This window comes from Amblyraja radiata, chromosome 5 (assembly GCF_010909765.2).
Source record: "Amblyraja radiata isolate CabotCenter1 chromosome 5, sAmbRad1.1.pri, whole genome shotgun sequence".
Classification (NCBI taxonomy): domain Eukaryota; kingdom Metazoa; phylum Chordata; class Chondrichthyes; order Rajiformes; family Rajidae; genus Amblyraja; species Amblyraja radiata.
This window is the reverse complement of record NC_045960.1, coordinates 34,968,147-35,102,389: the sequence shown is the minus strand read 5'-3', so window position 1 is coordinate 35,102,389 and position 134,243 is coordinate 34,968,147. Positions and strand designations below refer to the sequence as shown.

Below are 134,243 nucleotides of genomic sequence, written 5' to 3'. Positions count from 1 at the left end.
TTTACTATTGTCCACCAGGAAGTGTATCTGAAATCTTTTTTTCTATCTGGCTTATTTGTGATTCCAGGCCTGCAGCAATGCAATTGACTTTTAACTTTTCATGAGAGGAATAGATCGGGTAGATGCACAGAATCTCTTGCCTAGAGTAAGGGAATCGGGAACCAGAGGACATAGGTTCACGGTGAAGGGGAAAAGATTTAATAGGAATCTGAGGAGTAACTTTTTCACACAAAGGGTGATATATGGAACAAGCTGCCAAAGGAGGTAGTTGAGGCTGGGACTATCCCATCGTTTAAGAAGAAGTTGGACAGGTACATGGATAGGGGAGGTTTGGAGGGATACGGACCAGGCGCAGGCAGGTGGGACTAGTGTAGCTGGGACATGGTGGCCGGTGTGGGCAAGTTGGGCCAAAGGGCCTGTTTCCACACTGTATCACTCTATGACTAAAACTGCTCTCTGATATGGCCTATTTTACCATTAAGCTCAGTAATATTTAAGGAAAGGCAATAGATTCTTGCCTTGCTCTCATCCTGTGAATAAATAAATACAGGCTGTCCCTATTAATAACTGGGTTCCATTTTTACAGATGTCCATGAATAGATTTTGTCGATAAGTCAGAAAATACATAAGAATAACTCCATGTGATACCATACCTCCATTGCAATGCATGTCACCAGAGGCACACAAGAGTGTTAAGAATGAACAGTTACTTTCAATGGAGAGAGAGAGAAACTAGTTTTGCTGCTCAAAGGAATGAATAGATGTATGTACTTCAGACTTTTGAACTTGATTTTTTTTTATTATGGAGGCTCACTCATATGTAGCGGCAGCTATAGGTTGGGTGTTTGTAATCTGGGGTTTGTTTGTACATTAAAAAAAAGGACCTTTCCCCAAATATTTAGTGTCAGATTTCAAGCAAACTTTAAATAATTCTGTTTTCCTGTTCCTGGTTAGTTTTGGCACATATCTATTAGACCCATTCAGTGAAAATATTTTTCCATTGCATTTCTTCATGACATTGCTGCACTGTTAGAGTTATACATACAGCACGTTCATCCTACCACATCTACACTAATAATCAAAGTCTACAATAATCCCATTTTCCCTGCTCAAACCCATCAGGTTCCCTCCCACAATTTTCCAACCACTCATCTGTACTAGGGGCAAATTGTAATAGATAAATAACCTTCAAGCAGCACATTTCTGGCATGTAGGAAGAACCCTAGGGGAAGCCCATGCAGTCACGGGGAGTACTAATAAAAACCACACAAAGTCAAGATTGAACCTGGCACTCTGGAGCTATCAGGAAGCAGCAGTAACAACTGTGCCACTGTGCCCCCGACTGTTATCCTGCACCATCTTTCCTCAACATGATTTACTTTGTATGGTTTCACTCCCCCTTTTCTAAATATAGCGGGCACATCCGCAGAATCATGTTTTTCTTTCTGGTCCCACAATACCTCTCTGGTGTTCATCTTTCCATAAAAGCCTGAATACTCTCATTTATATCTTGGTCCTAATGATGTAATTAAGTTTAGTTTAGTTTAGTTTAGAGATACAGCACGGAAACAGACCTTTATGCGCACCGATGTCTGCGCTGACCAGCAATCCCCGTAAGCTAGCACTATCCTATATACTAGGGACAATTTACAGTTTTTTTCTACTGATGTCGATTGACTTACAAACTTGTACGACTTTGAAACTGGAGAACCCAGGGAAAACCCATGCGTTCACGGGAAGAACATACAAACTCTGTACAGACAGCACCCATAGTCATGATCGAGCTCGGGTCTCTGGCGCTGTAAGGCCGCAACTCTACCACTGCGCCACCGTGTCGCCCCCTGTAACAACATATTATTACAGGTTGCTATGTCCATATTAACAAGTATATTCAATTTGGATATTGAGAATAAGCACACTTCACCCCATCACTTCCCTTGACTTTGTGATGATGTCCATGGGACATAATGAAACAATCGGTGAATGATTGGAGTTAGTGATGGCTAGGGAAAATATTGTGTGATGAGTTGGAAGTTAATTCTGCCATTTTCATGCCATGGTATAAAGTTTGTTCCTTTGCACAATTTCTTAAGGGCCTGTCCCACTGTACGAGGTAATTCAAGAGTTCTCCCGAGTCCTCCCCTGATTCGAGCTCGTGTAATGTTCGTAGCGGGTACGTAGGAGCTCGTGGGTGTCACATAGCGGCTCGTACGAGTAACAGTAGGTACTTGGGAAATCCGGTAAACTCATGATGTTTTTCAACACTGAAAAATGTCCACGAGTAAAAAAATACTCGTGATGAAAAAATGTTTTACTTTTTACTCGTACGAGCCCCTACGTACCCGCTGCATACATTACATGAGCTCGAATCAGGGGAGAACTCTGGAGAACTCTTGAATTACCTTGTACAGTGGGAAAGGCCCTTTATCTTCCTCCATGACAATCTGCTGAAGTTGAAGGAAATCATACAAATATTTTGTTTCCTGCTTCACTCCAAATCTTCTCCCACTATAACATTTCCTGCCTCTGTCTGTATTTCAACCTTTCTACTTGTCGGGTGTTTGCCCATTATTTTTCAAGTCAAGTCTCAAGTTTTTTCCATCGGTTTCATCGGTAATGAACTATATTTTCTCTAAAACTCAATATGTTTTGCACTAAATTTTACTCACTAAATTTTACTTAAATTATAGGCAGCACAAGGGAGAGTGGTAGAGTTGCTGCCTTACAATGCCTGAGACCCAGGTTTCCTCTGAATGCTCCAGTTTCCTCCCACAAAACAAAGACTTACATGTGTGTAGGTTATTTAGCTTCTGTATATTGTACATTGTCCCTAGTGTATAGGATAGTGCTAGTGTACGGGGTGTTCGCTGGTCGGCGCCGCCTCAGTGGGCCGAAGGGCCTGTTTTCACGTTGTATCTCTAAACTAAACTAAAATTATGCCAATGGATATCATCAAACAAGAGATTGAACGACAAATGATTATCATTAATCTGCAGTTCTACTAAATCTTTGATTCGAGGCAAAACATCCGTGCATTTCTCTCCTTCCAATTTTTCCCTTTTACCCCATCCCATCTCATCATCACTCCTGTTTCACCTCTCTATCAAGGGTTTTGGAAATGTTTCTGCCTTGGACAGGCTATACCAATGAATGATATTGGTTCACTAAATCAAACTCAAAATGTATTACTTGGACAACAAACACTTCAATTAAGTATATTTTAAGTATACTGTGAGCTCTATTATTAGCTATGTGCTATTTTCCAAACACTGATTTGTCATGTGAAAATAGATATTTATCCAAAGCTAATCTATTGAAATGTAATACAGCCATCTGGCCATGGATTTTTTCTCTTTGTGAATACAGCTGAAAGTCAAGTAAGCTTCTTATCGTTGAATATGTTGTTTACCCTCAAGGTTATTAGAGCTAGATGGCATTGTGGCAGATTGAGACAGAATAACCTTGGGAGATGGAGGAAAAAAATTCAAGAAAAGCAACCTGAAAACATTCAGTGTCATAAATGTGCTGTAAGTGGCAAGGCTTCCTCAATGGAATCTGAATTTTCCTGTTGACTTATTCACTTATTTTTAGTGAAGGTGAACACCAAAGTTGAGATGGAGTCAGAGAGACAGAATAAAGAATGTCCCTTTTCACCAGAGATGCTGCCCGACCCGCTGAGTTACTCCAGCTTTTTGTGTCTATCTTCGTAAAGAATGTAGCCTTTGGTTCCTACCCTTGTTCTTAGGAAGAAGGTCACAACAGGTGACAGAACGTTCATATTTTATCATACTTCTTATCTCTAAGCACACACTTTTTTGATCCACAACTGCATATAGAAAGACAATATTATAATTCCCATGATAATGAACCATGTTATTTGTGCTTAGCTGAAACACCATTTTGTTGCATGCTGTGTCAGGAGTAAGCTTTAATGGGGGAAATATATTGCTCTTTTTAAATCCTTTTAGGCTACTCAGCAATATTTGTTTTAATTAATTTGATTTAATTTTGATTTATTTCAAAGGCTTGGAACTCTGGATGGCCGAATCTGATTTAGGCCTTGAATAATAAGTATTATCAATTACAATAGCGGACTGAAAGACCTGATAGGGTACAACTCTGAGAAATAAATACTTTCACCAGAATTTATGACTACTACCTAAAGACATGTTTTCCTTAGAAGATTTTGCTTCCTGGAAATGAGTTATGAATGTCACCAGTGTCCTATACCACTTAATTACTTGTATATTCCAACTAAAAAAACTGTTTAAAACTGAAATGAAAAGTGGTTAGCCTCATTAACTTGGAATGACTATCCCTCTTATCAGCCAAGCATCTCAGCTTAATAATGCCCAGCACAGCCCACTGTATCATATTTATGAATCTGAAGAGGTGACTGACCTGAAACATCACATATTCCTTTTCTCCAGGCGTTGCAGCCTGACCCGCTAAGATACTCCAGCGTTTTGTGTCTATATTCATGTCATATTTTATATCCTTCCTCCTAACCACCATTCATTCTTGCACTTTTTTCACTTTTGTGTTTGCTATATTATTAAAACATGAAGGTTTCACAGGCAAACAACATTAAGCACTAGCCCAGGTGTGACAGCAAGGGAATCTAAAGACCGTAAATTTACATGTGAGAATAATCTGACACTTTGATCCTCCACCCATGATATAAAAGGCCTTTGATTCACTCAACCAGCTCTGAGAACAGAGAAGGAATGCTCCATCTTTCGACCCTGGCACCATGTTGACCTTCATTTACCCAACCATGCAATTCAGTTAGTAATGTTCACAAAGCCAGCCACAGCCTAGTCTGCATGCCCGTCCCTTACAAAAGCATTGATAAATGGGACAAACGAAAAGTAGAGATGATTTAAGGAAAATTGTAAATAAAAGATTCCAAGAGCACAAAGAACATATTCCCATACCTGATGTAAGAAAATTAGAATAACATTTTAATATTTTATGTGGTTTCAAGATGGCAATGCCATTCTTTATGAATTGCTAAACATCCATAACATGGAGGGTTAAAATAGCGTGGCCCGATGAGTTGCCTATGAGATTTGGTTAATGCACCGTGGTAATCAGGGTTTTTGGCAGACTGAAAGCTTGGTTTTCTTAATGTAAATTAAAGAAATGTAGCAGCTTGCACAGTGCTGGCTGTTTTTTTTCTACTGTTGCATTCTATAATATGTATTGTACATGAACTGTTGTATTTGTAATCTAATATATGTGTGCACTTGTTCACAAATAAAAAACGAAAGTTCTAAATGTTGTCCAACATGAAGGTAAAAAGTTATTTAATTCTATCTTTCTATTCAGAGCAAGATTTCAATCTTATACTTTTTTTAACAATACCAGCTTACACTGAGATTTGTGCAAGAGCATCAACCATTGAAATGTCCCAGGGAAATCAACATAAGCAAATGATAGAAAATTGGGATGAAAATAATTGTGTTTCACCAAGAAAAATGTGTTTGCATGTGCTATGGTTTCAGTGATAGATTTCTCAGGTTTGTATTTTGTGTCTCTTGAGTCTCTTGGATGCTCTGAATAGGCAGTAAGGGCCTGTCCCACTTGGGCAACCTAATCCGCGAGTTCTGGCGATTTTGCCCTCGACCCATACTCGCAGCATGGTCGACACGAGGTCGAAGCCGGTCTTTGTAACTCTTCTTCATGCTCGAGAGTGGTCTCTGTGTACTCAAGGCCTCAGCTAGGTCGCGGCGTTTTTTTCAATATGTTAAAAAATGCCCGCAAGTAAAAAAAGGTAGCCATGGAAAAAATCGATACTTTTTTTACTCGTAGGTTTAGTCGTAGTAGGTCATAGTAGGTCGGCATGTTAGTCATAGGTAATCGAGGGCAGTCAAAGGTAGTCGAAGGTAGTCATAGATAATCTTCATCATAGTCGAAGGGAGGTTGAAGGGAGGTCGAAGGAGGTCGTCTTCACTCTCCACTATTCGGTGTCCAATTTCCCTGAGGTTAGTCGTAGCTAGTCGTAGCCAGTCGAAGCTGGTCTTCAACATAGTCGAAGGAGGTTTTCTACATGGTCGAAGGAGGTCTTCAACATGAATACATTGTTGTGGAAAACTGATGGATTGAAGCACACCATACTAGGAAACCCTTTTACTATTATTTCATTCTATTTACTAACATCATAATCCTACAGATAAATGGTAATACACTAATCTAATGTATCGTTACATCTTGCAGATATTGTTGGAACAAAAACATTTTTCCATTTTTATAAACTTGGTGCCATTTTTTCATTATTCCTGTTTCAGACAATGTAGAACTGATTATTTCTTCCAAGTGTTGTAAATTGTAGTGTTCAGAGAACTTTGAAATGGGATTTTATTCAGGGGATAGTCTACACATAAGCAAGATTTTCAAGAAGCGAAGTTTATAATTTCTTTGGAAACCGTAGGTGTTTTTGAAACTGAGAATACAAGCACAGACATATATACTTTACATGAATATTTCTGAAACACACTTCCACAGGTGGAGTTTCACACAATCGCACAATATCAGAAAATTAAAAAAAACTGCTGCAAGTGCTCAGCAAGTCAGGCAGAAACTGTGGAGGCCCTGATACATTTTCTCGACCCTTTGGCTCCACAGAGCTACCTGACCTCCTGAGTTCCTCCAGCAGTTTATTTTTTGCTCCAGATTCCAACCTCTGCGGCATTGTTACTTATTTGCATATCTTTCATTCATATGTTCTATATTTCTCTACATCACCGTCTATATATGTTGCTTCCCATTCCCCTGACTCTTAGTCTGAAGAAGGGTCTCAACCTGAAACGTCACCAGAGAACATTTCAGTTTCCTCCAGATTTCATTAAATTATAAGCATTTTCAAAAAGTATATCCCTGCTTACATTTTATTGTATAATGAAGAAACGCACTAATTGAAAGCAAAATAAAATGTTAATGAATTTGATTGGAATTTGTGATATCAGTGCTCCTCTTTTCTTTGGCATGAATTAAAATAAGAACTCCTTCACATGCATGGTTCTTCCTCACACATCCAGTAGCAGCCATTCCCATGAGAAGCATGCACTGGAAATTCAATCATGACCTGTTCGATAATTTTTGGATGGAAAGTAGTGCATCATGCCCATGAATATTTCTGAAATACAGGTGGAGTTACCCACAAACACACAATATCGGAAAATTAAAAAATTTAAAAAATGTTGGAAGAGCTCAACAGGTCAGGCAGAATATGTGGAGACAAAGAGATAGTCCTGACCACTTGACCATTCTTGACCACTTGACCATTCTTGACCACTAGCCTCCACAGAAGCTGCCTGACCCGTTGAGTTCCTTGGAGTTTATTTTTTGCTCCTGATTCCAGCAACTGCAGACTCTTTAGTTTAGTTTTGATGCATTGAGGCATCAATGTCATTGCGTCAACTGCTCTATTCGTTGGCAGGTTCCATTTCAAAATGCTCATTTAGTTTAGTTTAGTTTAGTTTAGTTTAGTCCAGAGATACCACACGGAAACAGGCCCTTTAACCCACCGAGACATACCGACAGCACTATCCTACAAGCCAGGGACAATTTTCCAATTTTACCAAAGCCAATTAACCTACAATCTGTTTGTGAAAGATTGCAGTAGGGCAGAGGAATGGTTGATGGGATGTAATACAGATGAAGGTGAGCAGCCAGAAGTGGTAGTGCATGTCGCATGTCGCACAAATAACATTCTGAAGAAGAGGAAAGAGATTCTTTCTGCAGTGTGATATTAGAGAGCTCAGATGAAGGCTGAAAAGCAGGACCTCCAGGGTGATTATCTCCGGTTTGCTTCCAGTTCCTCATGCTGGTGAGGGCTGGAATAGGGAGATAGGGGATCTGAATGTGTGGCTGAGGAGCTGGTGAAGGGGGCAGGGATTTAGATTCTTAGACCACTGGGATCTGTTTTGGAGTTAGGGTGAATTATAAAAAAGGTATGGGTTGCATCTTAACAGGTGGGGGACCAGCATTCTGCCAGGCAGGTTTACCACTGCTACACGTGTGGGTTTAAACTAAATAGTGGGAGGGGGAGACAAAAATGTAACTACAGCGATGGAGTTAAAGGGAAAGAAAGTATAGGAAAAATTAAGAAAGACACCAGTCACTAACAGCAAGATACCAGGAACAAGTCTCCCTAATCCCTGATACCAGGAACAATTCTCCCCCTGGTTGAATAAACTTGTACAATTAACATTTACCCCTTATTTGTTCTTTGGGGTCCCAGGATTAGGAATAAACCCAAAGGGATCGATTTGAAATGAGAGACACCTCTGAGTCACACTTAATCGTAACTACTCGACCTCCAGTAACAGCGAAAGAAATAGGAACTGATAAATGGCTGAAGGACAAACAGACAATTCATATTTTAAAGTTGCCAATGACACAAAAGAAAAGATCACATGGGTCAGAAAGGAATGGGACACTATGAAAAGCAACAGTTGACTACTATGGCTCAGGTCTACGTATGCTACGAACTATGGGCAAAGCATAAAAATCATGTGGGATGAGTGTATTCAGCCCCTGAACATAAACTTACTATAAAAAAGGGGAAGGTACACAAAAAAGCTGGAGAAACTCAGCAGGTGCAGCAGCATCTATGGAGCGAAGGAAATAGGCAATGTTTCGGGCCGAAATCCTTCTTCAGACTGATAGGGGGTGGCGGGGAGAAGGAAGGATAAAGGAGGAGGAGGAGCCCGAGGGCTGGCGATGGGAGAAGACAGCCCGAGGGCTGAGGAAGGGGAGGAAACAGCAAGGGCTAACAAAATTGGGAGAATTCAATGGTCATGCCCCCAGGATGCAGACTCCCCAAGCGGAATATGAGGTGCTGTTCCTCCAATTTCCGGTGTTGCTCGCTCTGGCCATGGAGGAGGCCCAGGACAGAGAGGTCGGATTTGGAGTGGGAGGGGGAGTTGAAGTGCTGAGCCACCGGGAGGTCAGGTAGGTTCTTGCGGACCGAGCGGAGGTGTTCGGCGAAACGATCGCCCAACCTCCGCTTGGTCTCACCAATGTAGATCAGCTGACATCTAGAGCAGCGGATGCAGTAGATGAGGTTGGAGGAGATACAGGTGAAACTCTGTCGCACCTGGAACGACTGCTTGGGTCCTTGAATGGAGTCGAGGGGGGAGGTAAAGGGACAGGTGTTGCATTTCGTGCGGTTGCAACGGAAAGTGCCCGGGGAGGGGGTGGTACGGGAAGGAAGGGAAGAATTGACAAGGGAGTTGCGGAGGGAGCTGTCTTTGCGGAAGGCAGACATGGGGGGAGATGGGAAGATGTGGCGAATGGTGGGGTCACGTTGGAGGTGGCGAAAATGACGGAGGATTATTTGTTGTATGTGACGGCTGGTGGGGTGAAAGGTGAGGACTAGGGGGACTCTGCCCTTGATGCGAGTGCGGGGATGGGGAGAGAGAGCAGTGTTGCGGGGTATGGAAGAGCTCCTGGTGTGAGCCTCATCTATGGTGGAGGAGGGGAACCCCTGTTCCCTGAAGAATGAGGACATTTCAGATGCCCTGGTGTGGTACGCCTCATCCTGGGAGCAGATGCGGCGTAGGCGGAGGAATTGGGAGTAGGGGATGGAGTCCTTACAGGAAGCAGGGTAGGAAGAAGTGTAGTCCAGATAGCCATGGGAGTCAGTGGGTTTATAGTGGAGGGGAGCTGCCTTGCCATGAATTAAAACAATATTGACTGGCCCCGGAGACTGAAGAACAGATAGCTATAGTCTTTATGATTGACACGATTGGCTTTATTGCAACGAGCACTATTAGTGAAAATGCAAAGTCTGTGTAATTGATCGTAATGAATGTTGTTTGTCATTCCGGTGGCTGCTATGAAGCAGTGAAGTCAGCTGCACTGAGCTCTCCTCCAGACAAATCGTGTTTAAAGTCGGTTCCTATGCCAGGATCGATTTAAAAACTCTTACCGGGATTGCTGAACGTCGTGGGTACTGACGCCATCAAACGGTGCCGGTGGATTCGGGATTTAAAACGATTTTACTGGTAAAAATCGGATGAAAAAGAGAAGAGGTCAGAGAGGACCCAAGAAGACTGCAATCAGTCTCCAGCTAGAAAAAGCTCTGGATGAGCTTGAAACCACTCCTGAATCCACTTTTGAAAGTTTGGAAGAGGAGCTGGAGTCTCAACAACCAATAAGCGAAATGGCTGCGAGAACTGAAACAAAGGAATTAAAGGAAAGGGAGAAAGAAATGAAAAGCTGGGAAGAAACGGTAAGAGCTAATATTACTAAAGACATTACTAACGATCTTCAGAAGCAATTTGCCAAAATGAATTCTACAATTCAGAACAACTTCTCCACTATGGAGGATATTCTTTCTAAGAAAATTGACAATAGCTGTGGAGAAATAAAGGAGCTTTACGTATCCCTGAACCAGCAGTTTAAAGACGGAGTCGAGGACTGCTAAGGAATTGGAAAGAATGCATGGAGATTATAATAATAAACATGACTCCCCGCTGAAGCAATTTACAGAGGCGGAAAAATTGATGGAAGAGATGGAGGCTGAAATGGAGCAGATGAGCCACAAAATAACAGGTTTGAAAAAAACAACACAACACGAATTGGGAGCTGACGAATAAACTAAATGAGAAATGTCAAGACTTGGAAGCCAGGTCAAGGAGGCAGAATTTGAGAATAATAGGAGTTAAAGAGGGGGCAGAGCATGGCTCTCAAATGTGTGATTTTATTACTAATTTACTTAAAGATGTTTTTAAACTGCCAGAAAAACCAAAGATAGATACGGCGCATCGTGTTGGTCGCTTCCAAAGAGGTGTTAATGCTCCGCCACGTCAAATTATCGTAAAGTTCCTAGACATTTCAACTTTGGAAAATCTATTAAAGAAGATACCCTATGGAGAAAATCTTACATTTGCTGATAATATCAGTTAGATTTACAGAGACTACCCTAGGGAAATTCTGGCAAAAAGACGCGAGTTTAAAAGGGCAAGCAGTATTTTATATGGACATTCTGAAGTTCGTTATGGCGTGATCTATCCCGCTAAGATGCTAATCTCGTACAATGGCAATGCAACGTTCATTCACGGACCCGGACTCAGCTTGCAAATATGCCCAGGAGATCTTAAACAAAATTCAAGGAAGAACGGAATAATAGCCTATTTTGCCTACTGAAATTGTGTTTTTTTTGTTTCAATCAAGACACCAGAATTGTTCAGACGGTTCTCAGACAGACTTATCTGGCAAGAATGTGTTTTTCAATAACAGAGTCCTAACTTCATTTTGAATTGAAAGGCTGAAGCTCAACAGATGGAATCTTCAAGGTCGCAGGCTCGGTGCCAAGTTCTTCAGCCCTGAGAACTATGAGACTGTTCGTTTTAAAATTTAAAAATAGCCGTGATGATCTGCATTTGTCTCAGTACTATATGATCTATTATTTACATATATAACATTTAACTAACTAACTAATTAACTATATATGCGCAATAAACTTAACTAACGCTAAAGGTTTAATGTACTATACCAACATGACTAACTATATAGCAGGAAGGATGGGGGAGGTTAGACATATATTCTAAATACTAATTATGAATTAACTAACATACAGGTTAATGAAAAGTGTGATTATTGACGAGGTACTTTAACCCATAATAACTTTTATTTTAGTTCAAATCTTCTAGCTTCTCTTCTATTCTATTTTAAACTTTTTAGCTATTAATCGACCTGATATGATAATTTTGGTTATATGTGGAGGGAACCGACTAACGTTGGATGATATTTTATTAGGGGGGCAAGGCCCAGTGCATAATTCCATCGATGGAGGTCAATTTAAAATTAATCCTAGCTACCATAGGTGGCTTTTTTGTAAGATATCGCTTTTTTGATAATTCACTATTATGAGTTGTATGATTTAACAATTTTTATGAACACTTCAGTTTATGTTTATCTCTTTCCCTTAATTACGTTTAATAGTGCCAGGAGATGTAAAACTACTGCAGAAATTATGAAGGACAACCCTGGACTCGGGATTTCGGGGTACTTGGCTGCATCACATGAAACATACATTCTGGTAATAATAGCCAATGCAAGTTAATAGTCGAATAAATACCGGAGGTCTCACTTTCTGTAGTTGGAACATCAGAGGTGCGAATGAGCCAATTAAGAGGAGTAAAATTCTGGCACAATTAAAATCATTAAATATGGATATTGCTTTCCTACAAGAAACGCATTTGAAACAACAAACTCAGATCAGATTAAGGGCAAACTGGATAGGTCAAACCTACTACTCCGCATTCACCTGTAAAGCAAGAGGCACGGCCATTATAATTCGGAAAGGTATACCTTTTAAATTAAAGAAATCCATATCTGATAAAGAGGGAAGATACGTTATAGTCACGGGAGAAATTTATAATACACCATTAACTATGATAAATATCTACGCGCCTAATTTTGATAACCCACAATTTTTTAAGAAAATAGTAGATATAATTGCAGAGCATAATTATCAAAATATAATAATGGGGGGAGATTTTAATTGTGTTATAGACCCATATTTAGATAAATCAATAAAGGTAGGGAAGCGTCTTGTTAAAACTAAGACCTGTGAATTTTTAAATACTTATATAAAAAATAATAACATAACTGATGTTTGGAGAATAGCAAACCCAAGTGAAAGGGAATATTCATTTTACTCATCGGTTCATAAAACTTATTCACGAATTGACTATTTCTTATTGGATAAAAAATTAATCCCGTATACGAATAAACCATCATACCATAATAGTATTATTTCCGATCATTCACCATTGACTTTTATACTTAAAATTGAGGGAATGCCGGGTATAAAACCTTTTTGGAGATTCAACACACAAATATTAAATAACCCACAGGGTTATGAGTATATAAAAGAACAAACAAACAATTTTTTCGAAATAAATGAGACGGCGGGTATTTCTGTATCGCTATTATGGGAAAACCTTTAAGGCATACATTCGCGGCGCTATAATCTCTTATCAAAGTTTTAAAAATAAAGAAAATAAACGAGAACTTCAGCGAATAGAACAGGAAATAAAATTATAGAATTGGACAATGCAACTGACCCAACCAAAGATAAACATAATAAGATAACCTTATTGAAATATAAACTCAATAGAATATTATCGGCAAGAGTAATAAGACTATTCCAAATTACAAAACAGGCACACTTCGAATTTGGGGATAAACCACATAAATTACTTGCGAGGCAACTGAAGCAACAAGAAAAGGAAAATACTATCACTAAAATTAAATCGGATAAGGGTGAACTTCTAACACTACCAAAGGATATTAATAAGAGGTTTGCCCAATTTTATCATAATTTATATGCAACTAAAATAAATACAGATGTTAGTAAAATTACAAATGTTTTAGATAATTGCAATCTTCCTAAATTGGATAGTTTAGAACAAGAGGAATTAGGAGCACCGATTACTAGTGAAGAAATAAAACAAATAATAAACTCACTGAAAAATGGGAAGACCCCAGGACCAGATGGTTTTAATAATGAATTTTATAAACGATTTCAGGACTCAATTGTACCAAGATTACTCAACTTATACACGCAGGCTTATACCGAAAATAAACTACCAGAAACTTTAGCAGAATCAACAATAACGCTTATACTAAAAAAAGATAAAGATTTAGATGAACTGGGTTCTTACAGAGCTATATCACTTCTAAATAAGGATCAGAAAATTTTAGCAAAGATTCTAGCTAGAAGACTGAATAATTATATTAACAAATTGGTAAACCCGGATCAAACGGGATTTATACCCAAAAGACAATCATTTAATAATTTGAGAAGGCTTTTCAATATAATGTACTCTCACAATGAGGACATTGAAGATATTTCAGTTGTTACGCTGGATGCAGAGAAGGCATTTGATCAGGTAGAATGGCAGTATTTATATAAGGCACTCCAAAAATTTAACACAGGAGAGAATTTTATTAGATGGGTTAAACTACTTTACGATAAACCTACGGCAAGAATATTAACTAATAATATGTTACCTCCAAAATTTTATTTATCAATGGTTAATAGGCAGGTTTGTGCCTTATCACCATTGCTATTTGCCTTTATGATAGAACCGCTGGCTGAAAAGATTAGAAATCATCCGAATATTCACGGATATAACACTAAGGACTCAAAGAATAACATTTCATTATATGCTGATGATATTCTTTTATATATTACTAATACACAAACGAGTATACCCACCTTATTAACACTAATTGAGGAATTCGGCTCTTTTTCAGGATATAGAATAAATTGGAATAAAAGCGAAATTATGTCTAAAACCACAGGATACGAGACACTTACTAAAATTCCCTTTCAAATTTGCAACAGAAAAATTCAAGTATCTGGGTATTCAAATTACGAGAAGACACAAATCATTATTTAGCGCCAATTTTATGCCACTATTAAATAAACTGAATGATATGATTAAATTTTGGAAAACACTCCCGCTCTCATTGATAGGTAGAATTAATGCTATAAAAATGACTTTCTTACCACAATTAATATATTTGTTTCAAGCGATCCTAATATATATTCCAAAATATATATTTTTTAAACTATATTCTACTATCACTAATTTTATATGGGATTACAGAACACACATAATTCAACGTAATTCTAAAGAAGTTGGGGGCTTATCATTACCTAACTTTACGTATTACTACTGGGCAGTGCATATTAAGAACATAATGTACTGGTTGGATAGTTCCACTCACCAGTCGGAGTGGATAAGAATGGAGAAAGAGGAGTGTTTCCCGTATGATATGGGAACGATCTTGTTCTCACCGATAAAATTGAATAGTATAATATATAAGAAGAACCCAATTATTCACAATACAATAAGAATTTGGAAACAAATAAAATTATCCTTGAAATTAAATAATCTATCAGTACTAACCCCACTATTGAACAACCCTGCATTCAAACCATCGCTTATCGACAAAACATATAAACAATGGGATAGATTGGGGATTAGGAAAGTAGGAGATATGTATGAATTGGGCAAATTGTTATCATTTCAACAATTAAAATTAAAATTTAAACTGAAGGATAATCAATATTTCAAATATATACAGATATGTGACTTTATGAAGAAATATACACATATATTTCAAATTATATTTTTAAACCCTTTATCAAAGGTATCAAAGGTATTTTATTAGTCACATTCACATACACCTAGGTGTAGTGAAGTGAAATGCTTCTTGCCATTTTGCAGCACATAAAAAAAGAATACAGACATAACATTAATAAGAGTTTTTAACATAAAGAACATCCCCCCACAATGGTTCCCATTATGAGGGAAGGCACAAAGTCCAGTCCCCAACCCCAGTTCACCCATAGTCGGGCCTATTGAGGCCTCCACAGTTGCCTCTACGGAGGCCCGATGTTCCAGGCCGTTCTCGCCGGGTGATGTTGCTGGGAGAGTCCTCTCAGCAGCTTGGGAACCCTGGAACGGCCGCTTCCGTACTGGAGGCCGCGGCTTCCGAAGCCAACATAGCCGCGCCGGTTGGAGCTCCACAACTGGCGAACTCATCTAGAGATCCCAGGCTCCCGGTGTAAAGTTCAGCGCCGCCGCCCGCAGCTGGTCGCTCCACAGTCCCGCAGCTCCGCGATGTTTTCCTCAGCGATCTTCAGCTCACCGGAGTTCCAGCGCGGCGACCCGGGCAAGGCATCGCCCGCTCTGCGATAGCGCTCCAGTGCTGTGCCGCCGCCGAAGCCGAGGTTCTGGGCGGTCCCCGACAGGAAACGCCGCTCCAGGCCCGCTGGTAGGCCGCGAGGACGGGTCGAAGCTGCAGCCCGGAGAAAAGCTGCCTCTCCGACCAGGTAGGGACCCTGAAAAATAGTTTCCCCCCTTCCCCCCCCCCCCCCCCCCCCCACCCCCCACATAAAAAAGTCTAGACCTCCAAACAAAACACTTTAACTAACTAAAATAAAAAATAAAAAGATGAAGAGACAGACAGCTGCTGGCTGGGCAGCCATGCACAGGACAGCGCCCACTATGCACAGGACAGCGCCCCCTTTAGAAGAAGCAATGAATATTAAGGCTGATTCACAAAAACTAATATAATACTTTTATAATAATATATTAAATAGAGAATTACCCTCAACAGAGGCACTAAGAGAAGATTGGGAACATGAACTAATGAGAAAGATCCCGAAGGATAGATGGGAAATGTATTTGATGAACACACATAATTGTTCCATTAATGAAAGACATAATTTAATTCAATTTAAATTATTACATAGACTATATTATTCAAAAACGAGGTTGAATAAATTTTACCCAAACGTCTCTCCCAGATGCGATAAATGTTTGTTTCAAAATGCTAATATAACACATTCATTTGTAGGATGTATAAAGTTGAATAAATTTTGGAGCGATATATTTGATATATTTACAAAGCTTTTCAAGTCAAGAATAGAACCTAATACGGAATGGATTATATTTGGAATAATAGTAGAAGATATCAATTTAAATAAGGACCAAAAAGTTTTTTTTAATTATGGGTTAATAATTGGAAAGAAATTGATACTTAAATTTTGGAAAAAATACAGCTATTCCAACTGTTAAAATGTGGATTAGGGATATGACGGACATAGCACACCTTGAAGAAATGAGACTCCGACTAATAGATAAATATGACCAAATTTTAAGGACCCCTTTTATCGACTTTTTGGAATCATGTGATGCTGCGGTACCGTAAAGATTACTGATTTCAGGTCAGGTCGTGGATAGATTTACATCTCCGAAAAAAGATTTGAAAATTTCTCTTTTAAGGGTCTTTTTCTCCTATTTCTACTTTCCACTTTTTCTTTTCTTATACACACTTCACGTTTTTCTATTTTCTACTATCTATTTTCCCTCTTTTTCTCTTCTCCAATTTTTTTTTTTCTTTTTTCCCCCTACTTCTTGTCTTTCTTATTTCCTTTTCAAAAACATAAAACTAGAGGTTGTACATAGAATGTATAATTACGTTATGACATAGTTGGCACCTAAAATTAGGTCCCACTGTATTGTTTTGTATTGTACTAACTTCTAATAAAATTAAAAAATAATAAAATAAAAAATGAATGTTGTTTGTCTAAGACCTGAGAGCGATTTAAAATAGTCCTTTAGTCCTTGATACCAATATTATTCTGTCATCTATAACGACAGATAACGACACCTTTACATGAAATGACCTATGTTCAGCATTTTCCCCCATATCCCTGCATAAAGACCGATAGCCTATTGTTCCGTGGCTTTGCCAGCAGTGGTGGAATAACATGCCAGCCTGCTTATGTGCTGTAATGGTGAAGGACTATTTCATTGAATTTATTGAATATTAAGCAGTGAACTAGCAGCTGTAAGATAAACAAGCTTCTTTATCTGATTAGGATTTTGTGCCATAACTCCTTACGAGCTCAAGGACAGATTCAAAACCAAAACCAAATTACAATCAGACACATAATGCTTCTAGTTCATGGTATCTTGTAACATTTGAACTTATGGATGTTAATCTCTTAAATCTCTTAAAGAAGCAAAAACCTAATCTGCAGATCCCACAGTCATGGATAAATGGCATTAAAGGGGAAATTTGAATAAGAGTTAATGGTAACAGACCGCAATGTATGAATTCTAAATATTACTAAATACATGCGTTTTGACTTCCACATCATCTACAAGAAGGGTAAAGACATGCACATAGCAGACACGCTTCCCAGAGTCCCGCGCACAACCAGCGAACAGCACCTCTCCGAACAGGATGAATTCTCAGTCATGAAGGTCTCGTTTGTGCCGACTGACCGCTTGCACTGCCTTGCCGAACACACGGCTGCGGATAAGACTTTATAATTGCTGTCCACATTCATACGGAACGGTTGGCCCCTTAAACAGTCGAACACCCCGCTCGAGATACGACCATACTTCCTAGTTCGTGACGAGTTAGTGCTGCAGGATGGAATCATAGTCAAAGGCCACAAGGCGGTGATTCCAACCGCACTACGGGACGAATACTTCAACGACATCCACAGGGGCCACCCCGGCATGGAAGCCATCTTTCAACGGGCCCAGAGTGCATTTTACTGGCCCGGAATGACAACATTCACACGTGAAAAAAACGAAACGTGTGCTATCTGCAACAGTCTAGCACTACACCAGCAGAAGCAGCCTCTTCTGCCCCAACCAGCCCCTCCTCTCCCGTGGTCCTCACTGGCCGCCGACATCTTTCAATGGCACGGAAAACACTATCTAGTTCTTGTAGACATCTTACTTGGGATGGTTCGAAATAGACACTGCAAACCATTTCCTCTGAGTCAGTGATCGAACATCTGCAACGACACCTCTCCGTGCATGGCTCCCCTGCACGTATTCAGACTGACAATGGCAAGCAATTTACCAGCCAAGCATTCAAGAACTTTGCTGAAAGATGGGACTTCCAACACATTACCAGTAGCCCAGAGTTCCCGCAGTCCAACGGACTGGCCGAGTGCGCTGTTCGGAGTGCTAAACAACTTATGGAACGTTCCTACCTTGCCAAATCCGATGTTTACCTGGACTTGCTCAACCTACGAAACATTGCACGGGACAACATCCTAGGCTCCCCCGCCCAGCGGCAAATATCGCGCCAGACCCGTGCACCCCTGCCTGTCTCTCAGCCGCAGCTGCAGCCGCGCGTCCGCTACCCACCCGCAGTGCAGAAGCAGCTACAATTCAAACGTGACACACAAAAGGGTTGCTTCGACAAGTCCAGTAAGCCGCTTAAACCACTTGTATGTGCAAACCGACAAAGGACATACACGGCTCGGGCACATTTACGGCCTGTCCAAAGAACCACGTTCGTACCTGGTCGAAGTGGACGGGGTCATCTACAAACGCAACCGTCAACATATCCTTCCAGTGAAGGATCCGCGTCCTGCAACTACAGGTCCTGATACCCCGCCTCTCATGTTCACTCCAACAGCTGTTCCAGCCACTCCACCACCAGCCGTTATTGCTGCCGTGGGCTCCCCGCATCGGTTTACACCTGGCTCGCCTTTAGCGACTCCTCCCGCCAGGCCCGCCGGGTCGCCGGTCATGTCCCCACTCCCGATTCACGTTTTTTCTCCCGTGAAAGAAGGTGAGGTGGCCTCCTACCGCACGAGGGCTAGACGGGTTTGCAGGCCACCCATTAGATATGGCGATTTTGTATAATCTTTTGTATTCTTAGCATCCCCTCGCTATATTGTTTATGGTACCGTAGTTTCTTTTATTTTCTACAAGAAGAGATGTAGATCGGCTATTGCACGCTAGCCAATTAGAGTGCTTGTTAGTAGTAGCTCCGCCTAGTACATGCTTTATAATATTAAGAACGCCTACGTCAGGCATTAGATGTAGCAGCTCGGACATGCAACGTACTGCATATCCAATGCTGTAAGTGTTTAATAAAGAATTGTTGTATCTTTATACTTGTACGAGTCCGGTAATTACATTACTCTTCATTTTTTTAATAAGCTCGGCATAAAGATAGTTGACAGCTCCATTCTCAATTCTTGATAATCTTTGTATGTAATTGTGTTAACTGTTTTACAACTATTGTATATTAAAAACGTTCTTACTATGAAATAAGTATTGATCATAAAGATCATCAAAGACGAAACCTGTATTATAATAAGAACCTATTATAATAAGAAGAGTATTGTGCCTAAATTCCTGATGAATGCTCTAATATAAGTGACCTTGATACCCACATTTCCCAAGAAATTGAGAAAATCCATAAGGTTGACAGTGACATGCATGGGTACAATGAAGTAAATGGGAGATGCTGGCCACTCAGTTGGCTTGATGGACTTTGAAATGCTATATTACACTATGGTTCTGTGAATGTTATCATAAACTAATTAAGAGGAACGAATGTGGAAGTATAAAAGATTTCAACTTTACAAAAATTGATTCAGCTGAAACTAAGACAAGCTGTCACATTCTCCTAATTAATTGCAAAGCCAGCAGAGAGCTCTTACAAGGCTAACAAGTTGTTTATGTTCTTTTTCCCCATAAAAACAAGCGAGATAACAAGCACAACTTCATGAATATCTCCTCTATAATATAAACATTAAGAGGATATTCGGACACTCTTGGCTTACCCTTGCTCTATAAGGTTATAATGTGTGTCATTAGTAAAATAACATTAGTAAAAGATACTTGATCTGCAGAAAAATAGCCTTCTCATATAACCATATATGGTTAACCCTTCCTCTGTCAGAAGAACCTGTCAATCTTAAGAAGATGACAATCTTAAGAAGCTGTCAATCTTAAGAAGCAAGAGGCTGTACTATGCTCTGTAGATAAGGTATTGCTGAATCACTGATTATTGGAGTATAAATACATGTACTTGGTACACTGCCCCTTGGTGTGGGATTTATCTGTATAGTCTGTAAAGAGTCTTACCACACCCGCCTGGCTAAATAAAGATTTTACTGCTTGTATACTGATTTTATTTGCGTTTATGTCTGTTTAAGAATATTTGGACTACAACAAATGCAGGATCATTTAATTCCAAAGAGGAAGAAAAATTATATGGGGAGTAAAAGGCAACCGTGGGTGACAAGGGAAGGTAGGGATGGAATAAGACTAAAATAAAAGGTGTATAACACAGCAAAAGCAGCTGGAAGCCAGCAGATTGGGTAACTTTCAAAAGACAACAGAAGGTAACAAAAAGGGCAATACGGGGTGAAAAGATGAAGTACGAGGGTAACCTGGCCAAGAATATAAAGAAGGATAGTAAAAGCTTCTTTAGGTATGTTAAGAGAAAAAGATTATTAAAGACAAACAGGTCAAATAATTATGGGGAACAAGGAAATGGCAGAAGAGTTGAACAGGTAATTTGGTTCTGTCTTCACTAAAGAAGACACAATCTCCCAGATGTACTGGAGGATGTACTGGAGGATCTAGGGAGACAAAGAAACTGAAAGAAATTTGCATTAAGCAAGAAATAGTATTGGGTAGACTGATGAGTCTGAAGGCTGATGAATCCCCAGGGCTTGATGGTCTGCATCCTAGGGTACTGAAGGAGGCGGCTCTAGAAATTGTGGATGCATTGGTGATCATTTTCCAAGGTTCTATAGATTCAGGATAAATTCCTGTGGATTGAAAGGTAGCTAATGTTATCCCACTTTCCAAGAAAGGTGCGAGAGAGAAAACGGTGAATTATAGACCAGTTAGCCTGACATCGGTGGTTGGGAAGATGCTGGAGCCAATTATTAAAGAAGTAATAACGGCGCATTTGGATAGCAAGTAAAAGGGAAAATATGAAGGGGAAATCCTGCTTGACTAATCTTGTGGGCAAAATTAGAGCACATGGTAACGTTCCATCTCACTTCCAGAGAAGGATTCTGGTGGAAGCCTCTGATTGGTGGAAGAGGATCAGAGGAAGCAGCTGATTGGCTTGTATCCCGGGTAAGGCTTTATTGTATTCGGATAAGGGAGAGAATGAGGGCCAGGGCAGTTTACTGTTCTGGATGTCAGATGTGGGAGGTCATGGAGTCTGAGTGCTCTCCAGACGTCCACATCTGCGCCAGGTGCGTCGAGATGGGGCTCCTAAGGGACCGCGTTAGGAACCTGGAGCAGCAACTCGATGACCTCTGTCTGCTCAGGGAGAGCGAGGAGGTCATAGAAAGGAGTTACAGGGAGGTGGTCACTCCAAGACCACGGGAGACAGAAAACTGGGTCACAGTTAGGAAGGGCAATGGGCAGAGGCAGGGACTGGTGAGTACCCCGGTGGCTGTACACCTTGAAAATAAGTACTCGTGTTTGAGTAAGGGTGGGGGAGACAGCCTACCTGGGGGCAGCGACAGCGGCCGGGCCTCTGGCACAAAGACCGGTCCGGTTGCTCAGAAGGGTAAGGAAAAGAAGGGGAGGGCAATTGTAATAGGGGACTCTATAGTCAGGGGGTCGGATAGGCGATTCTGTGGACGCAGACAGGAGTCCCGGATGGTAGTTTGCCTCCCTGGTGCCAGGGTCAGGGATGTGTCTGAACGTGTCCAAGAAATCCTGAAATGGGAGGGAGAGGAGCCTGAGGTTGTGGTACATATAGGTACCAACGACATAGGTAAAAAAAGAGAAGAGGTCCTGAAAGAAGAATTTAGGGAGTTAGGTAGAGAGTTAAGGAGAAGGACTGGAAAGGTAACAATCTCAGGATTACTGCCTGTGCCACGCGACAGTGAGAGTAGGAATGGAGCGAGGTGGAGGATAAATGCGTGGATGAGAGACTGGTGCAGTGGGTATGGATTCAAGTTTCTGGATCATTGGGACCTCTTTTGGGGAAGGTGCGACCTGTACATAAAGGACGGGTTGCACTTGAACTCAAGGGGGACCAATATCCTGGCGGGGAGATTTGCAAAGGCTACTGGGGAGACTTTAAACTAGTATGGTTGGGGGGAGGGACTCAAATTGGGAAAGCTAGCAGTCAGTGTGTGAAGCAGGGGGCAGAGAATGGTAGCACTCTGACCCAAAATGTAGGGGAGAGAGAAGAAAAAGAAAATAATCAGAGAATAAGAGAGGGTGGGTTTCTTAAAAGTGTATATTTTAATGCTAGGAGCATTGTAAGAAAAGTGGATGAACTTAGAGCCTGGATTGACACCTGGAAGTATGATGTTGTGGCGATCAGTGAAACATGGTTGCAGGAGGGCTGTGATTGGAAACTAAATATTCCAGGATTTCATTGCTTCAGGTGTGATAGAATTCGAGGGGCAAGAGGTGGAGGTGTTGCATTGCTTATCAGGGAAGATATTACAGCAGTGCTTTGGCAGGATAGATTAGAGGGCTCGTCTAGGGAGGCTATTTGGGTGGAACTGAGAAATGGGAAAGGGGTAGCAACACTTATAGGGGTGTAGTATAGACCGCCAAATGGGGAGCGAGAATTGGAAGAGCAAATATGTAAGGAGATTGCAGATATTAGTAGTAAGCACAAGGTAGTGATTGTGGGAGATTTCAATTTTCCACACATAGACTGGGAAACACATTCTGTAAATGGGCTGGATGGGTTGGAGTTTGTAAAATGTGTGCAGGATAGTTTTTTGCAACAATACATAGAAGTACCTACTAGAGAAGGGGCAGTACTGGACCTCCTGTTAGGAAATGAGATGGGTCAGGTGGCAGAAGTATGCGTTGGGGAACAGTTCGGGTCCAGTGATCACAATACCATTAGTTTCAATATAATTATGGAGAGGGACAAAACTGGACCTAGGGTTGAGATTTTTGATTGGAGAAAGGCTAACTTTGAGGAGATGCGAAAGGATTTAAAAGGAGTAAATTGGGACAGTTTGTTTTATGGGAAAGATGTGGAAGAGAAATGGAGTACATTTAAAGGTGTACAGAGTACAGAATCTTTATGTCCCTGTTCGGTTGAAAGGAAATCGTAAAAATTGTAAAGAGCCATGGTTTTCAAGGGAAATTGGACACTTGGTTCGGAAAAAGAGGGAGATCTACAATAGTTATAGGCAGCATGGAGTAAATGAGGTGCTTGAGGAGTATAAAGAATGTAAAAAGAATCTTAAGAAAGAAATTAGAAAAGCTAAAAGAAGATATGAGGTTGCTTTGGCAAGTAAGGTAAAAGTAAATCCGAAGGGTTTCTACCGCTATATTAATAGCAAAAGGATAACGAGGGATAAAATTGGTCCATTAGAGAGTCAGAGTGGCCAACTATCTGCAGAGCCAAAAGAGATGGGGGAGATATTGAACAGTTTCTTTTCTTCGGTATTCACCAAGGAGAAGGATATTGAATTATGTGAGGTAAGGGAAACAAGTAGAGTAGCTATGGAAACTATGAGGATCAAAGAAGAGGAAGTACTGACACTTTTGAGAAATATAAAAGTGGATAAGTCTCCAGGTCCGGACAGGATATTCCCTAGGACATTGAGGGAAGTTAGTGTAGAAATAGCAGGGGCTATGGCAGAAATATTTCAAATGTCATTAGAAACGGGAATAGTGCCGGAGGATTGGCGTACTGCGCATGTTGTTCCATTGTTTAAAAAGGGGTCTAAGAGTAAACCTAGCAATTATAGACCTGTTAGTTTGACGTCAGTGGTGGGCAAATTAATGGAAAGGAATACTTAGAGATAATATATATAAGCATCTGGATAAACAGGGTCTGATTAGGAACAGTCAACATGGATTTGTGCCTGGAAGGTCATGTTTAACTAATCTTCTTGAATTTTTTGTAGATGTTACTCGGGAAATTGATGAGGGTAAAGCAGTGGATGTTGTGTATATGGACTTCAGTAAGGCCTTTGACAAGGTTCCTCATGGAAGGTTGGTTAAGAAGGTTCAATGGTTGGGTATTAATGGTGGAGTAGCAAGATGGATTCAACAGTGGCTGAATGGGAGATGCCAGAGAGTAATGGTGGATGGTTGTTTGTCAGGTTGGAGGCCAGTGACGAGTGGGGTGCCACAGGGATCTGTGTTGGGTCCACTGTTGTTTGTCATGTACATCAATGATCTGGACGATGGTGTGGTAAATTGGATTAGTAAGTATGCAGATGATACTAAGATAGGTGGGGTTGCGGGTAATGAAGTAGAGTTTCAAAGTCTACAGAGAGATTTATGCCAGTTGGAAGAGTGGGCTGAAAGATGGCAGATGGAGTTTAATGCTGATAAGTGTGAGGTGCTACATCTTGGCAGGACAAATCAAAATAGGACGTACATGGTAAATGGTAGGGAATTGAAGAATGTAGGTGAACAGAGGGATCTGGGAATAACTGTGCACAGTTCCATGAAAGTGGAATCTCATGTAGATAGGGTGGTAAAGAAAGCTTTTGGTGTGCTGGCCTTTATAAATCAGAGCATTGAGTATAGAAGTTGGGATGTAATGTTAAAATTGTACAAGGCATTGGTGAGGCCAATTCTGGAGTATGGTGTACAATTTTGGTCGCCTAATTATAGGAAGGATGTCAACAAAATAGAGAGAGTACAGAGGAGATTTACTAGAATGTTGCCTGGGTTTCAGCAACTAAGTTACAGAGAAAGGTTGAACAAGTTAGGGCTTTATTCTTTGGAGCGCAGAAGGTTAAGGTGGGACTTGATAGAGGTTTTTAAAATGATGAGAGGGATAGACAGAGTTGACGTGGAAAAGCTTTTCCCACTGAGAGTAGGGAAGATTCAAACAAGGGGACATGACTTGAGAATTAAGGGACTGAAGTTTAGGGGTAACATGAGGGGGAACTTCTTTACTCAGAGAGTGGTAGCTGTGTGGAATGAGCTTCCAGTGAAGGTGGTGGAGGCAGGTTCGTTTTTATCATTTAAAAATAAATTGGATAGTTATATGGATGGGAAAGGAATGGAGGGTTATGGTCTGAGCGCAGGTATATGGGACTAGGGGAGATTATGTGTTCGGCACGGACTAGAAGGGTCGAGATGGCCTGTTTCCGTGCTGTAATTGTTATATGGTTATATGGTTATGGTATTGGGTGTAGGATATTGACATGGATAGAGAATTGGTTGGCAGACAGCAAACCAAGAGTAGGAATAAACAGGTCCCTGTAAGAATGGCAGGTAATGTGGAGTGCCGCAAGGTTCGGTGCTGGGGCCGCAACTATTTACAATGTATATTAATGATTTAGATGATGGGATTAAAAGTAACTCTAACAAATTTGCAGATGACACAAAGCTGGGTGGCAGTGTGCACCAGTCACTGAAAGTAAACAGGCAGGTACAGCAGGCAGTGAAGAAAGCTAATGGCATGTTGGCCTTCATAACGAGAGGATTTGAGTATAGGCCTTCTGCAGTTGTACAGGGGTCTGGTGAGACCACATCTGGAGTATTGTGTGCAGTTTTGGACTCCTAATTTGAGGAACATCATCCTTGCTATTGAGGCAGTGCAGCATAGGTTCACAAGGTTAATTACCAGGATGGCGGGACTGTCATATGAGGAAAGATTGGAAAGACTGAGCTTGCCACCCTCCAGTCTTCCGGCACCTCTCCTGTATTTAAGGACGACTCGTAAATATCAACCAGGGCCCCCGCAATTTCCTCAATAGTTTCCTGCAATGTCCTTGGATATATCTGATCAGGCCCTGGATATTTGTCTATCTTCATACACGACATTACCTTCAGTACGTCTTCGACAGTAACACTGACTGCTCCCAAGACACTTCCATTTACTGCCCCAAGTTCCTCCGTCTTTCTTCTCGGTAAATATAGAGGAGAAATATTAATTGAGGACATTGCCCATCTTTTATGACTCCACACAGAGGTGACCGCTTTGATTCCTGAGAGATCCTACTCTCTCCCTAGTTACCCCTTTCCCCCTTATGTATTTATAAAATCTTTTGTGATTGTCCTTAATGCTACCCACCAGAGTTATCTCCTGGTCCCTTTTTGCTCTACTGATCTCCATTTTCAGTTTACTCCTTAGCTCCTGAAACTGTTCCACGGATGCACTTGATCCCAGCTGCCTGTACCTGTCCCATTCTTGTTTTTGACCAATGCCTCAATTTCCCTTGTCAGCCAAGCTTCCTTATATTTACCTGCTTTGCCCTTCACTAACGGGGATGTACATATCCTGAGCACACTTTTAAAAACATCCCACTTGGCCTATGTCCTTTCCCCTCAAATAACCTGCTCCAGTCAACTTGAGCGAGACCTTCTCTCATACCCTCAAAGTTAGCCTTACCCCAGTTGAGCATTTTAACATGTGGAGCATCTCCGTCCCTATCCATAACTATCTTAAACCTAATCGAACTGTGGTCACTGGTCCCAAAAGGCTTCTCCACAGACACTTCATTAACTTGCCTTTCCCAATTTCCCTATACTAGATCCAGCTTTGCCCTCTCACATGTGGGGGCCTCTACATACTGCTGAAGAAAATTCTCCTGAACACTTATGAGGAATTGTACCCCATTTAAACCCTTCACACTATGATTTACGCAATCTATATTGGGAAAGTTAAACTCCCCTACTACAACCTTATTTGACCTGACACTTCTGACACTTACTTTAAGGAGCTGGTTAGCACAACAGTAATGATGGATGACTGTATTAAAGAACAGCAGTAGTGTTCATGTAAACTCACCGATAACAAATGAGCAGAATTCTGAGACTGTCATGTGTCTCATTGGTGCCCCACTGTGGCACAACAATAGGATGCACGGGATGTCGGGTACTGATCTGACCAAATGTAGCACCATGGAGATAAAACATCTTACACTGTCGAACAGATAATCAGGATGGATTTGGTCATGAGATCTAATGGAAGCTTGAACACAATGATTGTGATTTAAAAACAAAAGCAAGGGATCTAGGATGAAGTAGAATTTATTTAAGAATGAACTGCAGATGCTGGAAAATCGAAGGTAGCCAAAAATGCTGGAGAAACTCAGCGGGTGAGGCAGCATCTATGAAGCGAAGGAAATAGGCAACGTTTCGGGCCGAAGTTTTGGTCTGAAGAAAGGTTTCGGCCCGAAACGTTGCCTATTTCCTTCGCTCTGAAGTAAAATTTAATACCTTATACATTTAATATATCTCAAATTTATTTAAAAAAATAGAGCGATCAAAGCAGTCTGAATATTTTTAACAGAGAGGTAAATAGATATTTGATTGACCGGGATGAAAGGATACCATGACGATGGGATTGTAGAGATCAGGTTGCCCTTAGATCAGCCGTGCTTTTATAAAATATAGTGGAGCAGGTTTGAAGGGCTGATTTGTTTACTCCTACTGCTAATTTGTGTGCTGGATTATAATATTTTTTAAAGATTTAAACATTTGTTCAGATCATTGGCATCTTATGCTGTGAGTGATTTGGAGGTCTAGTTCAGTTTAGTTTATTGTTACGTGCCGAGGTGCAGTGAAAAGCCTTTGGTGCATGCTGACCAGTCAGCTTAAAGTCTATACGATTGCAATCTAACCATCCACGGCGTACAGATACATGATAAAGGGAATAGATTTTTGTGCAAGATAAAGTTCAGTGAAATCCAATGAAAGATAGCCCGAGTATCTCCAATGAAACATAGAAACATAGAAATTAGGTGCAGGAGTAGGCCATTCGACCCTTCGAGCCTGCACCGCCATTCAATATGATCATGGCTGATCATCCAACTCAGTATCCCGTACCTGCCTTCTCTCCATACCCTCTGATCCCCTTAGCCACAAGGGCCACATCTAACTCCCTCTTAAAGATAGCCAATGAACTGGCCTCGACTACCCTCTGTGGCAGAGAGTTCCAGAGATTCACCACTCTCTGTGTGAAAAAAGTTCTTCTCATCTCGGTTTTAAAGGATTTCCCCCTTATCCTTAAGCTGTGACCCCTTGTCCTGGACTTCCCCAACATCGGGAGCAATCTTCCTGCATCTAGCCTGTCCAACCCCTTAAGAATTTTATAAGTTTCTATAAGATCCCCTCTCAATCTCCTAAATTCTAGAGAGTATAAACCAAGTCTATCCAGTCTTTCTTCATAAGACAGTCCTGACATCCCAGGAATCAGTCTGGTGAACCTTCTCTGCACTCCCTCTATGGCAATAATGTCATTCCTCAGATTTGGAGACCAAAACTGTACGCAATACTCCAGGTGTGGTCTCACCAAGACCCTGTACAACTGCAGTAGAACCTCCCTGCTCCTATACTCAAATCCTTTTGCTATGAAAGCTAACATACCATTCGCTTTCTTCACTGCCTGCTGCACCTGAGGTAGATAGTAGTTCAGGACTGCTCTGTAGTTGTTGATAGGATGGTTCAGTTGCCTGATAACAGCTGGGAAGAAACTCTCTCTGAATCTGGAGGTGTGCGTTTTCACATTTTTGTACCTGTTGCCTGGTGAGAGAGGGAAGAAGAGGGAGTGACCGGTGTGAGACTCGTCCTTGATTATGCTGGTGGCCTTGCCGAGACAGCGTGAAGTGCAAATGGAGTCAATGGAATGGAGGATGGATTGTGTGATACAAGATACATTTATTTGTCACATGTGCCAGTTGGCATAGTGAAATATGATCACCATAACAGCCATACAATAAAATAAAGTACACAACACACGATGGAGTTCAAACATGAAACATCCCCACACAGCAGAATCAAAAGTTTCCCACTGTGAGGGAGGGCACCAAAGTCAGCCATCTTCCTCTGATGTTCACCCGTGGTCGGGGCCTCCGGAACCTTCCACAGTCGCTGCTACGGGCAGCCCGCCGCTCAGGCCCGCTCGCCGGGATGTTGGCACTCCGACGTCGGAACGGGAGGCCAACCTCAGCGGCTTAGACCTCCAAATCAGCCGCTTCCCACCGGAGTCCGCAGCTCCTGACGTCCCCAGGCTGCGCCAGGAGGAGATTCAACACTGGCAGGCCCTCGGATGGTCTGGGCTGCGTCCATAATTCTCTGTACTTTCTTGCGGTCTTGGATTGATCTGTTCCCAAACCATGCTGATAAAATGCTTTCTACGGCGCATCTGTAAAAGATGAATGATCATGATGAATAAGGTACATTGTGAATTCAATATATACTAAGAAGATGACTATATAATACCTACATCAATGGATCTAATGAGGTTCCAATTAGATTTAAGATTTTCACCGATGAACAATTTGCTTTTATTGATTCTCTGTGACAATTATAATAGATACTTACAGATAATCAACATTGTATTTCTTTTTCCATGGAAGACATGGGTTTTCCTCAATAAATGTTCAAAGTTTACAACACAGATGAAGAATTTCATGGTTCTGGAACTAAAGATACATTTCATTTAATACTTGGGTGAATATTCCTCGTACAAAAAGCTGTGGAAACACTGTGATATTGCTTGATTTTTTAATATCTTACCCCACTCCCCTCACCACCACTGCCACTGTCCCAACAACCTCTTCCTGACTAACAAAATATAGAACATAGAATAGTACAGCACAGGAACAGGCCCTTCAGCCCACAGTGCTAAACATGATGCCAAGATAAACTAATGTCATCTACCTACGCATGATTTATAACCCTTCATTCACTGCAAATTAATGTTCCTATCTAAGAGCCTCTTAAACATCACTGTTGTATCTACCTTCACCACTGCCCCAAGCAGCGTGATCTTGGCACCCACCCTCCTCCAAAAATCTTGCACCAATCATCTCCTTCAAGTTTTGCCTCTCTTATCTTTCCCCTATCCCTTCTAATCTTTGAAAATTTCACCCTCAGAAAAAGGTTCTGACTGTCTACTTATCTATGCCTCTCAAAATTTATATACTTATTTCAGGTCTCCCTGCAACCTCTGCTCCTCTAGAGGAAACAATCCAAGTCTGTCCAACCTCTCCCTGTAGCTAATACCCACTAATCCAGGCAGCAGAGTGGTGAACCTTTTCTGCACCCTCTCCAAAGCCTTCACTTTCTCCCTGAAGGCAGTGGCCAATTCACTAGATGTTTTCAAGAGGGAGTTAGATTTAGCTCTTAGGGCTAACGGAATCAAGGGATATGGGTAAAAAGCAAGAACAGAGTACTGATTTTGGGTGATCAACCATGATCATATTGAATGGCGTTGCTGGCTCGAATGGGCCGAATGGCCTACTCCTGCACCTATCTTCTATGTTTCTATGCAACGAGGAAAATAGAATACACGAGGATTTGTTTTGGTTGAGTTCTCGGGGAATAAATCGCCCATGTTACTCTGTGTAAGTGGCTATTTGCTTTGTTTAAGCATTGAGTGTAGGTGTCACACCTGAGTTCTACACCCAAATATTTGCACAACTACTCAATGGATAAATTACTGAGAAGTTTGCTGTGTGAGCTTCTTTCGTTGTAACTTCTACAAGAGCCAACCTTATGTGGCCACTAGGAGGTGTATGAGGGCCACATGTAATGATCACTTTTTCTCACTCACTGAGAGAGATGAAGCACTTTTGCCTTGGAGTCATCTTAGCTCCATTAGAAATTATATATGAGGTGTACATGAGTAATTAATTCAAAGCAATATTGTGATACCTAATTATACTAATTAATGTAGTTCAGTTGATACAGAAACAGTCTATTTTATTGTCCATATGTCTACTAAACTGAAATGAATCCCAGTGCTTTAGTTTAACTATTCAACACTGCTGGTAAAAATAAAAAACAACTGAAATGCATTGTAATGTCAGCAAGGATGTAGTTAAAATGAAGTTCTTCGCTCCCTACTGATTGATGGAGCCAAAAGTTTTGGTGGTCAAACAAGGCCATGTACAGTATAGTGACTAAAACACAAAGTGCTGGAGGAGCTCAGTGGATCAGGTTGTATCTGTGGAGGGAATGGACAGTCAACGTTTCAGGTTGGCACCCTTGTTCAATCTGATCATCAGACTGAAAAAGGATCCCGACCCAAAACTTAATTTGTCAATTCCCCCACAGATGTTGTCTGACCCATTGAGTTCCCCCAGCATTTTGTGTTTTGCTCAAGATTCCTGCATATGCAGTTCCTTGTGTCAATGTATACAGTGGCTGATGTTGCTCCATATAGTGTATAATTATTAAACAATTCAGTTGGCAAATGTTAAAATATCCATAGCCACCCTCTTGTGGTCCAGCCAATTACCTGAGCTCCATGTCCACTGCTAACAAGCCCCTACAATGATAATGATTTTTCATTACTTATCCCACTGGAGCCCTTCAAGATTAAATCACACTTCTCTGCTCCAAGGAAAATAATCTGGTAATCCCTGCTACTCTATGTTCCATTACAGTGAAGATATACCACATTTTTATCATCCACAATACCTTAGCTAATGCATAAATGGTGATGTATAATACTTTGCTACCTCCTACTGTATTATTTGCTTCTATTTACAGAGTTACTCCTTCATAGTACCATAATCCACTTTCCTCTGTTACTGCATCTCCTTTAAACTGCCATACATTACTACAATCAAGTCAAACTCAAGTACAATAGATTGGGCAAAGGTGAAGATACAGAGTTCAGAATATAGCTCTCAATATTGTTGTTCCATAGAACCTGCCTCAAATACTTCCTCTGGCAACGTACCATATACCCACCACCATCCAGGTGAAAATATTGCCACTCAGGTTCCTATTATCGTCTGGTTCTTGATGGGTAAAATGTCACTATGCATTTACCTTTTCAATACACCTCACAATTTTATACACCTCTATAAGATCACCACTTAGACTCATGCACTCCAAGGAATAAAGCCTGACCCCTCACTATAGCTCAGGCCCTCGAGTCCCGGCAACATCTTTATAAATCTTCTCTGCACTCTTTCCAGTTTAATGACATCCTTCCTATATCCGGGTGACCAGCACTGCACATAATATTCCAAATGTGGTGTTGCATCTTATACAGCTAAATATAAAGTATAAAGTGCAGGAGTAACTCAATGGGTCAGGCAGAATCCCTGGCAAACATAGACAATGTTTATGGTTGGAATCCTTCTTCAGACTGATTGTAATAGGAGAGTGAAAGCTGGAAGAGATGGCACTGTCCTGGCATCCAACTCTCTTCCAAGTTTCAACACCTCTACTACAATCACCCTGAAGAAGCCCAAACCAAAACATTGCATATCCATGTTCTCCAGAGATGCTGCATGACCCGCTGGGTTACTCCTGCTTTTCAAGATTCAAGATTCAAGAGAGTTTATTGTCATGTGTCCCAGATAGGACAATGACATTCTTGCGTTGCTTCAACACAACAGAACATAGTAGGCATAAATAAATACAGAAGAGAACAGATCAGATCAGTGTGACCATATACCAATGAATATATATACACACACATAAATAAACAGATAAAGTGCAATAGACAATGATCAGAGTTTTGTTTGAGGAGTTTAATAGCCTGATTACTGTGGGGAAGCAGCTATTCCTGAACCTGGATGTTGCAGATTTCAGGCTCCTGTACCCTTTACCTGAAGGCAGCGGGGAGATGAGTGAGTGGCCAGGATGGTGTGGATCTTTGATGATGCTGGCAGCCTTTTTGAGGCAGCGACTGCGATAGATCCCCTCGATGGTAGGGAGGTCAGAGCCGATGATGGACTGGGCAGTGTTCACATTTTGTGTCTTTTTTAGTAAAGCGCATCTCCAATTCCTTGTGGCTATATTTTGTACAGCTTTCCCAAATCCCGTACTCACTGTCCTTACTGATGAAGGCAAGTAGGCCAAATGCCTTGTTCACTATCCTATCTACCTGCGTTGCTACTTTCAGGGAGTGTGTACCAGTACCCTTAAGTCTCGCTGCTCTATAATACTTTCCAGGGGTCTATCCTTTACTTTGTAAGTCCTGTCCTAGATTAATTTACCAAAATGCAAATGTCAAGAGAGAGTTAGATTTAGCTCTTAGGGCAAAAGGAATCAAGGTATATGGGGAAAAAGCAGGAATGGGGTACTGATTTAGAATTATCAGCCATTATCATATTGAATGGTGGTGCTAGCTCAAAGGGCCGAATGGCCTACTCCTGCACCTATTTTTCTATGTTTCTATGTTTCTACTTCATACTTTTCAGTTAAGTTTCATCATTCACTCCTTGGCCCACCCTTAGCTGGTCCAGGCCCAGAATTGGAGAGCTTGAATTATAGACTTGGACTTCCTTCCTTGGAACATGGGAGGCGGGAGAAAGGTGAGAGGGAAAATATTTAAAAAGGGACCCAAGGGACAATTTATCCATGCAAAGAGTGTTGCGTATATGGAACAAGCTGCCAGACGGAGCTGTTTTGGTTTGGGCTTCTTCAGGGTGATTGTAGTAGAGGTGATGATACTTGGAAGAGAGTTGGATTCCAGGACAGTGCCATCTCTTCCAGCTTTCTCTCTCCTATTACAATCAGTCTGAAGAAGGATCCCAACTAGCTGTAGGTACAATGATGACTTTTAAAATATATTTAGAAAGGTATGTGAATAGGAAAGGTTTCAAGGGATATGGGTTACACGCAGGCAAAGGAGACCACCTCAACTATACAACTTGATCAGCCAGAACAAGTTGTGGCAAAGGGTCTGATTCCATGCTTTATGATGCTTTGATTCTATGACATAAAACGAAATTGTGTCTCTAACCAATTTTTTAACCAATATTAATCGCTCTGTATACGTAGGAATGAACTGTAGATGCTGGTTTAAATCACAGATAGACACAAAATGCTGGAGTAACTCAGCGGGACAGGCAGCATCTTGAGAGAAAATGAACGGGTGACGTTTCAGGTCGCGACCCTTCTTCAGAGTGATCACGTTTCGATTGAGACCCATCTTCACACTGTATACGTATTCAGCTCTGTACACATATGTTGATTTATCTGGGCATTGCTTAGAACAATTTATAATTTAGGAAAATTGTTTCACTCTATGATATCAATTGAGGTGTATCAATTTTAAACATGTAATGCTGAAACCAATGATCATAGCCTAAATCAAATGGTCCACTTACATTTCCATCCACAACAGCACTGTAGGTATTGGCGGCCCCATTCATATTCTTTAATAAACATTGATGACACCTAATAGTAGTATTATTATTATTGACTAGTAATAAATTGAAAGTCCGTTGTTTCTTGTGAGAATATTCACCTTATTTAGGTGCTTCTTTCGGAAAAAAATGGCAGAGATTAAGGGTTTGTGTGAAAATATTGAATAACAACACAGAAGTAATTACATGGCATTTTGACAATTATTTACAACTCCATAGAGTTATAGAGTTATACAATGTGGGGATAGATATTTTAGCATCCTGAATTTATATTGACCATCAAGCATCCATTTACACTAATCCCACATAATGGGATTTAATTTAATTCTCCCTACATTCCCATCAACTTCTCCCAGATTCCTCTGAAATTTTTGCAGCAGTCAAATGATGTGGGAGGAAAGTGGAGCACCTAGAGGAACACACACAATTACAGGGAGCACATGTACACTCCACAAAGATAGAACCAGATGTCAGGATTGAACCCGTCACCAGAGCTGTGAGCAGCAATGCTATCAACTGTGCCACTGTGCCACCTTAACTGATACCTGCAAATGGTATTAAAGTGGAACCATGACTCAGGGAGTTTAATTTTACAATAAATCAAAGAGTTTCTTTAAAATATAATTCTTATACGTTTTCTAAGACAAAATATATTATATTAGTGTAGTAATAGAATGCAATAATAACATTGTAAGGATGGCATAGCATACACCAGGATGGCTGAGCAGTGAGGCACTGCGTTCATAGAAACATAGAAAATAGGTGCAGGAGTAGGCCATTCGGCCCTTCGAGCCTGCACCGCCATTCAATATGATCATGGCTGATCATCCAACTCAGTATCCTGTACCTGCCTTCTCTCCATACCCCCTGATTCCTTTAGCAACAAGGGCCACATCTAACTCCCTCTTAAATATAGCCAATGAACTGGCCTCAACTACCTTCTGTGGCAGAGAATTCCAGAGATTCAACACTCTCTGTGTGAAAAAAAAAATTCTCATCTCGGTCCTAAAAGATTTCCCCCTTATCCTTAACCTGTAACCCCTTGTTCTGGACTTCCCCAACATCGGGAACAATCTTCCTGCATCTAGGCTGTCCAACCCCTTAAGAATTTTGTACGTTTCTATAAGATCCCCCCTCAATCTTCTCAATTCTAGCGAGTACAAACCGAGTCTATCCAGTCTTTCTTCATATGTAAGTCCTGACATCCCAGGAATCAGTCGTTGACATCCCAGTCCTGACATCCCAGGTCTTACAGCTCACAGTCTCCACTGGAGGTGTGAGACCGAATCCCACTACTGACACATTTGCTAAACTCAAACTAAACTCAACAAGGATATTGTCAAATAGACCTCTGGAGTCAAAGTGGCAACACATTTGCAGAGTTCTATTTGACAATATGCTTCTCCTTTCAATTAATACATTCCATTAATATACCATGAAATTTGTCCTAGAAAGTGCATAAGATTTATATATTTGCAAATGAGGCATTCCCTGCATAATTATTATATATATTAACCCTGCTTGTGTAAATGTTTACTTGCAGAGAAAAAATGTTGAAAACTGAATATTCCCCACTATTTAGTATTCACTCATTTTAATGGAGAGGGAAATTAGGGTGGTACGTATCCATTTCCAGTAAGGAGCCCCAGTGGGTAAACTGCTGTATGGAATATACAATTCTGTAATATTCAGAGTAAGTAAAAGCTTGCGCTCCAGCAGCTAAATACACTGCTGTGATAAATCTTCCCCATATTTTCATTTTGACATGATTCTTGCTGAAAGCTTCGCAACCAGAAAAGATGAATCACCAAGATATGGATAATTATTTTTTAGACCATCATAGCGTTATTAAATATTGTATTATACTAATAAGAATGGGGATAGATGTGCGGCTAACTCCATCTCCAGGGTGCATGGTGACATGCCAGGGTGGGCGATGAACTCTCACTTACTTCAGTTGATTGTCATTATTTTCCAAAACTCTGCTTCACAGCATGGTCCTGGATTCTACATATGGTATATCGGAAGCTCTTCTGTTTAATGCCTTGAAGGACCAAACCATAAAGTAGAGTTGGTACACAAAAATGCTGGAGAAACTCAGCGGGTGCAGCAGCATCTATGGAGCGAAGGAAATAGGCAACGTTTCGGGCCGAAACCCTTCTTCAGACTGATAGGATGTGGCAGGGAGAAGGAAGGGAAAAAAAGGGAGGAGGAGGAGCCCGAGGGCTGGGGGATGGGAGGAGACAGCTCGAGGGCTAAGGAAGAGGAGGAGACAGCAAGGGCTAACAAAATTGGGAGAATTCAATGTTCATGCCCACCGGATGCAGGCTCTCCAAGCGGAATATGAGGTGCTGTTCCTCCAATTTCCGGTGTTGCTCACTCTGGCTATCAGTCTGAAGAAGGGTTTTGGCCCGAAACGTTACCTATTTCCTTAGCTCCATAGATGCTGCTGCACCCGCTGAGTTTCTCCAGCATTTTTGTGTACCTTCGATTTTCCAGCATCTGCAGTTCCTTCTTGAACATAAAGTAGAGTTGTTTGGCACATGTTTCATGTGCCATAAGGTTCATCTGCTTTGAGACTTTGCTGTAGGGGAAGACAAAAGAATGAGAAGGTATTATCCTTCTGAGCCTGGTCCTGGGTAACTTATTCTATGTTAACACTAAAATGCACCCAAACCGCCTAGACAAAATAAATCGCCCAAAGCTACATGCTTTGATGGTATTTTATAATAAACACCCTTGTGATGCTCTCTTAATGCATAAAGAATTGTGATATTGCACTCTAAGGGCATCTACAGTACCTGTATTCACCACAGGCTATGTACTGTATTTCCCATACACAATATTCTGCACTGTATCTTTCTCTTCTCACTACATTTTGTACTTTAGCTTGATTATATTAATGTGCACTATTATCTGATTCGATTTGACAGCACACAAGCAAAAGCTTTTCACTGTACCTCAGTCATATTAATATACTTAACTCTAAACCGAGCAAATGTTTTTCAAAATAATAGGCAGAACATTGTTCAAAGTTTGCATCATCTGAGAGAAAATAACAAATAGTATTTCAGAAATGCTTGAAACAAATGCATTATGATGGTGGTACTTCATGGCGGAACACTTTAAATTATGTTAACTCAACCTTATGTAGCAATGTTACAAAATTTTGAGATTTTAAAAATCAAGTCTGTAATTTATCCCATCAGATAAAGCATAAAAAGAAGTTTAATGTGACACCTAATTCACTTTCATATCATCAGTATTAAAAAAGTTATGGCCATTTTCATACTCGGAAATTAGCATCTTGTTCCCTATTGCTTTTCCATTGACTTAACTCAAAAGCTGTGATCGAGGACAGTCAAAAGCCCATAACTTTCTTAAAAATTAAGAAAACTGAAATAAATGTTCAGTTATTATGGATTTTGAAGCATTCTGAAACAAATATGAAACAATCTTACTTAGATGACTTGAAATTAAAGCATATAATTAGTTAGTTACCTAATTGTAGCTAATTATAAAATTCAATTACTAGATCTAAACATCTATCAATTTCTTAACATTTTTTAATAGCCTGTGTCCAAATAACATTCACACAAGAATTCACAATATAACAATTTTTAAATCTCATTGTCATGGATTTATAGGCCAAATGGAAGGAATTTAATGTATAATACGTGTAAATTAATGGCCATTTAAATCATCTTGCGAGTGGGTTTTTCTGGAACGCGATCATTTGGAATGTTGCGGTTGCGGTGAATTTAAACCCCATATCGGCAGGAAAAATACTGCCAGTTTGTATGGTGAAAAAATCACCGTTTCACAATGTAAAATGTGAATTAAAGGCATCTTAAGGAGCACTTTTATACATAAAATAAACGGCTTTCCTTTACCTGTCCCGTACCTGAAATCTGTCCCCGTTGTCGACGTTGATGGCTTTAGAAGCTGATTTTAAAATTACTCCAGCGTTGAACTTGTCGGGCAATTTTTAAAAAACACAGATCGGCCGTCGAAACAATTCTTCAGCAAAAGCTTGCACTCCAACAATATCTAATCCAGGACAAGGTAGGAAAAAAACGCGTTTTAACCCCGCCCCCACCCCCCCTCAAAGGCTCCAAAATCGCTCACATGGCCAGTGGCAGAACTGCAGCACCGCTGAAGGTAAGTATTGTAACATACCTACCTTATGCAACTACTTTTGAGTTATTGAGACTTCTTTTTTAATTTCTTTGAATCTTGGAACTGAAGTCCACATCTGGATGCAGTATAATATTTCCCCACAATTTCTGGAACATTTCTTTGCCTGAAATGAAGATTTGAATTATGTTCTGGCAGCACATACGAAATCCTTCTGACAACATAGCAATACTGTCTTAACAATGTTAAATTGACTGAAATTGTATATCGCCTTTGACTTCATAATGCAAAATATTGAAAACATCATGTTTGATAAACCCATAGATCTTGTGGAATAAATTACCAAAAAATTAAAGATTTAATGATTCCATAATCCCTTCACTAATATCTCCTCATCAGCACACTTGTGATCAACTGTGACCTATTTAGAGTATCTGTGAATCCTTCCTTGCCCTGTACCAATGAAGCTTAACATAAGCTAGAAGAACAGCATATCCTCTTTCACCTGGGCACATTAATTCCTTTGGGTCTTATTATCAAATTTGAAAATGTCTTACAACTTATTTTTACTGTTTTCATCAGAACAACAAGGAAAAGCCTAGGAACTATAGACCAGTGTGCCTAACATCTGAGGTAGGCAAATTACTGGAGAGGGTTCTCAGTTATACATTTGGATAAATAGGGGGATTAGGAATAGTCGGAATGGTTTTGTACGAGAGAAAACTTGTCATGAATCTGATTGCATGTTTTGAAGTAATCAAAAAGGTTGATGAGGGTAAAGCCATAGAAGTTGTTTATACGGACTTCTGCAAGGCATTTTGAAAGGTTCCACATGGTAGGCTGCTCTGGAAGGTTAGATTGCACAGGGGTACAGGGAGAGCTAACCAACTGGATAGAGAATTGACTTCATGGAAGGGTGATGGTGGTATGTTGTTTTTTGGACAGGAGGCCTGTGACTCGTGGTGTGCCTCAAGGATCGGTGCTGGGCCCAGTGATGTTTGTGGTCAACATCCATGATCTAGTTAATAATGTAGAAGGCATGATTAGAAAGTTGGTAGATGACTCCAAAGTGGGTTGCATCGTAGATAGCAAAGATGGGTATCAAAATTTACAGCAGGATCTTGATCAATTGCCAAATGGGCGAGGAATGGTTAATGGAACTAAATGCAGATAAACGTGATGTGTTGCATTAGGGGAAGACAAACCAGGGCAGGACCTTCACGGTGGATGTCAGGGCCCTGGGGAGAGTTGCTTAGCAAAGGAATCTAGGAGTACAGGTTCGTAGTTTCTTGAAAGTGGTATCACAGGTAGGTAGGGTGGTCAAGAGGGCTTTCAGTACATTGGCCTTCACCAGTCAGGGTATTGAGTATAGAAGTTGCAATGTTATGTTATAGTTTGTACGAGATGTGGATGAGGCCACTTTCGGAGTATTGTGGTCTATTATAGTGACCCTGCTGTAGGAAGGATTTTGTTAAACTTGAAAGAGTGCAGGGAAAATTTACAAGGATGTTGCCAGGACTTGAGCTATAGGGAGAGGTTGGGCAGGCTAGGTCTTTCTTACTTTACGTGCAGGAGAATGAGGGATTATGTTATAGAGGTGTATAAGATCATGAAGGGAATAGATTGGGTGGATGTACATGAGTGTTTTACTCGGATTAGGGGAATCAAGAACCAGAGTAACTATGTTCAAGGTGAGTTCGGAAAGATTTAGTAGGAACATGAGGGGGAACCTTTTCACACAGAGAGTGGAGGGTATATGAAGTGAGCTGCCAGTGGAGGTTGGTGAGGTTGGTGCTATAACAGCATTTAAAAGACATTTGGACAGGTACTGTGGCTTGCAAAAGTATTCATACCCCTTGAACTTTTCCACATTTTGTCACGTTACAACCACAAATGTAAATGTATTTTATTGGGATTTTATGTGATAGACCAACACAAAGTGGCGCATAATTGTGAAGTGGAAGGAAAATGATACATGGTTTTCAAATTTTTTTACAAATAAAAAACAGAAAAGTGTGGCGTGCAAAGATATTCAGCCCCCTTTACTCTGATACCCCTAAATAAAATCCAGTGCAACCAATTGCCTTCAGAAGTCACCTAATTAGTAAATAGAGTCCACTTGTGTGTAATCTAATCTCAGTATAAATACAGCTGTTCTGTGAAGGCTTCAGAGGTTTGTTAGAGAACATTCGTGAACAAACAGCATCATGAAGCCCAAGGAACACACCAGACAGGTCAGGGATAAAGTTGTGGAGAAGTTTAAAGCAGGGTTAGGTTATAAAAAAATATCCCAAGCTTTGAACATCTCACGGAGCACTGTTCAATCCATCACCCGAAAATGGAAAGAGTATGGCACAACTGCAAACCTACCAAGACATGGCCGTCCACCTAAACTGGCAGGCCGGGCAAGGAGAGCATTGATCAGAGAAGCAGCCAATAGGCCCATGGTAACTCTGGAGGAGCTGCAGAGATCCACAGCTCAGGTGGGAGATTCTGTCCACAGGACAACTATTAGTCGTGCACTCCACAAATCGGGCCTTTATGGAAGAGTGGCAAGAAGAAAGCCATTGTTGAAAAAAAGCCATAAGAAGTCCTGTTTGCAGTTTGCCACAAGCCATGTGGGGGACACAGCAAACATGTGGAGGAAGGTGCTCTGGTCAGATGAGACCAAAATTGAAGTTTTTGGCTTAAATGCAAAACGCTATGTGTGGCGGAAAACTAACACTATACATCACCCTGAACACACCATCCCCACTGTGAAACATGGTGGTGGCAGCATCATGCTGTGGGGATGCTTTTCTTCAGCATGGACAGGGAAGCTGGTCAGAGTTGATGGGAAGATGGATGGAGCCAAATACAGGGCAATCTTGGAAGAAAACCTGTTAGAGTCTGCAAAAGACTTGAGACTGGGGCGGAGGTTCACCTTCCAGCAGGACAACGACCCTAAACATACAGCCAGAGCTACAATGGAATGGTTTAGTTCAAAGCATATTCATGTGTTCGAATGGCCCAGTCAAAGTCCAGACCTAAATCCAATTGAGAATCTCTGGCAAGATTTGAAAATTGCTGTTCACAGACGCTCTCCATCCAATCTGACTGAGCTTGGGCTATTTTGCAAAGAAGAATGGGCAAAAATTTCAGTCTCTAGATGTGCAAAGCTGGTAGAGACATACCCCAAAAGACTTGCAGCTGTAATTGCAGCGAAAGGTGGTTCTACAAAGTATTGACTCAGGGGGGCTGTATACTTTTGCAAGCCACACTTTTCAGTTTTTTATTTGTAAAATATTTGAAAACCATGTATCATTTTCCTTCCACTTCACAATTATGCACCACTTTGTGTTGGTCTATCACATAAAATCCCAATAAAATACTTTTATGTTTGTGGTTGTAACGTGACAAAATGTGGAAAAGTTCAAGGGGTATGAAAACTTTTGCAAGCCACTGTATATGGATAGGACATATATAGATAGATATGGGCCAAATGCAGCCAGGTGGGACGTGTGGATAGGGCATACTGTATAGGTTGGCATGAGCAAGTTGGACCAAAGAGCCTGTTCTCTGTCTGTCTGTCTGTCTGTCTGTCTGTCTGTCTGTCTGTCTGTCTGTCTGTCTGTCTGTCTGCCTGTCTGTCTCTCTCTCTCTCTGACTTTGTTATTTTATTAATCAATCAGTTTCATGATCAGTTGAATCACCTCAGCAACCTAGACTTCTTATCCTTTCATCCTATCTATTTTTCCTTCCCCCTCCCCACCCATATTATCACTGCAAGTTAAAACTGACTTGTTTTCTCACATTTCCATTTGTGTGAGGGATCGTCAATCTGAAACATTAACTATTTCTCTTTCTACAGATGATGACTATTTCCAGCATTTTTTTGCTTTATTTCAGATTTGCAGCATCTGCGGCCTTTTACTTTCAGTTCAGCGTCCTTGTTGCTTTGAGGGATTGCATTGATTTGCTTTAACTGGCCCACATTAACCAGTCCCAACTAAATTTACCTTTACTCAACTAATCAATTAGCAACCGGTGCAACAAATTAATAACAACCTCTTTTAGCTTAAATATCAAGTAAATGAGAATCATAGTCATACAACAACATGGAAACAGCCCCCAGGACCCAACTTGCCCACATGGACCAACATGTGCTATCTACACTAGTGTAGCAACACCTGGTGGTGACTTTGAGTAGTCAAACCCTCGGATTGGTTGCACCAGTCACGTGGGCACGGGGGAGGGGGGGGCGATATTTGCACGCTTTTTACCAAGTTGTATCAGTCTAGCGCCACACTTGTGGAAGTAGCATCGATTTTTGGCTGTCTTACCGACCTGAGTTTATTCGTTGTTTTACCATTGCAAAATAAAACAATTTAAATTCACTCACTGTCTCGACTCGCCAAACTGGTGACCCCGACGCGTACACTCGTATATTGGATGTCAAGAATGCAAGCCGCCGCCATTCCTGACGCTCAGCAGAATGCCGTTGGCCTCAAGCTGTCCGTGTTCTGGGCCGAACAGCCACAGGTTTGGTTTGCCCACGTAGAAACGCAGTTTCATCTCCGCAACATCGTGGTGGACGACACCAAGTACTTTCACATCGTCGGTGTGCTCACACAGGAGATGGCTTAACAGCCACTGCCATTCCTACAGGACCCACCGGCGCTCGCAAAAACGAAGGCCTCAAGGCCCTCCTCCTCCGCACGTTCAGGCTTAGCCGCAGAGATCGCGCCGCCCACCTCTTACACATGGACGGGTTGGGCGATCTCAAGCTGTCCACGCTGATGGCCGAAATGCTTGCCCTGATGGACGGCCACCGCCCATGTCTGCTCTTCGAACAGGCGTTCTTAGAGCAGATGCCTGATGACATCCGCCTCATGCTCGACGGTGCCGATTTCACTGACCCCATGGAGCTCGCCGAGAGGGCCGTCGAGCTCTGGCTCGCGAAGCTCTGGCTCACGAAACAACCTGAGTTTATTCGTTGTTTTACCATTGTAAAATAAACAATTTAAATTCACTCACTGTCTCGACTCATCAAACTAGTTCCACCTGCCTGCGTTTGGCCCATATCCCTCCAAACCTATCCCAAAAATAGACTTGTCTAAATGTTTTTTAAACATTGTTATAGTACCTGCCTCAACTACCTCATCCGGCAGCTCGTTCCGTACAACTACCATACATTGTGTAAAAAAGATTCCCCCTCAGGTTTGTATTTCCCCCCTCGCCTTAAACCTATCTACTCTGGTTCTTGATTCCCCATACTTTTGGTAATATGTGCATTTACTCTATTTACATCTCTCATGATCTTATACAACTACAAGAACACCACTCGTCCTCCTGAGCTCCAAGGAATAAAGTCATAGCCAGCTCAACCTCTCGCTACAGCTCAGGACCTAGAGACCTGCAACATTGTCGTAAAACTTCTCTGCACCCTCTCCATCTTTCCGGTAACAGGGTAACCAAAACTGAACTTTAAATGTAGCCTCACCAATGTCTTGTGCAACTGTAACATAACCTCCCAACTTCTATACTCAATACTCTGACTGATGAAGGTCAGTGTGCCGAAAGCCCTCTTGGTCACCCTATTTACTTGTGATGCAACTATCAAGGAACTATGTATCAGCAACCCAGAATCCCTCTCGTCTACAACACTTCCCAGAACCCTGCCATTCACTGTGTAGAACCTGCCCAGGTTAGACTTCCCAAAATGCAACACCTGTAAATCAAATAATAAAAATAGAACAATAAATTAATGATGTAATATTGTTATTATTATGTCACCCATTCCGTCTCTCCAGAGATGCTGCCTATCCCGCTGAGTTACTCCAGCTTTTTGTGTCTATCTTCGGTGTAAACCAGCATCTGCAGCTCCTTCCTACACAGGTAATGTTACTTTGTTAACATCAGGGAAAACATGATTAGTAGCTTAGAGAGTTAGAAAATAGTAATTTGGCTATTTGACTCTGCTCCCTCTTCAATACTTCATGTTAAGCAGTGAAAAATAATATCTTGCAATGACTCAATGAAGTTGATACAAATTGATAACAATGTCCATAATTGACATAATGCCAGAATGCTTAACATAATAAAGCATCTTCAATGGCTAACAAACAATTTTATGAGCTTTTCCTTGCAAATATCTCTAGTTATTCCTGGAAAAATCACAGTCTACTAGCCTGGATTTTGAAAGTGTATTGTGCTAACACTATTGCCTTATAGCAACATTCCTTGTTTTAACTCATTCTTCTTTTTCAGTGTTCAATGGGATAGTATTATGGCCACTACCTTAAAATAACCACTACAATTCAGATGGATAAATCATAGATGCAGGTGGCAGCTGCTGCTGAGGGATTTGAACATGGTGTTACTTTCTTAAGTTCTTAAGTTCTTAAGTTCATATGTCATAGGAGCAGAATTGGGCCATTCGGCCCATCAAGTGTATTCCGTTATTCAATCATGGCTGGTCTATCTTTCCCTCTCAACCACATTCTCCTGCATTATCCCCATAACCTCTGACACCCTTACTATCAATCTCCACCTTAAAAATATCCATTGACGGCCTCCGCAGCCTTCTGTGGCAATTAATTCCACAGATTCACCACCCTCTGACTAATGAAATTCCTCCTCATCTTCTTTCTAAAGGTCTGTCCTTTTACTCTGAGGCTATGATAGCCTCTGGTCCTAGATCCTCCCATTGGTGGAAACATCCTCTCCACATTCACTCTATCCCAGCCTTTCAGTATTCAACTTAAATCAAAGTGCAGCTGATTACAAATGGGTGAATGAAGTAAGATTTCATCCATTAGCACCTTCAGGGAAAAATCTCCACGTACAATAATCATCAACAAAGTAATAGAAATTGCCCTTGGTGGTGTTATGAGGTGGCATTTAATCACCAATGTCCTGCTCACCAAAGCTTGGTGTGGGTTTCATCAGAATCATTTGGATACAGAACTAATAGACAATAGACAATAGTTGGAAAACGCTCCCGATGTCTTTAATAGGTCGAATAAATGCTATAAAAATGATCTTTTTACCACAAATCCTATATTTATTTCAATCAATACCTATATATCTTCCAAAAAAGTTTTTCAAAAAATTGGACTCAGACATCACAAATTTTATATGGGATTATAAATCCCACAGAATACAAAGAGCACACCTTAGTAAACCAAAAGAGATGGGTGGTCTAGCGCTCCCTAACTTTATGTACTATAATTGGGCAGTAAATATTAAAAATATGATTCACCTGCTGGACAACTCTGCCCAGCAGGTGGACTGGATTGTAATGGAGAGAGAGGACTGCTCTCCGTGTAATACAGGAGTGACTCTCCTCTCACCAATGAATCTGAATAATAAAAATTACAATAAAAATCCAATGATACATAACACAATTAGAACTTGGAAACAAATAAAACAGAATCTAAAATTAAGAAATCTAACTCTTTTAATGCTAATAGTCAATAATCCGTCGTTTAAACCTTCAATTATAGATAAATCATTTACACAATGGGAAAGAATGGGAATCAAAACGCTCGGAGACTTGTATGTATTGGGAAAATTATTATCATTTCAACAATTACAACTGAAATATAATTTGAAAAATAATCAATATTTTAAATATCTTCAAATCCGTGACTATCTGAAAAAATACACAAATATACAATAACATGTCCCCAGACTTATTGGATGAAGCCATGAAGACAAAGGCTGAATCAGCAAATCTAATATCATACTTATACAACATTATTTTAAATATAGAAATACCTACAACTGATGGTATTAGAAGATACTGGGAACAAGAACTAGCTATAAAAATTTCAAAAGAGAGCTGGGATAAACACTTACTATATGTGCATAAATGCTCGATCAACGTACGACATTAATTCATTTCAAAACATTACATAGACTATATTATTCAAAAACCAAAATAAATAAACTTTTCCCCAATGTCTCACCCACTTGTGATAAATGTTAGTCACAAGAAGCACATAGCGCACTATTTTGTTTTTTTGTATAAAAATCCAAAAATTCTGGAACGAAATATTTGAAATCTGCACAAAATTAATTAAAATAAAACTTGTACCAAAAGCAGAATGGATCATTTTTGGAATATCGGAAGGTAACCCCGAACTAAACGTGTTTCAAAAGAACTTACTTAATTACGGGCTAATAATAGGAAAAAAGCTTATACTCAAATTCTGGAAAAACGCTCCAATACCAACAATAAAAATGTGGATTTCAAACATGTTCGAAACATTACACCTGGAAGAGATGAGACTCCTCCTAGCAGGCAAAGCAGACCACTTCCAAAAGACATGGTCTGCATTTATGGAACTATTACAAGCATAAGGTGCAATAGTAACTTAAAAAATAAATGGTACCAGGATCTGGTAACGGGGGGTGAAAAAAACACGGTTGGTATATCCTTTTTTGCGGAGTTTTGTGTTATAATAGAGCGATTGTTTCTCCTTTTTTTTCTTTTCTTTCTAGGGTCTATTTCCTTTCTTTACTTCCTTCTCTAACTTCTTCTCTAAGGGGCTTTCTTTTCCCAACACTTTCCTGCACCTTCACGACTCTTGCTCACTTTCCTTACTTCTTTTATTACTACCTTTTTTAAAGCTCGAAAAATGAAGTGGTACAACAAATGTAATAAGATATATGTGATGTGTATTACTGTAATTTACTGTACTTCTAATAAAAATAAATTTAAAAAAATTTAAAAAAAGAAAAAAAAAAGACAATAGACAATAGACAATAGGTGCATGAGTAGGCCATTCGGCCCTTCGAGCCAGCCGAAGTGTGATGTGATCATGGCTGATCATCCCCAATCAGTACCCCGTTCCTGCCTTCTCCCCATATCCCTTGACTCCGCTATTTTTAAGAGCCCTATCTAGCTCTAATCAAATCATTGGTCCAAAAATGGAGATAAGAAGACAATGATTTTGGAATGAAATGGAATACTTTATTGTCATATGTGAGTAGGCACAGTGAAATTCTTTGCTGCATACCCAATGTATACAAATAGCGGCAAGCTACGGCGCTGACAAAGTTACAAACAAAGATACTAGAGGATCCTCCTTTTGTTCCGCCCTCCCCCCCACAGCGGGTCCCCCACGCCGGGTCCCCAATGTCCTTTGTTCTCCCCCCTCCCCAATTGCCCATTGTTCTTCCCCTCCCCCTCACGACAGTTCCCCCCATGCCGGGTCCTCCATTGTTCTTCCCCTCCCCCTCACGGCTCCTCCACACGCTCATCGACCGTTGACCGTGGGCCAACCCGTGAGGCATCGCCGCCGCTGAGGCCCCATCATCGAGAGGCTTCACAGCTGCTGAGGCCTCACCACTGTCGACACCCCACTTCACGCCTCCGTGGAGCCGGCCCCAGCCGTGGGTTCCGTCGACCGCACCGCCGACCCTGATCAATGAGGCCCGGCTCCTCCAACCGACCAGCGAGGTCAGGGCCGGGCCCCGACCCGGGCTTCTACGCAGCGATCCGGAAGGCATCGAGACCGCAGCACCTCAATAAAGGCCTCCAGCCGCGTTCCCAGTCCACACCCGCCGCCCCGTCGGCCTGAATATGTGGTATTGTATAGAGTGGAGATGGTTATCAAGAGTGAAGCAGAATCTTGAATGCTTAATGGGGTTTAATTCAGATAAGTGTGAGGTGTTGCATTTTGGGAAGTCGAGCAGACTTTCACAGTAGGGCCTCAGAAGTATTGTAGAGCAGAAGAATGTAGGAGTACAAGTACATACATCTCTGAAAGTGGCATCCCATAAGGTAGTGAAGAAGGCTTTCAGCATGTTGATCATCAGTCAGGGAAATGAGTATTGAAGTTGGGGTGTTATGTTACATTCCATAGTACAAGACGTTGGTCCCAGTTATGCGCTTCTGTCCCATATCCCTCTCAATGTGGGAAGTAACCGGAGCACCCAGAGAAAATCCACGTGGTCACAGGGCAATTGTACAAACTCTATTCAGACAGTACCCATAATCAGGATCGAACATGGGTCTCTGGCGCTGTATAAGTCAGCAACTCTACCACTGCACTGCTGTTCTTCGCTGATGAGGACCAGCATACCAAGAGCCACCATACTCTGGCACCATCTTGCAAATTTTAGGTTCAATTCCTCCTGCACAAATCCATAATATCAAATATCATAATATCCAATACCTATCCTGGGTGTAAATTTGTCACATTAGAAACATAGAAACATAGAAATTAGGTGCAGGAGTAGGCCATTCGGCCCTTCGAGCCTGCAGCGTCATTCAATATGATCATGGCTGATCATCCAACTCAGTATCCTGTACCTTCCTTCTCTCCATATCCCCTGATCCCTATAGCCACAAGGGCCACATCTAACTCCCTCTTAAATATAGCCAATGAACTGGCCTCAACTACCTTCTGTGGCAGATAGAAACATAGAATTGTTCCATCTCTTCATCATGGAGCTACGCTGGCTCTCAATTTCCCAAATCATTTCAATGAACAGTTATCTACTTTAGTTAAGTTGTTTACTTTAGAGATTCTGTGCGGAAATAGGCCCTTTGGCCCACCTATTCCTTGTCGACCAGCGATCCCTGCACATTAACACTATTCTACACACACTGGGGACAATTTACAATTTTACGAAGCCAATGAACCTACAAACCTGTGCGCCTTTGGAGGGTGGGAGGAAACCGGAGCTCCTGGCGACACGAGTTAAAAACTCCGTGCAAACAGCACCCGTAGTCAGGATCGAACCCGCTGTAAGGTAGCAACTGAGCCGCCCTTTGTTTTTGGTCTCTTGATTGACCTGTGACCACCACACGCCACTCTATCTTATCAACAGACTACATTGCCCCTTCTCTTTCTTCACCAAGTTCTAGATCCCACTCTCAGAAGTGTTTCCTGAAACCACTCAGGCCCTGAGGCTGCCGTATATTCTTTTAAACACTTCCCTTAATATTGTGATAAACGTTTTATTACCTGTGAGTCGTTTCACTTATTTTAATTCTCCCTGCTCCATCTCCATACTATTGCTCCGAAATTTCTGTTCTTAAAGATGCTGCGTAAATGCAGTTATTGCTTTTTGGCTCTTTTAAAATTTGCGATTAAAAATTAACTACAAATGTTTGATTTCCATTGGTTACATTGCAGTTAGGGCTAGCATATCAAAGAAAGGACCTGGAACTGCAGTTTTATTGGCTCTGCAATGGCCGCACGGGCAGGTCCAGAGCTACACTGGCGCTACTCAAGTTGTACTTACGTGTTGTCACAAGGTCATAAGAGATAGGAGTAGAATTAGGCCATTCGGCCCATCAAGTCTATACCGTCATTCAATCATGGCTGATCTATCGCTCCCTCCTAACCCCATTCCCCTGCCTTCTCCCCATAACCTCTGACACCTGTTCTTCAACTGAATTCACTTTGTAGCTATATAATTTATAACTGCACCAGACAAAAGAAAATCGTACTTTATTTTGTTGTTGATTATGCAGAAACTATCAAATCTACTAAGATTGTGATGCGATTCAGATGTTTTAAAAATGCACAAAACATTTCGTGGATAAAGCCTACTTGCGTTTCCCCACAGACTCCACGCGATGGCACTATTGTGAATAAATACAGGTATTAACTCTTTAAGATGGCTCATGTTTTAGTTTATTTGGTGCTGCAGGAAAATTAAAATTTATTGACGTAAATGGAGATGAAAAATATAAATCCAACTAAAAAATGTTTACGAAAGTCAAACGGCAATAGATGAACCAACAAGATTTTAGTTATATATCAATATTTGAAAGGTATTTTTGTATAAATCACTGCTGTTGCGCAAATTTGAAATATTACATTGACTTTGAAATATCTTGGGTGAAAGATCAAGGTAGTTGTATTAGTAACGGGGTCAACAAAATAATGCAATGATAATATTGTACTGCGTTTAAGTATTTCCTTTCTTACATTGTGTGTGAACACTGTAAATGACGTGTCTAATCCAGTCTATTAAAGCAGACGATATGAATCGCCCAGCTCTGGAGCAAACACATTTCAGCTCACCTTTTTTTAGGGGGTAATTTTGACAAGAGCACGCCAATTATCCAGATTTGCAAACGCAAGACTGATTAAAACATTCTTATAACAATAACGTCTACTTATTTGGTCAGTTATGATATTACCCATCGAAATACAACCAGTGTCCAGATTAATGTCTTGCATGCAATGTTTACGCAAGTCCATGATATCCGTATTGGTATCGCTGGGTTTTTATTCTTCTATGGACGGAGGCTTAATCATGTTAACCCACTGTTAATATTATCAGCTGAAATAATTGTGTTATTTGGTTAAACACAATTTAGAAACGCGCTGAAACAAGTTATTATTTCCACGGGGTACGCGGGATATCTTAGGAAGAGAGGCGCGGACCCTCCTACTTATGATAACAACTGTGCCGATCAAAGTGGGAAAATATCAAATTATATTCATAGCGATATTTCTATCAGTGTTATTTATTGTCCCAAGGGGGTAGGAGCAGTGAAGTGTTCTCTCACTGCGCAATGAATTTTGTTTTGCCCTGATGGCGCGTTTACATCCACTTCCCGACAGAGGGCAGGGCGACTACATATAATATTAACTGGCCCATCGTGTCACTTCATCTAAAACTCTGCATCGTCCCTTAAACCCTCTCCCATCAAGTTACGTGGTTCGAGAGCGCGAAAGTTACGCTAACAACGTTTATTTTTAATGTTGCTACAATAGTAAAAGCGTTCCACAATTACAAGTTCACAAAAGAGTTGACGATGTATATTATGGGGAAGATTTTTTCGAAAATTATTTGGATAAGATATAAATTGAAATTAAAATTAAAATCCACCAGTTTATTTGAGCAAGAGGGCCGACCAGTACAATTCATGCCAATAATTAGGCAATTAAAATATATCTATTAATATCCATTACTAAGTTACACGTTTATAAACTGCATGTTGTAATGATGATCAGAAGTAACAAATTCAGCAACAGAATTGTATCAATTTGTGCAAACAAAACGCTAAGACGACTTCCGAAACTTTGGTTTGATCGTTGTTAAATTTATTTCAAGCACAGTCTGGAGTTAGGGTTACCTTGTTTCGGTGTATGTCGTTACAAGGAAACATACCTGTAATTGGCATTATTGATGCAGGCAATAGCTTGGTCACTTCCATAATAACGTACAATTCGATTTAAACGCTCTTTTGTGAGAAAAGATCAGCTGATAGAAACAGCTGTTGTGTTTATTGATGGCGCGGTGGAATCAGGCATAACCCCGGGCCCCGCTCACCCTCTCCGTTTCCAGTAAAATCATATCATCATTAAATGATCGCAAACCAGCCATGACCAATCAATCAAATTCAGTTTCGATACATTTTTTTAACTTGCGAATTAGCTTTGGCAAATGCATGTTTTTCTTCTAAAATTGTAGTGCGTGAATTTTGGGTTCTCGTTCAGAATAAAGCAACTGATTCTACAGCAACCCGTCTATCTACATATTCGCACAGCCATGAACCTACCTATATCTTTTTTTGTTGCCCCAATCTGTCAATATATTGTAAACCGAGTCATTTATATCTGTCTACGTCTAACGGAAAGAGAATGACAACTTTGTATGGTCTGCAACTAAAATTTAGTTACTGCGTAGTTTTGCGCAGATCTTCTATCTACTTATAACCATATGTTTTGTATCATTCTTCGTGTTTATACGAACGTTCTCCTGTGTATAACGTGTCTATCGGGAAAATAATGTATAACCGCATAGAAAACTGTGTTTATCTCGCATGTTATGTGCAGAAAGAGGGAAAAAATAATGTACGGCATAAATTGTTTCATTAAACTTTTATTTTTTTGTGACCATCAATAGCAATAAAAAGGCATACAAAATATTATTACATGTATTATACAAAATGGTGAGATGTGAGAATACAACTCGTGTGATATGAACATTTCAGAAAATTGATTTGCAACTGGACATAAACGAAACGTTGATTGGGACGATATTAATCAAATTGTATTGTTATCTTCTTGAAAGTTGTAAACATAAAGCGCAAATCTATAGGATTGAGGATGTACATGTTTATCTTTTCGGAAACAACTGTCCATTGTTACAGCTTTTGTAAACTCCAAAAATTCTCGATCCAACATGAATTGGATATCTATTTTATAATCAACCCTTGGAAAACTATCTAATTCCATGTCGTTAACCGCGTAGCTATTTGATTAGTAATCTGTGATCGAAGTATTGTGAAGTGGTAGTGGGGGGGGGGGGGGGGGGGGGGGGGGTGGTAGGACTTGCAGGGATGGGAGGTGGGGGTGAAATATGTTACCTACTTGGACAATCTGTTTATTTATTCATTGTAACCAAATGATTGTTATATCGGGGATTGATCTAAAAGTCAAGACGTAAAGTCATAAAATTGGTTCAACTCACCTCATACACCATGGTGTTATCGGTATATCTTCATGTTTTAAATGCAAATGCTTAATTTTCTTTGGTGGTGGACTCTGCCAAACGGAGAAACAATTGGGTCGAACTAAATCATTCAATGTACTCCAATTGTAAGTTTTACTGAGATGGTGTGCATCCAATGGGAGAGATAGATTGATGGAGAGGCAGGCGGAGGTGTGCCCTCTTATTGCACAGTGCAGGCATATCTCTAAATGTTTCGGAAAAGGTAGACATATAAATAGATAGAAAACTAAACCGGCAGGCAGATTCTACGTTTTGTATCACATCTAGACAGTTACAGGACTTCAAATCGACCGCATTGATGGGATTTTCATTACAAGTAAATCCCTTGTCTATAGTTTATTATTTGGGATTAGAGCTGAACTTTGAATGTTACTGTTGAGTTAATAAATGTGCCTGTGTGGTGCAGCGGCAGGAGTCTCGTCATACGGAGGGCTACAGCGATTCACTTCGGATTGAGCTTCTCCCCCACCCCACCCACCCCCAACCCCAACTCCAGTTAAACCCATCAGTGGAGAGGGAGGAAAGGGGAGAGAGAAGGATAGGGGAGAAGGAGCGAGCGATCCAGAGGAGAGAGAGATAGAGAGAGAGGTTGATAGGGAGGGAGAGAGAGAGAGAGAGAGAGAGAGAGAGAGAGGAAGAGGGAGATAGAGGGAGAGGGAGATATATGAGAGAGAGAGAGAGAGAGAGAGAGAGAGAGAGAGAGAGAGAGAGAGAGAGAGAGAGCGAGAGAGCGAGAGAGAGAGAGAGAGAGAGAGAGAGAGAGAGAGAGAGAGAGAGAGAGAGAGAGAGAGAGAGAGAGAGAGAGAGAGAGAGAGAGAGAGAGAGGGGGGGGGAGAGAGAGAGAGAAAGCAGACAGCTGCTCTTCACATGAATGCACTCATCTTCTAAAGACCAGACTGCAAACATGCTCTGGAAACTTGTGGAAAATGTCAAATACGAGGACATCTACGAGGTGAGCAAACACGGAAATGGTTTATGTTTTATAGTTGAGCGAGTCCTGTCCGTCTTGATTGTTGAATGTACTGCATTCTCGATATGAAGCATTTATCATTAACGTCGTCGGATTGTTTGTCTCAACGGAATGTCAGATTCACCTCTGTTACAAAGAGAATTTCTGTGTTTTCACAACACACAAAATGTTAAAGGAAACATATTGTACACGTCGAATCGAGTTTGGGAATGGACGATTACAGCTTTTTTGTGCGATTTTCGTTAATGTAGCTATTTTATAGACATCTGCTAGGTTTTGCTTATCCAGCTACTGGAAAGGCAACTTGAACAAAAAAATGTTGTTATATTCCGGTGTCGAGCCGTTATTATAATGTAATTGCAGCCAAGTTATAAGGTGTATTTTTAGATACAGCTTCGGAGGTCGTATGTGCTCTGTATTGGTGCCTGCAGCCGATGAAGTGAGACGGTGTCAGGCTAGGTATTGCGAGAGGTCACGTTCAGTCAGCGAGTAATTCTAGAAGCTGGTTAATGTTTAAAACAAAAGTTGTAGTTCGCACTTTTTTCGCATTGGAGTACTTTAATTTGTGGAAAGAATTTACAGAAATATGATATGTGTAAAGCGGTGAACGGGAAAGGAAGAGAAACTGGAGATTAATATTGTCAGTTGTGCTTAGAGCCAACAGTCCAAAAATTGCCATTGTGAGAAAGAGAAAAGGGTCAATGCTTTTATATGGAGCTTGCACTGACTAAAAGTTAAGGCAAATAGCACGCGTTTGAAAAAAGGGTTTATAATATGTTCCTGGAGTGGTCTGTTGAATGAAATGAATAGGATAACAATATATAAAGAGCCCAGAAAATGGCTTATACAGGCTGATGAATTGCTGCCAACGTTTTGCTTTCAGACCCTTTAGAGCGGCCCGGCGGGTAGCCGCCCTCTATAGAGCCACAAATGTCTCCGCTCTCAAGGCACTCGTCAGGCCAATTATCAGCCGAAAGCTGGAAAAATCCAGGACATTTCCTTCAGAATTACAATACAAAGCAGCGTAAATCAATTTAGCTTTATCGCCTATGCTCACTCCATCCTTTATTAGAGAGAAACGATGTTAACTTTTGTCCAGAACTGCGCAGCATCAGCGAGGATAAGATATTATTAAAAGTCTGTAGTGAATGCCGGTCTTCCTTTAGCAGTTTCTTTTAAACGAGTAACCGAAAGACCATTGACTTATATCCAATCATTTTAATTATCAAGGGTATGTGAGGATTAGAACATATTTCCAGATTTTGTTTAATGCTATTCAGTTAAGATGTCGAAATTGTTTAATGATTCATACATAATTAGATTGTCAAATACATTAAAGCAGATTAGCATTGAATGCAGACTTACACGGTACGCTTTTACCATCAGGAATAATTTAATTCATTTAAATAACAATTTATGTTTGACCTAGCTTTTCGTGCTGGTAAAGATAACTTATCAAATTATCTCCCTCAATTCTGTTGAAATGTAAAACCACTCTAGACTCTAATTGTTCAAAGTCTTTAATTGTAATCTTCAACTTAAAATTCAAAGTAAGACTTAGTTACTTGTCCCAAATGGACCACGCCGATGATCAGTAAGGGCTCTCGGTGCGTTTGGTTACACACATCGGTCACTGGGAAAAATCCCAGTCATGTTGGATTCACTATCAGTGGAACGGTCGGAACACGTTTGGTTTGCAGGGACGGGTCGGGGCAATTGATGTCAGGAGAACGGGTTGCTTTTTTTCCATAAACAGAAAGCGGAGAAGCTAGTCCAACGGGTTTGGCATAACCCGGAACAAGTAGCGCACAGCATCACGCCTCCCCCCCACACAAAAAAAAAGCACCCGAACTAACCCCTCTGTCTTACACCAGCTCTGTAAACTTGATGGGTCTTTACAGAAACCCTTGTAAATGTTTTACAGCTGGCGGCAGGAAAGGAGGACTGTATTAAAAAATAAGTTAGATAACAGAAGGGACCGTGAGGACCAGATTTGCAACGCCTTCCACCATGGGCTATGATAACAAAGAAAGCTTTTGGCGGTAGATTCTTCCAAAAGCAATTTGCAAAATGTCTGGCGTCTCCCACTCACATATTGGCTTTGAGTCCTCCAAATTCCACGCAGTTTATTTTACGCTTAGAACACGTACTCTATTAAAAAGAAATCGGAGGCAGGCAATAACCTTTATAGTCTGTTAACCTACGAAAGGATTGTTTTCGTTTAAACCTGTTTGTTTCACTCTTTAATTTTCGGTGCAGCGTCACGTGATAGGTCTCGTGAAACATTCAAGATGCAAGACGTAGTTTATTTAAACAAATCTCTGGTAAGATCGACTTCACGTTGCCAAAGGGGCAAGTTGGAATCGATCTTATCAAGGTTGGCATTCTCTGATATTAAGCATTGTTTTTAACACAGCTGACTTCAATTGGTGACTTTCTTTAATGAGATAACACAATTATTCAGTTTGCATGTCCCACCAGGTTAAGTTTATAAAATCTGATGCTTTAAAACTGAAGTACTAAAGAAATATTCCATCGAAATAAAATGCACTTGTTTCTGGTTCTATCGATACTGATAACAAAATAGTTCCGACAAAAGTTACGTAACAAGGGCGTTGTAAAATTATTTTATGGAAATGTTTTAAAAAAACTACTTAATATCTGCATGGTGAATGGCATTAGAGGGCATTTACGTACAAACGCCCCGAAAGGTTGGGCTATGTTAAAGAGGCAGCTGGGCACACGGAGTTTTAAACGAAGCAAAGCTTAACCGAGTGTCCTGCTTCTTTAAGAAAGCCCATTCGCTGATCTGACTGAACTGTCTGACTACGGTCTTTTGGTTGTCTGGCTGTATTTCGACAAAACTTTTTTTTTTCTTGCTGTCCAAAAGTCTGGACACGGTGTTACCAGTAACACCCACCACCACCACCACCACCCCTCCCCCCCCACCGCTTGTCTGATTACATCCAGTAATTCTCGTCTGAATGAACGTCATTTACAATAGTAGGGGAGCGCTCGCTGGCCGCTTCACGCTCGATTTGCCACCATTCTTCCTTTAAGTATTCGAGTAATATTAATAGTCATGAATATCAATTATTATGAGGCGGTATAGAGTGGCAGAGAGGGATGTGAACAGTTACCATCTTGCTTTGGATAGGGGAGCACTGCTTGTGAAGTTGGAGTTTAAAAAATCTACAGTATTTGTCTTTTTTTTGAGCGATTTTGATGGATATAGTGTTGGAGATACTTCAGGCTATCGGGCGTCTCTCCCTGCAGTCTCTCTGCGTTTCTGGTTGAATTGTCTGTGATCAGATTTACTACAGATGTTAGTCCACACTTACACAGCTATGGTGAGTTGGATCAGTGCTCGATACAATCCCATTTCGCCCCAAACGCCGGTGGCTTTATAATTTAGTCCATAATTGCAGGCTCTTTCTCTCTTGTTTGCACTGTTATCTAATCGGGTTTAGGTTGTCGCGTCACTTGGCGAAAACTTTCAACTACGCTCCATAGCTTTTGGCGATTTGAGGTTTTAGTTAAATATGGTGTTAAGTTTACTTGACATTCGACTTCGAATCCTGGCTGTTTGTTTCTGTTATGGTCGAGGCGACTTTCCCGACACAGTTGCATTATTCGCCGTCACTGAATTTCGTAATTGTGCATTTCCTTCCGACAATGCCTTGATTTTAGATCTTTTTACGTTCCACGCGTGTTCAAATCCATCCGTGCCTTTATGTTTCTTAATGTCTGAATTTACATGTGGCGAGTCTTTGTGGGGCCGTTTGTATGTTGGGATGTACGACTAACTCTAATTTACATTGTTTCATATTCATTGTAATATAACGTAATATAGTGTATTATGAAGCTCCTTGTACCCCTTCGTCAACCCTCGTATTGGTTACCAACAAATACGCCGCCGCAACGCGTGACTTTATCATATTTATATTTAAAGATTTGTTTGGATTTGATGTTTACGAGGATATAATGATTCCCATCATACCCAGATTCCTTGTACAAATCCATTTGAACCTATGAAGTGATACCTAAAATCCGAAATCTAAAATTCAGAGGCTAGTTGAGTAGTTTATATTAATGCTTACGGTTTATCCCCCCCCCCCCCCCCCCTGTTATAGTTCACGATTATTGTTGTCAGGATCTTTAGCATTTTCATACATTTTTGCTTCCGTCTTGTTCCGTTTGACTTGCATTTGATTTGACTTGACAAAGCATTGCTTGCTTTGTTAATATTTTTGATCATTTATTAAACGTATAGACAATATTTAATTGGGAAGGGGGGGGGAGAAGATAATACGTATTGCCTTCCATCAGTGCGCTGTGGTGGATGTTTTTGTTAATTTTTATGTAGTTGTGTGTCTTGTTGCTTTTTGGTATGACTGTATGGCAAATCAAATTACTTGTATGTTTTTGCATATTTGGCTAATAAATGAATTACAATTTTCTTTGCTCCCCTTTACATTCACTGTCTTGTTTCTTTTCGTGTGCAGAAAATACAGCATAAATGTGTAATGTTAAACAGTATTTGGACTAAACCCTGCTATTCCTTCTTTGCAGGACCGACACGATGGAGTTAACAGCCACAGTTCGAGGCTGTCCCAACTCGGGTCGGTCTCCCAGGGACATTATTCCACCGCTCCGCCGCTTTCTCACACCCCAACGTCGGACTTCCAACCACCTTATTTCCCTCCACCTTACCAACCTCTGCCATATCACCAGAGCCAGGATCCTTATACACACGTCAACGATCCCTATTCCCTGAACGCCCTACACCAACCCCAGCAGCATCCCTGGCAGCAAAGGCAGCGGCAGGACGTGGGCGCAGAATCCAGCCTTTTACATCAGCCCCGGGTTCTGCCCCAGATCACAGGGTTGGACCCTCGCCGGGATTACCCCGGCGTGCGGCGGCCAGACGTGCTTGTCCACTCTGCTCATGGACTGGATTCGGGAATGGGAGACAGTCTATCTCTACATGGAATCAGCCATCAAGGGATGGAAGAAATCCAGGTGAGTCAACTCATATTGAATTGGAATTTTAATTCAAATGCAGCTTTTATTGTAACTTTGCATGTCATTTATCTGGAGAGTAAAATTATGTTTGTAGTCAATGTTAAAGCAGTAGCTCAAGTATTTCGTCATCTTCGATTTGCAATGTTCCAAATATTAGCAGGAAGAATGCAAATTTCAAAGAGCAACGCATCCTGAGGAGGTAGAAACACAGTCAAAATAGGTCAATCTATAGACTTTATATGAGTTTATTTTTAACCAAACAAAAGTCATCGGTACAAATTTGGTCGACAAAGTTTTATTTTACATTGCATTGATATATTTTGACGAAGTCTGGCTACTGTGGGAAAGCGGCCCATAGAGACCAGTGCGAGGTGCAAATGATCAGCTATCGTTTAGCAATCTATACTTCAGAGCATATATATCTTCAGCTATTAGCACAAAATCTGTTTCTGTTAAATAAATATACTGTCGGCCAAAAAAATCGCTTATCAGAACTGCCCCCCAGAGAGGAAATCATATTGGATAACGAATGATAGTGCTTCATCACACTATTTTCGGGTGTGCGTGGAACGATTTACTGCATCTAATCCATTTGAATTGTTATCTCAATTTATTTTGCTAAATCAATTTCATAGATAAATAAATGTAATAACATCGTAGTTGTTAGTTAGATGAGATGAAATCGGATGCAGACTTAGAGCCTGTGTGAAATTAGAAAACTTCAAAACTCGTGTCATACTTAGAATGGGAGGTGGGGTGTGGAAAGAAGGGGGCGTTTACTGACCACACAAAGTACGAACTACTGGACTTCCTCTAGTTTAATAGTAATTAGGGGTAGCTTTAAGGGAACAGTACAGCGTGCTCGTTGTCGCAATTATCTTATGGGATTTGTTTGAGTAAATTATTGTTACTTCGTTGCCAATACTATGTGTGCACGTGTGTGGAATTTGGGAATTATGAAGGGTGTATAGGTGATAGTTAGAAAATTACGAATTTGATTACCCTGAAAATCAGTACATTTTCCATGAAAATATGCTTATTAACTGCAGGGTCCTGATAAAGTACTGGCCTTTCTCAATGGTGATCTATTTGTGTGTGAATAGTCACCAAACATTGAGGATTGATACAGTTGTTACTGATGTACCTGAATTGAAACATACCATTACTGTAGAAGCTATTGGAGCCAATATTTTCTTAATTCATTTAAATAAGCGTATTTCAAAAGAAAACAGTTTGAATAAAAAAGCACCATCTCTTAATCAAATATGGCCGCTGTGGCCAGCAATTCTGCCTTCTCAATGATGATCGTTTGTGTAGCGTCTCTTTTATTTCAGGCAAGTTTAATACTAAGGAAAACTATGTACATTGAATTATTAATTTGCAATTGGTAAGTGCAAGTATGAACACCTTTGTGAATCCTGTCTGTTGAACAGGCATGGTTTACAGCACTCATTCCAATAATCCTAGCAGAACTGTGCTTGGCTTGGATGTTTGGTTTTGATTCGCTCTTTTAATAAGTAGCAATCCGGTTATAGTTTTAGTGGTTTGTTAATAATTAAATCTTCCTTTTTTGTTCAAGCTAGATAAACTTAGTTCAAATAACTAAATTGTAAATAATCGAACATGAACACATTATTTTACAAAGTGCTTAATGCTGCAATTGGTGTGAATCCCAGTTGCAATCTGGTTCCCGGTATTTCCATTTTAACTGGCATTTTTTAGAAGGCGAAATGGCAATCACGGACTGAATGTTACGCTGATTTATGCACAAAAAAAAAGAATATTATCGCTTCCAAATGTTCACAGGGGACAAGTTTCAGGTCGTTTTGGACATCTGTCCTTCTATAGCACGTTGGTTTGGTAGCTGCTACCGTCTGAACAAATGAGGCGTTGATGTAGATTTATTGATAGCTACATCACTTATTGTATTGCTGTCTTCCCCGTGAAATGTTTTGTACGCGTGTTCGACTACGATTTTCAGCAGGGGGGACTACATTACTCCAGCCAGGCTTAGAGCTAGACACTTTAACCACAGAAGGGCTATCATTTAAGCATGCATTTGTTCATTCACGGTTATTGTAATGTGCGCGTGTTATTTTGACATAACTGTCATTATTTTTGCAAATTTAAAATAAGCGTCCAGGATGGGACCACATTAACGTCTCGGTATCCTTTCTATACTTACCATATTATTACCTTTCTATACTTACCATATTATTTTGCGATTTCAACTCAAGACGAATGGCGTCAGTCATAAAATTAATCGTAAAGTGCCACAATGATACATGCACATATATCTGTCATCAAGATTTTAATGTGATTCTTTTTGATTGTAGGATGATATTCTGTTGTACACGCACCAAGCTTCAGAGCACTAGTAATATCATTCACTATGTGGCCAAAGTCGATTCATCTCCTAAATATATATTTGCAGTAAAGATGTATTTGGTATTCCAAAACCGACCCGTGAGATTGTAGCCAATGTGCATAGAATGGCAGGTCACGTTTTATATGTTCAGTGTTTGTTCTATAGTTCAGAATTGTTTCGAAATTAATATATAACAATTACCTTAAGCGTCCAACCGCCATACGGAAGTGACAGGAATAACTTCCACGCCACCTTGAAACATTAAATATATAGACAGTGGAGCATTACATAGTCACCCCGTTTTAAAATTTAACAAATAAAAAGTCTGGAAACAAAAAAAATGATTAGAAAAAACTGCAAATAATCAAGGACTTTTTTTTATTTACAAGACTTTGGATGTCCCTCCTAATTTCCTCTTAAAACGACCAACAGCCAGATTAGGTTTTCTTGGAATTGAGATAGTCTCAATTGCAAAAACAGTCAGATTCCCGCACCATGGTCCGTATTTTGGAAACAACATTGCGAAACAAAGAAGAACGTAGTGATTGCTCGGAAACACGATGCATTTGGAGTACCGTTCGACATTTATCATAAATTGCTCAAAATAAAACTGAATTATCTTGGATAACTGTTTCAGCGAATAGTGGATCATGTCTGCATGATAGTGCAATAGTTCAGCTGATAGCGCCAGGAACGCCTCTGAACAGGAATCCATCCTTGCATTGTGCAAACATAGGCTTTCTTTTTTAGTGAGTAGGCATCTAATCAAAACCGACGGGTTTATTTTTAACGTCGCCGTCTTGGAATTATCTCCTGAACTATTTTGCTGATTTTAACAAATTAAAATGAAAGCATGCATGATTATCTGGTGCAAATGAGATTTCTTAAAGTATAATTATTTCGGCACAAATGCCCAATACGTCATCGCCCCTCTAATTTGTCCATTCATTTGGATTTAGATTTTACTTGTCCATTTATTTGGATTTAGATTCCACATAATATTTGGCGACGCAGTGTAAATTTGAGCTAAAATAATTTAAAATATTATCAATACGCTAGTCCTATTGGGCTCCGGCAGGTCAGCCAGACTATTAAAACATTTCAACTAACATTATCGCACTTAAATAATTCGAGTATATATGTTGTCTGATACATTAGAAATAGAGGTATAAAGTCTAATATGGATGATTTCAATGAACAGTTTGCATTTTATTAAACTAAACGCTATTTTGCATTAATATAAAAAATGGAAGAAAAAAAATTGAATTCGATAAGATTATTGACTATTCTGGTTGCTAAAATGAAAGCACGTTTTCCAGAATGGTTTCGAACCTTTCCATGAACAGTTACGTGCTTAATATTTTTGTTTCCCTGTATACATTCTGAAGCCAGATGGTAATATTATCTCCACTGGTAACCAATTTAACTGTCCAGAGTATGACATTCTTGGAGCCAACACGCCTTCCCCTATTGCAGCACCCACTCGCCACCGCTCACTCACCCCCATTGCAGCACCCACTCGCCACCGCTCACCCACCCCCATTGCAGCACCTCCTCCCTCCCAGGACACACACATCCCACAAGAAGACGTAATCTAGTCAACCGATTCCCATCCACCTAAAATGCAAACAACGGGCATTAAATAAAGTGCCATTTCGTAAAAATGTTGCGGCATTTCCTGTGCTCGGCAAGGAGATCCTTGGCGAGTGAATACTAAACTACACCTTGGCCATACCCAAAGACCCAGGCTGGGCCGAGGTGCTTATGAGATAGAATTTACCATCAAAAGTATAGTTTCCATTATCAAAACGCGCTGAAACGGGTAAATGGTAAACTTGATGCACGCACTAAGCGGCCCTCTAATCTTTGAGTCTTTAGCAAAGTTTACAGGTTTCGCAACTGTTTGGGGTTTCCCCCCGGATGCAAAGGCTGGTTTGATTTCCGTCACCATTTGCGGGGGAACGGTGCCAAGAAAACAAAATGACGAAATACAACCTCCTCCTTAAAAGACCCTCAAATATGCAAACGTCGGCATTTTGTAAATTAAAATTTTGATTAAAGACCAAAGATGAAGGGTGTCGACATTTTGTTGACAAAGTTGAGTTATTTAGGTTACAACGATGTTACCCTCAAATACTTGTTACTACTTCGAACTTTGGATTATTTGGTTAATTGAAAATGAAAACAACACTAAAGTCTGTCAGAATTAATCATAATTCGGCGAATAGATTTTTACCCAGGAGGAGAAACGGGAGGAAAGTGTTTACTTGGTTCATTGACGATGATCCCCAACGATGCATTTCGTCCTTATGATCGAGTTCCTCCTAATTCAGCAGTGGATATTTTTCGATAATCATCCCTTTCTTTCAATATCAGGCTTTATATTGGAACAGATTAGTTGTTATATATTTTAATTAAGGACCAATTGGGAGAAACATTAAAATGAAGAATATAACTGTTATTTTGATTTACAAAAAGTACCTGAAAGATAATATCCACAAGATAAGTACAATGATAATACTTTAAGGGTCAGCGGCAGTTTTTTTTTTATAAGAACAAAGGGGAATGAACTTTAACCAAATAAGCAGTTCTTGCCCTAGGCTGAGGAATGATGTTGAATTTTCTACCATTGAACGTTGCAAGCGAGTGAGATCTCATTGTCCCCCAATGATCACATATAGTTCCCTGAATCAATTCCTTGTCCCAGTTTTTATATCTCCGCCAGCAAAACTGTCAAGTCTCGCTATAATATTACTCCGCTTTTCAAAGTAATTTCTCGCTATGGCGATTAATATATATTACAAAATCCACCGTGTGGGCGCATCTCTTCGACACATCACTTTGGTGCACATTCGCGCAGAAAGTCTAACTCCCGTGATACTCGCATCGTGTAGATTGTATCTGGCGGCATGTAATCCAGCCTGGTAAACATTGCCAATCCTTTCATCTGCACCGCTCTGTGTTTAAATTACAATAGCCGGATTAAATATGACACATAGCTTTGTTTTTAACAACAGTAACTCATTTCGAGTCACCTGTGGACCTGCACAAATAAACAACTTATTTCGTAAACTGGCTAGCATTTGTGCAACCTGGCAAGAAAAATTGCTTTACAATACAAGAACGGAGATTTTTAAATTGCCATTTATATGTGTGAAAATTCTGGGGTATATCGTACGAGAATTATTGTATGATATTTAGGGAGATAATTCTTCTCCTCGCCTGCCACACCCACCAAGCGGTTTTAACGACCTTGCTTCTAAATGGAACATACATCAGGATCTGGCTAATTGTAGACAAAAGATATTAACACGCCACCTAGGAAATGGGCCATTCTGGCTTCAAGGATACAAGCCTGCTTTTAATTTGAAAGCGAGTAATTTGAAATATAGAGGGGGCGCCACTGAAGGCACGGCGTAAAAAGGAAAGCAAACAATAAAAATTAGACCAAATGCAAGGAGGATACGTTCAGTAAACTGTTTGTAAACGTGCACGCGTTCCCTTTTGCAATTTGTTAAAATCCCGCTGTTCGCATCCCTTTAAAGCAAAGAGTCTGGTAATTAAAAGTGTGAGTTGTTTTTCCCTCATTTCCGCATGCATTTCTAATTAAATCTTTATGATACTCTCTGTGACTATTAACTGCCAACATGCTGCGTGAATATCCTCTACAAAAACCCAGCAGGCGGTGATAATTAGATAGAAAATCAAAGTAGACCTTTCTCATTAGCTACACAAACTTCTCCTGAACATTTTGCTGAAGTGGTTTACTCTAAAGCTCATCTCAAAATATTTTTTCTCCAAAATTATTGCCCGAAGGAAACACGCGCATCTTGTGATAAAAAATATTACTGATTGAATGTATGCAAGATAATTCACTTTTCAATTTATTAAGAGCTAGCATTAGTGAGTCCAGCTACTTTGAATTCGATGCCGTGATATTTCATTTCACTATATATGCTATCACCCCATTGCCTATTGTCTATAACAGACTAAAACACGTGTCTAGGAGACACGTGGACATTGCCCCACGCTCTGTTAACGTTGCTTCCACCACCATGTAATAATAAATCGCATGCATTCAAATTAAAATATATGTTGGAAAACTTTTTTAATATCTACCAATGTGAAATATGTAGTTAATTTTGCAGATTAAATATTAGAAATTCTAGATCATCAACGTCAAAATCGTAAACGTAAAAAAGCATGTAATAAGGTGTAACATTAAATACATGTTGTGTAAAGCAAAACACTAACATGAAGTTTGAAAGATTAGTAAAATGATAAAGTAGCGCTTCCTTAAATTATCTCAAATCTTTCAGAAGGAATTAAATATGTAACCCAAATTCTTAAACTCCAGTGTATGATATTTGTTTTTTCTTTTAATTATAGTAGGCGATGGGGGATTATCACTCTGGGTTTTTATTTTGTTAATGTAGATGGTCGTTGATGAAGCATGGCTTTTAGCTCAAGCAAATCTGAGGTACATTCCAAAATTGCAATTCCTGGAAAACCTTGGATAAAAGCAATTACACGAGACATCTATTATTATTTGAAGAACATACAAGAGCTAAATCCTCGGAGGGTTACATATTACTTATTTTGTTTAACCAATGTAGATGTAAATAACCAAAACAGAAACAAAGCTAATCATTTAAGAAATAATCGTGCGTGTCGTATGGCATTAACCGTCTGACGCTAAGGGTCAGATTATCACACGCATCTGAACACAAGAACACATAATAAGCTTTTGCAGTTGCACGATCACGATTTAATTAAAGATGTGGCAAGATTTTGTTCTGCCTTGTTCTAAATGGGTCAATATAGCATAGCGTAATTTCCAAACTCTAGTCTCTAGATGAGTGAATTTCTCCAGAAACTAATTCAAGGAAGGGTATGTGCGGTTTTTTTCCTCAACATGATCTACTGAAGGTTCATTGCTGACAAACGTTGCAGTAATTTATGTCTCTGTTGAGAAAAAACTAAAATATCATACATCTCCTAACATATATTTACTTCAAAGAAGAATTAACATTTTAATTAGTTACTCGTTTAGTCAGTAACATTTGTTTTGGAAGAATGACAGTATGTTTATTAATGATACTATTACATAATTATCTAATCGGAGGTGCTCACATGTGCTATTTTATTAAGCATGTATCACGAACATACGTATTATTGTATAATGCATTGAATATATAGATGTTATTACACACATATTTGCACAGCTACATATAGCTGGGTAAATTTGCCACTAGGTAAAATATGTTAAATTCATTTACATAGCTGTACATTTTAAACAAATATATGCTTTTGTTCATGAATTTGTTCGGAATGTTTTCCGCGATAACAACAAACAGCGCTTGGGTCCCAGATGTTAGGCAGCTTATTTTCAGATAATATGTAATTTTGGAGAATTTGATTTCCTTTGGTAATTTCGTCTTAGAATAATAAACCCTCAAACAGGTAATATAAATGGAAATAACAGATAGTCGATTTCAGTTGAGCTTGATTTATATACATGACTGTTTAATATCAAGTCAATTTGAATAGTGATATGACCTTTTTTTTATATATATTAACAGGCTTTGGATGACACGGGTACAACTGGCATGAGTTTATTGGACCAATCCGTCATTAAAAAGGGTATGGAATATAAAACACAATTAATATGCATGATTAAGTTGTTAAGTCAATAGTTTGTATTCCAATAACCACGTAGAATGAACCTTCTTAGCTATATATGTGTAACCTCATATCGACAGTGTCTATTAAATTCATTGATTTTAGAGCCATCGCAACAGTACCACATTTTAGATTGGCTAATTGTACTCATATTCACTGAAACACACCAACCTCGCTTCCTTTATTGAGTAAATTGTATATCAAATATTTTTCTGGGTCTAGAGAACAGAGAGAAATTGTACATTATTTCCATGCGGTAATAACGCACAATGCACTGATGTGTTCGTGTCCAGCCCTTTCTTAGATGGAATTAGACAAGAAGACTTATCTTAATTTTAGAGCAACATTACTTGATGATCCAACACGTAGCAGTTTATGGATATCATAAAACAACACGTTGTTTATAAATGGTATAGCTTCTTTACAGATATAACATTGAGACTTTATGGAGTTTTATGTTACGAAGAAACCTTAGTTTGGAAATGAAATATATAACAGAGTTTCTATTAGCTGAAAGGTGAATTGGTGAATGGGTGGTTGAATCGATGGCAAGCTGGATGGTAGACAGAATATGATTGCAAATGAAAAGAGTTGACAGCCAGGGAGACGACGGATGGACATTCATTAGACAAAATTATCTAAATTTCCATCAGTAACTATGGAAATAAGCCCGAAATAAAGTTTAACTGAAAATCCCGTTGGTCAAAACGAATCTTTTCAGAGCAAACGAAAAATGCACGTAGCGTTTGAATACAACGTAATATTGGACGATAGCCAAAAATACCAGTTTTATTTATTGCAAAACAAAATCTGATGTTTAAACTCGCGTTTGCCACTTTAAAGCATGCGACAACATTGGCCTTTTTTGAGGGAAGGGGGTCACCGGGTCATGTATAAGCCTGACATCACAATGCTAGAGACTACTTTGTTGCGGCGACTTTTCGTATTATTGTAACCAGAAGAAATATATTCGCATTTAGCTCGAAAGCATCAACTTGTCTTGTTTGGGGTTGTTGACAGGGCTATGTTAGGCAAGCCGTATTTGGGGAGGGACTGGGTACGGTATGATAGTTATGTGTTTTGTTTCATCCTGCTGTCAAAGTTCAGTCGATTGGTGGTTTGCAGTGCTTTTACTTTGATGGTATCATGATCTCAGCATTGTACTTTTTATCTCTGCCGGCAGGTTTTCTGTGTATGAGGTTACTGGGCCATAGTATTCTTGGTTGTATTCACGTCGGAGTTCTGTTTTCATGTGTTCCTCATAACTTGTGTTATTAGGATCCCCTGAGTCACGCCAGGTTGCTTTCCTGTACAATATTACCAGCAGGGTCGTGCTTCCGTTCGCACGCACCTCCCGTTTGTTTTTTTGTTTTTTTGTCGGGGGGTCTGTGTGTGGTAACCTGTGCTAAAGTCCTGTGATTGTTCTGCCATTCTCTGCACCTTGCTATCTCAGAGCAAGCTCCGTGAACCATGTACAGGCCAACTTTCTAGTTTCTCCACGACTGACTGATCAGCCTGCTCCAATCTCCGTCAGCAGGTTAAAAATACACACGCAGGCACACGCACGCACAACCAAAGGGGACAAAAATATGCATGCTCTCAGTTGTAACATCACCGGGTGAATATAAAGAGACACCATATCCGCTCCGGCCGCCTGAACTCTTTTCAAAGAAACGCGGTGGCTGCAATTTCCGCTGTTTGAATTCGATGTGATTGAGCGCATTTTATTCAGACAAATACTCACTGCAAGTGTTCAAAGATGATGCCAAATTTTAAAACCGTGACTGACTACTGATTCAAGAGTCAAGAGTCAAGAGTGTTTATGGCCATATGTACCGATCAACGGAGTAATGGAGTTGTTACTTGCAGCAGCATGCAGGCCTGTAAACACAATACTAATAAAACACATAACTTAAAACACAATTAATTAATTAATTAATTAATTAATAAAATAAAAACATAATTAGTGCTAAAGCGGAAGTCCTCTGTGCAACCAAGGCGGTTCATTGTTCATTTAGTGTTTGTGATATTCAAGAGCCTGAAGGTTGTTGGGAAGAAGTATTCTTGAACCTGGTGTTCACAGTTTTCAGACTCCTAAACTTTCTTCCCAATGGTCGGAGTGAAATCATTCCTTAGTGTGGTGTGAGTCTTTGACGACGTTGGCTGCCCTTTTTGTAGCAGCGCCTCCCATAGATCCCCTCGATAGAGATGCTGCAATCTTTAGCTGGTCGCAAACTTTAGAATAAAAATATGCACTTGAATGAAACTTAGTGATTTGGGACTTAAATTGGGTGGTAACTCCTCCAGTCACAGGGTTTAGAATCACCACTTCAACAGAATGAAAGTAAATAGAATCAAGTCCCCTGTATAACAATATATCTTTCGAACATTTTCCATTACAATGACTAAACTATAAAACAGATTTTTAAAGATGTATGTAATGCGCCCCCCCCTCCTCCTTCCTAAAGTCTGACTAACTTTTCATAAAAGAAACGGCGATCTGTACTTCTGCCTTAACTGACGCAGATAAGTAACGACACGGCAACAGCTGTGAGTTATTACAGCTACTAAGTTCTCCCAGAGTTATCCTTCCTTGTACCATTAACTTTCTTCAGAAGTACAGGCCATTACCAGTCAAATAATTTAGCCCTTGACACGTTTTGTAATCATTTTCTGTAAAGACAACGTCCTTAACCAAAAATTGCCTTTTAAAACAAAATTACAAGAAGGGCAACGGATTACATTTGCCGAGGAACTAGGTTTTAAAGATTGGGAGTAAGATGAGCAAACTGTCAGATAAAGGCCGCTGAATAATTGTAGCTCGGAGTGAACAAAGTAATTGCAAATTATCGCAGACTTTTCACACACATTATACTTTATAAAACTACCTCCTGAATCAGTTAGTGTTCGTGAGAATATCTTAAGCTATGAGGAGTTCTAACCAATGTTTGTAGCAATTTCCAGAAGTCTCCCAGCAAAACGGCGAAACACGCTAGACTGGACGATTTTCCACACTCTAGCTTTAGGTCACTTCAATCTGCGGCGAGCAAAGAGGAAAGTTATTTTCTACATAAGTAAATAGTTGGATGGGACTGTTCGTCTCCGTATCGGGAAATCTTCATCGTCTTTCCCCATTCGGATTGAGCAGTAATTATATGCGAAACATTGGCAAAACAAACGCGTTGGAGGTAAAGATAGCTTCACCGGTACCTGCTGGTAAGTTCACACGAAAGGGTCGTGGAAACTGCGATAGAATATATAACAGAAACAGAATAACTGAAATAGACGCAAAAGGAAGCCACTCGGCCCATCGCGTCTGTGCTTGTCATTAAAGAGCTACCCAGCCGAATCCAATTTTCAGCACTTAGTCCCAGTAATCCCGGAGCAGTGACTGTCACAAAGACAAGAGGGCAATAAAACAATTGATTGTGCATAATTCAAGGATAACAACATTAAATCGTTTATATTTCAATTTTTGCACATCATTAAGAGAATGGGTATTTGCATAAACATAGTTTCCCCATGGTGCCTCCGTTTATTCTTACACAAATTGTGTTTGATTATCTTATCAACATTTCAGGAAAGCTACTCTTGCATGTAAACTCTGTTTATAATCTAACAAATTTATGTTTTTCATTCAATAAGAACTAGTTGAATATTGTGCATTGTAGGGCTCTCCTTCAAGAGCCAAGAGTCAAGAGTCATATGCTCCTTCAAGAGTCAAGAGTCATTATTGTCATATGCTCCAGACAGAACAATGGAATTCAAGTCCGATATTAGTTTGGTGGATCGGGTGAAGGCAAGGTCATATGGAATCCTCGCCCTAAATAAGACGTCCCGGTGCGGTGCATTAATGTGCTATATATTGAGTGGCTGAAACACCAGCACCTGCCTTACACCTGTCCGGCACCCAGAAAAAAATCAATGAGATGGAATTAGTTTGCTGAGGCTAAAGATAGTCAATTGATACCAACTAGGGCAAGGCATGTTGTGTTTGACAATTATGGTGAAAGACGCTGAACAGATAAAGCAAATGGAATCATAGAGTCGTAAATCAGATTATTATCCCACCACATCTATGCCGACCAGTGGTCACCCATCTGCATTAATCTGGTCTTCCAGTACTTGGCCCACAGCCTTCTATGCCCAGGTAGTTTAAGTGTTTGTCCAGTTAAATACTGCTCATGACTGTTTCTGTCACTCTCACAGGCAGTTTATTCCATGTACACACCCCTCTCCGGGTGAAAACACTTGGCCCCAGTTCCCCTTTAAATATCTTACCTATAACCCTAAATCTATGTGATCTAGCTTTATTTCTCTCCAACGTTATGCAGTTTACCGGTTTTTTGCCTGTGATCTTTTTAATTTCAAAACTAAACTTTAGTCTTAATAAATAAACAAATAATAACAAATAAATATACATATATATATATATATATATATATATATATATATAACAGCAACCGTGTAAAAGTCATAATACATTATACACAAGTACAGAGTAGTAACAAAATCAAGACTGCCATTTGTAGTTTGCAATGAAATAGTTATCAGATTAAAATACTACCCTGGTGTATATTCCTTAATCATATCCCCTCTTATTTTCCACCACTGCGGGGAAAGCGGACCTAGCATCTCCGGTCTCTACTCATAACAGAAATGCTCCATCTCAGGCAAAATCATGTTGTAAATCCTCCACAGGCATGGAGATTCAGTAGTTGGTCCATTTTCATAGAGAGGCTCATTGAATTAAAAATTTTTTAAAAACTAACCAATGGCGCAAGATTCCCAGCGAGAAAACGATTGACACAGAGTGAGAAAAATGCTGTTGCTAAGTTGAAAGAGGTGCAGTACAAAGGGCAAGGTTACCACCCCTTTATTCCCAGTATACAGAAAAAAACATTAATCATGAGTATAATGAAGGTATGGGAAAATGCGTCGTACCGTCTTTAGCTGCAAAACTGATAAAACACGTTTTACGTGTTAGAAGAATTTGGACCTAATGCCTGAGATAGGGATTAAATCATTTAGCGTTATTTTATTCATTGAACTATGGCTGATTGGTGACAGATTTGCCTATGCCCATATTGCTAATCCCCCCCCCCCCCCCCCCCACTCCAATCATCCTGAAGATGGGTCCCCACCCGAAACATCAGCTGTCCATTCCCTCCACAGATGATGCCTGAACCGTTGAGTGAACCGTTGAGTTGAGCAAAACACAGCATCTTGTGTTTTACTCAAAATTCCAGCACCTGCAGTTCCTTGTGGTCCCGTATTCCTTATCAATTTCAGTTGACAGAGATCTAGCTATTCTAGATTTGTAACTAACAAAAACACCTAACATCTATTCTATTTGCAGAAAATGAAACTGCAATGTTTTACCACTTTTTCCATGGTGATGGATTTCCTTTCTTTGCTCTGTGTGAGCTGGCTCTAATTTTTAGACAATGCTTCCCATTATGAAACTAAGCAGACAGGGGAAGTGAGCTTTTTGAAGCACTCCATCAGTTTCAATAGACAACCTGAAATTGATCAGACCACTTCTTCAATTTCTACATTTCAGAGAATGCCAACCTAGATTTTCTAAACTTTTCTTGTAATTATAATCCCGGAGCTTGGGTATAGCTCTGGTAAATCTATGCTGCACTCTCCCCGTAAAGCTAATATTTTCTTCATTCACATTCCTTCCATTGTGCTCGAACCCAATCTTTGTATAGTCGTTGCCTATCTCTTCATATTCAGCCTTTGTATTCTACAATCTCCTTGATGTAAAGATCAGGATTGCATTTATCTTTTTATCAATACATACGGATTGATGTGCCTCTGGGCATCCCATTATTTCTAGATTTTCACTATTTGTAAGACACTGTTATGCCTCTTTTTCAGGTCCACCTTGGATGACCTCACATTGTTTCGCTTAAAATGTATTTCCCCTTAATTTTGTCCTTTGACTTAATGCTTTCATATAAATCATTCATTATGTTCCCCATCTTTATGCCGCTTTCCATCTCATCCGCTATACAGAGTTCTGGCTACATATTGCAAATAAAAAACTTTTCCTGCTATCACATCTAGCACATAGCCAAATTCTGGGCCAGGTCACACATTTGCATCCATTTCATCTTCTGCTGATTGTCTTTATCAAATGCCTTCTTGAAAACTACGCAAATAAAATCAACTGTAACTCCCGTATCAATTTGCTTAGTTGCATTTTAAAATTGTATTCATGTTCATCGGGTATGACCTCAAGCTGGGTCAAAATTTCAAGGTGTTCCTTCACGTTGTTCTTTATACTGAATTCAACAACTGAAGTTAGTTAAAATAATTGATAATTCCTTGCTATCCCTCTGTCATCTTTCTTTCTTTTAAAATCTTTTTATTAGCTTTTTTTCCAAAAAGAAAAACAAAACAAAAAACAAAACAAAAAGAATAATGATAAACATAACAATGATATTGATACATAGGGATCAGGATTACATTAATAACAGGTATAACCTAAATATGAGTCCAGTATCAAAATACACATTGAATATAGACCTTCCGGTCTCTATGTAAATATAGTTAAATGTTTAAAAGAAAACTTATATATGTAGAAAAAACACTAAAAGATAAAAAGAAAAAAAGAAAAAAAAGAGAAAAAAGGAAGAAACAAAACACCCCTAAACTAGAAAAAAAAAGCAAAACAGAATATGAGCTGAGAATTTCAACAATATAAGTCCCTATTTGTCGACCTATGTCATCTTTGATAGTGGATCTTAATTCTGAAAAACATGGCAAAATTATAGCCACATCATCTATGTCAAATAGTCCTTTTAAATCCATGGAATGGAAATTCTCCAGATCTCCTTTTAGTCATTGTCATTATTGTATTAATCTACCAGCTGCCACAGTGGCACAGCTGGTAGAGTTGCTGTGTTACAGCGCCAGAGACCTGGGTTCAATCCTGACCTCGGTAGTTTGTATGTTCTCCCTGTGTCTGCATGGGTTTTGTCTGGGTGCTCCGGTTTCCTCCCACATCCCAAAGATGTGCAGGTTTGTAGGTTCTTTGGCCTTTGTAAAATCATGAAAGAGGAATAACATGGAGCTAGTGTGAACGATGTTCAGCATTGACTCTGTGGGTCGAAAGGCCTAGTTCCATGCTGCACCTCTAAACTAAACCAAACTATTGTTACTTTCCTTAAAATAGTTTTGACAAGTCCCATCCCTGGTTACTTTAATAACCACAAACTGTTGGAAAGCGGCCAATCAAAATCACTACAGAGAGAAACAACGTTCTCGTTTCAAGATTATGACCTGTTAACATCAGAGATGTTAAGTGTCAAAAATATTAAAATCTGTGAAAATCTGAACTCTGTTCATCAGATTTGCTTCACAGATGCTGCGTATGCTGCCGAATATTTCCAGTATTTTCCATTTCTATTCCATGTTTATAATATCTGAAGTATTTTGCGTTTGCATTGGTATTAGTTCCCAAAGGATATTAAAGTTCTATCCTCTAAGAGACAACAGAGATTCATACTCTGTGAAAAGAGGCACTTCGGTCCAACTTGCCCATGCCGACCAAGATGCTCCATCTACACTAGTCCCACCTGCATGCATTTGGCCCAAATTGCTCTAAACTTGTTTTATCCATGTGCCTGTCCAAATGTCTTTTCAATGTTGTTGTTACACCTGCCTCAATTACTTTCTCTGATAACTCGTTCCCCTTAGGTTGCTATTAAATCTTTCCCATCTCACCTTATACCTATAGAGTCATACAGTGTGGAAACAGGCCCTTCTGCCCAACTCACCCACACTGGCCAACAATGTCCCAGCTCCCCTAATCCCACTTGCCTGCGCTTGGTCCATAACCCTCCAAACCTGTCCTATCCATGGTACACAAAATTGCTGGGGAAACTCAGCGGGTGCAGCAGCATCTATGGAGCGAAGGAAATAGGCGACGTTTCGGGCCGAAAGTCCTATCCATGTACCTGTTCAACTGTTTCTTAAATGATGGGATAGTCCCAGCCTCAACTACCTCCTCTGGCAGCTTGTTCCATACACCCACCACTCTCTATGTGAAAAAGTTATCCCTCTGATTCCTATTAAATATTTTCCCCTTCACCTTGAACCTATGCCCTCTGGTCCTCGATTCCCCTAATCGGGACAAAAGACTCTGTGCTTCTACCCGATCTATTCCTCTCATGATTTTGTATACTTCTATAAGATATCCCCTCATCCCCCTATGCTCCATGGAATAGAGACTCAACCTGTCCCCATAGCTTACACCCTCCAGTCCTGGCAACATCCTCGTCAGCATTATGTCCACTAGTTCATGATTCCTCTCCCCAGGGGGAAATGATTCTGTGCATCTACCCTATCCATTCCCCTTACAAACTCTTCTATTTAAATACTAACACAAAATAATTATTCCGCATCTAATATTTTTGTATTTTTTATCTACAATATTATTATTGCTCATTTTCAATGTGGCCCACTATCGTTTCCCTAATATACTTGTAAAAGCACATATTAATTTTGATACCCTTTACAATTCATTTCCCACATATATTTGGGACATTTGCAGAATTTTCCTGCAGAAAATTGCTCTAAATGGTTTGAAAAAAAATCTATAATTTTCTGACTTGAGCAAGGAAATTGATGAAAGACCCACATATTCCAGCATTTCTCCCCTCAGGATAGTCTTGCTGACTTCCAATTTCTATAGACTGTAATCCAAGCGCTCAGCATTTTACACCTATTTTCAGTCTATATTATTTATATTATGTTGTTACATTACAGTTAGCAAATGTAATGTACGAATAATTACTCTCTAAGAAACCGAAAATCATTCACTTCTTCTGAATATGCAGGGAATGAAGGGATGTGGATTTTGTGCAAGTAGTTAAGAAATGTCTTGGCATAATGTTCAACACAGTCATTGTCTGCTGAGGGGTCTGTTCTTGGTCTGCACCAAAATTATGTTCCAAAATTGCTTTGCTTTTGCTGCATCTTTGCATTTATACATTCTAAACTTTGTGTCTGCTGCCAGGAATTCTGTACTTACTAAATTTACAGTGTGGACATTGCTATTCGTACTCATAACATTTCTACATCCTATTTATTATTTGTTCCAGCATCATTCATCATGCAGTGTCTTGATGATGTTACAAGCACTTCCCTGGACCACAATCCCTGACCTATCCTTCTGGTCTAATCTTTTGTTGAGATAGTTTAAATTTATTTATGTTGGTTTACTGACTTTGTCTTTTGGATTTTCCTTTAATGCTTAAATTATCATTTCTGATAAGCAACATACTTTCTTTTGTTTCTTTAGATTGATTATTATTTCTAATATTTCCACCTAGGCTTTCTCTCCACTTCAATACATTTACAAGTTTTGTCCTCTTCGTTATCTTAGTTATCTTTTCCAGTCTGAGTCTACTACAACCATACTGGTCCTTCTAGTCCCACTAAAGCTTCCAGTCCATTTAGAATCATAGAGTCATACAGCATAGGAACAGGCTCTTTGGCCCAACATGCCCATACCAATCAACATGCCCCATCTACACTAGTCCCACCTGCCTACATTTTGTGCATATCATTCTATTCCTATCCTATCCATACACCTGACCAAATGTCTCATAAACTTTGCAATATTACCTGGGTCAACTACCTCCTCCGGCAGCTCGTTCCATACACCTACCATTCTTTGTGTATAAAAGTTACCCTTCAGGTTCCTATTAAATCTTTCCCTCCATGTCCCCTACTCTGGGTAAAAGATTATCTGTGTTTACCCAATCTATTCCTCTAATGATTTTGTACACCTCTATAAGATCACCCATCATCTATGCTCGAAGGGATAAAGTCCTAGCCTGCTCAACCTCTCCCTATAGCTCAGGACCTCTGTCCTGGCAGCATCCTCATAAATCTTCTCTGCACCCTTTCCAGCTTGACAACGTCTTTGCTATTATACTCTGTTTCTGCAATCCTTATTGCTCTCCCCACTATACTTATACATGCATCTATGGCATAAGTAAATATAACGATAAAGCAAATGTGATCTTTTATGCTCTTTTCTTTAATTTAATTCCTAGTTCTTGACACTGTCTATATAAATACTCCTTGTTTTTGCAGGTCACACCTCCTTTGGTAGTTTGTACACATTGAACATAGAACAGTACAGCACAGGAACAGACCCTTCGGCCCACAATGTCTGTGCCGAACATGATGCCAAGTTTTCTTGATACAACAAGCTTTCTACAGTTTGCAATGTAATATTGAGATTGTTTGAGGTTAGGAATTTAAATACCACTAACTCATTGGTAGAACTCCCTTGTTTGTGGTGGAGAGATTTTTGGAAGAAAACTTACTTGGCTTCACTTTTCAGCTTTGTCCATGCCAAACTTACAAAATTCTTAAGGGGTTGGACAGGCTAGATGCAGGAAGATTATTCCCGATGTTGGGGAAGTCCAGAACTAGGGGTCACAGTTTAAGGATAAGAGGGAAGTCCTTTAGGACCGAGATGAGAAAATCATTTTAATCTGTGGAATTCTCTGCCACAGAAGGTAGTTGAGGCCAGTTCATTGGCTATATTTAAGAGGGAGTTAGATGTGGCCCTTGTGGCTAAAGTGATCAGGGGGTATGGAGAGAAGACAGGGATGGGATACTGAGTTGGATGATCAGCCATGATCATATCGAATGGCGGTGCAGGCTCGAAGGGCCGAATGGCCTACTCCTGCACCTATTTTATATGTTTCTATGTTTCTAAAAGAAATTAAGCAGAACAGGGGTCACAGCTGATCTGCCCAGTGAACCCATATCACCCAGGAAACTCTCGAAAGAGATGCTCAACATTTGCAAATGCAAATAGTCTGTTTTTGGCAACAACCCTTAATGCCTAAAAGTGCCACTCAACAAGTATCTGGTTGGATGTTTATGAGGTGATTAATCCCGTAACTAGTCTTCACTACATCCATTTTCACCAATGAAATAGGGTAAGACCTATTGCTCTATTCAGAACTTGCTGACAACTAGGAGGAGACCTGGCAGAGGAAGATGTGTTGGTTGATAGGAATGGCAGACAGATGTTGAGCAGAATGGCAGACAGATGTCAGAAGAAATTTAAAATAAATACATATGAAGCACTACATAATGAGACAATAAACAGGAAATGAATGCATGCAGTTAGTTAAAAGAAGAGAAAACAATCTTAAGAGTTCCCATTCATGGTTGTCTGTAATTGCCAGCATAGATAGATTAGTGATAAGAACCTCAATATAATAAAGAAGCAATGATGAATTCATAATAAACATTTATTAGGTCACCGTTAGAATACAATGTGCATCCCACTATTGGAACAGCATCAAAAATATAAAATATGTTCATACTGATCTCCCCATAATGATGCTTGTGATGGAGTCATGATATTGAAGTGTGGGATGGGTACCTTGGTGTATTATTTTGAGAGAAGCTCAGCAAAACTCACATAGAAACTGTGTAATGATACCACCATTTCAGTATAGTAACCGTGCAAATGTACATCTATACCACTTCTACATTTCAGTAGTATTCAGAAGGCAATCAGGCCTCTCAAGGACATTCTCAAACAGGCCTGTTTTTACTGAATTGGGGGAAGGTAAAAATAAATTGACTGATGTTATTCAGTGAATAGGAATGATGGATTCTTCTGGTGGGGAACTGTTAATAAGAATTTAACAGTTGAAATAATCAGTAAAATTCATCAGGGAGAGCTTGTGGGAAATTTCTTTAGTCAGAAGATTCATAGAACATGCAATATTATTTCTTAGGAAGTCTTTGGTATTGATATTATTATCGGTATTGGTTTATTATTGTCACATGTACCGAAATACAGTGAAAAGTTTTGCTTTGCCTGAAATCCAGGTAAAAACAACCATACTTGATTTCAATCAAAACCATACAGAAGTGTACAGGTGGTTCAAAGAGAGTAAGTAAAAAACTAATGCAGAATATGGTACAGCAGCTGATGAAAAAGAGCAGATTTAAAAAAATGCAATGGTCATAATGAGGTAGAGGTGGATCAGGAATACATCCTTAGCTTAGCATTCAATAGACTGAAAGCAGCGGGAAAGAAGTTGATGTGTAGGAAAGAACTGCAGATGCGGGTTTAAGCCGATGATAGACACAAAATACTGGAGTAACTCAGCAAGACAGGCAGCATCTCTGGAGAGAAGGAATGGGTGACGTTTCGGGTCGAGACATGGTCTCGCAAGAGGTACTGCCTGTCACGCTGAGTTACTCCAGCATTTTGTGTCCATCTTCGGGAAAGAAGCAAACCTTGAATCTTTTCAGCTTTTGTATCTTTATCTTAAAAAAAGAGGTGGGAGATGACATGACTGCAGTGTGATTGGTCCTTGATTATGTTGTCTGCTTTCCCAAAGCAGTGTAAAGTGTAGATAGAGTTAAAGAGGGTTAGTGGGTGGGAGGCTGGTCCCACTGAGTTACTTCAGCATTTTGTGTCTACCTTGTAATTTTTTAGTGGTCTTTTGCTTGCCGATTTTCCTTAGCCTTCTGAGGAAGTTAAGTAACCCTAACCCTAACCCTTTTTAAAAATTATAATTATCAATCGAAAACACCTTTATTCTTTGTACTGATTCCAGGTTTGTTTCCGTGAACAGCAGAAATGGCCTTCATAACAAGAGGAGTTGAGCATAGGAGCAAAGAGGGCCTTCTGCAGTTGTACAGTGCCCTAGTGAGACCACACCTAGAGTATTGTGTGCAGTTTTGGTCTCCAAATTTGAAGAAGGACATTCTTGCTATTGAGGGAGTGCATCGTAGGTTCACAAGGTTAATTCCCGAGATGGCGGGACTGTCATATGTTGATAGATTGGAGCGGCTGGGCTTGTATACTCTGGAGTTTAGAAGGATTATTTAAAACTATATGATTACTATGGGATTGGACATGGTAAAGGCAGGAAACATGTTCCCGATATTTTGAGAATCATGAACCAGGGGCTACAGTTTAAGAATTAGGGGTAGGCCATTTAGAATGGAGATGCGGAGAAACTTTTTCACCCAGAGAGTTGTGAACCTGTGGAATTTCTGCCTCAGAAGGCAGTGGAGGCCAATTCTCTGGATGCTTTCAAGAGAGAGTTAGATAGCGCTCTTAAAGATAGCGGAGTCAGGGGATATGGCGAGAAGGCAGGAACGGGGTACTGATTGTGGATGATCAGCCATGATCATATTGAATGGCGGTGCTGGCTCGAAGGGCCGAATGGCCTACTCCTGCACCTATTGTCTATTGTCTATTGGCATTGGTGTGTTTTCTTGGCAGTAGTACCAATGTGATTGGACCATGACATTGTTGATGATATTTACACCAAGGATCTTCAAGCTATTGACCATCCCCACTTCAGCACCATCAATGTAGATGGGGGTCTGAAGAAGGGTCTCAACCCGAAACGTCACCCATTCCTTCTCTCCAGAGATGCTGCCTGTCCCGCTGAGTTACTCCAGCATTTTGTGTCTATGTAGATTTGGGCATGTATTTCATCACATTTTCTGAAGTTAATGTCTTACTGACAATGAGGGAGAGGTTGTTGTCTTGACACCATGTTACTAAGGTCTCTATGTCCTTAACATACTTCATCCCTTTATTGTTTGAGATTCAGCCTGCTATTGTGATGTTACCTGCAAACTCATAAAAGAAGCAAGAGCAGAATTTGGCTGCACAATGTCGAGTGTATACATAGTATAATAAGGGGCTGAAATAGCAGCCATCTTGGGTGCTACTGTGAAAATGATTGTGGAGGATGTATTGCCATCTATCGTTATTAATTACAGTTTATGGGTGAGCAGTCAAGGATCCAGAGGGGGTTGCCAAATCTTCAGTCATTGAGTTTGGAGAATACTCAATGGATCGGGCAGCATCTCTGGAGAAAAGGAATAGGTGAAGTTTTGGGTTCTTCAGACTGAGAACAAGATATTTATCACTCTCAGTCTGAAGAAGGGTCATGACCTGAAGCATCACCTATTCCCTTTCTCCAGAGATGCTGCCTGACCTGCACAATTCCTCCAGCATTTTGTGCCTATCTTTGGTGTAAACCAAAATCTGCAGTTCCTTTCTACACAATTTGGAGATTTTCTTGGTTTGGAATTATGGTATTGAAAGCAGAGGTGTAGTCGATGAATAGGAATCTGACTAGTTGTTCTTGTTATCCAAATGTTCCCGGGCTAGAGAGATGGCATCTGCCATAGACCTTTGAGAGTGAAGCCATTAAATATTTTACGGAAAAAACAAATAGTGAAAGCACAGCAAGATAAGAAAGAAGAGAAAAAGGGCATAAAGTGTGGTAGTAATCCAACAGATCAGGCAGCATCTTTGGAGAATATGGACACGTTATGTTTCAGGTCAGGACCTTTTGCAAGACTTGAGTCTGCAAAGGATCTCGACCCGAAACGTCACATATCCATGTCCTCTAGAGATGCTGCCTGACGCGTTGAGTTACTCCAACACTTTTAGTCCTTTTTTGTAAACTAGCATCTGCAGTACCTTGTCTCTACAATTAGCTTTGGAAAATGAATTCAATGTAATTAGTTTTTGGATTATGCTAGCGAAAGTCATTTTAGCATGAATCTCAATACTGTCAGTGTCAACAAAGCTCTGTAGCACCATTATTATGTGTCTTCTTTGTACTACAGAAAATTGTTACTGAACAAAACATCTCCAAACTACACCAGATGGTTTTTCGACAGACAATCAAACTTCATCTAATGAACACATTTTAATGAGTGACCTAAAGAATAGAAGAGAGTTAGGGAAACAGATATACAGTATATGGGGAAGGATTTACAAAACAAGAGGTTATGGCTGCTGAAGGGCTTGACAAAACCTAAGAACAATTAGATTTAAGGATCATCAAAAGGTCAGAATAGGAGAAGAATGGGGATGAAGAAATTGGCAAAGAACATGAACGAATTGTACAAATTGGAATATAAGACAAGTGAGAAATGTAAAATTATGTTATTGATTCACCAAGAGTCCAAGGATAATGATACAAGTTGTGACACAACATGTGGTTTAGTTGTGTGGGTAGAGCGAAGGAGGTCTGTAATAGTTGAAAAATATCAATAGTATCATTAGGAGCATCAACCTATAATAATTTTTAAGATTTTGTACAAAATGTGAGTCATTTTGCTCATTTAGCAGGCAAATTGTAACACTTTATTTGCAGTCCCTATAAAGAAAATGGATAGAAGTAAACGGTGAATTTCACTGCAGATGTTGCCATTCTCCAATTTCTGTTAATGTCAAACATCAGTTGAAAGCTTAATAGAGATTGTGAATTAAATGTTTTGAAAAGCCCAGGCATGGTGTAGAATTATTGTGATGTGTATAAACAGAGTCTCCACAATATTGAACAACTTGAAGAAACTGAAACATCTTCACTGGAACTATTGTTGGAAGCACACAGAGGTTGCAAGAATATTATAAAACATGTTGCTTCATAATGTGAGCGTTCACATGCTTATTTTTGGGCCCTACTGATACTAACATGCATTATCTATTCATATGTACCAATATGTACTGGAAAGCATTTACAATGCTTGAATTGTTTCTCTTTGCCATCTTTGTTCAGATTATCTCTGGCCTTATATATTCATTTTAAACATGGTTGGAAGGTATATTTTTCACTTTTGGTTGTTAAAAGTCAAAGCTTCATTCTATTGTAGCTGCACTCATGTTAATGTTCAGACAATATTCACACCAGCAGTTTTTGCTAATGTGTCTACATTTGTAGGGAAAGAGTAGAGCTTTGCATATTTGGCATAATTGTATGGCTCTCATATTGAAGGTTAAAGTTATATTAATGGTGGTCATCTTTGATGTTGGATGGGGTATGTTGAGACTTCATGAGAACTACTCATATGGGACATCTGAGATGTTTTGTTATCAGGCAGATTGTGCTGCAGGAGTAGAAAATGATCCTACTGTATTTTGATTTCAACAAGATAAATGTTTTAGCACTTTAAACAGAAACAAATATTTATTTAATATTAAGGAATGAAGAATTTGATTTCAAAATCTGCTATGGACTTTCAAACATTTGGAAATAATTTTTCACCCCCATCACAGTTGGTATAATGTGTATAGATTATCTGAACCAAATAGACAATAGACAATAGGTGCAGGAGTAGGCCATTTGGTCTCTCGAGCCAGCACTGTCATTCAATGTGATCATCCACAATTAGTACCCTGATCTTGCCTTCTCCCCATATCCCTTGACTCCACTATCTTTAATAACTCTGTCTAGCTCTCTCTTGAAAGCTTCCAGAGAACCAGCCTCCACCGCCCTCTGAGGCAGAACATTCCACAGACTCACAACTCTCTGTGTGAAAAAGTTTTTCCTCGTCTCCGTTCTAAATGGGTTACCCCTTATTCTTAAACTGTGGCCCCCAGTTCTGGACTTCCCCAACACCAGGAACATGTTTCTTGCCTCTGGCTTGTCCAACCCCTTAATAATCTTATATGTTTCAATAAGATATCCTCTCATCCTTCTAAATTCCAGAGTATACAAGCCCTACTGCTCCATTCTATCAACATGTGACAGTCCCACTATACAAGTCCCACCATCCTCAAGTTGGGAGACCAAACTGCAAACAATACTCCAGGTGTGGTCTCACTAGGGCCCTGTACAACTGCAGAAGGACCTCTTTGCTCCTGTACTCAACTCATCTTGTTATGAAGGCCAACATGCCATTTGCTTTCTTCACTGCATGCTGTACCTGCATGCTTACTTTCAAATAAATCTATTTATCTATAAATCTATAAATCTATATATATATAAAAATAAACAGGTAATAACCTCCCCAGCAACAAATTAAAAAAAATTGATATAGGTTAATATTAGACAATATAGCTATGAAATAATAAACTTTAGGGAAATTGAAAATATCAGAAATTGAATGTAGCCTTCATCGTTATTGTGATTCCAACACGCGATGGTGCATTATAAATAAATTCACGTTGGAAATTAATTGCACCCATTACTTTACTTAAAATTTACCGTTGGTTATACAAATGTTTTCCCATTTTGCATCCCTCTTACGGCAGATTAAATTTGTTTGAAATTAGGGAGATTTCGTTGCAGGAAAATATATGTGACTTCATTATTTTGGAATTAAATAAAGTGCTAGCCAACCGAGGAAAGGGTGCAGCTAATACTTAATTGTAAAATATAAAATGGCTGTTTCCAAAGTGGGGTTAACGAGATGGTCAAGAGTCATTGTGCCGTATTTTGTGTGGGAATAGCTGCCTGGCACTTTTTAAGGTAATTTACTTAACAGGAAATGAGTTGGTCCCAGAAGAGAGAGCAAACGAGCAGAGTTAAAGTAGCCAGCGTGATAAATGACGCTTTCATTTAGGGATCTCTAGAGCTCGTTTAAGTCTAATTTTCCGTATTAGCCCCTGTTGAGCTATTAATATAGTACTCAGGGACCGTGGCTTCTGTCTGGGCAGAGACATTACAGCTAACATTAAGGCACACTCTTGGTTTCAGTGTGGAGATAATAGAAGGTGTTTAAAATGTTTTTTTCACTGATACAGATTGACACTGCGATGTAAATATGATTTGCAGGGTCTGGCAATGAACAATCAATAAAAAGATAATAGGAACGTTGCGCGACTTGAATCGATTATAACTGACGAAACTTACAGAAATAGTTGTTAAAATGTTTTTATTTGATCATCCAGTGGACGTTTCTGAAAGTGAATTGTACTAAGACTTGATGTTTGCAGTTTTACACTTGGTCTATAGGTTATGGGGCTATATATATATATATATATATATATGTTAATGCAGAATGTTGTGTTACATGTAGAATTATTGCTTGTTAAATCTGTATTCCATTTTCACTCAAAATGGAGAAAGCCGTTCCTTGGAAACTCTTAAATGTTATTTTAGTCAACACATCTAGCTGCATCAGTAGAACTATACGCTTGCCCATTCCCGGATATGCATGTGTCCTTGTAATCCCAGTATATCTTAATTGTACAAAGCCAACTCCAGAGATACTGTACTTGAGGGTAAATAAATCCTGACAATTACTCACAAGATATGTCTGGGTGAGGATTGCTATCGAATAGAAACGAACGACATTGCATAACGTGTTGTTAGTAGTTAGAATATGTGTGGGTAAAATTCGCGCCTTTGTGGCATTAAATGATCAGTCATTCGTGGTTATTATCATTATTACATTAACTCCAGAACGATTGCATATACACTTGCAGCATATTTACACATTGCATTACGAAATCACACTGACGGAGTGCAAGCTGAACATTCTGAACACGTAAAGAACTGAAGGCTTCAAGCTGCGTTTTGGTCATGGTCCATTGCTTTGCGATTTCTTCTAGTCGTTTGAACGCTATCAAGTTTGTTGTCGAATTACGTTTCAAAGCACAATCTGTTCATAATTATTAACAAATGAAGCAAATATTATTTTCCATATTGATGATCTGTAAGAGAAATTAACGTGACAACGTGCCTTAGAGATACTCGAAAACTAAATTAGCAAAGTGATATTACAAGACTAATAAATATGATTGAAGGCACTTAACCGAACCAGTGTAATAGTGGTTTATGATTCATTTCAGTGTGTAAATCATTAGCGAGGGTATTTATAAAATGTCAGTGTATGTACCAATGCGTTTATTGGGTTTTATTTTGCTTCCGAAAAATATAATTATAATAAACAAGCAATCAGAGACGAACAGATTAATAGGTTGTAGTTTCTTATTTATGCCTTAAGTGGGAATATTTACATTCCAATATATGAATATCTATTTCTGCAGATTGTTGTGTTGATCAAGTTAAGAGCATTATAATTCCGAGTTAATTCTCCCCAAAAGTCCTAAACCTGATATTTGACAGGGCCTACACCAATTTGCAGACTGTGGGCAATTATTCTTGCTTTTATTACCAGGATAACCTACTGGGAGCACAGACGCTACCATACATATTTATAAAAGTTAAAGAGAAATGTAAAAGATAAAACGTAAAGGTAAAGATAAATTAAGAAATGTCCTGGGATTTATGATTTTTCTTCCTCTAGTAAAAAAACATATAACTTTTTTTATGTTTAAGAATCTATAGTTAATAGTCTTCCTGTATTTGCTTCAAACAAAATAAAACTACTGGTATTTAACTAGGCCGATTTCCTGTGCCGTGGTCACTGACAAGTGTTTATCCCTCTTTTCATGTGGCGAGGATAGGAGGATGGGTGAAAGTGAATTCAGAATGGCAACCTTTATCAAGTGAGTGGATGTATGCCATACCTCATTGCAACACTATAATCTAATGGTACTGAGTGCGATTTTACAATAAATATCCATTGTTGAAAGTATATTTTGAACGATTGTGGGTCAACCATGGAGTTAACTCACGCCGAAAGCCAGTTGTAGATATTTCATTAAAAGTTCGTCATGCTGGAGATATGTTGGTCCTCAATTAACAGTAGCAAATGACAAAAAGCCGTACGGAAGTTCTAATTAGCTCTAGTGATCATCATAGAACACATCCGCACCATATATACAAACACAGACAGTAGGATTAATCGAAAAAAATCGAGGAAACAAAAATCAAGAGTTTAAATTTGAACCAAGATATTATTAATTGAGTTATGGGTGTTAGCAGCACCATTTCTGGATCATCGACCACAATTCAATATTCTTTGGAAACAGGCCAAGTCGAGTCCAGCTGGGTTTCATCAAAACGCTTACCGATCTGTCTGGAAGGATAGCCCTCACAAAGAGCAAAAAAGTATTTTACCTCAAGTGGAAATTGATACGTGGCTCGGCGTGAGAATCATGGATTTGCAGCAGGATTCATAGCACACTGTGCCTTATGATCATTGAGAAATAAAACACTGTTGTGGCTAAATATCGAAACAGAGCAAATTCACTCTTATAAATGTAGAAACGAGGAACTGCAGATACTGGTTAACTCAAAATGACACAGAGTGCTGGAGTAACTCGGCGGACCAAGCAGCATCCAGGGAGAACATAGATAGGTGACGTTTCTGATCGGTACCGGACGCAAAATGTCACCTATCCACATTCTCTAGAGATGCTGCCTGACCGTTGAGTAACTCAAACACGTTGTGTCCCATTTCACTGTTAGAAATTCAGTTCTCATTTAAAAACATTTGAGTGGGCTACGGGGAGCAGAATATGGGATAAATATCTAGATGGAAGTTAGGAGATCAGTAATTAAAACCGTTAATTCATTGTAAATAGATGATTTAGAAATCCGATATTCTAAACCATCTAATCCCATGGAATACATGTCCCATGTTACTTATGAGGGTATGTTCAGTTAATATCTTCAGTGAATATCTTCAGTGAATATCTTCTGAAATTCACAATTATAAATTCACAATCTGAATTACTCTGACATCACCATGACGTCCTCCTTGCAGCTGCGTATTTGAATTCGCTTGCTTTATACTGATGGGATGTAACAACTCTTCAACCCAATCCCATCGTCGTGACTATAATGGACAGAGCAGGAGAAATGACAGCTAGTTCCGAAGCCAATCGTCACTATTTGAACCATTTGGATGAGAACTGATGGCAAGGATTTATGTAAATCAACCTGAAATATAGTGAAAGACTAGCACCAGAGTCGACACTTTCGTTCATGTGTACAAAGGCTATTGATTAAACTATTTAAGCCTCACATTTTTATTGGATAAAAGAGCGTTCGTTCTTATATTGAAAAAAAATCAGCCTTACGCATCATTTAGATTGCAAGATGGCAAATTCGTTTAATGCTGCAGCTTCCTTAGAGGTTATAAACCTGAACTATTTGAGGAGTAAAGGCCTCACGTTTCAATATCTGGAGGCAGAAGGGATCTTAGACTGATTCGGATTCAGATTATTACAATAGACACAAGGATGCAATAAAATCCCTTGCTCACACGAAGCTCGTAGAGTAAACAGGATAGGGCACGGATAGATACACGCATAAAGGTACAAATACGCTAAATATCGCCACTCTCCGGCGCCATTATTTCCCCCACTAAGCCTTTGAGCTGGCTGCTCCAAGCTTCAGAGCTTCCTTTGGCACGAACTCCTGCAGTCTGGAATGTGATGTTGAGACGTCTAAAATCTTTATATTTTACCCCCAAAACATTTACAGGGCTGGTGTTAGCATTTCATTGCACATCGGTAGCAAGCACACCATAGAGGTGACGCCAACAATGTTAAGGTCGTCACTATTTTCTATCCGCTGTTATTGTTTTAATTTGGATCATTCCCAAGTTATGAAAACAATACATGTGGAATGTCACCATATGTCATGGTTTCTGTCTACAGTTAGGAATACTTTTCAAACATTGAGTGATACTTTGATTTTCTTGTCCGATCAAACAATCATTTGGGACTGCTTCAGTACTATTAGATAATGAAAAAGCAGCAACAAGGAACCGGGATTAGGAACAATTACGTTAACCAAAACGTGCGTTTTTGTTTAATTTTGTGAGATACCACGAATTATTGGACAAAACACACGTAAAGTGATAGCATTTTGGATTATTAATAATTAATAACGTAGCACCCCCCCCCCCCTCCCTCCACCACCCCCCCCCCCCCCCCCCCCCACACACACACACACACACCACCGCCCCCATAAAATCAACCCGCTCTTGTATTTTGTGCAAACTATTCCGTTGCATTTCATTCCAGGAAGCAGCAGGGTTGCCTGGCCAATTTAACCTCTGGGAAGAACTTTAAATCATAGTGAGGACTTTCAGTTACTTTGCTTTGAAAACATCTATTGTTTGAACCAGTTTTTGCTTCCCAACCCGGAGACTCGTTCTGAGATCATCTTTAGATTTCATTTCAGGTTTGCCTAATTTTTTCAATAAAGTATCTCCCCCCCCCCCTTCTAAATGGGTTAGAAGCTATTATGTTACGACCCTAACATCAGAGTTAGATGGTAGTGGGAACCATTTCAATACAGGTGTCATTGATTTTGTGTTAATCATTGGATCATACCGCCATAGAGCACAGTAACAGGCCCTTCAGTCCAATTCGTCCATGCTGAGCAAGGTGCCCCATCTTAGCTAGTACAATTCCCCCTCTTTTTGCCGTGTACTTCTAAACCACTCCAATCCATGAAGCTGTCCAAATGTCTTTTAAATATATTTTTTGAAATTGTTGTTATTTCTTAGATAGAAACATAGAAACATAGAAAACAGGTGCAGGAGGAGGCCATTCGGCCATTCGAGCCAGCACCGCCATTCATTGTGATCCTGGCTGATCGTCCCCACTCAATAACCCGTGCCTGCCTTCTCCCCATATCCCTTGACTAGAGCTCTATCTAACTCTCTCTTAAATCCATCCAGTGATTTGGCCTCCACTGCCCTCTGTGGCAGGGAATTCCACAAATTCACAACTTCTTAATTCACAAATTCTTAAATGTTGTTATTTGACGACGTGAGTCTTTCAATACTGCACTTTCAGATAGTTTCAGCATTCCGAAAATTATCAATAGAGCTCCTTTATCTTTCGAACGATCTGCATTGCTTTTCCGTAAAACGCCCAAGCGTTCCAAAAGGCTTAAAACATAGGTCCAATTGAACGGGTCCAAACATGTGCGCCACCTGTAGCGTGAGGTGTTATTTATTTTTTTTGCGTTCACCAGCCCATAGTGCCTGCACCTACGGTAATGCACTGCTAACATTTGTCATTGTGTAATTTTCTTGCAGTCCCACTTCCACAGAAGAATATCACATCCTTGATGATGAACAAAGACAATCTACTTGGCGGAATTGCTAATCACAATGAGGTGTTCTGCTCTGTGCCAGGACGCCTGTCCCTCCTTAGTTCCACATCCAAGTACAAGGTGACTGTAGGAGAAGTCCAGAGACGCCTGTCCCCACCAGAATGCCTGAACGCCTCGCTGCTGGGAGGAGTGCTGAGAAGGTAGGTCGTCAACATAGGATATCAATCATTCAAACTAAACCAACGTGGAAACTATTGAACAATAAAACATGACCATTGTTAAAGCGTAAAATGCATTGTTTGTCATTGTCTTTACCCCCCAACAGTAGTCCGCCTACCCATCCAGCTACATCTACAGCCATGAGCGAATCTCACAGATTGTTGCTCCACATTGTAATCTTTCAATTAATATTTCTAATTCCATCCCTCTGCGAGTTTGTCTCGCAGGAATTCAGTGCATTTTAATAACCATGAAAACGCAAACATACAGGCCATACAAGAATGGATGACAACTGCTTTCTTGCGTGGCTATTGGTTCTTTTAATGTGACAACCACAATGTCGGCCTCGCCCCCATATTAAGAAGTGTAGAAACAGCCACAGCCGCCCCCTTTCTGTCCGCGTCCCATGCATCATGGCAGGAGAATGCAGACAGGAGTTTTACAACTAATCACCGGGTGCATTTATGAAATCGGTTTAATGTTCTCCAGAATGAACTCTAAAAGAGTAGAAGTGACTTTATACTGCCAACCCTTAGCGGTCCCAAGAAACTCACTCCAATACACTTCCACCCTTTAGCGGTCCCAAGAAACTCACTCCAATACACTGCCACCCCTTAGCGGTCCCAAGAAACTCACTCCAATACACTGCCACCCCTTAGCGGTCCCAAGAAACTCACTCCAATACACTGCCACCCCTTAGCGGTCCCAAGAAACTCACTCCAATACACTGCCACCCCTTAGCGGTCCCAAGAAACTCACTCCAATACTTTCTCTTCTCTAGGTCAGTGAGTGGGTGAAAGCAATACATCCCCGGATAAGCCATTAAGCTACAACTTTATTTCAGCTACCACTGTTGGACTGGTTATCTATGGATAGGGTCGTGGTGGATTTTACTCCCAACCACGTGTCTTAACATAATATAAGTTTACTTCTAGCTACCTCAAGTTGAGCAAGAAATATTATTTTTATTTTCGAGAATTAAAGGGATCGGGACATTAAAGCATGCCGCATCCAATTGATAGCGTGCGTCAGTCTATAGTAGGCTGATATCATAATTCCTGGCTTTAGTACACCTTGGGACTTCTCCTCGATTACGGGGTCACTCTAGGCCTCGAATACATCCAACACAAGAATACAGCAGCTCAGTTTCATCTTTGGGAACATGAACATTTCAATAAACGCCCATGGGAACCTTGTGGAATGGCGGGTGTTTAAAGATATTCTTAAAATAAAATATGGAACATATGAAATAATATGGCTTCATATTGAAGAGGAAAGTCAAAACGGGGCACTTGATGTGTAGCAGTTTAAACATTTCTCGTGTGTTTGTTTCAGAGCCAAGTCGAAAAATGGTGGAAGGTCGTTAAGAGAAAAGCTGGAGAAAATCGGATTAAATTTACCCGCAGGCAGACGTAAAGCTGCAAATGTCACTTTACTAACCTCACTAGTAGAAGGTAATGATTGGGGAGCACTTTTCTGATGATATTGACAATTTAAATACATATTTTATGTATTATATGCTTAACATCGAGAAACAAAAACTTTGATTTGCAATGGCACGAAGAAGGAAATTGCGATAGGAGGTGTATGGTTAACTATTTATATAATATCACGTTGACGGGGTTCAATGGCATCACATTATGTTGCGTTGTGCCTGTCCGTTTAGCCGTTCTTTGTGGTAAAAAACAGCTGACCACACTATCAAAATTATGCTACTTTTCATGATTGTTCGCCATTTTCTTTGAGTTTTCAAGATAAATTACATTAATTATGTAATTAAAGTACCGATGTTCTTTGTGCATAAATAATAATACCAAATATTCTAAATGCATTTATCCCATAGCCGTAAGGAGTCTTGGATAACCTTCATGAATAATTTATAATTGCATTCACATTTTCATATGTAACAACACTTTTACTAAGTTAGTTACCACATAAACACGCGAGGACTGACTCTCTCTCTCTCTCTCTCTCTCTCTCTCTCTCTCTCTCTCTCTCTCTCTCTCTCTCTCTCTCTCCTTCCACTGTCTGTCATCTCTTTTTTTCACGCACACACACGCGCGCACACACACATTTGTTTCTGTGCACAACCAAGGTGTTTTATTCGTGTACCTGTTACTTCTCACTCATTACCACTCGATAGCTGCATCAGAGACAGGCAGACGTCTATTATAAACAGGATTACCTGTATACACGTACATATATGGGGGAGAATGAAAAGGGAGATATTTTACAACACATCTTAAAACCACGATGCTAAAAAAACATGTTTAACAGAGCGACCATTACTGGTATTTAGATGATTGTGCGCACATTTCCTTCCTAATATAGCATGACGTTGCATTTTCGACAAACCAACGAAACGTCGTGTTGCTTGGAACAGATTTTAGGAGTCGTTTTTAAACAATTTCAGTTCCGCGGATTATATGCATTCTTCATTAACAAACTGAAATTGGCCGTGATATTGTTGAAAGGCAAATTAGCTCCATCATTAGTCACGCGGTTATGTGGGACATCAGTATATTCACCTTTTTATTTCCTGTTCACTGCTGCCATTGCCTCTTTCACCTCTCTACCATTTATCCCTATATCTACAAACAATTATCTTTCTTGCATGGGTCACCTTTTAATCACTTAATTTTACTGTGCTTTCTAACTTCAGTTCTTCTAACACTCTGTTTTTAGAAGATGTAACAGAATTTGTCAAGTTGCCCTTCATGGATATTATATATTTTTTAATGGTAACGCTCTTATTAACGGGTAAATTGTTTAAAAAAGTCAGAAGATAATTAGATTGATCATTAGCAGTACAGTATCTGGTTGAATTCTTTAATGCTGATGTTAATTTCATGTGCAGCGTCGAAGCTATCGCCTGCAAAGTACTTTGAAAAGATTCAGTGCTGGAGGGATGAAGCATTATCTACTTGAATCCCCCCAGAGCTTGGCTTTGTAGTGTTACCCAGCTTTCACTGCTCTCTGAAACATCAGCATCAGGCGGGAAGGTTGATGACATGGAACTCCCTGCAGGGTGTTCTCAATAAACACACATACACATTCACAATAGCTATATAGGGAATAGGTATTTTCTAACTGCTTTATGCTATTTAAACTGTATTTTAAAATCTCTCCTTTTCTTTCACTCTCTTCATACATGTATGTATATGATGAGTCGGAGGGTACTTACTAGTTTTCAGCAATCTAATTGTTCTTGCGAGGATTTAGCCTTTTTTAGTTGTTCCTAGTTGACCTTATAAGTGTATTGCTTTATATGGATGTATCTGGCTTATTGCCTTCCAGGTTTTCAAACATAATAGGTAGCATTTAATTACTTTTGACAATGTCGTTTACACCAAAATGATATGATGTTTTAAATGGTAGTAATTCACCAGAATTTTGTGTGGGCAATATTGTAAATTTTGTGGGAAAGCGCATCTTGTAGGATACATTCGCACCGATAGATGGTTGCATTATCATCTTTCTACATTCTGAAGTTGATAAATAAAGCGTATTATAATTATTTTCTCATGATTGCAGATGGGACTTTGCAGATTAATTGTGAATGTTCCCTTTTAACTTTTATAGTTGTGGTGTGGCGAGTATTTCATATTTATATCCCGCCTAATAACCAAATGAAAATATGCAGGTCAACAAGTAATGCCACTGCTGACATTTTGTAAAGTCGCCAGTAAATTTTTATGTTTTATTTCAGATATTTACAAGATCTTTTTTTGACAACATGCATCCTGTAACTATTGTTTACTGTTTCTCGATAGTTTTTTTTTAGTTTTTGGTTGCTATGTTTATAAGCAAGGATCAAACAAAAAATCGATTTAAATCTGGGAATGCTTATCTTCGGACACATACAACCGAGTCTGTGCATGTGATGTCTTCGCATCCAATCTCACCCATTTTCTCTACCTTTCCACACACAGTTGATATAAATGTTTCATTGTCTGCTCCTTCGTGACAAGCGACCTATTACAGTAACCGAGTATTTAATTCACATACTAAATGAAGAACTTAACTCCACACCCGAGGGAAATAACAAACCCCTTAACCGGAATGACTCGTCATTACTTGTTTAAATACGCTATGTAACGTTGGAACTTCAGAATTTGGAAGAATTTGCATAGTATACATGTTTCAAATAACTTTTTTCTCTCTTCACAACGCCCTTCCTCATTTCCACGGTCGCCAACGGGGATTATTTAAAATATTGCATCTCGTGGGAGCATTTCGTGGATGTCAGAGTTTATCCTTATGAACAACGCGTATGTCGAGAACCCAGCCTAATTCCCCATACGAGATCACGCTTAGACTCTCAAGGAGAGAACATCAGAACGTATTGGGAGATGGGGCAAGGCTTTCATATTGAATAGCACAACCTCCAAATAGAAACTGATTATTATCCACCGACAACGAGCAACTGAGTGGTTCTGAATATTATTGAAAGCGGGAAATCTATAAATATCTCTGACCCGAAACGTCACCCATTCCTTCACTCCAGAGATGCTGCCTGTCCCGCTGAGTTACTCCAAATATCTCAAATTTTCTAGAATTATTGTTTCGGCTCCACTCTACTGTTTTTGCTTCACTTTTATCTCACTGGCGAATATGAGTGTCGGTATTGATGTGCATTTAGAAGTCGCAAACTCGGCTGCTTCTATGTGAAAACAATTAAGAATTTGGTCTTATCTTCCAGGAGAGGCCGTGCATTTAGCTCGGGATTTCGGGTATATCTGTGAGACGGAATTCCCAGCCAAAGCTGCAGCTGACTATTTGAACAGGCAGCACACAGACCCTAGCGAGCTGCACTCCAGAAAGAACATGATACTGGCCACAAAGTGAGTCATTAACTTACCCCTACATGCCCTTTGAAGGCTGCAGGGGTAAATAGTATCAGTTAATATCGTAGATGTTTCACAATGATATGAATATAAAGCAATATTTGAAATTAGGTGGCATGTTTTAAGTTGAATCAACATAACATAACCTTTGCCCGGTTGAAGGCTTCAGAAGCTGTGATTTTCAATCCTTTCCATCAACGCATCAACCTACAGTTACAGTCGTCGGGTAGATGAGTAGCATGAGATAAACTAGTCGGCATTTTTGTGTCGTTTAAATATTGTCCTCGATTGAGTTCATAAAACCTTTACACAAATCATTATTTGTATCCATGAAGGCAAATTAAATTGATTTAAATAACTAAAACACTTTAATTTAACTATGCATTTAAAACTTAAGAATAATTTTCCTCCAAAATATTTTCCAAAGATGGGAGTATCCAAACAATAATTTTCAAACAAATCTGTCGATGATGTAGCATGGGCTATAAAATAAGCGCATGTACCCGCCTTTAATATTATTGAGGAAAATCCTCCCAATTCCCAGCAAAGATGAAAAAAAAACTGAAAAATCATTTGCTGAAATTTGTCCAGATGTTCGCTAGACGTGATTTGAATTTAATTGTTTCTTTCCGCCGGGTCAGAAGATATTACAATCTCAGAAGTTTAATTGCTTGCAGGCGATTCTTTTTCTTTGAAGACAAGAAGCGCCTGACTTCCCTGCCATTAATCCTTCACGGTGGACGTTTTCGACTTTGCATAGAAAAAAAAGTACAAGGGCGACGAATACGGGCGTTTAGAATGTTCCCATAGCAATTTCCTATGCGTCTCTATTATGCGTGTTACCACACACGCGGAAAAAAAAGCCAGGGAACAAAAAAAAAAAGAACCCCAGTAGATACAGATAGGGTAAAACAATACGAGACAAAGGTGCTTTTCAAAACATGCTTCATTATTTCTGAATTCAGGTGCCTAGCATTTATCTTCCTTCTATCCAGGGATGCTGCTTGTCCCACTGCTACTCCAAATTTTTCTGTCTATCTTCGGTGTAAACCAGCATCTGCAGATCCTTCCTACACATTTATCGCAACCTGATTGTTTCTCCAATTCCATTCCTCCTTGGTGCAGCCTTCCGTTTTCAGGAGCTACATTTTCTACCGAAGTGCACATTTTGTTCCTCTCATTGACTCTAACATGAAGTTAAATGCATACATGGGCATTTCATAACCTTTTTAAAAACAAACTAGAGACTCAAATATAAAGTCCCGTTTTTTTTTGGCAACAGAACAGAAGACTAGGACCAACTACCCAGATATCTAATTATTAGTGATTCTTTTTCATGATGATGAGTAATATTTTTGGCTATGATTCTTAAACCACTCTCATATTGACCACCAAATATGAAAGTTGATTAAACGCATCATATAGATACACATATTTCACGGCTGCTTAATTGCATTGCCTTACTCGGCCCAGAATTATTTTAAAGAAAATCGATTTTATCGTAACAATGGTAGTGCTCCCCAGAAATCTATAATAACCTCCCTCTCTCTGATCACACATAAAAGTGTTCATGTTTAACAAAGAAAGCTGATCTGTCAAGACAATGCTGCAGTCTTTACATAGAAAACATAGAAAATAGGTGCAGGAGGAGGCCATTCGGCCCTTCGAGCCAGCACCGCCATTCATTGTGATCATGGCTGATGATCCGCACGTTGATGAGATTTGCACGAAGCCACGGTTAGATAGAAAATTGAATTGGTCGAAAACCTAATCACCATGTCGGTCATTCCGAAAATAAGAATATTCAGTAATTATTAAACCAGGTTCCAACTGGATGTTTGTTGATAGACATTTTTACTGTGGCGTCTCAATCTTCTCGATTTATTTTACTATTTACTATTGAATCTGCACCCCGGTTAGCTTCTGTAAACAAAATGTTTAAACGAAGTCGTGCGTATAACAAGGTGATGGGGGAGAACGTCAAGAGACAGGAGACTTTCCCACTCCCAACACACAGTGTGAATATTAATGATTTCCAGGTCATGGATAGCGCCATTACGATGCAATTATCCAATAGCTGTAGGTGAAGTGCACGGTTGTGCTAAAAATCCCAACCACACGGAATTGAATCTTTGTCTGGAACTACACGTTCTGAGTTCTTGATTCTCCTCAAACTAGAAAACAAAATGTCTCACTACTGATGGTGCGCCTCCGAGGTCTGGAATTTCCTAGAGAGCACAACTTTAAGGCGAGAGGGGCAACGTTTAAAGGACATGTGCGGGACAAGTTATTTTGTACACTGAGAATTGTGGGTGTCCCACGGGTTGTGGTGGAGGCAGATGCGAGAGTTGTGTTTAAACGGTTTTTAGTTAGGCACGTTGTTATGCAGGGTGTGGAGGGAAATAATTCACGTGCAGGCAGATAAGATTAATTTAACTTGACATCATGTTCGGCATGGGCATTGTGAGCCAAAGGGCCTGTTTCTGTGTTGTACTAAACTTGGTTCTATGTTCCAGACGCTCCTTTATTCTATCTATTTGATCAAGAGTTTTGGACCCGGTGCTAATGGGCACCCTCTGTGTCAACCTCTTGGGTTTGCTTGTGTTAACTGTTGTTTTTTGTACAAGCTGTTGTGGTATTAATTTCCCCCCTTAGATCAGATTTATGCCTTTATGTTCAGCTTCACTACTTTGCTATGGTTCAAGTACGAATGTCCCTTTTTACTTGCAGTAAGCCTCCCTATGCTCCATGGAAGGTGAAGGCACGGTGATAGGGAGGGAGTGGGGGGAGGGCGGGCGAAATTCTGCAGTGTTGGAAGGACATGAGGGAGAACATCTTCATTAGTTCGCTGTTACTTCGTCAAACTTTGCTCAACCCCACCCAACGTTTGTAAATAACTCTCTATCCCTTGCTGGAATTGAACGGAGCAGTGGCAGACCCACTGCTAAACACAGATTGTATAATGTCCTTCCACCTCTCTCCCACCTCCCGACTCCATTCTGGGAAACCAGGATGAACTTTCATCTATTTGGAATCAAAAGAAACCATTGGAAGTAAGCTACCAGGGCTGATCCAATGCACCACGATCCTCTCTTAGATAAATACAATCCCCACCCAAATCAGAAAACAAAGGACTAAGTATTCACAAGCGGGTTGCCTGTTTGCAAGGAAGGGTCGGGAAATGAACCCCACGCCCAAATTTGAAGTTTGGACGAAGTTTGCAAGTGCAAAGGTCGATGTCTCTCGATTGTAACTCGTTTAAGTATTAACTCCCTTGGGGATTTCATTCTCTTTTATTTTCCCGTTTTCAAAATGATCCATTTGGTTTTACTTTTAGTGGCCGCTCAACATTTCATGAATTCTAATTTAGTATCATGTTTTAGGTGGGGGTTTTTGTCTCTCTCCGAAAAGAGCAAAATATTCTGCTAACACTCACATGTGTTATTGGTTGAGAAATTAGCCCACTAAACATGTAACCTAACCTTAACTTTTTCACCTTCATGAACTCGTGCTGCTTTTAACAGAATTCTTTCACGATGAGATTAATCTATATTTAGGCTTTTGCGCTGCTTCATTCATTCTTTAGAAAATTAAAGAAAGACTCACATCCGTGGGTCATTATGGGAATTGAGAACATATGAGACTCCATTAAAAACATCCGGAATTATTTCACTTTTGTAGTTCTATTATAAGCAAGGAGAATCTTAAATAGAAATTCGGATATATTGGAACTCAATGCTATGCAGTCGGCTTTTCGGTAATCACGATGTGCGGGTTGAGGGGGGTTAAACCAATTTCCATAGCAACCAGATAATGTGCCATTCCATACATCTGATTTGTGTTATCTGACGGCAACATTCATTGTCTTATTTTCTTAACCCCCAGGCAACTTTGCAAAGAATTCACAGATCTGCTGGCACAGGACAGGACTCCTTTGGGGAACACCAGGCCCAACCCGATACTGGACCCAGGCATCCAGAGCTGTTTGACTCACTTTAGCCTCATTACGCATGGTTTTGGCTCTCCTGCCATTTGTGCTGCTCTCACAGCTGTCCAGAACTACCTGACGGAAGCATTAAAGGGACTGGACAAGATGTTCTTAAACAACAACCCAAATAGACACACATCTGGAGGGGAGGCGGGCACCAAAACTGGAGACAAGGAGGAAAAGAACAGGAAATGAGAAACATTCCTCCAAACTTTTTATTTTCTGTAGCTTTATATAAAAATAAATCTTCTATTAACTTGGAAACAACCACGCACACGTAAAGGAGCAACACTGGGTCAACTGTTTGCGACCATTATGGACCTGGATGCAAGGCTTCATGATCATTTTTATTGGTATTTGTCCAATTTTGCAACACTTTTACTTCCATTTTATGTCAGAATGGCGGGTGATTGCAAGATTCACCTGGGTGACAGCAAATTGATTTTTCATTATCAAAATTCTTTGATCCACGCTCATTCCAGGTCTGATTTTTGTGCACAGTTCTGCGTGTTACGAGGATGGAAACATTCCACCATAAAGAAAATGACTATCAGGTAACATGGAAGCTTAATAGTAACCGCCCCCCTTCATTTGAGAACATTAGCTTTAATATAGGTCTAATGGTTTGCACACAGATTCCAACACACGGTGACAATAGTTACGTGTACCTGCTCATTTTAACCCCAAGCACAAACTGGCAGTCCGAGGCATGGCTGCCCATAATCTCCCACACGACATGAATCTAAACGGAGCCCTATCGAGATAATTATTCACCCTGGATTGCAGTTGTCAGTTCAAGTTCAAGGTGAACACTGGTACATGCAAACAGAAACAAAAAAACAACTGCGAGAAAGGTCTAGCCAGCCAGAAAGCATGTTTATTTCAAAGAGACAATTTGGAATCCGACTGAGATTGGGAGAAGGAAATAGAAATAGACAGAGTTCCCCTAATATAGCATCTTCATTTTAATTCTTGATATTGTTAAATTTGGCCGATCCTCTCAATAAATGTTCTGCTTTTGGCAGCAGCTGCTTAACTACAGAATAAAATCAGGTAACTCCCCTTCACAACTCATTGGCATTTTGTTTGGTCTTGTTTCTGATGTATGTTTTCCTTTTTAAATTAACCTCATCTTTTGGGGGACTGGACCATGCAATTTTAAACTTAGATGAGCCAGCAAGATCTCTACCCAAACCAAAACACCTTTGACCTCAGCTGCTGGGCAATTTGCTTCTTACGAGTTTAGACAGAGGTCGCCAATGAACATACCAAGGCTCACTAGTATCCCACCGAGTGACCCATTGGAGGACGGGTGGTGTTTAATTATAGATGTAAGTTTTCAGCAGCAAACAAGGCCACATACTGAAAGCTAGGTCTTAGGTCACGAAGAAATGCATAAACCACCAAGCGACCAGAATCGTTTTGTTTGTCATCAATTCAGGAGAATAAATCATAAATATTTGCAAATAAGAAAATACATTGCAGAAATGTCCAAATTCCTTAAATATATTGTCCTGGTATATATGCTTGACATTATAAATTAAAAAAAAACTTAAAGATTACACATACTTATTAGTTACTCACCATTAAAATTACGTCCCGCCACATTATTTTCATTCAAATGTACATCGAAAAATATACGAGGAAATAATACATATTAAAAACAGTTGATAGGCTGTTGCATGTTAGAAGACACGCTGTTCTTTAAACCGTGCATTGGGGATAACATGTACATTCCTGCCAATGGGTTTTCGGAGGTTCTGGGGTTCGCAAACTACAAGGGTGTTTTTTTTTATTATTTCAAAACTAAATCTTGTTTCTTATACTGTGCTCGTTACCTCCGTGTTCCTGGAAGGTTTATGAAACTGTCCTCACTACTGGGAGATATTTATCCACGTGAACACATTTCAGATTTCTTCTCATCGATTTTATTTCATTGAAAATTCGCCACGATCACTTAATCCCACTGGCTGAAGATTTTTTTTAAAGCAAAGCCAATCAAGGATTCAAGGAAAGCGATGTAATAATTATGGAGTGCTTGTATGCATGTATGTGCGTCCGTGTGATTGTTGGTGAGGAGAATTGGTGGTGATTGCCGTGAAGACAGCAGCTTTCCCATAATTAATAAAACAATCGTGTGACACACATTATAGGGAACCTAGTTGTCCTTCTTTGATCCCAGTTTGCTGTTCTGATATTCCAGCTGGGCACGTTTATTGTGCGTAGTCAATTGAAATGATGGTCCATTTCGAAACCGATGCATTGTTGTAAGATATTCAGCAATTTAGACCATATGGCGGTTATAACTATCACGGACACTGCTTATTGTGAGCATTGGGTTATTTCTCGTGGGCTCATCTTGAAAACCATCTACTTCCGTCGTGTATCTGTGATTGTCCGTGCAATAATCTTTCCTTAGTACTTCTCATAGAATTATAAAGTCCTTTTAAATGAACCATTTAAAAAAAAATAATAAATCACTGAGACGTTACATAGAATTCAACGCTCCTTTGAGAACGAGCTTCCTTTTCACATGTTTCCCACTATTCTGCCCCGGGCCATGCAATTCAATGGAAGAGTTATCACAAGCCGAACCTGTGCTGCTTGGCGAGTCCACAGGTGGTATGTGGCGGATGGAGTGTTTTCCCCGTGGCGACACAAAACAAACCCAACACCAGAACTGACTAAACTCATTAGATACATTAGCAGGGAAGTTGAAACGCTGGAAGGACACAGGTGTGAAAGGAATGTTTGACCATTTAGTTGCTCATTCAATTACAACAACAAAATTGCTAAAATATATAGAGGAACACACCCGGATCTCTCTTGTTTGTTCTGAACGTTTATTTCTAAGATGCAGAATAAGTGCAAGGTCCCTAGAGGAATAGAAAAGGCAAGATTTATTGACATTCTGCTGTTTAAAAAAAAATGTTGTGTTTAGAACGAACGCGTTGAACTGGAATTGATCTGTAGAATGTAAGTCTGTTGCCTATTTTATCTTCACTGAATCAAGGGAACTGTGCTGCCAGTGCCAGTGACAAAAAGAATGGCGATGGAAAATGTCAATCAGTTTTAAATTGCCAGGAGAAATTGTCTAATTAAAGTTTTGTTTACCTTTGGTAAAAACGTTCCAACCCATGATGAGTATTGAAGATTTCCGTGCAAATTGATTGGAATGTCATTCCCTTTTGATATATTGCTGTTTTCTCTGATCTCGCTGCTCATCTGGTATTTTGAAAATCTAAAATATTTTACTTAACCAAGCATAATGTTTAGACTGCACGGAAATGGCAATCCAAGCTTCATCCATTTTAATTTCGGGAGGCCACCCCCAGCAAATGTAACCAACAACAAAGTTGAATATGATGCAGAATCTACTGTACGTTTGCACTGCTCTTTCAGGCCCAAAGCTTGCTCGCTCACTCACTCACTCACTCACTCACTCACTCACTCACTCACTCACTCACTCACTCACTCACTCACTCACTCACTCACTCACTCACTCACTCACTCACTCACTCACTCACTCACTTAACCCACACATACACACACGCACTATCCAGCACATCCCTTCCATCCACCAGATATGACCAGATGACAACTCACATTAAAAGAACACATTCTGCAGCTCATCCTCACGCGCCAGATGGAAACATTATCCCATTCTCCCAATAACGAAACTGAGAAGTAAGTCCACAACATGGAAAGGGCGTTGGATCTATCAGTAGCATCGTTTATTGGAGAAATCAAACGCGAATCAGTTATCCACCTCCTTCCTCAGGTGCCCAAGCTTAGCCGTGTAAGTTCTAAACTTCCATCTGCGATCGTACATGACCAGTCATTTTTTTTTAAAGCAAAATACTTTTGGTCAAGGGCCGAAAGACGGGCTGGGGTCCCCCTTCATGTTGTTAAATAAAACATATCCATCTTAAACTGCGTTATTTTTTGGGAAGCTCATCACGACATTAAAAGTGACATAAATTGTGATTCTGGCAATATCCCAAACCTAACGATTGAACAAAATAAAAGATTTACAATGACCAGAGGGTAGCATGAGCATATAACGTTTTAGTTTGAAGAATACGATGTCCATCCAACTAATTAATTCCCAATGCAGGAAGAAAGATGGCCCGCCATTAGTGTTAACGTTTTGCAAAGCAACCAGCAAATCTACTATCAAATTCACACAGAGAGTGGTGAATCTCTGGAATTCTCTCCCGCAGAAGGTAGATGAGGCCAGTTCATTGGCTATATTTAAGAGGTAGTTAGATGTGGCCCTTGTGGCTAAAGGGATCAGGGGGTATGGAGAGAAGGCAGGTACAGGATACTGAGTTGAATGATCAGCCATGATCATATTGAATGGTGGTGCAGGCTCGAAGGGCCGAATGGCCTACTCCTGCACCTATTTTCTATGTTTCTGTTTCTATTATAATCTAGTTGAAATGATGCCAATACAAATACATTCGATATCGGAAGTTTGTTGACCCTTCCCTGGAAGTCTGTGAAACGGTTTCACTCCTTAACTGTTGCAATGTATCTTGCCGGGTTTAGAGTGAATATGGCAAATTTGAAATTTGCACCAAGTTTGTTTTCAATCAGTTCATACTGCACTTTCAACCATTTACGAAATAATCTCCCAGGGTATGGCGATACTGAAATTACTAAATGCTCAAATATCTTCACAAGCTTCTTGTCAGTTGAAAAGGAATCACGCATTGTCAAAAAAATAAACACAAACTCTTATTCCCATACGCCAAAAGTGAGTACGAGCAGGTTGTATGGTTTGGACTGTTCCCATCCTGATCACATGCTATAATAACTTTTTTAAATGATTGACTCCAGTAAGTAGGTAACCCGATTTTTTATAAAACATTTTCCAAATAAATATACAAGTTGGAACACTAGTTCCTCTGGAGGGGGTGGGCGGGTTATCATTGTCCATGTTTGTATATATTTATTTAATGTTAATTTAATGGGATTGTAAATATGGTGAGCCAGTAGCGGGGTATTTATCTATGATTCCATACCTCTGTGAGTGGGTTGAAAATGCTTGACGCTAGATAGTCCACTATCTGATCTCTGTTCACTAGACACATTGTAAAGGTGATGGGTAGAACTTGTTTATTGTCCAGTTGTGGTCTCATTTTAAGAGAAAAAAAAGAGTTGAGTACCTTGTGATTTTGTTGTATTTTATTCAGTTTAAATGTGATGCTGCTTCACTTTTCAGACAGATTGTGTTGCTAGGTCTGTCCACCTACTGGTTGTTTGAATGAAAACCAATCTGTCTCAAGAAACAAACAAACACATAATAAATCTTTCTTCCAAAATGTACTGCTCTTTTCTCTCTCTTTCAGTAAAGCAATAAAGTGCAACCATAATATGTTAGAATGCATTTCTCCCTCGGAAATTTCCCAAGGCATGAGGCAAATGTTTCAGAATTGTGACCAAAACAAACGCTCTGGTTTTCAAAATGTTTCAACTTTGGAAAGGGTGTATAAATTATATATCGTACATTCAATATATTATATTTCTGTTCGATCGGGAGGTAAATTTGACAAAAACAAAGCAGTAGCGAAAGGGAATTCCATGGTATTTCAGTTTTGCTGAAATTACCACTGTGTATGAGGATGGGGACACAAATTCTTAACAGGGCATCTAGATCATTTGGAACCTCAACTCACAAAACATGGGATCCTTATCATGCTAAGGCCGTCCTCTAGGTTCCAAAGTCTTCCCTGATTCTCTCACAAATTATGATTTTTCTTTGTCTATATTTGGTCACCTTTGAGCAAGAAAATGCACGCATGGCTTCTCCATTTAACTCAATTTAAGGGCACATGCTTACTCTGATCTTTTGTTTTGTAACCTGAATCTGTCTAACAAACTTGCCATTCCTGAGGATAACTATTTTTTAACACCACCACTGTTCCATGTTTGTCAACCATTGAAATACGTGCAATAATTATAATTGCAACTAGGACCGGGGTCGTAAGCAATTGCTGAATGCATGCACCATTTCCAGAATATTCATAGGGAAACCATATGTTTCAACTACCTGGTGAAATGAAAACCATCCAAAATACCAAATTTGTACTAACAGGAATTATGGTTGTCCACACTCTATGGTGTTCATATTTATATTGTGTAAACACTCATCATTACTTATGTTAATACATTATACATTTCTTAAAGACAACTTGTAAATATAGTTGGATTCATATTATATATCACCAGATGATAGCACATATAAATATATATTAAGAATAAAAAAACAATCATATTCATGATAAATGTTTGTTAAAGATGGAATCAATTTTATTCAAATAGGAAGATTTAGATTTTTGGTAAATGCTTAAATTATCATCATGGTTATTAATTCTAGAGGATCATTGCTGTTCAGTTATTTTCACCATATTTGAATTGCCCAACTTTGAAAGAGCAGCATTAATTTCCACCATCAAATAGGGTCACCACTAATTTCCCATTTCCCTACATCCAACAATGGCTAGTTTACTTTATCATTGTTATTTTTTTGCCTATCTTTAATTCAATTGTTCTATATCTCTCTACACACCCATCTATATCACTCATTTTCCTTTCTCCTGACACCCAATCTGAAGAAGAGTCTTGACCCAAAATGTCACCTATTCCTTTTCTCCAGAGATGCTGACCCGCTGAGTTACTCTCGCTTTTTGTCTATCTTCAGTTTAAACCAGCATCTGCAGTTCCTTCCTGCACATCCCTACATCTATTTATGACCTCTCTGATTGAGACTAGCTAACTATTACAACTTCTGCATGATGGTTATCGGTTTCATGTTGTTGATCTTTATTGATTACCGTCTGTGTTGAGATGGGTCGAGTTTCCAAACAGTATCCACTCAAACTGAAGGGAAGAATTTAATCTATTTATTCCAGGATAGGGATCTTTCTTTATTGAACAAATAAAATCCTAACATGTTAACATGTTATCAACTCTGACCTTCTGCGACATAATTGTCATAAGAAACATCAAATTTTGTTTTAAACCTAAAAAAACTACAAAAACATAATATTAAAACAACTTAGGCTTTTAGGCTAGAATTCAATGCTGACAGTGGGTGGAATGGTCATCCATGACTAACTCAGCCCAGATTTTGGCACAAAAACGGAAAAGCCAGAAGAACTCAGGCAGTCAGGCATCATCTGTGGGAAGTGAAAACCAGCACCTTGACCTGAAATGTGAACAGGTTTCTCTTTCTCCAGATACCTCTGGATGGGTTCTTAGAGCATTTCTGGTCTTGGTTCAGTTTCCATTTTCCGTAGTTTCATTTGTTTTCCAGTTTTCCATCTGCAGATCTGGTGCTGTCCCTTTTGCATAAGTGCAAAATTACATTTTTGACATCTGTGTTTTGAGAAAATGGAAGGCCTTTTTTATCAATGAGCACTTCCTGGTCTCAAGACTTTCTGTGAAATTCATGTGTAAGAAGGAACTGCAGATGCTGTTTTAAATCGAAGATAGACACAAAAAGCTGGGGTAACAGCGGGATAGGCAGCATTTCTGGAGAGAAGGAATGGGTGACGTTTTTGGCCGAGACCCTTCTTCAGACTGGTTAAGGATAAGGGAAATGGGAGTTATAGACGGTGATGTGGAGAGATAAAGAACAATGAATGAAATATAGGCAAAAAATGTAACGATGGTTAAGGAAATAGGCTGTTTGTAGGGTGAAAATGAGAAGCTAGTGCGAATTGCGTGGGGGAGGGATAGAGAGAGAAGGAATGCCGGGCTACCTGAAGTGAGAATAATCAATATTCATACCACTGGGCTGTAAGCTGCCCAAGCGAAATATGAGATGCTGTTCCTCCAATTTGCGTTTAGCCTCTCTGACAATCGAGGAGACCGAGGACAGAAAGGTCTGTGTAGGAATGGGAAGGTGAATTAAAGTGTCCAGCAACCGGGAGATCAGGTTGATTCACGCTGGCTGAGCGAAGGTGTTCTGCGAAACGATTGCCCAGTCTGCGTTTGGTCTCGCCGATATATAAGAGTCCACATCTTGAACAATGGATGCAGTAGATGAGGTTGGAGGAGGTACAAGTAAACCTCTGCCTAACCTGAAAGGACTGACGGGGTCCCTGGACAGTCAAGGGAGGAGATATAGTGACAGGCATTGCATCTTTTGCGGTTCTAGGGGAAGGTACCAGGAGAGGGGGTGGTTTGGGTGGGAAGGGATGAATTAATCAGGGAATTGCGGAGCGAACAGTCTCACACGAAGGAGGAAAGGGATGGAGATGGGAAGATGTGGCTAGTGGTGGGATCCCGTTAGAGGTGAATTTCAGAGGATTATGTGTTGTATGCGATGGCTGATGGGTGGAAGGTAAGGACGAGGGGGATTCTGTCTTTGTTGCGACCAGGGGGAGGGGGAGCAAGGGCAGAGCTGCGGGCTACCGTGGAGACACGAATGAGCGCCTCATCTATGATGGGAGAGGGGAACCCTCATTCATGTATATCCAAATTCATGTATTTTGTTGAAAAAAACATTAGGATGTATCCAATGCGAGTCACCAATGGTAATTAAGCCACACACTGATTAGCTTTGTGGATGATTTACAGTTAATGAAACTTAAGAGTTAACGGTGTTGATGGAAAATAAAATAACCTGAGAAGCCACAATGGATCCAACAGAAGGGGTTAATACAAGGGAAAATTGCAAAAAAAAGATAGAATGATGATCACCTTATAGAAATGCAAATAATATTCAAAACAAAATCAATGAATATCACAAAAGAGAAACAAATATCACCTGAGAGCTATTCCTATGACATGGTTGTAAGGAGATCGGTTTGGGGAACTCAAGCATACTTGGCTTTTAGGAAGGACAGGTGAGAAGTAAATAGTTGTAAGGTAGTTCTGCTAGTAAGAAATTAAATAAGTACAACTGTGAGAGATGGCCGAGGGTCAGATGTATAGTCCACGTGGTTGGGGGTTAAAAGTATTAAGGGAGAGAAGATGAAGGTAGCAGTATTGCATAGACCTAAACAGTAATTACATTGTAGGAAAGAGTGTAATGGGTGCTGGGGTTAATCAAATAGGAAATGGTAGCCAGGAGAATGAATTCATTGTGCATATAGTATAGTTTCCTGGAGCAATATGTTTTTGAGCCAAACCAGGGAATAGGCTATTTTGAAACTGATAATCTGTAACAAGACAGGTAGAATAAATGATTTCAGATTGAAAGATCCCTTAGGAAATAATGATCACAGCATGATAGAATTTAGCATTCAGCCTGAGAGTAAAAAACTTGGGTATGAAACAACTGTGTTAAATTTAAACAAGGGAATTACAAAAAAATGAAAAAAAGGTTGTCTAAAGTGGACTGGGAAACAGCATAGTAAGTAAGACAGACGTAGGCATTTGATGGAAATAAGGAAGACAATTATTCATGACTCCCAGCAAAAATATATTTCAGTGAGGAGGAAGGATTGGAAAGGATGGATTAACTAACCAGGACTAATCGAATAACTTAAAGAGGGGATTAATTTGAAAGAGGAAATATAAAAGAGAAAAAAAAGCAGCAGTGATATGCACAACGATTGGAATTGATTCAAAACCCAATAAAGGACTAAAATCAATCAAAAAAAGAGAAAATAGATTATGAGAAGAAACTAGAGAACAATATTTTAAAAAAACTGGCAATATGATTCCTTAATTACACAAAAAGAAAGAGGGAGATCTGAGTGAATATAAGTTCCTTGGAGAATGAGGTTGTAGAAATAGTTACAGAGAACAAAAAAAGTTGCAGATGACTTAACCAGATATTTTGCATCAATTTTTATGGTAAAAGATACAATGAACATTTCATTAATTCCAAAACAGCAGGGGAGGAATGAAATACCACCACGACCATCAGAGAATTAGTATTTGGCAAAATAATGAAGCTAAAGTAAGAAAAGTCCCCAGGGCTTAATGCTTTGCATCCTAGGATCATAAACAAAGGGCCTACAATGGTGGTGAGTACTGGGATGGTAAAGTGTGAAAAGGAACTGCAGATGCAGTTACACTGAAGGTAGACATAAAATGCTGGAGTAGCTCAGCAGGCCAGGCAGCATCTCCGGAGAAAAGGAAAAGTGATGTTTCGAGTCGAGACCCTTCTTTAGCCCAATCTGAATCAGACCAGTTTGATGAAGGGTCTCAACCTGAAATATCACCTTTCTCCAGAAATTTATCAAATTAAACTTTAGTTCTGGAGAAGTACCAAATTTAAAGGGCTGGAAAACTGTGAGGGTTATATCCTTTCTCAAAAAGAGTAGGCCACAAAATAAGTAATTGAGTCCTATTAGCCTAATGTCTAATGTTGGAAACATTTTGGCATTAATTATTAAGGTAAGAGTAACGGTGTACTTGGTACGCTGTAGGTACGCTAATAGTAACCATAATCTAATCAAGCAAAGTCAGTACAGCTTCAAGAAGGAGAAATCATGTTTGTCAAATTAATTAGTGCTATTTAAGGAAGTGTCTGCTAGAGTGAATAGAAATAACTTACGTGTAATACATTTGAATTTTCAAAAGGCATTGGACAAGGTACCATGTTAAAGGTTACTTAGCCTGAAAGGTTGCAAGATGGTATTGGAAATAATAGATTGTAGAGTGTACAAACTAAACAGCAGGATGCAATGAGTAGGGATAAGAGGATCATTTTCAGGTTGGCAATCTGTAACCAGCAGGGTACCAGAGAGAGTAGCTTTGACTGCAGCTGTTTACATACATATTAATAATTTAGAGGAAGGAAGTGAATGAACTGTAGCAACATTTGCAAATAATGCAAAACTAGATCGGGAGGCAAGTTGTGAGTAGTATACATACAGTTAAAGAGAGAACTGGGTAGGTTAAATCTGTAGGCAAAAATTGGCAAATGGAGTATAATGTGGGAAAATGGGAAGTTTGCAAGGAAGAATGATTAATACTTCAATGGAGAAAGACTACAAAAAGCTCCAGAGTTAAGGGATTTGAGGGTCTGTGTACATAAGCAGATATCCAGCATGCAGGTGCTGCAGATAACTTTGAAGGCTAATGGAATACTAGATTTTATTTCAAGAAGAGTGGAATATAAATGTAGGGAATTCTTACTACAACCACATCCCTGGTACTGTGAACAGTTTGGTTCCCCTCTCTAAAGAAACATGTATTATCAATGGAAGCCATTTAGAAAAGGTTTGCTTGAACGATGCCAAGTTGGGAAGGATTATTTTAGGAGGAAAGGTTGAACAGTGTGAGTCTGAACATTGGAGTTTGAGAATGAGGAGCGATATTCTTGAATCATGAGATTCTTCGGAAGCTTGGCAGAGAAAATGGTGGGAGAATATTTCTTCTTGAGTGTGAGCAGAGGATTAAAGGCCATAGTCCAAGAATATAGAGTGGCCCATTTAGTACTAAAATGAGAGGAATTTCTTCTCTCAAGGCTATGGGTTTTTTGAATTATGTTGCGCTGTAAATCTGTGGAGGCTGATTCCTCAAAGCTGAGATACTTCATTTTTTTAATCAGTAAGGGATGAAGGGTTATGGGAAGGGGATAATATATTGTCTTGAGGAAAGCTGGATGAACAATTATCTTAATGAATAGCAAAGCAACTTTGAGGGGTGAAGTTGATAAGTTCTGTCATTACTTTTGCTGATCATATTGTCTACTTAAGTCAGAGGAAGTAAACTCCGCTAATTTTAACAAATTATTTTAGCTTAGTTTAGCTTAGTTTAGCTTTGCTTAGTTTACTTTAGTTTATTCTTGTCACCTGTACAGAGGGACCATGAAAAGCTTTTTGTCGTGTGCTATCCCATCAGCAAAAAAGATGAACATAATCACAACCAAGCTGTTCACATTGTACGGACACAGGATAAAGAGTATAACGTTTAGTGATAATGATAATGATGATAAAGATGATGATGATATCTTATTGTCACATGTACCTATGTACCTATGTACCTAGTGAAAATCTTTGTTTTCCATAAAATCCAGTATAATCATACTATAGATAAGCAGATTCATAGATAAGTACAAAGATGCAATGATTGTAATGTAATAGTAGACTTCACTGAGACAGAACACAGAGTCATCATGTTTCCAGTGCCCACAGGTGTCAATGTTCTCAAGAGTGCAGTTTTATCAAAGCCTTAAAGGCCTGTTGTCCAGGCGGCACCGATCCTTTCCTCCATCCGCTGCCATCTTGAAAATGGCTATTTATCCAGCGTCCCCTGCCGTTGCTGACTCCCTCCCCATTCTTCCCGATTCCAGTTCTTCTGGGTCGAGTAGGAGACATGGCTCGGGTAATTTAAGGTGGGTTCCCAGCTTCATAACACCCTGCAGAATCTGTGCAGACCCATCTAGTCTGTTTTGATGATATACAAAAATGCTGGAGAAACTGGAGAACCTGTTTTGATGGTCAGCTATCCAAATTCACCTATGTGTGAAAATACAACCCTATGTAGAAGCTTAGTTGAATTACCTGGTGTTATTCATTACAGATGACAGAGAGAAAATAGGAACCATCTGCTAATGCCCTTACCACCAAAAACACTATCTATCTCTCCTTTAAACTTTTTGATTAATTCCGCTTCATTGGTTTTATAGGGCATTACATTCACTGTTTCTGGGCTCATTTTTTGGAGTATCATTTCTAATCCAGAGCTTGTGGGGAGGACTTCAAAAATGAAAGCGTCGTCTGACCATTAAATACTCCACCAATTTTCCTCTCTGTTGATTATGCTCTAACTCACTCAAATGTTACTCTAACATTTCAGGTTCCAGTCTGAAGAAGGGTCTCCACCCAAAACTTCAGCAATTATTTTTCTTCAGAGATGTTGCCTGACCCGCCGACTTACTCCAGCATTTTGTGTCTATCTCAAATGTGTCTCTACATTCTTAATTGGTCTAGACTTTCCAGCAGGAGGAATTCTCCTGTCAATTACCTCACGAGGCCACCCGTAACTTTATCATCTTCAAGGGCTACAATGCAAGTATAAATTCATATCACCGCTCATCCATTTCATACCAAGGATCCTAATTAGTTGCTATTAGATTCCCCTTCAATCCAATGTACCATGTGGTAAAACCTAAAACTAAATATACTTTTCTAAATTAGCATTCCTCTCTGTGCAACGATTGCACATATTCTACTTCATTGATGATGCACAGTGATCCGTCACATTGAGGCCTAGGAAGAAATTCAGTGCAAATGGGACAATATCCATGGAAGGAATTAATAGAAGGGAACTTAATAAAATCGTCAAAAAAGTGCAAAAAACAGTAATTATTTATTCTTAATTGCTATATTTACAATTTATTTATAGAAAATATGGTGATATCAGTACAAAATTCCAATGCAATTAAATGTTACTTATTTATTGCAATTATACTTGCACATTTTGCGCATTTTGCATTTAAATTATTTATATGGACACCCACACCTACCCATCCCTCACCTACCATCCCTAGTCAAATGAAGCATCTTCCCACAAGGTTGCTAAAATTGTGCATTGGGTTATTTATGACTGTCCCTAAAATCTGACCACCTCTTATTGACCACAATGTAAATGTTCAAAGCTATTATGTATTCATCACAGTGAATCCCACAGTGCTGGTAAATGAAGTACATTTTTAGCATTTGATCTTATCTCACCACCTGTCAGCTCTTGTATATCAAGAATTAGAGGGAGGGAAAGCACACCTTGGCTAAACAACATGCTCCAAGCACATTTCAGAAGATTATCAAGGTGTTCTTCTGTTATCTCTCCATGCTTGTTTACCCTCAGCTGTTCACAGTAATTATTCTTGAGTATAATTGTCTAATCAGTGAGCATACACGTGATTAAATTTAAGACAAGCCAGATACAGACTTTTGGAACATGCACAAAATATTTCATTATTTGACAGCCAGCAGTTCCCTCAATATCTAGTCCAGTATAACAATGTACACAGAATAGGCAACAATACAGCCCACAATGTCTATCCCAAACATAATGCAAAGTTAAACTAAGTTCCTCCCCTGCATGTATTCCATTACACTTTATTTATTTCATATCTATGTGCCTATTTGAAGCCTTTTAAATATCACTATCATATCTGGTTCCCCCACTACATCAGGAAGCACATTCCAGACACCTACTATTCTTTGTGTTAAAAAACGTACCCCTCACATTTCCTTCAAATTTTGTCCTTCTGATGTCTAGTCTTTGACATTTCCACCCTGGGAAAAAAGGTTTTGACTGTCCATTCAATCTATGTCTCCAATAATTGTATATAGTTTTATCAGATCTCCCTTCAGTCTCTGATGCTCCAGAGAAAATAATCCAAATTTGTCTAACTATTTCTTATAGCTAATGCCCTCTAGCACACACAGCATTCTGGTAAACCTTTTCTGCACCCTCTCTAAAGACACCACATTCTTCCTGACGACCAATACTCCAAATGTGGCCTCAGCAAAGTTTTATAAAGCTGCACCGCACATGTGTGCAATCTGAATGAACAGCAGATCATAAATGAGGTTTCTGGATTGGGAAAATTACAGCATTCCTACGTATATTCTTTATAAAATAATGCTTGTTGGAAGTTTTAGCAGCAATAAAAAAATCACTGAGTACTGCCCCAAATGATGCAATTACAAAAAAAGAATAGTTTTGTTTCTGTCTTTGCTTACTCTCATAACTCAGCAAACTATAGTTTAAATGGAACACTTCCATAAATGCCAGTGGCCTGTAGCGCCACACTGGTGGTCATTTTTCTTATCTGTGAACTTACATAAGCTTTTCAACAATGAAGTAGGGTCATAGCTGAGGTCAATTCACTTCTCACTTATCACACACATTCCTAACAGAGGTCATTGGATAGTTATCAGAAGCAGAAACAGTGCCTCATTTTTGCCCCATCTCCATCCCTGGGTTAGTGAAACTAATTATGGTATTCCCTCTGCCTTCACAGATAAGATCATCTAGTTCACCATGGATCAAATATCTACGATTAAATATGCAGGGGGGTTATTTGTTCAAATATGTGATTTATTTAGATATCTAAAGACTATCTTATCTGGAAAGGTTCTACCAATTAAATCTAGGTAAATCACAAAAAATGGTTATGATTCTATTCTGTATTTCATCTTTTTAGTTATGTAATCAAAATCAGTCACTCATATCTGTGCATAATATTTTATTAGAATTAACTCAGAATTTATTGATGAAGATCAATTTAATAAATATCATTTATCACTGCTAGGTGCTAACTGCTCTACATCATGCTCTACTAGGTGTCAACTGCTCTACATTGGTGAGACCATGCGCAGGCTTGGCGATCATTTCGCCCAACACCTCCACTCAGTTTGCAATAACCAACCTGATCTCCCGGTGGCTCAGCACATCAACTCCCCCTCCCATTCTGAATCCGACCTTTCTGTCCTGGGCCTCCTCCATGGCCAGAGTGAGTCCCACCGCAAATTGGAGGAACAGCACCTCATATTTTGCTTGGGTAGTGTACACCCCAGCGGTATGAACATTGACTTCTCCAATTTCAGGTAGTCCTTGCTTTCTCTCTCCTTCCCCGCTCTCCCACAGCTTATTGTCTCTGCTTCTTCCTTTCTTTTTTAAGCCCCCCCCCCCCCAACATCAGTCTGAAGAAGGGTCTCGACCCGAAACGTCGCCTATTCCTTCGCTCCATAGATGCTGCCTCATCCGCTGAGTTTCTCCAGCTTTTTTGTCTATCACTGGCCTAGTGGTTTTCCACTTGTCCATATGCACAATAACTAAAAGGCTCAGCTTGAAAGTTTAATTTGGTGTGCTATTATATCCAATGAATTAAAAAAAAGTGTAACACTTATTGGTGGATGGGATGGCTTAAATCATAGAACATTATTAAATTTCATTGGTGAATATTCTAAGCCTGGCATAAAAAGTTGTGATTTTAGGTTTGAATGTATTGAAAATTAATTGTGATAAGTGTCTAAATCTAAGAAGTGAAAATGCTAAAACATGCAAAATCTATCAATATAACAATTCTGAAAAAAAAAGTAAATAGTTGGAACAGGGATACATCCATCTTTGTTCTCTTAGATTTAAACCATGCTGGCGTAACTGAGCAGGTCAGGCAGCATCTCTGGAGAAAATGGGTTGCTGACGTTTCATGTCGGGACCCTTCTTCTGACTGATTGCAGAAGAGAAGTGGGTAAAAAAAAACTGGAAGCGAAAAGAGGCAGGTGAAATCACGGTTTGTAACCACAATTTGTAAATTATGATTTAATAAATCATGATTTGTCCTGAAATGTCATCTTCTATTTTCTCCAGAGATGCTGCCTGACCCGTTGAGTTACTCCAGCATTTTGTGACTGTTGTAGCTTGCTTTATTTTGTAAATTTAAATTACTATGGGTTTTTTAGACCTCAGGTGGTGCGACACTTTCCACATTTGAAAAGTCACAACCAGTTCCTCAATAATAACTTCAGGCAAGTACATCGATAGGAAAGATTGAAAGGGATACATGCCAAATTCAGGCAAATGGCATGTTCAGATAGGCATGTTGTTCAGCATGTTGGGCCAAAGGGCCTTCCATACTGTATGACTCCATTACTCTGCAATTCTAATTGTTTATAGACCCCTATCTAAAAGTAATATTTGTTCAGTCATTAGCTTTACAAAGTGCAGGCCGTTCAAGTCATGTCTAAGCTTTGATGACAATATTTTTAATTTGAGCAATTGAGTTAACAAATAAGAGAAGTGAATGGAAGGTAAGTTCCACCAACAAAACATAATTCTGAAATATTGAGCTTTGGAAACATGTTGAACTCAGTCAGAAGACCAAAGTAGAGAAGTGATTTAAAATATTTTTATACAGTGGTGGTGACAGAAGGGATACATATTTTATCCAATAGGGGTTAAAAGTTCATCCTTCAAATCTTTGTCATCATTTTCTTTGGTGAATGCCTTTCAAATCTCATGTGTTTCAATGAGATGATTGATTGCCAATTATGATACCAATGGAATGGAATTCAAACCATTCAATATTAATACAGCAATGAAAAAATAGAACTATTGACATTGCTAACAATCAAAAATACTTCATCTGATGAAAGATAATCAGTTTGATATGTTAATCCATTTCTCACTTCACAGATGCTGCTTGACCTGCTGGATATTTCCAGCTTTTTCAAATTTTATTTATTCAGATATTGATTTATTTACAATAACTATCAAGGGCCTGCTTTGTATTTTCAGCAGTATGGTATATTGAAACAACAAATAACTAGGATTTGGGAAAGATTATTTTGATAAAAATGTACTTGTACAATTGATTCACATTTTATCTAGTACATGGTAACTTTAATGGTACAGAGTTTCCAGTTAGCAATAGTCTAGTTAGCTAAAGAGGTGTGTGAGTATTAAATAATCCAGGCCCTTTTGTGAAGTCTGATCCTACATGCTTTTTTCTTTGAGACTAATACATTTAGCAATTGCATTAATATTACATTTCAAATCTGTCTATTACTGAGGCAATAACCAAAGACCAATTCACTCAACAACTTCTCACATTAAAGCATTTATTGGTCAATTGGTTCCTGCTCCACTGGGTGACCTATAACTCAATAAGATCAAGAAAATTGCCTATTGCTTCATTATAACCACCTCGTGTAAAATATATCTAAAATGGTTAAAATAATACAGCTGAAAAATTCAATGATAGCAGAGTAAGCTTGATGTCCAGTGGTAGGGAGCGACTTGAATTCAACCTATTGCTTTCATCATTTGGACACGTATTCAGCATGCGACCAGGCGTTATCTCAAGATGGAAGTGAATCGAAAAAGGCAAAGTAGCTGTCACATTTAGAAGCTTGCACATTCTTGACCTTGTACCCATCTCCCACCTAGTGTTGATCTCCAAATCCATTTAAAGTGTTCAGACTCATTCCACAACTCTTTGTTTGCATTCACCTTTTCGCCCTCTGGCTTTAAAGTCATTGCACTAAATTCAAACTATTTAAATTACATACAGTTTACATCATTCCTATTATACTAAATTTATTTCTACGACAGTGCAAAGTGAAAGCAAACAACATTTGGAGTTCTTTTTCATTTATGTGAACGTCACTTATCTATTTTTGACAATCACATGGCCATTTGAGAGGACAGTTAAGAGTCAACAACACTGACAGCACCAGAGTAACAGATGTACGTCCTTGACGTTACTAAGCCTGGTGTTTCTTTTTCAACTATTCAATAGTTTCAAAGTCGCCAATATTGACATTGTATTCCAGATTTATTTCATTGTTTGAACTTATATTTCCAAGCTACCGTGGGGATCTGAATTCAAATATCCTAACTAGTAGGCAAAGTGTCCAGATGTTAATCAGGTAATTCTAACACAATGCTACTCCATCTCATGGCAAGCAGAGATCATAGGAGACACCACTGATAAAATGAATAATGCAAAAGAAACACATTAATTGCCCTCAAACAAACTTAAATTTATTGGAAATAAATCACAATTTTAGACCCAAAGGTCACGATAGGTCATTAGATCAGTTGTTTGCATCTTTGCCTGCAAGCAATACCTGACACTTTATCTGAACTCTCTGTGTAAGGCATCTCATTTATTCTCTGGCACAGCTGGTGGTACACCCTTCCCAGGGAGAGGAAGCAATGAATATCTTGCCATCACAACCAGTCAAGTGTATAGAACAAAAAGAAAATGAACCAAAAGACCAAAAATTAGATTTTTCTCACTTAATAAATGTGTTGAACCATTATTGCATGGAAAGCAAATTTGCTGCACTGTACCATACCCTATACCTGTTTCTCCTCCTTTCATGCAGGCATACAACACAGCAACCTACCATGGTAATAATCAATGCTGCATTCAAGTAAATCTCTGAGCTGATGCTTCAACTCTCACATCCGAAATTCAACTTTACTTGCTAATCCTGTCCTGTGATTCAATTCCTTTAAGCCATAATTTAGCTTATAAGCACATTTTTAAATAACTCAGCTTAGAAAATGGCTTATACTGCACATGTTTTAGAGGTGCATAATCGACGGCAAACTCTGCTGAGGCGAGCATTCGGCACTGGGAGAGCTGCATCCAGCAGCAAGACAGATAAAGACACTTCAGGGGCATGACAGGGCTTCAGGAATATACGATTTAGTCCGTGGACTTTAAAGGAGTTGTTGGAATTCTCCACGATAAAAGGCCAAGTTTGTTTTTAACAAACTTAACTCTCCTGAGATTGCCTGCCCTCTCCCAGGACCTATGCGAGGTCCGCTGATGATGATACGTCAGGGAACAATTCAATGTGCCTGGAGCAACTTGAGGACAGGTGCAGAGCATTAGAGACTGGAAGAAATGATAGCTTCGACAATTTTGATTTCTGGGCTCACATATCCATTCTTTTCAAGACACCTACCTACCTATCAATGATCTGATTTTGAATATGACTTGGGATGACAGACATTGGATAATCTTGATCCCTTTGTTTACTCAGTTGTGAAAATTATTAAAAAAAAATAATTGGCAACTAAAATTACGAGGGAATTTAAAAAAAATGATGAAAAATAGAAATGCAGTCTATTAGCTCATCAAAGGTTGATGTACCATGAAAATGACAGGGTGGTGATTTGTACCCTCACTTCATTAGATGGTGCATCCGTGAGTTCACCTTAGCAATCATGGCAAGGTAGCTAGTTGGGGAGAACTGGCCTCCCAAAAAGAAGAGGAAAATAGATAGAAAGCCACCTTCTGGCACATAACCACTCCATTCTTTCAGCAGGGAATTGTTTATGATGTTAAGAAAATAAAGTGATATGAAGAGGCGGCAAAAGCAACATTTTAAAGAAAACAGGACAAACAAGGCTAAAATGTAAAGAAAAAAGTATGTGCCGAATTATGAGGGTCTTGGACAGAATAAATAGTCCTGAGTAAATTGGAATCATCCTCAATCAGAAGAAAGATTACGAAGAAGAGGGAGAAATAAGGAAAGAAATGGAAGCAGATGTAGAAGAAGTTGAGAAGAGGGAAGAAGGAGAGGATGAAGTTGTGTGGAAGTAAGTCTTCCCCACACCTAAGGGTCTGCTAATGAATATTACTACTAATTGTATTGTATTGTATTGTATTCAAATTTATTGTCATTGTCTCAGTTAGAGACAACGAAATGAATTTCCCTTACAGGCAGTATCATAAAAATAAATAAATAATAATAAATGATAAAACATATTAAAAATAAAATAGAATTTAAAAAAAAAGCACAAACACTGAAAGTCCACGACACAACATAACACAGTGGCACCAAGGTGAGGAAGGCACCATAGTCCAGCCAGCCTCCCCTCCGATCTTCCCAGATGTTCACTCATGGTCGAGGCCTTCCTAGCACCCGCAGTCGCCGCCCCGGGTGGCCCGATGTTCAGGCCCTCACGCCGGGCTGGTGGAACGCCGACGCCGAACCCCGACGGTGAACATCCTCCTCCTCAGCGGCCCGGACCTCCTGATCAGCCGCCTCCCGCAGCCGGAGTCCGCAGCTCCTGAGTCCGCAGCTCCCGAGTCCGCAGCTCCAACTACTACTCCAACTACTACTACTTCTACTATATTTGTATAAGGCAGCGATTTTTAAGGCAGAGATAGATGTAGATTCTTGATTAGTACAGGTGTCAGAGATTATGGGGAGAAGGCAGGAGAATGGGGTTAGGAAGGAGAGATAGATCAGCCATGATTGAATGGCGTAGACTTGATGAGCCGAATGGCATAATTCTGCTCCTATCACTTATGACATGACTAAATAACACTACTATTATTACTACTACTACTACTACTACTACTACTACTACTACTACTACTACTTCTACTACTACTACTACTACTACTACTACTACTACTACTACTACTACTACTAATAATAATAATAATAATAATCATAATAATAATCATAATAATAATAATAGTGACTGAAAGATCATAACAGCTTTGGAAGGTGTAATTACGTTTGGTATCTGCACCTTGACCAGCACAGCCATGATGGACTAACATCCTTCTGTGTTCACACACAAATACAATAGGGATAAGATTACCAGTACTGAAAGGCATGCCACAACTCTTAAACAAGCTGCTGTTTTGTGCATTAGCACAGATGTATGTTTTCTGTGTGAAGTGTTTTTTACAGGGGTTTAAGAGGCTACTGTGTGGATTGCATCTAACAGCGGCATAACGTGGCTCTGCTCCAGAGACAAGTAACAGCCAGTTCCAGCCTCATTTACATCATAGCTTTAAATTTTGATTTATTCCAAATCTGTAACTGTTCCAAATCAAAACATAAATGGCTAAAATTTGCAAATTACTTTACGTTGATGTCGATTTGATTGAAATTTTGCTACTTGCCAGATTAAAGTCAGAGCTGATACAAATGGATTTCACTCTAATGGCATTTAACAGTCTGATCTGAGTTGCTGTTCATCTATTCCCAGAAGCAAGTCATGGCATACATTTCACACTTAACATCTGATATTCTTCACTATATTTTCTTGTTTAAGGCAACAGTAATTTCAACAGTTTAGTAGTATTAGATTCAATTGTGATGGCTGAATTCAAAACTGGAACCAGTTGAAATCATATGTAGCATACGAGAACAATATCTAGTGAGAGAAAATGACAAAATCCAGACCTGCATCAGGCTGCAGCATAATGACATAATTCTGTCTGTTTGCGGAAAGGCACAGGGTATCATTTACCCAAGGTGGAGTGAAACAGCAACTTGAAGATAAATTGGTGTTCAAGATTCAAGATTCAAGAGAGTTTATTGTCATATGTCCCAGATAGGACAATGAAATTCTTGCTTTGCTTCAGCACAACAGAATATAGTAGGCATAAATAAATACAGAACAGATCAATGTGACCAGTGAGAGGCATTCCAGGGAGAGAAGCATGTTCTGAAGAATGGTCTCGACCCTAAACTTCATCTATTCCTTTTCTCCAGAGATGCTGTCTGGCCTGTTGAGTTATTCCAGCTTTTTGTGTCTATCTTCAGAGCAAACCTGCCCTCAATAAATGAATGAAGGACGCCAGCAAGGACTTGATGGGCTGAATGGCTTTCTTTTATATTGTAAGGACATATGGACATAGGAAAAAATTGCATCTGTCTTCGCCAAAGTAGGGTCGATATGGCCATTGACTTAAGTGAGAAAGAATGTTGAAGTTTCAGAAATGATAAACAAAGAAAGTGAGAACATATTGTAGAAATGAACATCCCATTTACCAGCTGACAGTGTGGAAGGAAATTCCAGGCTGAAGTATGTTACAAATGGGCCGGTTACGTGGCCACACGAGTAGCAAGTGAATTCAACAAAAGATGTCAAACTCTGCATTTTAATCAAAGAACAAACATGATACCTGTCATAATGTCATAGGATCATGTTGCACAGAAACACCACAGAAATTATCAATTTAATTCATTTCAACAACATTGCCTTGAAATTCAAGTGGTCATCTAGATATTTCATAACAATTGTGAAGGTACCAGCTTTTACATCCCATTCAGATAATATGTTGCAGATTCTAATCTCCCTTTGGGTAAAAATCCTAAAATCCCTTCTATTTTCGGATCCGGAAGTGGCGGCGCTGGTGAACGGCTGCGGCTAGCCTGCAGTCCATTTGTCTTTACTTTTTTGTGTTGGTTTTTTTCGTTTTGTCTAGTTAAGTTTTTGGTTTTTAGGTTGTGTTTATGTGGGGGGGGGGGGGGGGGGGGTTGAAACGGGGCTTGCTGTCTCTTCCTTCGGGGGAATGCGACTTTTTTGTCGTATCCCCCTTCTCTGCCTCCGTCTGCGCTGAGGCCTAATGGCGGAGCTGGCTACCTCGAGACTCCGGAGGCAGCCAGTCAGGACTCATAGAAACATAGAAACATAGAAACATAGAAATTAGGTGCAGGAGTAGGCCATTCGGCCCTTCGAGCCTGCACCGCCATTCAATATGATCATGGCTGATCATCCAACTCAGTATCCCGTACCTGCCTTCTCTCCATACCCTCTGATCCCCTTAGCCACAAGGGCCACATCTAACTCCCTCTTAAATATAGCCAATGAACTGGCCTCGACTACCCTCTGTGGCAGGGAGTTCCAGAGATTCACCACTCTCTGTGTGAAACCCTAGGTTCGCTCCCGTGAGGGCAGCCCAGCTCGGGGCTGGAACGGCGCTCCCGTGAGGGCGGCCTGGCGAGGGGCTGAGACTCTCCCAGAGGGGCTGTGGCACTCCCGTCGGAGCGGCTCAGCTCGAGGGTGGAATGGCGCTCCCGTCGGAGCGGCTCAGCTCGAGGGTGGAATGGCGCTCCCGTCGGAGCGGCCCAGCCCGAGGTGGAATGGCGCTCCCATCGGAGCGGCCCAGCTCAAGGGAGGAACGGCACTCCCGTCGGAGCGGCCCAGCTCGAGGGAGGAATGGCACTCCCGTCGGAGCGGCCCAGCTCGAGGGAGGAACGGCACTCACGTGAGGGCGATCCGGCTCGGGGCTGGAACGGTACTCGGGTGGCTGGGACGGCGTTTTGACGGCTATGACCTGAGTCCTGGGTTCAGCCGCGGACTAGCGGCTGCGACCGCTGGACTGGAGGGCGGCAGCTTCGACCACCCCGGGCCGCGGTGTTTGAGCCGGCCTGTTTGCGGGGTTCGGTGAGCCGCGGGACTGTTTGTGCCATCGCCCGGTGGGGTATCGCCTCAGCGCAGAGGGAGAAGAGGAGGGAAGAGACTGCAGCCCTAAGATTTTTGCCTCCACCACAGTGAGGAGGTGCTTGGAGGATACACTGTGGTGGATGTTAATTTGTGTTTAGTGTTGTTTATTATTGTATGATTGTATGTATGACTGCAGGCACAACATTTCGTTCAGACCGTAAGGTCTGAATGACAATAAAGGAATTCAATTCAATTCAATCATTCAATTCAATTTCTCTTCCTCTTTACCCTAAACATATGTCCTCCAGTTTTGGGGAAAAATGTTCCTACTCTCAAGCTTTAACGACACATGTGAGACCTGCTTTGCCATCGGTTAAGGAAGACTTGCCTCCTGTCTTGGAGCCAGCGTTGGGAATTCTCTCAAAGTAGATTTTTAAATTATATACATATCTCGAAATGATTCTTCCTTAAATCATGCTCCCTCCCAATGCATAATCTAAGTCTTCTTCCATTCTGGGATTATCTCCTGTCATCAGGACCAATGAACCAGCCCCACAACCTGGGGACACCACAGACTGCAGATACTGTCATCTGTAGCACAAAAAAAAAAAAAAGCTGCTGAGGAGCTCAACGGGTAAGGCAGCATTTGTGGAGGCAAGGAGATGCTCTACATTCCTAGAATTCCTCAACCATCCCTCTGCATCCACAACTACTATTCAACCCATTGAGTTCCTTGGGCAGTTTGCTTTTGGCTCAGGACCTATGACCTTGTTCCCTTTCTGTGCTCTGCAATAGCAGGCCATTTTTAGGCTTGGGTACTGAAGGACTTTGAAGCAGCAACCCTTGATAAAAATATTATCTCTCCATCCATATACCATCAGTTGCATGTACCTTTGCACACACCATTGTGTGCTCGTTTACTGTAATCATTTATAATGCACATTGAGCCAGATTGTACCTACCTGCATCTGGCAGTACTTGTAACAATTTACGTGTGTTCCAGTTGACATCAGTGCTCCATCAGGAGGGCATGCCAAATTACATGCATTGTGTGACTAATGAATGAAGTCTGGAATGAAGCTAAATTTGAAATGCACCCAGGCAATCTGCTTGTGCCTAACAGATTTAATATTAAGTGTTTTTAATGTTATACAGAAGCTGAAATTGTCACCTGCTATCATCTGACATCAATAATAGCAGTCCAGAAGGGGAGCTTTATTTATTCTGGTAATCCATCTTCTGCCAGGCAGCATGTGAATTATAGTATAACTCAGGTCCTGACTGTTCTACTTGTACTCCTAGATCTCTCTGCTCTTCCATACTCCCCAGAACCCTACCATTTACTGTGAAGGTCCTGCCATGGTCTAACTAGCCCAAATGCAATATCTCACACCTATCTGAATTCAATTCCTTTTGACATTCCTCAGCCTACTTTCCCAGCACATAGAATCATAGAGTCCTAGAGTGATACAGAGTGGAAACAGTCGGCCAACATGTTCCAGTTACACTACTCCACCCTGCCTGTGCTTGGTCCATATCCCTCCAAACCTGTCCTATCCATGTACCTGTCTAACTGTTTCTTAAATGATGGGATAGTCCCAGCCTCAACTACCTCCTCTGGCAGCTTTTTTCCATACACCCACCACCCTCTGTGTGGAAAAAGCTACCCCTCGGATTCTTATTAAATCTTTTCCCCTTCACCTTGAACCTTTGTCCTCTGGTCCTAGATTTCCCTATTCTGGACAAGAGACTGTGCATCTACCCAATCTATTCCTCTCATGATTTTGTATACCTCTATAAGATCACCCCTCATCCTCTTGCACTTCAGGAGACCCAGCCTACTCAACCTCTCCCTATAGCTCACACCCTCTAGTCCTGGCAACATCCTCGTAAATCTTTTCTGAACACTTTCAAGCTTGACAATATAATTCCTATAACATGTACCAAGAACTGAACACAATATTCTAAATGCGGTTTCAAAAACGTCTTATACAACTGCAACATGATCTCCCAAATTCTATACTCAACACTCTAACTGATGAAGGCCAATGTGCCAAAAGCTTTTTTGACCACTTAATCTACCTGCGACTCGACCTTCAAAGAACCATGCACCTGCATTCCTAGATCATTAGCTAATCAAGATCCCACTGTATTTCTTGATAAACATATTCTCAGTCTACCATACCACCTATTTTAGTGTAATCTGCAAACGTACAAATCTTGCCTTGTCCATTCTCATCCAAGTCGTCAATATAGATAACAAAGAGCAATGAGCCTAACACAGATCCCTGAGGCTCACAACTACTGCTGTACTTAAACTTCAAGTCATCACTTTCAGAATGTCAATGCAACCTCCAGCCAGCTGTTGGGTCTTTTGAAACAAGGAACCAAATATGCTGGTTTACCAAATAAGACACAGGTTGCTGGAATAGTCCAGGGACCAGGCAGCATCTCAGGAGAACATGGATAGGCACGTTTCGAGTTGGGTCTGACCCAAAACGTCACCCAGTCATGTTCTCCTGAGGTACTGCCTGAACTGCTGAGCTAATCCAGCTGTCAATGTCTCCTAAGATAGAAACAAAAAGCTGGAGTAACTCAGCAGGACAGGCAGCATCTCTGGAGAGAAGGAATGGGTTACATTTTGGGTCGAGACCCTTCTTCAGACTGGTCGCCTATTGACTTAATGCCTTGGTTCCCCACTCTTCACTCTTACCATGGATGATGTTGGGAGTCAGGCAGCAATGTGCAGCAAGGCGTCAGTGATGCGTGGACTTCAGCCAGTGTGTTGCCAAGGTGACCCCTCTGGAATACACTGACCTGATTTGACAGTAGACTTAAGTATGGGACGAGCCTGGCCTCTGCCAAAGCCTCTTTTATAGTTTTCAATGGTCTCTGATTTGTGAATGGTTTTAAAACAATAAAACATTTAAAATAACTACTAATATATATATATATAACAGTTTATAATAGTGATATTAAAATATTTATAAATCATCAAGAACAATAAACTGAAACAAAACTGGTTAAAAGTCATGGAATTTACTTGCATGAGCACTTTCACATCACTTTGGAACCATTAGCCACATCCAATACCACAGGAAAAATCTCATTCAGAAACTGTCTTTAACTTATCAAAAGTGAACTGCGGGATTTCTTACGTTCATTTTCAAACAATGGACTTAAGCAAGGTCGTTGATAAGCTTCCACAAGGCAGGCTGCTCTGGAAGGTTAGATCACATGGCATGAAGGGAGAGCAAGCTTAATAGATACCGGATTGGCTTCATGATTAGAAGCAGATAGTGGTGTGTGGATGATTCAGTCTAGAGACCTGTGACTAGTGGTGTGCCTCAGGCATCAGCACTGGGCTCATTCCAAGCCTATATCAACGACTGGGATGAGAATGTCCAAGGCAAGATTTGTAAGTTTGCGAATGATACTAAAATAGGTGGTATTGCAGACAGTGAAGGTGTTTATCAGGAATTGCAGTAGGATTTTGATTAGCTGGGGCAAGTAGGCCGAGTCATGGCAAATGGAGCTTAATTCAGATATCTGTATTTGTGCAAGTCAAACCACAGCAGGACCTTGATAGTGAATGATAAGTCCTGGGGAGCTTCATATAGCAGAGGAATCTAGGAGTACAAGTATATAGGTTCCTGAAAGTGGCATTGGAGGTGTATTATTCCTTGAAAATGGTGTTGCAGTTGAAGAAGGCTTTTGGCAGACTGGCCTTCATCAGTCAGCATACTGAGTCTAAAAGTTGGGACCTTATGTTATAGTTATACAGGACATAGGCCACAATTGTATTTTGGTGTTCAATTTTGGTCACCCTGCTGCATAATATATCAATTAATATAGAAATAGTGCAGAAAAGTTTTACAAGGATGTTGCCAGGACATGAGGGCCGTTGCTACAGAGAAAAATTGGGTAAGCTAGAACTTTATTCCTTAGAGCACAAAAGGCTGAGGGGTGATCTTATAGATACCAATGAAATCATAAGGGGAATTGATAGGCTGAATGCACAAAATCTTTTTCCCTAGATAGTGGAATCAAGAATTAGAGGGTATAGGTTTAAGGTCGGAAGGGAAATATTTAATGGGAACATGAGAGCAACTTTTTCACTCAGAGGCTGGTGGGTATATAGAACGAGCTGCCAGAGGAAGTAGTTGAGACAAGTACAATAATACCATTTGCAAAACATTTGGACAGGTACATGTATAGGAAATGTTTAAAAGAATATGGGCAAATGCAGGTAAATGGGAATAGTGTGGATGGGGCATCGTGGGCAGCGTGGATGAGCTGGGGCAAAGTGCATGTTTCCATGTTGTATGATTCTGTGTCTGTTTGACCATGACTATTTCTTTATTTCTTGTTCTACATTCTTGTTATATTTCTTGGTGGTGAGCATTGTGAAGATCAAATTGTTCCCAGCACATCAAAGCGGCAGTCATGTGGGCATAGCTATAAGGTAAGAGGGGGACATGTTTTGTGCACATAGAGTGGTGGGGACCTGGAACGCACCAATGGTGGAGGAAGATTAGCATTTAAGAGGCTTTTGGACAGGCACATGGAAGTGCATGGAATAGAGGGATATGGATCATGTACAGGCACATGAGATCAGTTTAACGGCATCGTATTCGGCACAAACATTATGGGCTGAATGGCCCGTTCCTGTGCTGTACTGTTCTATGTTCTATAGTCTATATTCCATGAGTATCCACAATGTCTTCTCATACTTCTTGTGTTTGTCAGCTTCTATTATTTATGTTAAGATTAAAAATGTAATGGTTTCTAATTAGATGGATAGATGTCAAAATAAATAAATGCAATATGTAAAGAATGTGGTAATAAATAAAGACTGGATTGTCAACAGTTTAAATGTGTTTTCATCTAAAACTAAATATTGTTAGAAGTACGTTCCATCTACATAATGTATCATCTGTACAATGTATTAAATGCCTGTAGTGATGTAGATACTAGAATAGGTTTTAACTGAGAATCTCTTTTAGGCAACCTGCAGCTTAACTAAAAGATGAGATCGTAAATCAAGTCCTTCGATTGAGGCACTGTCACTCGATCACCTCAACGAAAAATTATCTTCTAGTGATTACACATGAAAATGTGTAACATGCAAAAATTTAAATTTCCCATGACATTTTCCCTAATTGGAGATTATTCTATAGTGCAATCTGAAAGGATTGTCAGATAAATAGGACAGACATGAGGGCATTAGGTATACACTGTAATGGTGTATTGAAAATGATGAATGGGTTTTCTTTCAACCTAGTAGCTACATTGCTGGAACGTTTTACTCTGAAGCTCATGACATTGCATATTCTGACTGATAGCTGTACTTGATTTTGACTGGATGGGTGAACAATTAGCCAGGAGTCGGCCAAATAAGGCGAAGAATAGAGGGAAATCTGGTCAGAAATGATCCGCTTACATTTCAAGTGCACCTCCTTGTGAATGGCCAATGGGTCATTTTCATTATGTGATCAATGGTGATCAAATGCTTGATTTGCCCTCTCCATTGCCGATAATAAAAAACAAGTTTATGCCAAATTATTACATGGAATTGACAGTTAATATTTTTCTTAATAACTACACATCCTAATTATATGATATATATATTTATATATCAATGAACTAGTGTGAGACCTGCTAAATGCATAACATGATATCATTCAATACAGCCAAACTTACAGGTCACTAAATTTTTTGATTTGTTTGTAACTATAAGTGCTGGAGAAAATGAATAGGCAGAAGGCTAACTAAATAGACAAGTAAAAGACTCACCAAAGGGATATTGTCTTCTAATTTATGAAGTAATTTACCCTTCATGGGCCACAGTTTAAGCCACTACTCCGCATTCTGGCATGAAATGAGCTGTAAAATAGTCCTCCAGTGCAGCAGACAGCCAACTGCTCTTTCAATGCAATTCCTGCCTTAGGCTCTTTGCCGGAGGGGAGGCAAGCGTGTGCTAGAACTGATCAACCTGGATCTTTCATTCTTCATTAATTTACCGTTTAACAAATCCCAGTCATTATCAGGGTAAACGGTTGACAGAGCTCAGCAAACGGGAGCAGTTGGTGTCAGGCGTGGAGAATTGAGCTATTTGATATCGGGGCTTGTTTTATTCAACATCACTCACCAATGTACGCAGATCTATGAATAAATAACAATCGCACACGTGTTTGAACTCAGAAACACAACAAAGCCGCTTCAACCATGAAAGCCTTTTGAAAAGAAACAGCCTTGGTTTTCGCTGTGACTGCTTTTCATTTTGGAATATTGTACAACACGGCGTCAATGTCATTTTGTTTATTGCCATCATGAATCGCAGTAAAGTCCTTAGCAAAAATCTAAATGAGTTGCTGATTTTTACGGTTAACTGTACATAGCGTTTGCTTCAGTTAAATTTGATTTGTTCTACGATATGGGTACAAAGTTTTGAAAGTGATATTACATATATTCAAATGTTGATATTAGACAGGTAACAATAGTCGACATGATTAAATAGGCGTAAAGGTTGAGTTTATTTTTCTAAAGCCCCCGTGCACATTTCATTCCCAGAACATGAACTTATTCCTTATTTATATTGAAGAAAGTTAATTTCTCTAACATTCACAACTATGATTCTTTGCAACAGACAACTCGATACAAAACAAAAATTGAGAATTTGAGTGAAAAATCAAACAAACTGAATGGAACTTCGAGGTGTGTGTTATTTTAACCTCACCTTCCCCAGCGAATAGTATTCAGTTCAACAAAACGGTGTCTTATAACATTTTGGATTATTTCCAACATTTAAAATATTAATCTTATTCTCAATATGGCCTTGTCTGTTTTATCATCGGATGTTTCCGAGTGGTTTATCTGCAATTGATTGAAGCTATTGCAATCTTTCACTACCAATAACATTTACAAATATTATTCCCAATTTTAAAAGCAGAATGATTAATTGGAGTCATTTTACCTCACAAATGTTTAACATGAATACATTAAGAATTAAAATGCTGCTTCACCAAAGCATGTATTCTTCGCTGATACAATACTGAATAATATGACTTTGTAAAAAAAAGTTGATTTTTACTCTTGTGGTTTGAGATTAATGCTGGACTATGTAACCTTTTGAAGAACCGAGTAAAAGGTTAATGAAAAGACTGAACTTCAGCAATCCCTGCTGAACACAGAAGCAGGAGATCTGGGAGAACGGTTCACCACAAACTGCTCTCCAGATCTCAGGCAGGCAAGAATTTGAAGGGATAATTTGACTCAGGAATCCCGGGACAGATTCTAACCCAGCGCAAATCCAAATCCTAAGGGGCGTCTGTGCTTTAAAATAAACCTTGCAGTGAGCTCTGAATATTAATTTTAAAATTTTAAACTGCACCAATCGCCCAGGGTCAGCATTTAATGTGATAAAAGGAGGTCAATTATTATTCACTTTCTGAGCTGCAATAGTCTGACGGCATCTTGCAGCAAATGTGGTTTCTACCTGTCAAGTTAATCTGCCACGTGATGGTTATTTTATCCTTGAAATGCTTTTTGAAGAATATCACTTGAAAAAAAATATTCAAAGAAAGAATTTGGACGAGATTGTGCAGATCTTTGGATTTGGTTTTAAAAGCTATTGAATGTATGCATTTGTTTATTTTTAAATCTTTATATGGTCATTGCATAAAAGGTAGACATAGCACAGTACAGCAGAGGACCAGGTCTTTCGGCCCACAATATCCGAGCCAAACATACGCCTAGTTAAACAAGCTCCTCTGCCTACGTTCGATCCAATTCCCACCATTCCCTTCACATCCACGATCCTCTCCATAAACTATTAAATGCCGCTAAGGAATTATACTAAAGGGTGAGGTTGGGGGTAGATGGGCAAAAAAGTTGCAAAGAAATGGGTCAGCACATTGGCACAGCAGCAGAGTTGCTGCCTTACTGCTGCCTTACTGCTGCCTTACAGGGTTTCATCCTGAATACGGGTGCTGTCTGTATGGAGTTTGTATGTTCCCTCATCTTCCTGCACTCCAAGGAATAAAGTCCTAGCCTGCTTAGCCTCCCCCTATAGCTCAGGCAATCGAGCCCTGACCACATACGTGTCAATCTTCATTGCATCTTTTCCAGCTTGACAACATCTTTCGTATCACATGGTGACCAAAACTAAACCTAATACTCTAAATATGGCCTTAACAATGTCTTATACATCTGTAACATGACCTCCCAACTTCTATACTCAATATTCTCACTAATGAGGAGGCCAATGCGCTGAAAATACTCTGATGAAGGGAAATTTGCCAAACATGATGCCAAATTAAGCTTATCTTATCTGTCTGTACGTGATACATATACATCTATTCCCTGCACTTCCATGTGCATATCTAAAAGTCTCTTAAAAGCCACAATTGAATCTGCCTCCACCACCATCCATGGCAATGCATTCTAAGCTTTCACTACTTTGAATCTCATATGCACCCTCTCCAAAGCCTCCACGTCCTTCTTATAATGGGGTTAACAGAACTACACACAATATTCCAGATGCAATCAAACTAAAGTTCTGTAAAGCTGCAACACAACATCCTGAATTTTATACTCATGTATTGATTGATTCCACTCCATATACTTGTGTTGCTACTTTCAGGGAACTGTGGACTTTGACTGCAAGATCCTTTGTATATCAAGTAAACAGTTATTGGCAATGCTCAACACCAACTGTATACTTTCCCTTTACGTTAGATCTTCCAACATTCACAATTTACATTTGCTCAGATTAAACTCCAATTTTGTGGTAAATTGAATCTTTATTCCTTGTTTCTTCTTTATTTTGTTCTTGTGTTATTCCTCAAGGGTCTTCGTGTGATCGTGTCACATAACATTTTCGAACAAGAGGTCAAAGCTGCAATTAAACTTTGTTCAATTGAGCCACTTGTGATTTGCATCACTCTTCCTCTGTCTGCCTTTCCTGTTGCCTTCTGGATCCTAACAAAGACATAATGGAACATTTTCACTCCAGTTTTATTCATCCAGCCCATAGATCTTGCACTCATTGAACCTCATGACATTTGAATTCCTTTATTTTACTATAGCTTTATACATTTGACGATAAAAAGGGAATGGGGACGGAGCAGAGATCTAACTAAATAGCACCAGGTAAAAAGTTAATGCCAAAGTTAATGCCAACATAGGAGATTAGTGGGAAAATCAGAGCACATGGCATTGGGAGTAGGGTGCTGACATTGACAGACAGGAAACAAAGGGTAGGAATTTCAGAATGGCAGGCAGTGACTAGTGGGGTACCGCAAGGCTCGGTGCTGGGACCGCAGCTATTTACAATATATATTAATGATTTGGATGAAGGGATTAAAAGTAACAATAGCAAATTTGCAGATGACACAAAGCTGGGTGGCAGTGTGAACTGTGAGGAGGATGTAATGAGGATGCAGGGTGACTTGGACAGGTTGGGTGAATGGGCAGATGCCTGCCAGATGCAGTTTAATGTGGATAAATGTGAGGTTATCCACTCTGGTGGCAAAAACAGGAAGGCAGATTATTATCTAAATGGTGTAAAGTTGGGGTAAGGGGAAGTACAACGGGATCTGGGGGTCCTTGTTCATCAGTCAGTGAAAGTAAGCATGCATGTACAGCAGCAGTGAAGAAAGCGAATGGCATGTTGGCCTTCATAACAAGAGGAGTTGAGTATAGGAGCAAAGAGGTCCTCCTGCAGTTGTACAGGGCCCTAGTGAGACCACACCTTGAGTATTTTGTGCAGTTTTGGTCTCCAAACTTGAGGAAGGACATTCTTGCTATTGAGGGAGTGCAGCGTAGGTTCACAAGGTTAATTCCCGGGATGGCGGGACTGTCATATGCTGAGAGAATGGAGCGACTGGGCTTGTATACTCTGGAACTTAGAAGGATGAGAAGGGATCTTATTGAAACTTATAAGATTATTAAGGGTTTGGACAAGCTAGAGGCAGGAAACATGTTCCCAATGTTGAGGGAGTCCAGAACCAGGGGCCATAGTTTAAGAATAAGGGGTAAGCCATTTAGAACGGAGATGAGGAAAAACATTTTCACACAGAGAGTTGTGAGTGTGTGGAATTCTCTGCCTCAGAGGGCAGTGGAGGCTGGTTCTCTGGATGCTTTCAAGAGAGAGTTAGATAGAGCTCTTATGGGTAGCGGAGTTAAGGGATATGGAGAGAAGGCAGGAACGGGGTACTGATTGTGGATGATCAGCCATGATCGCATTGAATAGTGGTGTTGGCTCGAAGGGCCGAATGGCCTACTCCTGCACCTATTGTCTATTGTCTATTGTCTAAATGAGTGCAGTTTGCTGAATTCACCTCTGCACTGAAATATCTGATTCAGACTTGCAGATTCTCAGGTAATTATGTATAGATCGAACCATTTCCCCCCACTGTTTTCTGATAGCAATCACATTTTTTTGCAGGTATTATATTGCATTGTTAATCTTTGCTGATTGGAGTTGAGGAAATAGAGTTACCATGATGTATTGTCAAGAATGTCTGTTACTCCATCCATTCTCTTTTCTCCCTTCTACCTTATGAGAGTAGAGAGAACAGCTTGAAATCTGACATTCAGACTTCTCACTTACTTGCAGCACCGATGGGTTTGTAATAATAATAATAATACATTGTATTTATGGGCGCCTTTCAAGAGTCTCAAGGACACCTTACAAAAATTTAGCAAGTAGAGGAAAAACATGTAAGCGGAATGAAATAAATAGTAGAGACATGACTAGTACACAAATTAAAGACAGAATTCAATTCAAAACAAAATATGAGGCAATTCAAGCACAGATGAAAAGGGAGGGGGACGTGGGGCTAATGATAGGCAGAGGTGAAGAGATGGGTCTTGAGGCGGGACTGGAAGATTGTGAGGGACACGGAATTGCGGATCAGTTGGGGGAGGGAGTTCCAGAGCCTGGGAGTTGCCTTGGAGAAGGCTCTGTCCCCAAAACTGCGGAGGTTGGAATTGTGGATGGAGAGGAGACCGGCTGATGTGGATCTGAGGGACCGTGAGGGTTGGTAGGGGGAGAGGAGGTCAGTGAGATATGGAGGGGCCAGATGGTGGAGGGCTTTGTAGGTGAGGACCAGGATTTTGTAGGTGATCCGGTGGGAGATAGGAAGCCAGTGAAGTTTTTTGAGGACTGGAGTGATGTGATGCCAGGATTTGGTGTGGGTGATGAGTCGGGCGGCTGCGTTCTGGACCAGTTGGAGTCGGTTGATGTAGGTGGAGCTGATGCCAAGGAGAAGTGAGTTGCAGTAGCACAACAGCACTGTAAACACAGTACTCAATATATTACACAATAAACAAATAAATACAAGTTAAATAAATAAAAATAACAATATCGTGCAAAGTAATCACAGACTGAAGTATCCAAGGCAATTCATAGTTTGAAATTTAGTTGGAGTTCATAGTGTTCAATTGCCTAATGGTTGTTGGGAAGAAGCTGTTCCTGAACCCGGACGTCACAGTTTTATTCCTGATTCCTGATGGCGGGAGTGAAATGAAAGTGTGGCCAGATAGTGTGGGTCCTTGATGATGCTGGCTGCCTTTTTCAGGCAGTGCCTCCTTTAGGTCGCTTTGATGATGCGGAGTACCCATCAGTGCCTGTGATGAACAGTTTCATGAACATGTGATAATGGCTATCAGCATTCTGAACCAATCTCCTCTTTCACACACCTCTTTCCAGAGTTGCTGCCTCAAACTATGATTTCTACCTCATTC

At 39.9% G+C, this 134,243-nt stretch overlaps 1 protein-coding gene and 1 long non-coding RNA gene across 8 annotated transcripts; one reads left to right on the top strand and one right to left on the bottom strand.

Moving 5' to 3' along the window:
• Window positions 1–29,193: 29,193 nt before the first annotated feature.
• Window positions 29,194–53,160, bottom strand: LOC116973183. Of its 2 annotated transcripts, none has more exons than XR_004412011.1 (3): window positions 52,964–53,160; window positions 29,604–29,704; window positions 29,194–29,424 (listed from the first exon to the last, which is right to left on the bottom strand). It is a non-coding gene; the product is annotated as an uncharacterized LOC116973183 (long non-coding RNA). The 2 variants fall into 2 exon arrangements; XR_004412012.1 differs by lacking the exons at window positions 29,194–29,424; window positions 29,604–29,704 and adding exons at window positions 36,863–36,980; window positions 38,580–38,699.
• A 423-nt stretch (window positions 53,161–53,583) lies between these two features.
• Window positions 53,584–101,399, top strand: tfap2b (transcription factor AP-2 beta). Of its 6 annotated transcripts, XM_033020996.1 has the most exons (9): window positions 53,584–53,593; window positions 53,841–53,957; window positions 58,548–58,997; window positions 66,951–67,011; window positions 86,285–86,326; window positions 89,782–89,998; window positions 91,353–91,471; window positions 94,720–94,861; window positions 98,750–101,399. In XM_033020996.1, the coding sequence occupies exons 2-9, from the start codon at window positions 53,877–53,879 to the stop codon at window positions 99,045–99,047; spliced, it is 1,410 nt and encodes a 469-aa protein (XP_032876887.1). In that variant the 5' UTR covers window positions 53,584–53,593; window positions 53,841–53,876; the 3' UTR covers window positions 99,048–101,399. The 6 variants fall into 6 exon arrangements, with proteins under 6 accessions (XP_032876887.1, XP_032876886.1, XP_032876889.1 ...); XM_033020995.1 differs by lacking the exon at window positions 53,584–53,593 and having other exon boundaries at window positions 53,760–53,957; XM_033020999.1 differs by lacking the exons at window positions 53,584–53,593; window positions 53,841–53,957 and adding an exon at window positions 56,710–57,325.
• The last annotated feature ends 32,844 nt before the right edge of the window (window positions 101,400–134,243 follow it).

Bases quoted from the DNA above. Each gene is read 5' to 3' on its own strand.
- tfap2b (XM_033020996.1), top strand. From the start codon at position 53,877: ATGCACTCATCTTCTAAAGACCAGACTGCAAACATGCTCTGGAAACTT. The intron at 86,327-89,781 runs GTGAGTGGATGT...ATTTTCTTGCAG, and splicing joins AGAATGGCAACCTTTATCAA to TCCCACTTCCACAGAAGAAT. The intron at 94,862-98,749 runs GTGAGTCATTAA...CTTAACCCCCAG, and splicing joins AACATGATACTGGCCACAAA to GCAACTTTGCAAAGAATTCA.